General features: G+C 45.8%; 1 protein-coding gene and 1 pseudogene across 1 annotated transcript; one reads left to right on the top strand and one right to left on the bottom strand.

The window, feature by feature from the left end:
* Positions 1 to 12,393: 12,393 nt before the first annotated feature.
* ITIH5 (inter-alpha-trypsin inhibitor heavy chain 5) lies at positions 12,394 to 99,859 on the top strand. Its single transcript, XM_043883489.1, has 14 exons — positions 12,394 to 12,611; positions 24,793 to 24,837; positions 38,751 to 38,914; positions 40,098 to 40,199; positions 42,429 to 42,679; positions 58,532 to 58,701; positions 59,408 to 59,524; positions 77,846 to 78,014; positions 83,257 to 83,566; positions 84,406 to 84,971; positions 88,611 to 88,664; positions 90,609 to 90,725; positions 92,514 to 92,891; positions 94,994 to 99,859. The coding sequence occupies exons 1-14, from the start codon at positions 12,522 to 12,524 to the stop codon at positions 95,281 to 95,283; spliced, it is 2,823 nt and encodes a 940-aa protein (XP_043739424.1). The 5' UTR covers positions 12,394 to 12,521; the 3' UTR covers positions 95,284 to 99,859.
* On the bottom strand, positions 55,134 to 56,001 carry LOC122681736 (annotated as a pseudogene).
* Positions 99,860 to 122,705: the final 22,846 nt, after the last annotated feature.

Below are 122,705 nucleotides of genomic sequence, written 5' to 3'. Positions count from 1 at the left end.
GTGGTGCAGAGAATGGAAAAGTAAGGAAGATTACATTATTTAGATGTTTATATGACATCTAAATAAATGACATATGTCATTTCCGTCCACAGTTCACTGGCCAGAGGAAGGCACACAGCCAGGCTTCATTTCAGCGGGGCTGGGAGAAAGGCAGTCTTTCTCAAGGCTCAGATGGTAGAGAATCTGCCTGCAATGCAGGAGATCTGGGTTCAGACCCTGGGTTGGGAAGATCCCCTGGAGAAGGGAATGGCTACCCACTCCAGTATTCTTGCCTGGAGAATTCCACGGACAGAGGAGCTTAGCGGGCCCCAGTCCGTGGGGTCACAGAGGTTTGGGCACCACTGAGTGACTAATACTTTCACTTTCAGTTTCTATGCCAGGAAGTAGGAGGAAGCTGTGTTTTGGTACCAAAAAAACCAGCAGAGGAAAGGTAGAACCAAGACTGGGGGTTCAGCAAGATGAAAAATAGATGCTACCATAAGAATAAGACATAGAATTTGCAGAAATGTGGGGAGGCCCTTGTACCATGCATGGAACCGCACATTGAAACAGCATTTACATCAACAGCAAAGGTGCGCAGCTGAAGAGAGGTGAGCAGGCATCAGGAATCCGCATTTTGCATCATGCCCTGCAGCTGCCCGTAGGCACCCAGCAGCACTGCCGACTTTGCCAGAAGCCCCTGCATCACATAGTGAAGGAAGGAAGTCTCTGAGATCCTATGATAAGCAGGGTGGTCTCTTCTAGAACACGTGGCGGGGGCGCGGTGTTTTCAATACAAAGCTACTGTGCAGAATCAGGAAAGGGGGGCACCAGGCTGGGAGAGTCTGAAAGAATGATTTTAGAGCTGTTACTTACTGGGAGAAAGATTCTGGTTTTATTCAAAGCTATCCAAAGTGGCTTCTAGATGGTGTGGGTCTGCAAATCCAGGTCAGTAAACCACTGGAAAAGCCTCTGCTCCTCGGAAAGATTGAAGGCAAAAGGAGAAGGGAGCGGCAGGGGATGAGATGGTTAGAGAGCATCACCAACTCAATGGACATGGACTTGAGCAAACTCCAGGGGATAGTGGAGGACAGGGGAGGCTGGCATGCTGCAGTCCATGGGGTCCTAAGGAGTCAGAGGCGCCTAAGCAATTGAACAAATCACTGGAAATGTTTTTTGTGTAACGCCACTAGATGGCGCAAGGTGCTCACCTATTTTGAGCTGATAACACCCATCCTTGTTGGAGAAGACTTTTGAGATTCCCTTGGACTGCAAGGGGAGAAGGCAATGGCACCCCACTCCAGTACTCTTGCCTGGAAAATCCCATGGGTGGAGGAGCCTGGTAGGCTGCAGTCCATGGAGTCGCTAGGAGTCCGACACGACTGAGCGACTTCACTTTCCCTTTTCACTTTCATGCAATGGAGAAGGAAATGGCAACCCACTCCAGTGTTCTTGCCTGGAGAATCCCAGGGACGGGGGAGCCTGGTGGGTTGCCGTCTATGGGGTCACATAGAGTTGGACACAACTGAAGTGACTTGGCGGTGGACTGCAAGGAGATCAAACCAGTCAATCCTGAAGGAAATTGATCCTGACTGAATATTCATTGGAAGGACTGATGCTGAAGTTGAAGCTCCAATACATGGGCCACCTGATGTGAAGTGCTGACTCATAAGAAAAGACCCTGATGCTGGGAGTTTCAGCTTCAGTATCAGTCCTTCCGATGAATATTCAGGATTGATTTCCTTTAGGATTGACAGGTTGGACCTCCTTGCAGTTCAAGGGACTCTCAAGAGTCTTCTCCAACACCACAGTTCAAAAGCATCAATTCTTCAGCATCCAGCTTTCTTTATAGTCCAACTCTCACATCCATACATGACCACTGGAAAAACCATAGCTTTGACTAGGCAGACCTTTGTTGGCAAAGTAATATCTCTGCTTTTTAATATGCTGTCTAGGTTGGCCATAGCTTTACTTCCAAGGAGCAAGTGTCTTTTAATTTCATGGCTGCAGTCACCATCTGCAGTGATTTGGGAGCCTCCCAAAATAAAGTCTCTCACTGTTTCCATTGTTTACCCATCTATTTGCCATGAAGTGACGGGACTGGATGCCAAGATCTTAGTTTTCTGAATGTTGAGTTTTAAGCCAACTTTTTCACTTTCATCAAGAGGCTCTTTAGTTCTTCACTTTCTGCCATAAGGGTGGTATCATCTGCATATCTGAGGTTATTGATATTTCTCCTGGCAATCTGGATTCCAGCTTGTGCTTCATCCAGCCCGGCATTTCACATGATATATTCTGCATATAAGTTAAATAAGCAGGGTGACAATATACAACCTTGACATATTCCTTTCCTCATTTGGAATCAGTCTGTTGTTCCATGTCCAGTTCTAAATGTTGCTTCTTGACCTGCATACAGATTTCTCAGGAGGCAGGTAAGGTGGTCTGGTATTCCCATCTCTTTAAGAATTTTTCACAGTTTGTTGTGATCCACACAGTCAAAGGCTTTGGTGTAGTCAATAAAGCAGGTGTATATGTTTTTCTGGAACTCTCTGCTTTTTTCTATGATCCAAAGGATGTTGGCAATTTGATCTCTGGCTCCTCTGCCTTTTCTAAATCCAGCTTGAACATCTGGAAGTTCATGGTTCATGTACTGTTGAAGCCTTGCTTGGAGAATTTTGAGCATTACTTTGCTAGTATGTGAGATGAGTGCAATTGTGTGGTAGTTTGAACATTCTTTGGCATTGGCTGAAACTACAATACTTTGACTGAAACTCCAATAATTTGACCACCTGATGTGAAGAACTGACTCATTGGGAAAGACCCTGATGCTGTGAAAGATTGAAGGCAGGAGGAAAAGGGGACAACAGAAGATGAGATGGTTGGATGGCATCACCAACTCGATGGACATGAATTTGAACAAGCTTCAGGAGTTGGTGAAGGACAGGGAAGCCTGGCATGCTGCAGTCCACGGGGTCACAAAGAGTTGGAAATGACTGAGCCTGAACTGATGCTGGGGAAGACTGAAGGTAGGAAGAGAAGAGGACAACAGGGGACGAGATGGTTGGATGGCATCACCGACTCTGCACACGAGTTTGAGCAGGCTCTGGGAGATGGTGAAGAGTCGTGTGAGATGAGTCAAACACAACTGAGTGACTGAACAACAATGGTCCTTGTGGGTTTCCTCGCTGGCCCAGGGGTAAGGAATCTGCCTGCAATGCAAGAGACATAAGTTCGATCTCTGGGCCAGGAAGATCCCCTGGAGAAGGAAATGGCAACCCTTCCAGTATTCTTGCCTGGGAAATCCCACGGACAGAAAAGCCTGGTGGGCCCCTGTCTACGAGGTCAAAAAAGAGTCAGACATGACCTAGCGACTAAACGACAACAACAAAATGGTCCTTGTGCAAAATAGGGGACCGAGAACTTTTAAGTAAAACATTGACCAGGCAGTAGGTAGACAGGAGCTTCTGCTTCATTCTAGAATAATCACAGGAGCTCTACTTTAGTGGCATTGCATAGGCACACACCTAATATCACCAGAGTCAACTATGCAGTGTTCCCCTCCAAAACACTGGCTTCACCACACACTGAAGCTACTGATTCGACATACAACACATGAAACTCATGAATACAGAAGACAGATTCACTTCTAAGTCTTATTCAGAAGCTGCACTTATGGAACGGAAGCAGTGGATAATTTCATACTATAAATAGCCAGTCGAGCAAGCGACATTCACGGAATACCTTCTATACACCAGTATCCTGACTGAGGCGGGGGTTGGGGGGGAACACTGGGAGGGGGCTGGTTTGGTTTCCCTTCTGCACAGGCTGCTGGCAAGCTTTCCCCGGGCTTCCCAGGTGGCACTAGTGGTAAAGAACTCGCCTGCCAATGCAGGAGACGTAAGAGACTGCAGTTCGATCCCTGGGTCGGGAAGAGTCAGACTACTGAAGGGACTTGGCGTGCACTCCGCTGGGGTTGCCTCCGGGGGCAGGTGCCTCGGCAGAGGCCTGTCTGTTTGAAGATGCTCAGAGGCTGGCTCAACTGCTGGCCTCCTGCCTTATGGTCCTTCCACTGGGCCCTGTTGAGTGTTTCTGTGCGTGGAAAGCAAGTGATCCCAGGCCAGCCGCCTCCAAGGGACGCCCATCTACTCCTGAGAATGCGCACACGTGCACAGACCACATATCGTTGACCTCAGTCTGCCCTCTCCCCTCACAGAGGGCTTCAGCCAGCCTCTTGGGGTGGGGAGGTGCCAGAGCCCCCAGCAACCTTCCCCAAAGAGGTCCCTGACCTAAGTCTTTCCAGCATCGGCCCTGGAGGAGGTGATGGGTGAAGGGGCACAGAACTGGGATGGGGACAAGTCTCTCTAAGACCCGCCTGTGGGCAGCACACATTTTGCAGCGTGGTACAATGTACCATTTTGTTCTTGATCTTGGGGTGTCTGCAGAAAGAGCCCTTGTAGAAGACACGTCTCTTTCCTCTCTCCTTGGAAGTGCAAAGCACAGGCTTTGGATTGTTGCTGCTCACTCAGTTGTGTCCGACTCTTTGTGATCCCACGGACTGGAGCCCGCCAGGCTCCTCTGTCCATGAGATTCTCCAGGCAAGCATGCTGGAGTGGGTTGCCTCCTTCTCCAGGGGATCTTCCTGACCTGGGGATCGAATCTGTGTCTCCTGCATTGGCAGATGGATTCTTTACTGCTGAGCCATAAGGGAGGGTGCCAAGGAAGCATGCTGACAATGTGGTAGGATAAATAAGAGCCCCAGAGATCTTCAGATCTGAATCCCCAGGACCCGTGAATGTGTAACTTACCTGGCAAAAGGCACTCTGCAGATGAGATTAAGTGATCTTGAGATGAAGACATTATCCCAGGTTATCTGGGTGGACCCGAGGTGATCCCTGGGATCCCTGTAAGACAAAGTGGAGAACGATGGGTCAGGGTCAGAGAGGAGGCATGAGGCTGGGAGCAAAGGCTGGGGGGATGTGGGCCCGTGAGTCAAGGCAGCCCCGTGCACCCCCGGAATCTGGAGAAGACAAGGAAACGATTCTCCCCTGCAGCCCCAGGAGAAACATAGCCCTGTCCACCCATTCTTAGACTTCAGACTCCCAGAGCTTTACGAGACTGCGTTTGCGCCATTAAAGCCACTAAGTTTGTGGTCATCTGTCACAGCAGCCACAGGAAACCAGTCCGTGTTCACGGAGCATCCGTCAGGGATAAACATCATTGATGCGCAATACAAATGTGTGCGTTAGTCACTCAGTCGTGTCCGACTCTTCGTGACCCCACGGGCTCCTCTGCCCATAGGATTCTCAAGGCAAGAATACTGGAGTAGATTGCCATTTCCTTCTCCAGGAATACAAATATGTCATAGCAAATGATACCTCCCTATTGTGATGACAACATTATCTCAACAAGAATCTTGGTACAAGGGGGATATAATGGTATTCTTATTGAAAAAATGGTAAAATCATGGCAGTGTAAAAATAAAAAGGAGGCTCCAAGATCATAATACATAATCGGTGGCATTTTCAATGATGTATTTCATGACTTTAAAAATTTAGAGTGTAGCAAAGATGGCTCCCCTGATGGCTCAGCTGGCTAAGAATCTGTCTGCAATTTGGGAGACTTCATTCCCTGGGTTGGGACGATCCCCTGGAGAAGGGAATGGCTGCCCACACCAGTATTCTGGCCTGGAGAATTCCATGGACTGTGTAGTCCATGGGGTCGCAAAGAGTCGGACACGACTGACCAGCTTTCACTTGCACTTCAAAGATGGAATAGTCAACAAGAGCACAGAAGCCTTGTGAGGAAATACCAGCTACGGAGCTGTTCTGCGGGTCACATAGTCATGGATTTAGGACTTCTTAGCCCCGCCATTTCCAACTCTGTCACCTGGCAAAGGACCTTGCCATCCTGAAGTCACCTTTTTATCTGTGTGTTAGAGACTGCCCTGAGGAAGAAAGAAGCCGTGGCGTGTACAACACTCAGCGTGAACTGGCAAGTGGTTGCATTAAGTGAGGCAAGTTGGGGCCGTACCTCTTTTATTCAGTTACAAAGTTATCGTAGCAAGACTCATGAGTCTTAGCATGACACTGGTATTTCATTTAAATGATGGTAAAAGCATGACTATATATATATATATACATATATATGTATATATATATCTTTTAAAGATCCTCCACTAGAAAGATAAATAACATAATCAGTGATAGAGCTGAGAAATGACCCCGTATAGTAGGATTTCATTGGCAAATGGTGTTCTCTATTAGATAAGACGTCATGCCTCATTGATAGAGTAAGCCAAGAAAGAATGATTTTGTTCATTTTTGATAAGGAAGATCAAAAATAAAGGTGGTGACTATCGTAAGAGGGGGGCATCCCTGGTGGCTCAGAGGTAAAGAATCTGCCTGCAATGCACCAGACCTGTGTTCTTTCCCTTGGTTGGGAAGATCCCCTGGAGAAGGAAATGGGTACCCACCCCAGTATTCTTACTTGGAGAATCCCATGGACAGAGGAGCCTGGCGGGCTACAGTTCATGGGGGTCACAAAAGAGTCGGATATGACTTAATGTCTAAAGAGCAACAATGCATGGTTTATCATGAATGGGCAAGAGTGAAGTCCATCCTACACAGGAGGACAGGAACTCAGTATGGAGGTAACCCTGAGATACGGGGGACAGGATTACATATTTGGTTCAGCAAACGCACACCTGTGAAAGTCATACCTGTAGCGTGTGTTACACAGACAAGAAAATTTCTCCCTCACCAGCCAAGCAGCAAGCCTGTGAGCCTCGGACAAAGAACTCGATGACAGGTCTGTTGTTAAGTCTTGATTTCAGGGAGTGTGATCTATCTCTTGGCACCAACCACAAAACCAACACTGTTTTGCTTGAGTCAAAACCCTTCCAGAGGGACACCTGCAGCTCTCAGGGAAGGTCTCTGGACACCTCCCAAGCCCTCTCTGGAAAGGATCTGGCAGGTCGTCAGGGAGAAAACGCATGCTGTGGATGAACTCCAGGCTTTGTGGGCTTCTCCATCCTCCAAGCCTCAAGACAAAGAAAAAGCCAGGCGGGGCACTCACAGTCAGGCACCAGGGCAGGCTGATCCCTCATCTGTGTCGCAGCATCAGCGAAGCCTCTGTGCTGTTGCAAGTCTTCTGTGGTCCCAGGCTAAACCCCAGAAAAGTAGGACATCTCCTGTGGTTCTAGGCGTTCTTCCAAAAGGCAAGTTGTTCAGTCGCTCAGTCGTGTCTGACTCTTTGCGGCTCCAAGGACTGCAGGACGCCAGGCTTCCCTGTCCTTCACCATCTTCCGGAGCTTGCTCAAACTCATGCCCATTTGAGTCGATGATGCCATCCAACCATCTCATCCTCTGTCACCCCCTTCTCTTACTGCCCTCAATCTTTCCCAGCATCCGGGTCTTTTTCCAAAAGATAAGAATAATTCCTAACTTTTCACTGAGCTTGTTCGATGTTTAGTGAGCACTTCTATAGGAACAGACTATTGCTCAACCAACAAATATTTCTTCAGCACCATTTGCATGGCTTTGATATACTCGTTAATGCAAACACAGGAAAGGAAAGACAGCATCTACAGCTAATGCTGAAGAGTGAGGAGCTGGCTTTGATTTTTTGTGTGAGTGTGTGCATTTCAGAAAATAAGGCAAAACTCATGATCACTGTGCCTCTGGATGACCTCAGGAATATTAAAAAAATGTATGACTCCCTATAATCCTTAACATTTTCCAAAGGTTAAAAAATTATATAAATGAACTCGTTTACAAAACAGAAAAAGATTCACAGATTTTGAAAACAAACTTATGGTTATCAAAAGGGATAAACTAAAAGTTTGGAATTAAGATACCCATGCACTACTACACAGCAAATAGATAACCAACAGGGACAGGGAATTCTACTCAATACTCTGTAATGACCTATATGAGAAAATAATCTGAAAAAGAATATATGTATAACTGAATCACGTAGCAGAAACTAACACAACATTGTAAATCAACTATATGCCAATAAAACAATTTTTTTAAAGAGAACAAAACTCAGAAAGATGAAGGTGAGTAGATGAGATGGAACTCAGCCACTGCTGACCCCAAATCGGAATTTTAGAAGACACTGCTCTGATAGTTTTCCTTCCCCATCATACATACCTTGAGAGCACTAAGTTAAAAATGAACTGGTCTTACTCTACAGCACAAGGAACTATACTCAATATCCTGTGATAAACCAAAACGGGAAAGAATTTGAAAAAGAATGTAACTGACTGACTCACTTTGTTGTATAGTAGAAACTAACGCATTGTAAATCAACTAGACTTCAATAAAATAAAATTTTAAAAAGTATACGTGTTCTTCTCAAATGCGTGCATGCATCACATGAAATGTTTGTTGAGCCTAATTTACACTGAGAATTTCCTGGCTGTGTAAACATTTCCATCAGAATCCCAAACATGGTAACCAATCAAGACAGCATCTGGCAACAAGCCACCTCATTTAACTCTAACGGTTTATTAAGAACACCTTACTTGATTTGTCACTGGTTGCTCACTTTTACACGGCTGCACTGACATTTCAAGTTCATTTGATTTGCACTTGTACTTTTTGCTTACATTAGGTTAGATCACTTACATTTATCAAGCAAAAATTACTTTTTAAAGTTTTATTAATGTGAAAGAATTGTTCAAAAAAGCATATTTAACTACTCACTCTATAGTATTAATAACAGCAGTAAGTATGGGTCACTGAAATAGTAGTAATTTTTATACCACCTAGGCATATGGTACCATGTTTGTGGGGGATGTAGGCAGAATTTTGGAATCAACTGGGCATGTTTTCCTCTCAACGCCTTCCTGAGGCTCTGGTTCACCGCCTCCTCCACCCACCTATTCTTCCATGTATGTATATATATATATATATATATATATATATATATATATATATATGGCCCCCTGGGAACATACTCTTCTCACCCTCCCACCCCAAGGACCCAGAGAGACACCATCAATGATGGGAGTGACAGAAATCTTGAAGAAAAGGACAGTTCTTTTAAAAAGTTAGCTTGATGGGAAAAGTTGGCAGATCTGCACTTGCAGACGACTAGCTCAAGAACATTCTATGGGTAACTCCCCAAACTTGGACCTTTTCCCAGCATTTTGTGAATTTTCCACGATGTCTAAAGCCTTTTCCACGCTTGCACCCTCTCCTTCTTCTGTCTCCTGAACACCCTGTCTTCTCCATCTGGCTTTCAAGTCTGATTCATGCAAAGAATAATTTTTTTCTTCTTCCCCAAAGCCTCCTCTAATTATCCCAGACCACAGTCACAATCTCACCCTCCTCTCCACTTAGCATCTCACCCTTGAGCTCAAACTACACTGTGAGTTCCACCCTCATATCTAAATGGTTAAATTCTTCCAGGGTCACGTCTAGAACTCCTGACATATCATGGCACACAGCTAGCACAGGGGTCATGACACAGATACACATTCTTCCAATCCATCAAACACACTGCACATCGACTCTATTCCAGGAAGACTGGGGATATAAGAGCCTGAGACAATCCTTGCCCATGAGCAAATCAAGTCTATCTAGGGTCTCAAATGTGTAAGCAGAAAATTCAAATAGAATATGCTGTGCTACACTCCATGAGTGCTGACATATTTAACAAATCATCAATCAAAGGAAATTGGAAAACTGTATTCTCTGCTTCCCCTCTCACAAATCTCGCTGGGTAAGAGTCACCATCTATAAACAGGTGAAAATTGGCTTTAACAAATTCTGGGAGATAGGGAAGGACAGAGAAGCCTGGCGGGCTGCAGTCCGTGGGGTTGCAAAGAATCAGACGCGGCTTAGTGACTGAGCAGCAGCCACACGACTCCCAAGATACCAGGGCCCTGAGCAATCGTGGAGGCAAAGCCAAAAGGAATCCATTCTCTCCCCCTATCTTTCGATTAAAAAAAAAAAAAAAAGGAACTAAAACAGAGAAACTGTCCTGAGTATGCAAAGCTGTCAAGGGTTCAGGAGAATCACAAGGCCATACAAGCAGATAAAAAGGTGAGACAGAGGAGGTGGGAAAGAGCTGGCCCAGAAGAGAACAATGGCCTTGCAGATGTTCAGAAACAAGCCTGGGTAAGGTGGGCTCTGGGGGGGAGGCGCGGAGGAGGAGCCTGAATATCAGAGCAGCTAGATAGAGGGACCAGAAGGCCACCAAAGGTAAATTCGAGGGAGAAGAAAAGAAATCAACTGCAGAGCCTGCCTTCCGTCTTCAGTCTCTCTGCCCTGGCTACACTAGCCAGGCCCATCCACTGGTGGTCTCACGTGGGGGACCAGGGGAAAGCCCCTAACTCCAGTGAGCCTGATTCTAAAATCCTGGAACCCTTGCGCCATCCTTCAGTCACACACGGGAGCCAATTCCAGGCGGGAGCCAGCCCGGGGGCCTCCCTGACCAGCAGATACTTCACGCTTGTACTGAGACCCCCTTGCCGCTGAGCCCTGCACCCAGATCCTATCTGTGAACACGTGGGTCCCTACTGGAGATCTGTGTTCAACTGGAGAATGGGTCCTGGCAAACCCCTTACATGTCTCATTGGAAACATTGGGACTGGGTTTTAGGTTTTTTCCAATTTGAGGTTCTTTGAGCTTGATGGTCTCACACAGCAAAACCAGTAACTCCTGGCATCAAAGGACGTATGTGGGGATACCTTGGCTCCTTTGAAGGGGGATCATTAATTTATTCATCCTGACTGAAAAGGCTAATAAAAATAATCACCTATGCTTACGGAGAGTTTTGGAAACCTCTCACTGGTTTTATTTGTATGACACCTGCCTAGGTTTAAAGACCATCTCCATCTGGTCACGCAGATGCTCTGATGTCACTCAGAAGCTTAGGAAGTTCTGTAAATACTGGGAAGTTCAGAAACTCTCTCAAGTCTCCTAGCTAGAAAGTGACCAAGTTCAGAATACAGCCCAGCAGTCTTCCTGCCAGCACAGCTAGCTCCACGCCCCACCAGGCCTCTTGTCCCCTAATTCCATTTATCAAATGCTCCTTGAAGGCTAGGCATGCATTGAGCACAATGTTACAATTTGTGGAAGAAAACTTGGGGCCCTCAAGGAAGTTCTGATCCCTTAGGTCAAAGTTGCCATAAAACAAATGTAACAATGAACCAGCGCCACAGCCTAGAGTAGATGGAGAGTCCTAGCAGATGGACAGGACGGATCTACTTCACTTTCACTTTTCACTTCCATGCACTGGAGAAGGAAATGGCAACCCACTCCAGTGTTCTTGCCTGGAGAATCCCAGGGATGGCGGAGCCTGGTGGGCTGCCGTCTATGGGGTCGCACAGAGTCGGACATGACTGAAGTGACTTAGCAGCAAATATCACGACAAAAAAAATTCTTTTTAAGTGTCTTTGAGGTGATTGCCTTTTGGAAACAAGCAGCTCCAGATCACTGGGCATCTGCCAGGTACAAAGATGGAGCCCAGACTCCAAAAGGCGGGTGGGTGAATGGTTGGCAGATTATTAATAATTCTTCCTATGACAGGAGAGAAACATGGCCAATAGTCTGTAACTATGATAACAGTGATATTCATTTTTATGATTAATAACCAAAAAAATCAGAAGTACTATGACGTGGTGACAACTCTAGCTTCCTTCCTTTCTGTTCCTCTACGCCAGAGCCATATAAAAGGGGACTGACCACATTGCAGGTACTTTCTGCGTTAGACCACTTAGCATTCCCTCAACCGGGCTTGAAAGCATCAGTGCTGGATGTCAAGGGGAACGCACCATTTTCCCAGAAGAAGGTTTCTTGATGCCTTCAGGTGGCAGGTGTGGGAATGGTGGAGGTGGGGCACACAGCAGGTGGGAGATGCTGTTTACTGGAAGTGGGCGGGCGGTATACATGCGGCGGGGGAGCCGGGTCTGTATAGCAGGTGAAGGGGCCGAGGGTCAGGTTGGTCCTTACCGTGTCCTCCTGCGACAGGAATGGCGCGAATTCACGAAGGAGCGGGAGAGGGGCTTGCAGGTGGTGGCAGGTGCCCCCAGCGCTGGTTGGAGAAGGCGAGGGAGGGGCGGGGCAGGAGCGGGGTTGCTGAAGGTACTGGCGGGAAGGCGACGAGCGATGGGGGGCGAACCGTGCGCTCTGGGCTGGGAGCACCCGGCGTGGGTGCAGCGGACCGGGGGCGGGCCTCGCGGGAGCGAGGAGTCTGAACCTGCGAGGGGTGAGGAGCCGCGGCCGGGCGCGGGGGGGCAGGGCCGGAGGGGCGCAGGGGCAGGCGGGACGCAGGGGCCGGAGGGGCGCGGGGGCGGGGCCGAATAGGCGTGGGGGCGAGACAGGAGGGGCTCAGGGGCGGCCGGAGAGTTCAGGGGGCGTGGCGGGACGCGGAGGCGGGGCCTGAGGGCTCAGGGGCGGGGCCTGAGGGCTCAGGGGGCGGGGCGGAGCGCGAGGCGCGGCCGCGCGCGTCTGCACCACGGAGCGCAGCCCTGAGTCCCGCGCTGTATCCGCGCATCCCGCAGCGTCCCGGTGCAGCCGCCCGGCCTCACCATGCTCCCGCTGCTCGGGCTCTGCTTTGCGCTGCCGCTCTGCGCCGGGTTGCTGGAAGAGGCGACGAGCTGGGGGGACACATCGGATCAAGTAAGTGGAGTTCTAGGGGGCTCCAGGCGGGCCCCGGGCGCCGGCTGCAGTCTCTTCCCACCGCCGCCTTCGGGCGCGTGGCTGCCGGACAGGCTACTGGACGCGAGGGGACGCGAGGGAGGGTGGGATCACCCCTATGTCCTGGCACAGCGTCCCCCCTTCTCTCCGTCCCCAGCCTTCTGCTTGGGAGCTTCCCCATCTACTGTTCCCTTATGAGAAAGTCTGGCTGACGAAGTTTCTTGCAGAACTGTGTCTGCACTTCAAAGTCCTGCGGAACCAAACCTCTTGGCTTCTGTTACCTGCGCGGGTTTCTGCTGGTTTTGTTCATTTCTGAGCCAGAATCCTAAGTTAACTGCAAGGTTCTTTCAGATGCGCCTGTGCGGTAGAGTGTTGGCAGGTTACTGTTGGTTTCCATTTGTTCCAGAGAGAGAGCACGTCTAGGAAATGTTCTAAACTCGTGGAAGCCTCCGCTTTGCTCACCTGAAAACCGGGAGAACATCATTTTCATCTGTTAATGCTTTAGCAGCTTAAAGGTGGCCAAATGATGGGCGGCGGACGAAGAACCAAAGGGTCTCAGTTCCCCTGGTTAATACTCTGTGTATCTGCCAGGATTTTTTAAATGGTTTAACCTCACAAGTGAATGAAACCTGCAAATATGAACTCTAAATACAATGTCTGATGGATAGGAAGGCTCTTGAAAGAATATAGAACAGGTTCCCACAGTTATCTATGCATAGACCTTATAGGGAGAAAGGGCTCTGTCCTGATTAACGTAGACAGTGCATTTCTGCATCTCCTGGTGCTGTTTGCACACATGTATTTAAATTGTTTAGCTGAAAGCATGCTTTTGCAGGAAGAGAAGAAGAGATAAGCAGGTATACTTTCTGACCCCTTTCTCAGCGCCTTGGTTTGAAGGCAGATCTGGAAAACAGAATCTGCCTAACCATCCCATGGTTACTTTCACGTCAACTCTCCCTTAAGGATGTGCTTATCTACAAAATGGAACGATTCTTCTCTTGTAGGACTGCCATGAGGAATAACCCATAAGAATTCCAGGAGGCTGTGTGGTGGAGGAGGAATGTGCAAGCTTGGCATCCAGAGAGCAAGGCTGGTCTCTCCTTTGCCCTTTATAGCTGTGTGGCCCGGACAGGCTCCTCTCTGCCTCTCTGTGCCTTCCTTCCCTGTCCCTTACAGCAGGACACACGCCTCCTCTTGAGCATACTTGTAAGAATCCAGCTGCTAGTTGTTTAAAGGGCCTCGTATACTGTGGTATATGAAATGGTAAATGTTTTGGTTAAGGACGGGGGCTTGATGCCCGCTATTGGGGCTCAATTCCTGACTCAGGCACTTTTCAGCTCTGTGATGCCGAGCACAGTCCTGAGTGCTTGAATCTCCAATTTTGTACAAAGTGGGAAAAAACAGAGTGATGAGGGTTGGGTAGGTAATACATCTAAAAGTGCTGGGAATGGTCAGCAGTTGATGTTGGAGCCTGCTCTTAGGCTTGGGCAGCTGAAGTGCTGAGGGAAGGAATTTAGGGTAACGATCCGAAAACTTTTTAGGGGGTGGAGGGAGAAGATGTGGGAAGCACTGAAACAAAGATTCTGTTTATGAGCTAAGAGGAGGGATTAAAGCTCTGACATCTGCAAGTCCAAGTAGGCTTAACACTGAACTTCCCTGCTTATAAGAACGCGGGTTTGGCCCATGTTAGTGATTTCATGCTGTCGTCAGCCCAAGGCACCGTTTATTCTTCTGGAAAATGACTAAATCAGAAAAAAAAAACTCTGAATATAAAGTTTTGTGAAAATTTGTAAGTTTACCTTTTTATCCCCACCCTCTTAAAAAAAAAAAAAAATTGTGTGTATAAGATGTAGGACTTGAGAGCACAGCCTCCAGAACCAGACTTCTGGGTTTAAATCCTGCCTCTGCACTTACTGGAGAGTTAGTTCACATCTGTGTGCGTGCTCAGTCACTTCAGTCACGTCCAACTCTGCGTCCCTGTGGACCGTAGACCACCAGGCTTCTCAGTCGATGGGATTCTCCAGGTTTGAATAGTGGAGTGAGTTGCCATGCCCTCTGACCCAGGGAGCCACCCTGTGTCTCCTGCATTGTCAGGCAGTTTCTTTGTCACTAGCGCCACCTGGGAAGCCCTAATTGACATCTACGAGCCTCTATTTACCCATCCTGAGGATGGGGGTGACTAGATTACTTAATTAAAGGATTCTGAAGACTAATTAATATACTTTGAACAGTGCCTGGCAATGCAGTTAATGCTGTGGTCTCAATAATTATGGCCTTCAAAATTATATGTGAACCATTTTTTAAAAATTTGTTTTATCATATTGTAGTTGAATTACGGTTGTATTAGTTTCTGCGGTATGGCAAAGTGATTCAGTTATATATATGTACCTTCTTTTTTATTATATAATTTGATTTGGGTCACTGTACTGTGACTTATTTTTGTTTTGTTTTACTTTTTTTTTTTTTTTAATCTTTTGGCCACACCTCGAACCCAGACCCCCTGCATTGGCAACACAGTCTTAATCTCTGAACTGCCAAAGAAGTCCCGTATTCTTCTTCCGTATTCTTTTCCATTATGATTTGTCACAGGATATTGAATATAGTTCCCTGTGCTGTACAGTAAGACCTCATTGTGTATCCAGTCTATAGCTAATAGTTGGCATCTGCTAACCCCAAACTCCCAATCCAACCCTCTCCCACCCCCCTCCCCCTTGGCAACCATCAGTCTATTCTCTACGTCCCTGACTCTGTTGGTGTTTCATAACAGGTTCATTTGTCATATTTTAATTCCACATGTGGTATTTGGTGAACAGCTTTCAGAGCTTCCCAAGTGGCTAGATGGTAAAGAATCTGCCTGCCAAAGTAGGAGATGCAGGAGACTTGGGTTCGATCCCTGGAGTAGGAAATAGTAGGAATGGCAACCCACTCCAGTATTCTTGCCTGGAGAATCCCATGGACAGAGGAGCCTGTTGAGCTCCATGGGATGGCAAAGAGTCAGACATGACCGAGAAACTGAGCACAAACAATTTTTAGACGTCAGTGAATTTGTGAAATTTAATGTACCCAAATTTGCCTGTTAGCTTGCTTTATAATTCCTATTACTTATCTTTGATTGATAATATTTTTTAATATTACTAATATATGCTAGATTAAAGACCTTTCTTACCCCACAGCTCATCTATAAAGAGTATTATCCATAGTGTAATAAACCTACTATCTGCAGTGGTTTTCAAACTTCATCTTGCACAAAGATACTCAGGGGCTCTTTAAGAATTCAGATTCCTGAGCCTTATTCCCATCAATTTCCATCCACTAGGTTTGGATGGGACCCCGATGGTCCTGATGCAGGCAATGCATGGACCACATTGAGACTGATAGAGCTTTGAAAGCATCTTTCAGGAAATTAATATTAAAAAGCAAGTCTTGGTCTTCCCTGGTGACTCAGTGGTAAAGCACCCACCTGCCAATGCAGGAGATGAGGGTTCCACCCCTGGTCTGGGAAGATCCCACATGCTTTGGGCCACAACTATTGAGTTTGTGCTCTAGAGCCCGAAAGTTACAACTACTGAGCCCATGTGCTGAAACTAGTGAAGCCTGCACTCCCCAGAGCCCATGCTCTACCACAAGAGAAGCCAATACAATGAGAAGCCTGCGTACCGCAACTAGAGTAGCCCCTGCTTGCTGAAACTAGAGAAAAAAGCTTGTGCAGCAATGAAGACTGAGCGCAACCATAAATAAATAATTTTTTAAAATAAAATAAACTGCAATTTTTTTTAAAAGCAAATGTCTTGTATAAAATCAGTCTGCTTTCAAATTGATACGCTTTCTTTAAATAAGGATGGAGCTGCATTCCCATTATTGCAAAAACAGTTTTTAATTTACAGTATAATAGTAGCTATCAAGTATTGAGTGTCACGGAGAGTTTTCTAGGAGCTCCATGTAAAAATTATAAGAAGTGATAAAGTATTTAGTTAACAGCATTCCAAGTGGAATCAGGCTGCCTGGGTTCAAATCTGGATCCCACTGCTTACTGGCTGTGTGTACTTGGGCAAGTAACTTATCATCTCTGGATCTCTTTCATCATCTACAAGATAGCATTGTTAATGGTTGCTACCTCGTAGGCAGGAGTGGATCTAAATTTTTGAGAGGGGAGTCAAGTTTATAAAATTGGCAAAGCCTTGACAAAATTCTGTGCTAAAATGAACAGTTTTTTTTTAAATTAATGTATTTATTGTAATTGGAGGCTAATTACTTTACCTTATTGTGGTGGGTTTTGCCATACACTGACATGAATCAGCCATGGGTATATGTGTGTCCCGCATCCTGAACCCCCTCCCACCTCCCTCCCCATCCCATCCCTCAGGGTCATCCCAGTGCACTGGCTTTGAGTGCCCTTGAACAGTTATTTAGAATGATAAATCACAACAAATGACACATTTTGACAGACTGACAAGCAACATAATTTTAGAATAATTTTTTTTTAATCAGACTTTTTTGTGTGTGTGTGTAATTTAATTTATTTTTGGCTCCTCTGGGTCTTCATTGCTGCTCAGGCTTTTCTCTAGTTTGGTGCGAGGGCTTCTCACTGCGGTGGCTTCTCTTGCTGCAGAGCATGGACTCCAGAGAGCAGGCTCAGTAGTAGTGGCAAATCGGCGTAGTTGCCCTGTGGCCTGTGGGATTTTCTGGGACCAGGGATCAAACCCATGTCTCCTGCACTGGCAGGCGGATTCTTTACTACTGAGCCACTAAGGTAGCCCAATATCATCATTATTAAGGGACTGTGCAAGTTAGGGATCCTAAGGCTTACCTTTCATCAGCTTCTGAGTAATAATCAGTTCAGCTGCTCAGTCGTGTCCGACTCTTTGCGACCCCGTGAACCGCAGCACGCCAGGCCTCCCTGTCCGTCACCAACTCCCGGAGTTTACCCAAACTCATGTCCATTGAGTCATTGATGTCATCCAACCATCTCATCCTCTGTCATCCCCTTCTCCTCCTGCCCCCAATCCCTACCAGCATCAGGGTCTTTTCCAATGAGTCAGCTCTTCTCATCAGGTGGCCAAAATATTGGAGTTTCAGCTTCTACATCAGTCCTTCCAATGAACACCCAGGACTGATTTCCTTTAGGATGGACTGGTTGGATCTCCTTGCAGTCCAAGGGACTCTCGAGAGTCTTCTCCAACACCACAGTTCAAAAGCATCAATTCGTCTGTGCTCAGCTTTCTTTATAGTCCAACTCTCACATCCATTCATGACTACTGGAAAAACCATAGCCTTGACTAGACGGACCTTTGTTGACAAAACAATGTCTCTGCTTTTTAATATGCTTTCTAGGTTGGTCATAACTTTTCTTCCAAGGAGCAAGCGTCTTTTAATTTCATGGCTGCAATTGCCATCTGCAGTGATTTTGGAGCCCCCAAAAATAAAGTCAGCCACTGTCTCCCAATCTATTGGCCATGAAGTGATAGAACCAGATGCCATGATCTTAATTTTCTAAATGTTGAGCTTTAAGCCAACTTTTTCACTCTCCTCTTTTACTTTCATCAAGAGGCTCTTTAGTTCTTCTTCACTTTCTGCCATAAGGGTGGTGTCATCTGCATATCTGAGGTTATTGATATTTCTCTCAGCAATCTTGATTCCAGCTTGTATATTGCTTCTCGGCCTTTTGGCTAAGATCAAGTGTTGATTCCAGCTTGTGCTTCTTCCAGCCCAGCGTTTCTCATGATGTTCTCTGCATATAAGTTAAATAGGCAGGGTGACAATATACAGCCTTGACGTACTCCTTTTCCTATTTGGAACCAGTCTGTTGTTCCATGTCCAGTTCTAACTGTTGCTTCATGACCTTCATACAGATTTCTCAAGAGGCAGGTCAGGTGGTCTGGTACTCCCATCTGTTTCAGAATTTTCCACAGTTTATTGTGATACACAGAGTCAAAGGCTTTGGCATAGTCAATAAAGTGGAAATAGATGTTTTTCTGGAACTCTCTTGTAATAATCAACTATTAAATAAAAAATAATCAACCCACTCTGCTCTTTTGGTTGTTGTGAGGATGAAATGAGTTAATTCAGGCAAAGCACTTACATATAGTAACACTCAGGTCTCATTAGCTATTTTTATTATTTATGAACAGCCTGGTTGAATCCCTACCACTGCAAGGAAAGCCTCAGCAAGCTTCCCCTTCAGGAGAAGAACCTTGCAAATCCCCCCAGGGGGAGTGATGTGCCCCAGGGGATATTTCAGAGCCTGAATTAGAACCCAGGTGCCCTGAATGCCAAGCTGGGCTCTCAGTGACTCCTCCAAAGACTGCACCACTTTCATATTTACAACTCAATGTGGTCTGTTTAAGGACAACTTTAACTTGTATCTCCTGGTACACAGATAGTGTGTGAAGTAGCCTCTGCTGCAGGTACCACATTCATTATGGTAATCTGTTTCTAAGTCCCCGAACTGAGCATTTCTGCACTTTTAACTTTTATAATCTCCCACTTTGCATTTGGGAAAACACAGAAAATCAAGACATTTTTTTTTTAATTCTTTGAAAAATAAAGTCAAGGCAAGATCTTGTGAGCTCCAGAGCTCTCAATCATATCTCCTCTGTGTGCACGGCTGTGATTGTTTGAGTGGAGTCGTAAGGCTGGATGGGGAAGAAGGATATTGTGGGAGAGATTCCAGAGATTGGCTTACTTCTGAACTAGCTATGTCTGGTTTCTCTAGGGGCGGGGCTTGGGAGAAGAGGGGGGAGTCCTAAGAGCTGAGCAATGAGTCCTGTGTGACCTTCTGTTCCTAACACACTCTCCCCCGAAGTCCTGGATGCTCTAACGTAAAGGAGCCCTGCCCACATGCTGTCAGAGGTCCAGCTGGAAGTCCTGCAGGCTTTCTCTTTTTAAGTTTTTATTGACTTTATTACCATATTGCTTCTGTTTTATGTTTTGGTTTTTTGGCAACGAGGCACATGGGATATCAGCTCCCCAACCAGGGGCTGAACCCACACCCCCTGCATTGGAAGGCGAGGTCTTAACCCCTGGACCACCAGGGAAGCCCCCTGCAAGCTTTCACTATCTAAGGAACAGAGGGTTGGTTAGCCATAGGATGGAGACCTGAGCTTTTTTTTTCTGGTGGGAGGGTCCCCGACCTCCTCATTATCTTCCCACAAGCCAGGTCCATGTCCCTTGTTTCTCACAGATTGAAAGCAACAGGCTGTCTCACCTAAAGCTGGTTGGTTTAGGTTTTGTTATTATTTTCCCAGCTGCCTGGAAATTGTTTGAAATTTCAGTCCCCCCCCCACCACTGCCACACCCCAATGAAGTTTCTTCTCCCATTGCTGAGGTTATGAGCATCCCACATGGCGCGTGGCTCGTAGCTGAACAACATGCAGCCCCATTTCTCTGAAAGAGAACTTTTGTGCGGGTGATAGAGAATTCCCGGAATGGGGCTGTTGGAAGACTAACTGTCCTCAGCCCAGGTGACGGGCGGCATCTCCTGTGCCGTCCAGCCTGTCGCCCTGGGGTCAGCGTCAGGTCCCGGCCAGGTCTCTGGGGCAGCTGACTCCTGAGTTCCTGGTCTTGGCTTCAGAGTGTCCTCGGGAGGTGCAGGCCAATGGGTAGATACGTTCCTGGCATAGAGCCCACTAGGCGCTCATGTCTCCGGCCATTCGAGGGTGTGTGGCTGAGCCTGGCCTCAGAGCAGCCACTCCTGGCTCTGTGATGGAGCCCAGAGCGACGGGGCTGGTGGCAGAGCTCGGGAGGAATGAGGGAACCCCATCCCTTGAACCACGCCTTTCTCTCTCTTGTTCAGTGGACCCAGGTCGTGAAAGCACCCATCCCTAAAGGGAATGTGTGTGTTGTGCGTATTTCCAATACCCCTCACCCTGGGTGGAAGTAGGTTTCACTCCTCTCCTCCCTTCCCACGCCCTTCCCCATCTGTGGACTTTCTGGAATGCTTTCTTTTCCCTCCTGATCCTGATCCAACCCTGTGATTGATCCTGGGGGGAAAATACCATCTCTTTTATCCAGATGATGAACATTAAGCTGTTTTTCACCTGTAGTTGGACCATCTGATGGTGGGCTAGATGGAGATTTCAGTCCCCCAGCTCTGGTGGGCTTATTGCTGCATTCCTGGTGCAAAGGCAGTCTTCAGCCACCCATGCACGTTCTGGTAGTGAATGCTGCTTGGTCCATGTGAGTTGAAGAGGCAGATAATGAGCGATTTCTCAGCATGGTTCTCATATTGAACTTGATTCTCTTTAAATTTGTCTTCCCCTCTTATTCCACTTCCAACCAACATCCTACACACTTACTTCAAGCCATCCCTCCGTCGTAAAGCCTTTCGTGGTCACTTGAGAGTGTAATGCTTCCCCTTTTCCCATTTTCTTTGTAACTTATAAAAATTACCTCATCTGGTGAGTTTTCCTGAGTGTATTTTCTTTGAAGTTAGGTAGTATGGTCCTTCATGGCAAAGATCGTGGCTGATACCTCTTATTAAATACTGTGGTCTGGACATCTGTTCTGGCGCTGGAGAAGTAAGCTCAGCTTGGAAGGAGTAGAAATTCCTATCTGAGCCATCTCATAAGTCTGTGATTTGGGGCCCATGCTCTGAGGTTACTATTCAGAACCCTCCTTGACTTTAAGCTGGATTAGGTTACCTGTCCTTATCCCCCGCTTCCAGGTTCTTCTTAGGGAACAGGAAAGCTCTCAAACAATAAAAGGGGTCAGGAATTCCTAATTAAAAACAATGAAGATGACATTAATGTAATTTCCACTTCTAATCCTAGCTGGCACCAGGAATCTCTGTGCACCAGGAAGTTTTGATTCTGGTTTGGTCTGTGTCTAAATGTGGACTCAAGTGTTGCCATGGTGATCCCCTGAGATATCAGATAGCCACCTCAAAAATGAAAAACCAACTTCTCTTGTTCTCCTGAATGCTTGTTTATTTTCTTGGAAAACCTATTCTTCAAAGGAGGAGACTTCAAAGAGAATACTTTAGATCAACCAGAGAACGCAATACCTGAGCAGGGCCAGGCTTCCCTTCTGACCATGGTTAGTTATTTAAGTGGTCCCCAGCGGATTCCACAATTTTAGGAAGGGAGAGGCCTGAGACGGACCTGCAGAACTGGGGGAGACCTTGCCCAAGACACTGATTCTGGTTTCCTTTGGACCGTTCAAATCATTCCACCTCATTTTAGAAATAGGAACCAGTAGCCTCCTAGTGACTGGTTCTTATTTGGCATGAGAGCATATGTCAACTGAAATCCTATACTAATTCTTCCTATTCCATGTTCTGTAGGATAGGAGACTCTATGATGGCTTATAATTGTAATTTACAGTAGCACATATCTATTTTCAGAAGGGATCAGAAAAGGATCATGATTAAACCAGATTTTTAGTTTACAGAATGGAAATATCTTTATTGTTTTTTCTATTTGCAAGTGATACAAAACTAAGGTACTACAGAAGAGTTTAAAGAAAAAAAAATTCAGACATTCAGAGGTAATTGCCATTAAAATTTTGGGTGTGTTCTGCACATACAGACACATACTTAAAAAATGAGATTGGTAAAGATAGCATTTTGTTATCTGATTTAATCATTCAAAGTGTGTCTGACTGTATCAGTGAGGACAGGCCAGGCTGAACTGGGGTAAGAACCCCCAAACTGCAATGCTTTAAATGACATTTATTTCTTTCTTAAAAAACTTTTTATTTTGTATTGGAGTATAGCCGATTAACAATGTTGTAATAGTTTCAGGTGGATCGCAAAGGGACTCAGCCATACATACACACGTATCCCTTCTCCCCCAAGATCCCCCTCCCACCTAGGCTGCCACATGACATTGAGCAGAGTCCCCTGTGCCATACGGCAGGTCCTTATTGGTTATCCATTTTAAATACAGCGGTGTGTACATGTCCATCCCCAGTGCTCTAACCGTCCCTTCTCTCCATCCTTCTCCCCACTACCTGGCAACCATAAATTAGATGAACGTTTGTTTCTTGCTTGTATGATGTCCATCTTGGGGTGTCAGTGGAGCAAGTGTGACCTTGGGCTTGACGGAGCAGCAACCTCTCAAATGTTACTACTTACTGTGCAGGTGAGAAAAGGCAGTTCTGGAGAATCTCATATCTTCTATCGAGTCCTTGGTGGAGAAGTGACAGAGGCCACTTACCTTCATAAGTTATTGGCCAGAACCAGTCACGTGGCTCTGTCTTCCCACCAGGGGCCAGGAAATGCAATCTTTCCAGCAGACAGCTAGAGAAATATTTAGTGAACAGCTCAGAAGTCCAGTAAAACTAACATTTGAAGTCAATAACTGTAGGTCCATACCATTATTTTTAATAGCTGTATTCTGATTAATCACTATATCATAATATATTTAACCAAACCATTTTTAAAGTATATGTTAGGCTATTTACAAGGATCAACAATTATTTTAAAAGTTGCCAAGAAGTCTTTTCATGCTTTCATTTTTTTTTTTGTATTGATGTTCGCCCCCCCCCACCCCAATTGATATTTTCTGAAAGTAGGCTTTCTAAATTAAAAGACATGCATACTGGTGGGAATGTAAAATGTTGCAGCTACTTTGCAAACTGGTGTATCTATTTCTCAAAAGTCAAATTTACCATATGACCCAGGAATTCCACTTATAAAGGAAATAAAAGCACAGAGACATCCATGTGAATATCCATGCAAGTTCCACAGTATAAATAATAGCCAAAAGGTGGAAATAACCTTAGAGTCCGACAACTGGGAAGTGGATAAACACAATGTGATGTATCCACATGATAGACTATTATTCAGACATAAAAAAGAATGAAGTGCTAATAAATCTACAAGATTATGCTAAGTGGAAAGGGCCAGTAAAAAATGACCACATATTGTACGATTCCATTTATACGAAATGCCCAGGATGAGTAAATCCATAGAGACAAAGTAGATTAATGGGTGCCTAGGGCCAGGGAAAGGCTGGAGTTGGAAGTGACAGGTAAAGCAGGGTTTCTTTGGGGATAAAAGTGTTCTAAATTGATTGTGATGGTTTGCCCAGCCCTGTGAATATATTTTAAAAACTTGAATTGTGCACGTTGAAGGAGCGAATTTTATTGTTTGTAAGTTATACCTTATGAAGCTGTTAAAAAAGTTTTGTGTAAAGTCTAAGCATATTTTCCAAGGTTTTTGTGCACATTAAAAGAACAAATTTTATCATTTGTAAGTTATACCTTACAAAGCTGTTAAAAAAGGTTTGTGTAAAGTCTAAGCATATTTTCCAAGGTTTTGATCAACAATGTCTTACTGCCCTCCAGGAAGGCCGACTTATTACTCACAGCAGTGGAGTCCACACTTCTGTTCTTTAAACAGTGATTTATCTTGAGAAGTGGTTGGCAACCAGCTAGGACTTCTACATGAGTCCAGAGGGGCTGGTTAATTATTAGATGATTTTTAAAACTAAGGATGCTATCACCTTCCTGTACCCCTCCTCTGCCTGTGGGAAAGTATAGCAAATCATCCAGAAGAAACACAGTAAGAAAGTTCAAGGTAAGTTCAGTTTTGCCTCCAGAACTTCCTGGGGTTTTGAGCGGAATGAACGAACCCATCAGAGGCAAGCGGACATGTTTATTCATTGTAACAGACACAACTGCAAAGAGTTGATTTTCAAGCCAAAAATAAATGGAAACCGAATACAAATACTCTTTTTTTTTTTTATTTTTTTCTCTTTATGTGGACCATCTTTCAGGCCTTTGTTGAATTTGTTACAGTATTGTCTCTGACTAATGTTTTGCTTTTTTGGCTGCGAGGCATGTGGAACCCAGCTCCCCGACCCGGGAGTGAACCCCAGCTCCCTGCATTGGAAGGTGAAGTCTTGCCCACTGGACTGCCAGGGAAGGCCCTGAATACAGATATTCTAATGAACTCTGTTCTGGTCATTTCATCTGCTCCCCTAACAGATATAAGAACCCCCAGATGAGGAGGTGGTGTGATATTGTGGGTTAAGCAGCCAGCCAGATCTGAGAAGCATGAATTCTAACCTTGTTCTGGGTGCTTCCTGGTTCAAAGTCAAAACTGCTTTTCAAGTGGTGGATAACTCTTCATGTGCCTTCGTGGGTCTTAACCCTCTTCGTGTAACTAACTCACGTGAGAATGACCTCACAATCGTAGTTCATGTCTCTTTTTTCCTTCTAGGTTGGACTCAGGATCCCAAGGCAAATCAGGCTGTTGCAAAGGCTGGTAAGTATATTCACATAAATTCTCTTAATTAAAAGTCTGTACCCCTCACGAGTCTGTGTATTTGGAACCAGGTAACAGCTGTGCTCACAGCTACTTCAAACCTTAAAGTTGCATGTAGAAGAAATTGAACGTGAAACAGCATAGCTTTTAAAAAAATGTTTATTATGATGGTATTGTCATGTTCTTTTTTTTTTTTTTTGGCTTCACAACATGGGGGATCTTAGTTCTCCGACCAGGGATTGAACTCTCACCCCTTGCATTGGAAGCATGGAATCTTATCCAGTCAACCACCACAAAGTCCTCAGCATAGCTTTTATAAACCTTTCTTTAATAAACTTTTTCTTTAAATGGATGTTTTTCTGAAAAGAGAACTGATTATTACAGTAAAAGGATAAGGATGAAGTGTGAAGTTTTCAAAGACCTTCTCAGAAAAAAGCTAACATCTAAGTGAACCTTTCCTTTTCTTAGTAATGTTCTTACACAAGAAATAAAGATGGCGTTAGGAAGTAAACAGTGAAAGCAAGCAGAGAATTCCCATTTGTAGATTGAAGCTTCATGTGATAGAAGTTGGGCCAGGCTCTCGGTGTATGCTGCAGGCTCCCAGATGGAACTTGGGGAAACATTCAGGATTCCAAGTGTTTATTTGAAATGACCTCAGTCCTTCCTTCCCACGATGTGTACAGTGATGTATCCAAGTGTGGGGACACGCCTTCAGGCTCTGAGGATACGGAATCCTCTGCACACCCTCACGGATAAGCCATAAACCCAAGATGTTTACTCCCTGCTCCTGGCTGGTGTCTGAATTCTTGCTGAATTGCTCACGACCAACGTCACAATCATTCCCGCCTTTATTTGGACCGGGACTTTGTATTCTCATCATTTTCTGCATGGCTTACTCCTCCCTGCCCACCCCAATCTTCACGATCCTGCCTCCCCAGATTTGTTACCCTCAGTCTTTTTCTGTTTTGCTGCATGTTCACATAACATAGACAGACATATGTGTAAGGTATAGTTCGGGCTGAGGCAGAAAAGAAGGAGAGATGACCTCAACGGAAGTAGGTTACCTTTATTCAGGCAAGAAGGGGCAATAGTTGGCCTAACAACCAGGCTGATCCCACGCCCAGAGGGATCAGGGAGGCTCCATATTTATAGGGAGGTTTGTGGAAGCGATAAGGGAAACGTTAATCAGGCGGGATGTTTTGGGTATTCTTTAGTTGACATGGCATTTGTAGTTGGGCAGGGGGCAATAAGTCTTCTGGGCAGGCGTAGGGGGTGGAAGGTTTCTGGACAGGAGGTGATAAGTCCCAGATAGATACAACCGGCCTGGAGCATCAGGGCAGGACCTAAAGTTTGGTTTTGTTTTCTCCAAAGTTAGATGATTCAGCAAGGGCCTTTGAGACTGTTGTTTTCTTTTATAGGCCCAAAGACTCCTTCAATATGTGAACATAAATGGGTAAAGAATTGTGAAGAGTCTAGATTTTTACCCTATGTACAAGCCAGGAAGCTTGTCTGTTGCTATTTCATGGATCCTGGCACAAAACAGGAGACTCCTGGGCCAGAGACAATAGATGATTTATGACTCACAGTAAGAGTGGAAGTCAGAGCAGCGCCATTGGAGCCTGTCCTCCAGATCAGTTCCCAGGTAGTGATACAGAGAGGGCCAGGCGACACCTACATACCTGGTACTTGGTTGGTTTGACCACGAGAGGGGTGCTGAACTCTGAGGGGGTCGCCAACCTCTAGGATCTAATGTCTGATGATCTGACATGGAGCCAATGTAATAATAATAGAAATAAAGTGCACAATAAATATAATGCACTTGAATCATCCTGAAACCATCCCTTAGCCTTCTGATCCATGGAAGAACTGTCTGCATGAAATGGGTTCCTGGTGCCAAAAAGATAGGAGACTGCTGCAGTATAGCACAGGGAACTCTACTCAATACTCTGTAATGACCTATATGGGAGTAGAATCTAAACAGGAGTGGATATATGTGTGTATAACAGCAAAAACTAGCACATCATTGTAAATCAACCATACTTCAGTTCAGTTCAGTTGCTCAGTCACATCTGACTCTGCAACCCCATGGACTGCAGCACACCAGGCTTCCCTGTCCATCACCAACTCCTGGAGTTTGCTCAAACTCATGTCCATCAAGACGGTGATGCCATCCAACCATCTCATCCTCTGTCGTCCCCTTCTCCTCCTGCCTTCAATCTTTCCCAGCATCAGGGTCTTTTCCAATGAGTCAGTTCTTCACATCAGGTGGCCAAAGTATTGGAGCTTCAGCATCAGTTCTTCCAATGAATATTCAGGACTGATTTCCTTTAGGATTGACTGGTTGGATCTCTTTACAGTCCAAGGGACTCTCAAGAATCTTCTCCAACACCACAGTTCAAAAGCATCAATTCTTCAGTAAAAATTCATAAAAAAGGGAGGAGCCCTTGCTCCCAGCAAGACATAGATGCACATATTCATTCATTTAAGGATTTTGTTGAGTCCTCACTGTCTGCCCAGCACTGTTCAAGGCATTGGCAATCCAGCAATGGACAAACAGGCAAGACACTGTCTTTCATAGAGCTTGAATTCTAAAGAGGGGCAGAGATAGGCAAAGTCTATAAGTAAATGGTTAAATGTGTTAGGAATGGAGAAGAAAAGTACCACTGAGGAAAAAAAAAACAAAAAACAGCAGAGGAAGGTGGGGACCCTTGTATACATTTGCAAGTTTAAGATTTTTCATGTATGCTATCAGACAGTGGGACCATGTAAATACAACTGCTGTTTTTGCATGCTGACCACAGGCCAGGTGTTGTCCTGAGTATCTCTTGTGTTCTAGCTCAGCCAAATACAGACACATTTTACAAACAAGAAAACAGTCATTTATCCAAGGTTACACTTTCCATAAGAGGTGATCGAACAAGGGTTTTGAGTCCCAACAGTCTGGCTTCTGAGTTTGTGCTTGTCACTATTACACCCAACTGCCTTCTCACCTGAATGTATTTGTTTCTTATTATTTTCACTCAACAGTGCCTCACGTGGCCTAAATCTGTCCCTTCTAGATGATGAAAAATATACCATGTCGTTGGCACACTATCGTTTATCAAGCATTCTACTATTGAGCTTTCAGTATGGTTTCAATTTTTTGGCGTCTATAAACGCTGCTGCAAAAACTTTTTTGCTTTTTCTAGTAAGTGGATGCTTTTAATGCTGTGGCCAAGATTTTCAGTAGTAGGGTTGCTGGATCAAAGTGCACATGCATTTTAAAAAATTTTGATAGATGTAGTCAGACTAGTTTTTGAATACTCCTAGTACTTTCTGTCCTAATTCCATTTCTATCAGCAATGACGAATATGCACATTTCCGCCAGCAACAATAGAATTACTCTCTTTGTCAGTCTCTAAAATATAAAGTGATATCAGTCCTTCAGTGTGTATTCCCCTGACTTATGAGTTTGGATTTTTCTCCATACAGAGTCGTTCTTCCATGAGTTGTTTTTCAGGTCCTGCAGCCATTTTTCTATTGCGATTTCTTTTCAAATTTTTCCTGTTGCTTAGTCCCTAAGTCATGTCCAATTCTTTGCAGCTGCATGCACCGTAGCCCACCAGGCTCCTCTGTCCATGGGCTTTCCCAGGTAAGAATACTGGAATGGGTTGCCATTTCCTTCTCCAGGGGATCTTCCTGCCCAGGAATAGAACCCACGTCTCCTGCATTGGTAGGCGGATTTTTTATGGCTACCCCACCAGAGAAGCCCTCTTTTGTGATTTTTATCTCCTGATTGTCAGTATGGGCTTCCCAAATGGCATTAGTGGTAAAGAACCCATCTGCCAATGCAGGAGACAAAGAGACATGGGTTTGATCCCGGGTTGGGAAGATTCCCTGGACGAGGGCATGGCAACCCACTCCAGTATTCTTGCCTGAGAAATCCTGTGGACAGAGGAAGGAGCCTAGCAGGCTACAGCCCATAGAGTCGCAGAGAGTCAGACATGACTGAAACGACTTAGCGTGCACGCCCGCACTTCTCAGTATGTGGGAGATCTCTGTGTGTTTTGGATACTCTGTATTCTGAATTGGAAGAGTTCTTCCCTAAGTCTGTCATTTGTCTATTAGCTTTGTTTATGAAATATTTGTCATTATAAAGGCTTTAAGTTCCTGAGTAATAAATAAGTTTACTTTTCTTATTTTCATTTGTAGTTACAAAGATTTTCTTGACCCTTTAACTGTTTCATATAATCACTCAGATTTTTCTTTAGAAATCTAAGAATGTAGAAAGCCTCTCTTTAACAAGTATCATACAAATTTATTAATGTTGACTTCATTTACCCATCCAGACAGTACCAGAATGATCTTTCCAGCATGGGTCTGGTGTATCACTCTCTTTTGCAAATGTCTTCAGTGGCTTTGTGGCTTCCCTGGTGGCTCAGCGGTAAAGAAGCCGACTGCCAATGCAGGAGACTTGGGTTTGATCCCCTGAGTCAGGAACATCCCCTGGAAGAGGAAATGGCCACCCACTCCAGTATTCCTGCCTGGAAAATTCCATGGATAGAGGAGCCTGGCAGGCTACAGGCTATGGGGTTGGAAAACAGTTGGACACGACTTAGTGACTAAAATGAAAGCAAAAAGTCAGTGACTTTGTGTCACCTGTATGATTAACTCTGAGGACGTTTAAGCCCACCCTCCCACTTCACCCCCGCTCCGTGATCTGGCTCCTGTCTGCCTCTGTAGCCTTGGTTTACCCAAAGTTTCCTTGTATTTCACGTTCTAGCTGTGCCACACTAATGTGAACGTTCTCTACTCTGATTAGTGAAGAGGATGTGGTGGCGACAGCTGGGATCTTCCTATCACTCCCAGCTCATGGACCCCTGGGGACATGCCTTTGATTTTATTCTGAATTAATTAGATACCCTTTTAAGAAAGCTCTCTGCTGTCACAGATGCTAACAGTGTTTACCTTTTGAAAAGCAGGAGTATCTTTTTGTCGGAGTCTCCTTGGTGTTCAACAACTACTGGCCTGGTTTTCCTAGAACAATTCACTGTCATACCTTAACCTCCCAATGGCAGAGCCACATCTTGGCCTCCCCTTTGTAGCAGAGATTCTAAAATTTGCAGCTAAGATTTGTTTTGAGCGGATGTGGTGAGACACGCAGACACAGAAATGACCGTCACGAAGGAGGAAGTTTACACTCACAGGTCCCCAGGGACGAGTGGCATGCAGGGCCATGTGGAGAAGCACCAGGTCACTCGGGGCAGCAGGGTCAGAGGGGAGAGCATGGCCTAGAGTCTTTATTGTGGTTTATGCAGGAAGGAATTGATGAGTCAGGTTAGGGGTGCCGAGTAACCTTAGGACTGGATGGTGGTTTATTCATTCAGTTGTGTCCAGCTCTTCGTGACCCCATGGACTGTAGGACTGGGTAGCTGAAATAATTTTGGCAAGCTCTGGGCTCCAGAGTCTGACCATGGGGTGATTTGGGGCAGGGGGAATATTGGCTGGTGTGCAAGGGCTTGGTAAGGTAGGTGACTGGGATGGGGAGATGCTATTACTGATTGGTTGTATCTTGAAGGTGTGCTCGCAGGGCAACTTTTGCTATCTCCAGGAATCAGCTGACCCTGGGAGGGGAGGAACAACCTCTCCAAGGTCAAATCCCCAAATGCCAGAGCATCAAGAATATAGAAAATAATATAACAATGTAAAATTGATGTCCTGTGAATTAAGCACACAATCCCTACCCCTACCTCAGAAGACAAATGGAAAGGACATACAAAGGACCCACCCCACCCCTACTGCCACCAGCATAACTCAATAACATACTCAGCAGAAACCTACCTCTTCCATTGTATTAAGTTTTTTAAAAATATATTTATTTATTTGGCTGTGTTGGCACCTGGGATCTTTCATTGCAGTACACAGGCTCAGTTGCTCCTTGGCGTATGGGATCTTAGTTCCCCGACCAGGGATTGAACCAACATCCCCTGTGTTGGAAGGTGGATTCTTAACCACTGGACCACCAGGGAAGTCCCTGTCTTATTAATCTTTAAAATTACACTCAGCCTAAAATAAAATAAAATAAAATAAAATTACACTCAGCCTAAACATTCACTTTTTTTCTTTAGAAGGTAATGTCAGTATAGGGCTTCCCTGATGGCTAAGTGGTAAGAATCTGCCTGCGATGCAGGCGATGTGGATTCGACCCCTGGGTCAGCAAGATCCCTTGGAGAAGGAGATGGCAACCCATTCCAGTATTCTTGCCTGGAGAATCCCATGAACAGAGGAGCCCAGTGGACTATAGTCCATGGGGTTGCAAAGAGTCAGACACAGCTTAGTAACTAAACAACAATAGCAACTATGTCAGTATACACTGCTAATAAAATGTAGTAACAAGCACTTTATAATCTATAAAAATGACCTATATATTAGTGTTTGTATACTGACTACAATCCCAGTTTTCAGTAATTTAATTTTTCTGTAGTATTCTAATATTAAAACATTACTATTTTTCTTGATGTTAAAAAAAAAGGGATTTATAAAAGAAGAAAATACAGTCAGTTCAGCAGTTAGCATGGTACCAGCACTGTTACTTCACTGAGAGCTACTAATGTATGTATCTCTCTCCCTGCTCCCAAAACTAGCCATCATGGGTCATCTTTAAAAAAATTTTTTTTAAATTTTTTTGACCACAAAAAAGTGAGTAAGTTGGTTATGTTTTTAAACGACTCACGTGGGCACACAGGATCTTAGTCCCCTGATCAGGGACTGAAACCATACCCCCTGTACTGGAAGCTCAGAGTCTTAACCACCAGACCACCAGGGGAGTTCCTTCATGGTTTATCTTAAGAGATTGTAAGATTTTTTGTTTTTCTGAGCAAAGGTGATAATTGCCTATTGTGTTTCCTCTCTGCTGCTGCTGCTGCTAAATCGCTTCAGTCGTGTCCGACTCTGTGCGACCCCATAGACGGCAGTCCACCAGGCTCCCCCGTCCCTGGGATTCTCCAGGCAAGAACACTGGAGTGGGTTGCCATTTCCTTCTCCAATGCATGAAAGTGAAAAGTGAAAGTGAAGTCGCTCAGTCGTGTCCAACTCTTCGCCACCCCATGGACTGCAGCCTACGAGGCTCCTCTGTCCATGGGATTTTCCAGGCAAGAGTACTGGAGTGGGTTACGATTGCCTTCCTCTCTAAACATAATGAAATATCACGCCATAGAATGTGTTACTGCAAATAGGCGATTCAGAACTGATGACTCCCTCTGTCTGCAGAGGGAAATCATTTCCCCAAGGTGGTAAATATAGTCCTCAGGGAGGTCCTCCCTGTCTGGGGGTGTCTGGCCGTGTCTGGGGGTCTTCTGCTTCGTGAAATAGCAGCATGAACTTTTTCTTGATAAGAAGAAGCATTAAAAAAAGAAGAAGCATTGAGGTTTATTAATAGTTAAGATCTCTGGTCTTGGGGATTCCCTGGTGGCTCAGATGGCAAAGAGTCTGCCTGCAGTGCTAGAGACCCAGATTAGATCCCTGGGCTGGGAAGATCCCCTGGAGAAGGAAATGGTAACCCACTTCAGTACTCTTGCCTGGAGAATTCCATGGACAGAAGAGCCTGGCGGGCTACGGTCCATGGGGTCGAGAAGAGTCGAAAACGGCTGAGCGACTTCAGTTTCCTCTCTGGACTTGGAGCCAGCCAACTGCCAAGCTCCATCAAGTGAGGGGAGTGGATGCGGTGGTTTCTGAGTTTCTCTTCCACCTCTGAGATGGTTTATTCTAGTGGTTGAGGAAGAATTGTTAGCCCAGAATCAAACAGCAGGAGGGTCGTCCTCTGGGAAGCGGCCTGGCTTCTGGCACTGCCCGTGGCAGACTCTCCCGGTCACCTTTCCAGCTGCATTGTGGGTGACTCGGGATGTCTTCTGTGTGGCTTGATCTTAAACGGCTCACATGAGTCACACGGAAACCTCTGATCCCTGACTAATTAAGACCCTCCCTGCCTCAAAACGCTTTTCCATCTGTTTAGCTTTTGTAGGAAAAAATAATGAAGAAATTATTATGTCACAGGAAGGCTTGGTTTCTGCCCACATCCCTAAACAAAATACTGAGCCGAATACAAATATGGAAAGCATGTTGGATTTCTAAGCACTGTGCTTTGGCAGAGGTTGAGGCCATCGTTTTATATCCTTTCTTCTACGACACATTTTCGTAAACCTCTGCCATCCCAGGTTCTGTGCTTGTCCTTGGTGTGGTTCATCTCCTCACGATTTTACGAACCTGGCCAATATTCTTCACCCGACATGCCCTTCTCTCTCACTAAACTGCTCTATTCCCATGCCAGGAAGGGGCTCTGGTTTATTCTTGTTTCTATGTCTTTTATGTTTCTAGAATTTCTTTTTGTTCTCTTTCACTCCATACAAATTCTATATCTCTTTAAAAGCTTTTTCTTACTCCTACAGTCTTCACTGTTTTTCTCTTCCTTCTGGACTGTGGAAAGTCTTCTAGCCAATAAATAAATATACATACCTCCTTGTATCTTGCTGTGTTTCTGCCTATGTTTTTGCACTTTCTTCCCACTGCACCTTAAGAGAACAGATTGTATGTTAATATTTCTTCCCAATCCATCCTAGAATGTAGAGTTGAACTTAACTAAATACTACTTATTACCATTTCCTGTTGGGGGATATAGATTTTTCTTTAATTGTTCGCGATTCAGAAAATTCAGTTTTGTAATTGGTTTTGATTTTGACTCCATGCTGAGAGCTGTGCATGGGAAAAAAAAAAGCATAAATCACGAGCCCTCTTTTCCATGTGTTTGCAGTCCAAGAGGGGCAGGGAACGAGGGGAGGGAAAGCTTTCAAGGATGGGGATACAGGAGTGCATAATTGGTGTTAATAGATTTTTAGCAGACAGTGCCATCACGGCCAGACAAGGGGTGTTCGTGTCAATAACACAGAGCCTCTTGTGGGAAACCAGTAACAAGGCAGGAGCAGTAACACTAAAATAGTTTCTTGAAACTTTTCTCAACCTGTCTCCTGGGGCCATGAGCCATGAACCATGCTTTGTCACATTTTAGTTGCAGTGAAATTCTAACTGATCATTATCTCATAAATGAGAACAAATCAGCGTGACATCAAAGATAGTCTCAAGGGTACCAAGTGTAGCCAATCTTTCATTATGTCAGAAACAGTACAGGGCAGAGAGCCTCTACAAATGAAGCTCAGCTTTGTTCGGAATGCTAGAACTGTCCTCTCTGCTTATCAAAGACATAAACTTAAGATTTTTTTCTATGTTACTACTCAACTTTTGTGTAAAGAAGTGATAAATTGATAAGAAAAAAATTGGGGGAAAATGTCAGAAGATGACACCAGTGCAGAAAGCATTCAGCTCCCTGCTCTGTCTGGAGTATTCATGATTCAATGGGGTGATAACTCTGAGGTTCACAGGTAACTTTTAAATCAGCATTGTATTTACAATGTTTTGGCAGTTTTGTATTTTACTGGCTGTCTAACAGTGACCGCTGTGAAAGCCTTCACTGGCCAGCTTCTGCAATCCTTTAACAGAAGAGGCAGGATTGGAAGTTAGGGACTCCCGATTCTTAAGCTGGGTTTTGTTTCAAGTATCATTAAGACTTTGACTTTGTTTTTTAGAGCAGTTTCAGGTTTAAACCAAAGTTGAGAGAAAGGTGCAGATTTCCTTTATGCTCCTACCCTGACACAGGCTTCACCTCTGCTATCGTCAACATCATTCTCTAGAATGGGACATTTTTAACCAAAGATGAACCGGTATTGGCCCATCATAATCACTCAATGTTTATAGTTTACCTTAGGGTTCACTCTTGGTGATGTACATTCTATGGGATTGAACAAGTGTTTAATGACATATATCCATCATTATTGGAGCTTTCCAAGTAGCACTAGTGGTAAAGAACCCACCTGCCAATACAGGAGATGAGGGAGATGTAGGTTCCATCCCTGAGTTGGGAAGATCCCCTGGAGGAGGGCATGGCAACCCACTCCAGTATTCTTGCCTGGAGTATCCCATGGACAGAGGAGCATGGCGGGCTTTAGTCCATAGGGTCGCAAAGAGTTGGACAATGACTGAAACGACTCAGCATGCATCCATCATTATCATATCAAAGGAGAAGGGGGCGGCAGAGGATGAGATGGTTAGATAGCATCGCTGACTCAATGGACATGAATCTGAGATTCCCTGGTGGCTCAGATGGTAAAGAATCCACCTGCAGTGAAGGAGACCAGGGTTCAATCCCTGGCTTGGGAAGATTCCCTGGAGAAGGGAGTGGCTCCCCATTCCAATATTCTTGCGTAGAAAGTTCCATGGACAGAGGAGACTGGTGGGCTATAATCCATGGGGTCACAAAGAGTTGGGACATGACTTAGCAACTCAACAACAACAACACTGAGTATTTTCACTGCCCTAGAAATCCTGGACTTGACTGTTCACAGACTTCCCCTGCCTGCAATAGTTGTTGTACTTTTGCCCTTTCCAGAACGTTGGAGTCATACAGTATGTAGCCTTTTCATATGGACTTCTTTCATTTAGGAATATGCATTTATGGTTCTACCATGTCTTTTTATGGTTTGATAGCTCATTTCTTTTTACTCTAGATTTCTTAGCTCCCACCTGTGTGACTAGGGGCAAGTACCTTATCCTGATCTTACATTAGTTAAGTCACGGGATTGGACTTGAGTTTCTTTTTCTTCATATTTGTTTTTGCAGCTTACACTATACTGTCTTCATTTCAGGGGTGTTTCTAATATACAGAAGTCTAATTCCCAAAACAAAACCAGTAAAATGTGTCATGATCAGACAGAGTGTAGAGTTTGGAATAATTAACCCAATGTCTAAATGCAGTTCAAGGGCAACTCCCAATTAAAGCAGGGTTGTAAACTCAAACATCTAAAGAGATGAAGAGGGTGTGCAGTTTTTACTGTTGTGTCAAATTCTCTCCAGACACCATGGCGTCATGCAACAGATTTTGTCCTAAAGAGACCAGATGTACATAAAGAATATTTTGTCATCAGTTATTCCTGATTTCAGGAATGATTTCCTAAAATCCAAAGCTTTATTCCTTACTTTTGGCTTTGCTTTAGATTCTTGGATCTCAAAAGAAGACATAATTTTGGTGATTTATTCAAGCCCTCTCAATTTATATTGTTGTTTAGTTGCTAGGTTGTGTCCAACTCTTTGCAACCCCATGGACTGTAGCCCACCAGGCTCCTCCATCCATGGGATTTCCCCGGCAAGAATACTGGAGTGAGTTGCCATTTCCTTTTCCAGGGGATCTTCCCGACCCTGGGGTCGAACCCGTGTCTCACTCTTGACAGGCAACTTCTTTACTATGGAGCCACCTGGGAAGCCCTCTCAATTTAGAGATATTATAAAACTATAGCAGAAATACATGAAGTGTCATCTAGCTATATTAATTTTAAAAAGTATTTCTCAAACACCAGAGTCCCTTAGAGGGCATGTTGAAGCATAGATTGCTGGACTGGCCCCCTGAGATTCTTGCTCTGTGAGTTTGGGGTGGAGTCCGAGAAACTACATTTCTTCTTCTAAAATTTTTTAATATTTTAATCAGAGGATCACTGCTTTACAGTGTTAGTTTCTGCTGTACAAGAACGTGAATCAGCTGTAGGTATACATATATCCCCGCCTCTTGAGACTTCCTCCCACGCTCCCTTCCCACCCCTCTTGCCATCACAGAGCACCAAGCTGAGCATCCTGTACTGTCCAGCAGCTTCCCGATAGCTGTCTGCTTCACGCGTGGTAGTGTATATGTGCATGCTGAGTCGCTTCAGTCCTGTCTGACTCTTTGGGACCCTGTGGACTCTAGCCTACCAGGCTCTTCTGTCCATGGGGATTCTCCAGGCAAGAATACTGGAGTCGACTGCCATTTCCTCCTCCAAGGGATCTTCCCAACCCAGGGATCAAACTTGCTTCTCCTGGGTCTCCTGCATTGGCAGGCAGATTCTTTGCAACTGAGCCACTGGGGAAGCCCAGTACAGTATGTAGGTCAATGCTAATCTCTCAATTCGTCCCACCTTCCTCTTTGCCCACTGTGTCCACAAGTCCGTTCTCTGTGTCTGCGTCTCCATTCCTGCCCTGCAGATAGGTTCATCAGTACCCTTTTTATAGATTGCACATATATGTGTTAACGTTTCTGCATTTTTAACAAAAGTTTCTGGGTGATACTGTTGTTGCTGATCTGTGGACCACATCTTGGGAACCATTGTTTTGAAATAATTCCTTCTCAGACCAAATGAGAGAACTTCTTTTCTTTTTAGGTGAAAATCTTTCAAATGCAGTTAGATCTTTTTTTTTTTTTCTACTTAAAGTTCAGCCACCAGATGAATAGTCTCCAAAACTCTGTCTTCAACCCCGCCCCTACTCTGGCCTGGCTCAATGCTTGTGATGAAGACACTTAGCTGAAATTATAGTACAATGAGATAGAAGCATTTACACATATTATGGATGCACAGAGAATAGTGAATAGTTTTAACCAGCTTTTAAATTTGCACTTTCTAGCCACTGCCCTTTATCAGAAGCTTTAGGGATAAATGTACTTAGCATACACTTTCCTTTATTGCGGTTCTAATTCCCCAAATACTTTCTTGAGCTCAGTATTGATTCTCATTTTATAATAGTGGGATTGTCATCTGAATGGAAAAACCCCACAGTATAGTTTCTCTAAGTGGATATTGAAATTAACTTGGAAGTATGAGAATGTCTTTAGGTATGCTCTGATCTTATAATCAATTCAGTGATCCTAGAAATGTGATCTAAAAATTTATAAAAGTGTTATGTGCTTCACATACTCATAAAATTCCAATAATTTATTAAATTCTTTAAGCAAAATTAACTCTGTTAAATTGGAAAACTTGCATGTGTCTTTTTTTTTTTTTTAGTTTTTAAAAAAATTTTTTTTTGAAGTTGATTTACAATGTTGTGTTAGTTACGGGTGTAGAGCACAGTGATTCAGTTATATGATTCAGCATGTGTCCATTCTTTCTCAGATTCTTTTCCCATACAGATTATCACAGAGTACTGAGTAGAGTTCCCTGTAGTCTTCAGTAGGTCCTTGTTGTTTATCTGTTTTATACATGTGTGTGTGTGCTGAGTCACTCAGTTGTGTCCGACTCTTTGTGACCCCGTGGGCTGTAGCCCCCCAGGCTCCTCTGTCCTTGGGATTCTCCAGGCAAAAATACTGGAGTGGGTTGCATGCCCTCCTCCAAGAGAATCTTCCCGACCCCAGGATAGAACCCAGATCTCCTGCATTGGCAGGCAGGTTCTTTACCACTAGTGTCACGTGGGAATCCCTATTTTATACATAGTAGTGTTTGTATGTTGGGCTTCCCCGGTGGCTCAGCTGGTAAAGAATCTGCCTGCAATGCGGGAGACCTGGATTCGATCCCTGGGCTGGGAAGGTCCCCCTGGAGAAGGGGAAGGCTACCCACTTCAGTATTCTGGCCTGAAGAATTCCATGGACTGAATAGTTCATGGGTTCGCAAAGAATCAGACACGACTGAGCAACTTTCACTTTCATTTTCATGTGTATGTTAATCTCAGTCTGTAACTGATCCGTCCCTACTGGGTTCATTTCTTAAAGCTGGGCTAAGCAGTTTGTTTCTCTGTCATGCACTTGTTGTTCAGCTGTGGTTTGCTTACAAGTGAAGGGGAAAATCACAGAAACTCAGGACAAGACAAAGAAAGAAGAAAACAATCACAAGTTCAAGGACTCCCAAATTGAAGATGATTTTCTCTTACAGAAAAAAAAGACCACACCTACCCCCAAATGGTTGAATCACGCTTTTGTGGGCTATGTGTGTGGGCTATGTGTGTGCTTTTTAAAAATTGAAGTATAGTTGATTGTACAGTGTTGTGATAGTTTCAAGCGCACAGCATACCGTGTGTTTTGATTCCAACAGAAAACCAAACCCCTGATGACGGAGTTCTCGGTGAAGTCTACCATCATTTCCCGTTATGCCTTCACCACAGTTGCCTGTAAGATGCTCAACAGAGGGTCTGAGGACCAGGAAGTCACGTTTCAGATGCAGATCCCAGCTGCAGCTTTCATCACTAACTTCACTGTGTAGGTGAACTCTGGAATGAAGATTTCTCTGTCAAGTGGTCAGGGGAGCCTGAGATGCCGGGACCACAGCCTTTGACCCTGAGAATATATAAATTCTCAACCCAAAGGACTGTCCATGGGAAAGAAGGTTGCTTCCCTCCCCTCTGCCTTCTTCCTTCCATCCCCATTTCCCCCTTCCTCCTTCTTCTTATCTCTTCTTTCGTCCCATTCCTCTCTTCTTTCCTCCTTCCCTTCATTTCCTCTTTCTTTCCCTCCAACAAATGGCTACCCACCCCAGGCCAGGCATACTTCAAGGTGATTGGTCTACTTCTTTGAAAAAGATGGGTGTTGCTCTGCTCTAGAAATTCCTCTGGGGAGAAACAAATAAGCAAACAGATGAATAATAAGATTGCCTTCAGACGGTAGTGAGTGCTATAGAGATGACAAGTAGGATTGAGGGGGCTCTTTTAGGTCAGGGAGTTGAGAAGGTGGCTCAGAGGAGTCAGTGTTGAAGCTGACATCTGAAGGACCAGCCAGCATGATAACCTTTGTTAACTAGATACCATATATTGACTTCTTTTCACCTGAACTAAGAGGTAAAGAGATGCAAAATAGGTATGTGGGTTTAATTTTAGGTCTGGGCAGGATTCAAGTTGGTGCATCTTCTTGGAAGTTTGTTTGAGCAGGTCTCCTGTGTTCCTCCTGGAGAATCAGAGACACCATTGGTTGGCTCTTAACATGTGGACCTGTTGAAATTTGCCCTAGAACGAAATGAGTGATGCAAGGGTAGTGCCCTAGTCTGGAATGCATTCTCAGTGCATATCCAAGAGGCAAACAAAAATATTTTCTAGGGTTGTCATGGTTATGAGATCCATGCTTGACTTTGTCTTGGCAAGCTGGCAGTAGAGCTGTCTCTCTTTTATTCTTTTCAATTAAACATTTTATTTTGTATTGCGGTATAGCCGATTAACAATGTTGTGTGAACAGTGAAGGGACTCAGCTGCCCATATACATGCACCCATTCTACCCCAAACTCTCCTCCCATCCAGGCTGCCACGCAGCATTGAGCAGAGTCCCCTGTGCTATACACTAGGTCCTTGTTGGTTATCCATTTCAAATGCAGCAGCGTGTACATGTCCCCTCCAAACTCCCTAATTATTCCTCCTCCCATCCCTCCCCCCGACAGCTGTCTCTTGTGTTTCAGGCTTCTTGGAGACAAGGTGTATCAGGGAGAAATTACAGAGAAAGAAAAGAGAAGTGGTGATAAGGTAAAAGAGAAGAGGAATAAAACCATAGAAGATAATGGGTAAGTACCACTGAATTCAGGAATTAGACGTCCACTACAGCCAAGTGTCAAGTTTTCTACCTCTTTGACTTCCCATCTTGTTTTCACCCTTTGTTTCAAGGATTTATCTTTTTATTTTTACCATATTCATAATATATAATATAATTGGTTAACAATATAGTAGCTAAGGGTTTATGATCGAAAACCCACTCACCCCCACTCCCCAGTTCTCACTTCCTAGAAAGATCCACTTCTGATATTTCTGTAGTTTTATGGTAGTTACCTCCCTATTCTAAATATTATGATTGTTCTTGTTCAGTCACTTGTCATGTTCAACTCCTTGTGACTCCGTGAACTTAAGCACGCCAGGCTTCCCTGTCCTTCTCTATCTCCCAGAGTTTGCTCAGATTCATGTTCATTGAGTCAGTGGTACCGCTCAACTGCCTCATCCTCTGTGTCCCCTTCTCCTCCTGCCCTCAATCTTTGCCAGCTTCAGGGTCTTTTCCAGTGAGTCAGCTCTTCTCATCAGGTGGCCAAAGTATTGGAGCTTTATCTTCAGCATCAGTCTTTCCAATGAATATTTCCTTTAGTATTGTCCGTTTTGATCTCCCTGCTCTCTGAGGGACTCTCAAGAGTCTTCCCCAGCACCACAATTTGAAAGCATCAATTCTTCGGCACTCAGCCTTCTTTATGGTCCAACTCGCGCATCTGTACATGACTACTGGAAAAACCATAGCTTTGACAATAGTCTTGCTTTTAAAAAAATTTCTTGATAAAAATCAGATGTTGATTGATTGTTGATTCTCTGCTGTGAAGAAAGAGGATTCAGCAGATTTATAATATTCCCACTTTCTCTCTGTATTCCAAATTTTTGTATTATTTCTTTTTCTTCTTCAATATAAGCAGAGTTATACCATCCTAGATGAGCCCTGTTATCTTCAATGGTAGTATTCTCGCTCCTGCATGTCACCTGACCTTTTCTTTTCCTACTTAATCATTTACTTTTGCATTGTCAGAATTATCAACATTTAAATTCTGATCTGTCATGGTATTTGAACTCTGTCTATGAACTTAATCCAAACATTGAAGACCAATAAGTCAATTCATTTTTAATGACTGTAAATAACATTAACTGCAGAGCCACCTAGTATACTGAGATTTGTTTCCTTCTCTGCTAGCCCAGTTGAAAAAAGTATCTGTTCCTTTTGAAGAAAAACAATTACAGGATCTAGAGAAAATGGTGTGGGCTTTATGAGGATTATTATTACTTTTTTTTTACACTTCACAAATTGTTCAGAATCATGCCACAGTTCTGTTTAGTTGGATCACAGCATGTATCTGCTTTCCTTTTTTAAAAAATGTTACTTTATTCATTAATTTATTTTGGCCACAAATTTATTTCGGCCACCACTGAAGCGACTTAGCAGCAGCAGCAGCAGTGTGGTATGTGGGATCTCAGTTCCCAGACCAGGGATCACACCGGCACCCCAAGTTGGCAGTGTGGGGTGTTAACCAGAACCACGGGGGGTCCCTGTGTGTTTTTCCTTGAGGTCACCTGTATCAGTCCTTTTCCCCTCTGCCCCCTCGGGTCTGTGTCAGGGAGAAGGAAGTAGAAGGGTTCCGTGGTCTTTGAACTCTCTTCTCTTCAGGATTCCTTGAACCCGTATAACCTTCCTCTAGTGCAAGCATTTGCTTCTCCTCCCAAAGCTAAATTCTAGTTTTTCTTTCTGATGTCGACTGAAAAAGTTACGCGCAACCTGAAAGTTGAGGATTATGTTTTCTTGGAGGCATTTTTGAGGACCATAGCCCTGGAGACCGTCTCTCAGGTGGCTCTGAGGGACTGTTCCAGAGAGGTTAGGGAGGATTGGGATATGGAGGAGGTTCTACTGAAAAAATAAATGTAGTAGAGCATCAGAACATGACCGCTAGTCAGAAAAAATTCCAGACGTCTCCGGTGAATGGTGTTAGTGCTTTTCCATGTATGGGAAGGTGAGAGAGTCTGGGCTTACTGAAACAAGTCCTTAGATATGCACCTTAACTATCTCGGGTCAGTCTCCTATTTTTCTGCATCCTCAATCCCCTCAGGGTGCATCATGGGGACGGCTGCAGTGGCTGGTGGCTTATTCTTGGTGCAGTATTCTTGGTGGGGAATGCTGAGGGTTCTCACTGAGAGCGCTTGGCTGGGACTGTCTTGGACTTGAGGGTGCCTGGCTTTCTCCGACCCCCCGCCGCCTTTTCTCTTCCTTCCAGGGAGAAGGGGACGGAGACATTCAGAGCTTCTGTGGTGCTTCCCAGCAAGGACAAGGCCGCCTTCCTCCTGAGTTACGAGGAGCTCCTGCAGAGACGGCTGGGGAAGTATGAGCACGTGGTCAGCGTGCGCCCCCAGCAGCTGGTGGGGCGGCTGACGGTGGAGGTGACGGTGATGGAGAGGCCAGGCATCGCGGAGCTGGAGGTGCTGGGGCTGCAGAACAGCCGGCAGAGGGGCAGCGGCCGGGGGCCAGGTGAGAGGTGCTGGCGGGCGCGCTCAGGTGTCCCGGCGGTAAAGCAGATGGCGCCCCTGCCGTCCAGACCCAGGGTGAAGCGGGGATCCGAAGGACAGCAGCCAAGAAAAGACAGTGCCCTGTGCATTTTTTTTTTAATTTATTTATTTGGCTGCATCAGGTCTTGATTATAGTTCAGGGGATCTTTTGCGGTGGCACACAAAAGTTGTCCCGAGGCATGTGGGATCTTGGTTCCCTGACCAGGGATCAAACCTGTGTCCACTGCATTGCAAGGCAGATACTTTACCATTGGATCACCAGGAAAGTCCCAATAATGCCCTTTTTTTAAGCCATGCTCTTTCGGGAGATTTTACAATGTTCTAATCATTTCTCACTGTTCTGTCACTTCTGGGAATCTGCCCTTGGTGAGACATCTAAAATGTTGGGATGGTTATATATACGAATGTGTTTGATGATGTTTGTAGTAGCAAAAGCATTCCTTCATCCTAAATATTCAAGTACACGGATGTGATTAGTAAATTGGGATTGTAAAAGCAATTCATCATGTGATAGGAAAAAAGAGACACACTTGTACGTACACTTTAATGTTAAATATGGTAACTGTGAAGCTGACCAAAGACTAGGAAGTCATGTAAAGTAATCATTTATGGGTGAGGGATGATGGGGTCATTGTCTAATACTGTTTTTTATTTTCCCTTATTTTTTAATATTCTGTTTTCAAAACAAACATTTAACATTAACAGAAACATCTAAATAATGTGCAATATTCTTTCTAAAATTAGTGAAAAATATGTACTGGAAATTTGATTTAGACACAGACATTTGTGTTCATCAGCAGGATCACTTAATTTGAGTTTCTCTCAGGTTTTAATTTTTTTAAAGTTAACTAATTAATTAATTTTGGACTGTGATAGGTCTTCACTGCTTCATGTGGGCTTTATCTAGTTGTGGTGCTTGGGTTTCTCTTGTAGATGGTAAACTATAGGGCGAGTGGACTTTAGTAGCTGCTCCTTGAGGGTTGCTCCTTGAGAAGTTGCCCCAGGGCGTGTGGCATCTTCATTCCAGGTCCAGGTATTGAACCCATGTCCTTTGGGTTGGCAGGCGGGTTCTTAACCACTGGATCACCAAGGAAGTCCCCTCATATTCTAATTTTTTAAGTAGCACTCTTTGTTGAGATGATCATGAAAAATTCAACCTAATTGAATTGCTATATTAATGTCAACTAATAGTTAATATTTAATATTCACTTGCATTCGGCCTTATCCTAAATATATCTGTAAGATCTAATGTCAAGTTGGATAACAAGACAGATGTACCCCCAAAATTGCACCAGGGTTAAAATGACAAGACTTTGGGTACCTGTGATGCCGAGGTAAAGGATTCAGGGAAAGGCTGAATGATAAGAGATCGCAGAAAATACAGAACCTGAATTCAAGCCCTGTGACTTCAAGGAGGCACAGAGTTGCCCAAGAAGCCTTCTTGTATGAGAATATTTCGGGATGAGGTTGCAAGGAGAGGAGAGAAATGACTTGACACAAGGAATAAGAGAATGTTGTTATCTTACTTGAGGAGAAAATAGTGAAGACCTGGAGCTGTTAGTGTGAAGAGTAAATAAACAGTGTGGAAGCTACTAGTTGTGTCCCCAGCACACAGTTCAGTGAACAACTCTGGATGAGAGAGATAGTTCGCTTTCAAATACTGGAGCGTGGATGCAGGTCTTTGTTAAAAGTTAACTCCAAACAATGAGTTTGCAGTCTGTCCAGATCTCATCAAAAAGTTAAAGATATTGTCAAGAGACCTGACGTTCAGAAATGATGTGAGATAGAAGACGTCATTCTCAGATCATTAAGGTCACCGTGGGTAGGGTTAATGGATTTGTGATCAGTTAAGAGTTAATATCCTTGGAAAAAATGACCTGGGCCCTGTGAGGCTCAGCTTACACATCTGTAAATAGGGATTATAACCACCTCTCAGGGTCATTGAGAACCTTTCACGCCGAGTAAAATCTTAATCATCATCATTATTACAATTACCTTCTATTTAGTTTTTCCTCTGTAAATCTCATCTCTCCTATTAGATCATAAATGATTTTTTTTTCATAAATGATTTTGAAACAGGACTTTGTCAGATTAACCTTTGTCGCCTTGCAATAGTTTTTAAAAAAATATTTATCATTTATTTATTTAGCTTCATCTAGTCTTAGTTGTGGCACGTGGGATCTCAGTTCCCTGACCAGGCATGGCACCTGAGGCCCCCTGTGTTGGGAGCATGGAGTCTTAGCTACTGGACCGCCAGCAAAGTCCCTCCCTATGGTATTAAACACGATGCCTTTTAAAGAGTAGATAGCTGATTAGGTGTCTGCAAAGTAGAGAAGAAAAGGGAAAAAAGAAACGAAAAAAATACACACCTAAACTAATAACAAAGAATGTTTTAAAATTTCATTTTTTCCTAACCGTAATTTATCAGGAAATTATCCCACATGGGAAGGATGGTTATCCTGCTGCAGAAATGAAGTGCCTGTGTGTCCTGCTGGGTTCAGAACCACCATGACTCTTCCAAGATGTGTCTGCGTGGTGGTGTGTGGGCCATCTTGTGAGGGGTGGGTCTGAATCCTGATGGTTGTTTGTAAAGTTGCTCACTGCTTATCAGCAGGGCCTGTGGGAATCTCCAAGGAATGTTTCCAGACCATTGATCTCCTGGGAATTTGTTTATTTTTAAGAAAATTGTTTTCCTGGCTCTTTGCACCAGACCAGATATCTGGCCTTACAGAGTGAGAGATCTCACGGGCTGTTCCCTGGGCCAGGTGCGGTGGACTGGGGCCCTTTTTGCTCCTCAGTCCGGTCCAGAGCTCAGCTGCTTCTGTTCCTGCAAAACAGCCGCTGCAGGAAGGAGCCAGAGGCACAGGATGCTGTGATTGTGCCTGGATGTTGTTGCGTGTGTTCCGAAAGCCCCCGGGTAGAGATGCAGCTAGAATAGAACTGAGACCAGGACATGGGCTGCGAGCGTGTGAATGTGGACTGGAGCCAGCGCGGGCCTCTGAGGTCAGACTTCTGGATGTTCTCTGAGCAAATCTCTATCCGCTGGACCCACTGATATTGTTAGGGAAGCAGTTCTAGATAAGAATGACCGCGTGCTAGCTACTAGACTCAGCCTTTACACACCAGACTTCTAGGACAGCCCTCCCTGGGAGCCTTTGTAAAATACTTAGGGTGTGAGTTCAGATTCCATGTCTCCCCCAGGTACATAAAAAGAAGAGAAAGCCTAACAGCCGTGGAAACTACTTCTGCCTCAGTTTCCTTGTCTCGTGTGTTGGGCCCATGGCTATTGAACCTTAAATGAATGAACTTTGTCTCAGTGTGAAAGCCAATGCTGTGAGAAGTAATTTGCAAGTCAAAGCTTTCTACTTTCTGGATTATTAAAACAGTTAACTTGTGTGTGTGGTTCAAACTCTAACAGGTTACAAATTGGTGTTCAGTGCAAGACCACACTCCCTCTCTCTTCTGTCACCCTGCTTCCTTCTCCCTCAGTAACTTGATGATTTGGGGGCTCGATGGAACAAGAGTATTTGAAATTAATTCTTTTCTGGAACATGCCTGGATGTCTGACAATCTTCTTAAGTTATAACCTGGATAGCTATTCCATGTATATGATTGGTTTAAAGCTGGTTACCTCACTTTCTAGGTTAAAATCTCAAACTTCTTGTGGTCCTATGGCACCTGAATTACTGCCCTTTCCATGATTCAAAAAAAAAAAGCAAAGCAAAACAAAAAACTGGTTGGGGCCATAAAATTTTCTTTTATGATCAGATCCCTGATGGCTCAGAGTAAAATAAAATGAGATAAACATTATTAGAAATAAGGTACCTTGCCTTTTTCATCTCCTTTAGCTTTCTATCAGTGATGCTCAAACCTGGCTAATACCCTAGAGTCACCTGGAGAGGTTAAAAAAAAATAACAGATGACTGAGTCCTCACTCAAACACTTGAATTGGAATTTACCCAGGTTGAGGCCTCGGTAACTGTATTTTGAAGTGTGATATTTGAGTCTATTCTACGAGAAACTGAAAATTTTATGAGTGCTTTTTATTTATTTATTTGTAATGCTAGAGAATAATGCTCAAAAATTTTCCTACCACTAAACAGATATGGCTCTGTGACTTGCATAGTTTATCCTTTATATTCTTTGCTTATTTCTTTTTAAAATTGTTCTTTATTTATTTACTTTTGGCTTTGCTAGATCTTCATTGCTGTGCCTGGCTTTCTCTAGTTGCGGTGGATGGGGGCTACTCCCAAGTGGTGGTGTACAGGTTTCTCATTGCTGTGGCTTCTCTTGTTGTGGAGCATGGGCTTTAGGCATGCGGTCTTCAGTAGCTGCGGCTCACCAGCTTAGTTGTTCTGGGGTCTGTGGGATCTTCCCAAACCAGGGATTGAACCCTTGTTCCCTGCATTGGCAGGCAAATTCTTAACCACTGGACCATCAGGGAAGTCCCATTCTTAGCTTTTTTAAAAAACAGTTTTATTGAGGCTGAGTTTGCATAGCATAAAATTTACTTATTTTAAGTCTTCTAACTCCATGATTTTTGTACACTTGCAAAGTTGCGCAACCATCAGCCCAATCCAAGTTTAGAACATTCCTATCACCCTGAAAAGATGTTTGTGCCTCTTTGCAGTCACTCCCTGTTCCAACCTCAGCCCCAGGCAACCACTAATCCACTTTCTGCCTCTCTTTTCAGACAGCTGCATTTTTCAAAGCACCCCAGGAGGTTTTGACAGTTGGTAAATGTTAGGAGCCTTACTTTGGACCTCCCAGCAGAATGCATGGACATGAAGTCTATTAGGACCCTGACCTATAGCAGCAGCTTTTTTGAGATGAATTACTTTTACTCATTTATTTTTAACCATTTTAAAAAGTTGAAGTGTAGTTAATTTACAGGGTTGTGTCACTTTCAGGTGTACAACAAAGTGACTCAGTTATTCGTACGTATGCATCTATTTTTTCATATCCTTCTCCCTTACATACTGTGCTGTGCTTAGTCGTGTCTGACTCTTTGCGGCCCCATGGACTTTAGCCAGCCAGGCTCCCCTGTCCATTGAATTCTCCAGGAAATAATACTGGAGTGGGTTGCCATTCCCTTCTCCAGGAGATCTTCCTGGCCCAGAGATCAAACTAGGATCTCCTGTATTGCTGGTAGATTTTTTAATGTCTGAGCCACCTGGGAAGCCCGTATATAGTAGTATATGTATCCCAAACTCCTAATTTATTTCTTCCCCTACCCCACCTTTCCCCTTTGGTAACCCTAAATTTGTTTTCCGTGTCTGTGGGTGTATTTCTGGTTTGTATGTAAGTTCACTTGTATCTTTTTTGGAAAAAAAAAATTATGTTTTAGGGTTTTAGAACCCATACCCGCGCCCCCCCCACCCCCATCCCCCACCAAATGCTCTGAGAGCGATGTGTACTCTGTATCCTTCACCTGCCCAGGAACTCCGCCTACAGCTTGCTTTTTATTTATATCACTCCTAGGTCAGCTTCCCATAAAATAATCCTAAGAACCAAGAAAGCTTCATTAGAAAGAAGAGAACCACTCAAAATACAGTTTCATTACCTTTGATGTTGGAAGATGAGATTGTTGACTCTGCCCAGGTCTTTGAAGATAAATTAATGACCAGTCTTGAGTCCTGCAGGCTCAAGTCACCTTTGACTGCAGGCTAGACTTTTGTGTGTGTCGACAGTGTCTTGTGTATCTGTAGACACCAGTGAGGAGCTGTTTGAATCTGTTTAAAATCATACTTTTCTTTTCCTGTGCTTGGCCTGTTAACCTCCTGACCCTGCCGTTTGCTGTGATGGCCCTCAGGATTGTCATGGAGGTAACTAGCATGGTGCCTGCCATAGAGTGGGTGCTCAGTAAGGATTTGTTAAAAGAATTTAGGAATAAATAACTGTCAGCAATGAAGATGCCACTGGGTTTCAACACCTTCCTGGTTTGTTGTTGTTTGGTTGCTAAGCTGTGTCCGACTCTTTGCGACCCCATGGACTGCTGCATGCCAGGCTTCTCTGTCCTTCACTACCTCTTGGAGTTTGCTCAAATTCATGTTCCTTGAGTCAGTGATGCCATCCAACCACCTCATCCTCTGTCGCCCCCTTCCTGGTTGTTTAAGTTGGTTAAGTTCTCCAGATCTTGGGTATGGCTCGTATTCTGTTGTGAAGGAGGAATTCAGAGGCAGAGTTTGGTTCCAGAAGACTCGTTACAAGAATATAGATCCCTCTCTTTTCCAGAATTGTCAGATAAAAGAGAGGATGCTGGGTTGAAATTTGAAACTCCAGGTAAACAATGTGTCCCATGCAGTATCTGAGACATGCTTATCCTAAAAAGTCACTGGTGGTGTATCTGAAATTCAGATGTGATGGGGCATCTTTTTTCTTTGCTAACTCTGGCCACCCTGCACTATTAAAGGCCGCATTGTGACTAACGGTTCACCCCCAGGTCCGGTTCCCCGCTGCCGTATGTCCCCCCCGGGATCCAGTCTCCAGGCTGCAGCTGGAAGGGTATGGCCCCGCTTGGCCTCTGTACCTTTGCCAGGAAGCAATCTGGCTGTTATGTGAGGGTTTCCAGCATTGTTCGGTGCAGAAATCACTGACGTATGAATCATTTGGCTCCACGGTCGGGTCTGTTTTGTTTTGTTTTTAATGCTGATAGGAGGACCCACGATATCTCGTCTGTTTGGTCGTCGGCTGTAGCTGGGTGGGGGTCAGCTGGTAGCAGGATGGCTCAGAGACACCCGGGAGGGTAACCTTCTCTCTTTCACTTAATACTGGTGAGCATCCTCCTCTTCTTCGGGATACCTCACTCTGCTTCTTCCTTTTTCCTGCTGTGTTAGCTGGTTATACAAGGTGGGACACTGTCCAGGCGAATGACACTGTCTGCCACAGGTGTGACTGAAACCAGAGGTGGAAGCATGTGCCATGTTTCAACTAGAGCACCCGCTACACCCACCAAAACACTTTCAAGATGATCCTCTTGAAGGGCCCCTCCGTCCACCCGCCCGAGTATGTGCCGATGTGTTGAGCCGTGTCCATGTGAAACGTTCCGGAAGCTCACAGCGAGTCCTCACCACGTTCCTCCCCGTGCAACAGATGTCCTCCGCCATTGTCACTGCCCTTGAAGAACTTAGAGTGGGCAGTTTTTAAAAATTTAACAAAAGTGTTTTTCTTTAATTGACACGTATTTGATTTGCAACGCTGTGTTAGTTTCAGGTATACGACAAAGTGATGCAGTTTACATATACACATATCTGTTCTTTTTCAGACACTTCAGTGGGTCAGTGGTAAAGAATCCACCTGTAATTCAGGGACCATAGGAGATATGGGTTTGATCCCCGAGTCGCGAAGACCCCCTGGAGGAGGACACGGCAACCCTCTCCAGTATTCTTGCCATGGACAGAGAAGCCTGGTGGGCTATGTATGGTCCATGGGGTCACAAAGAGTCGGACATAACTGAAGTGACTTAGCCCGCACGCATATTCTTTTCCAGATTCTTTTCCCATACAGTTTATTACAGAATATTAAGTAGAGATTCTTTTTGATTATTTATTTTATATATATTGTTGCTATTTAGTCATTAAGTCGCGTCCAACTCTTTTGCAACCCTGTGGACTGTAACCTGCCAGGCTCTTCTGTCTGTGGGATTTCCCAGACAAGAATACTGGAGTGGGTTGCTGTTTCCTCCTCCGGGGGAGCTTCCTGAACCAGGGGTCAAACTCACATCTCCTGCATTGCGGGCAAATTCTTTACTGTTGAGCCGTGGGAGACACCCCATTTTATAGTATATATGTTAATCTCAAACGCCTGATTTATCCCTGTCCCCTTCCCCCTCTGGTAACCATAAGTTTGTTTTCTATGTCTGATTTGATATTTGTATATGATGCAAAATGATGGTTGCAGTAAACCTAGGCAACATCCCTCACCATACACAGTTACAGAATTTTTGTGTGTGTGCGAGCTGAGAATTTTTAAGATCAGCTCCCTTAGTGACTCGTAAATATGCACGACTGTATTATTAACCATAGTCACCATGCCGTAATTACATCCCCATCACTTTTTCCGTTGACACTCTGCCGATTGGCCTGAATTTGCCTTTTTCTCGACGATAGGAGGGTAGTTGCCCAATTATTCATTCCCTCTGTTGAAGAACTCTCCCCACTGCAGCCCAGGTGAGCAGGTGACATAAACAAACACAGGCAGCTTAACCTCTTTTCCAAGGGGAAATGAGGGGACAGTGTTTGGAAATGCTTTTGTAAAATCACCAGGTGTTGGCTGCTTTTCCCTGACAGTGGGCAAACCCAAGACCCACAGGAAACAGAGGCCAGGAAATCCCCCACCAGTTGAGTGAAAGGGGCGTAGCGTGCAGCTGATGACCTTGACTGTGGTTCTTTGCTCTTAAATTTTTTCACCTTTAGACACTGTACATAGCAACTGGCTTTCCTTTCCCCCCAGGTGGTTGTCTAGGAGGGGAGTGTTTGTCTGTAAATAACATCCTGTTCTCTTCACCCTTTATGCAAAATAAACAACGTCTTATCATTACAAGATAGAATCGATGGGGAAAATAGGAATTTTTAAATTATTTGTTTGTTTATGTGGCTGTGCTAGGTCTTAGTTGTGGCACATGGAATCTTTAGCTGCCGCTCTCAGACTCTTAGCTGTGGCATGTGGGATCCAGTTCCCCGACCAGGACTCGAACCCCAGGCCCCATGCACTGGGAGTCTTCGTCACTGGACCGCCAAGAATGGGAATACTTCATAGCACTTGTCTTAACCTTAAGGGGGTTCCTTGGAGAATCTGGTGAAAGCTACAGACATCTGTCCAGAAAAAAGTATATATGTACAGTTTCATGCCAAATTCTGTATATAATTTCAGGACACTCTTGAGAAGCCACTACCTCCACAACCTTTATAAAGGTTGTTCCCTGTATGGGAAGTGAAAGTGAAAGCCTCTCAGCCGTGTCTGTGTCATGGAATTCTCCAGGCCAGAATACTGGAGTGGGCGGCCTTTCCCTTCTCCAGGGGATCTTTCCAACCCAGGGATCGAACCCAGGTCTCCCGCATTGCAGGCAGATTCTTTACCAGCTGAGCCACAAGGGAAGCCCAAGAGTACTGGAGTGGGTAGCCTGTCCCTTTTCCAGGGGATCTTCCCGAGCCAGGAATTGAACCCTGGGCTTTGCAGGCGGATTTTTTACCAACTGAGCCAGACATTGTTGAATTCCCTGTTATGAATGTTCTTCATGATGTGCCTTTTCTTCCTCCAAATAATGAATATTTGTCTTTACTAAGTTTTCAGTGGTATAGAGAAACCTGCTATCGAAAAATGTAAACTATATGTTACCAAAATGTCTTCTTTTTTTCATGAGTTCCCTTTCATCCTAGACAGAATAACAAGGTGCTTCTTGAGGGAAAGAGGTTGGGGGCTAGTATGTATTGAGCATTTATTGTATGTCTGGTGGGGCTTCCTTGGTGGCTCAGACAGTGAAGAATTCACCTGCAGTGCAGGAGCCATGGGTTTGATCTGTGGGTCGGGAAGACCCCCTGGAGAAGGGAATGGCAACCCACTCCAGTATTCTTGCCTGGGAAACCCCATGGACAGAGGAGCCCGGCAGGCTACAGTCCAGGGGGTCGCAAAGAGTCTGATACGACTTAGCAACAGCACCATCCTTAGTTCCTTTTTAGGTGTGATGTCATTTAATTCTGACCATGATTCTATGATGTGGATTTGAAAGACATGGAACTGAGAAGCTCAGAGATGTTAAGTCAGTTGTTTGAGTCTATCAGCTCTGGAGCCCACTTCCCTTGATATTGTATGGGTTCTGAAATAACACATTTTCCAGTTAAAAGATATGGGACTTCAGACAGGAAGAAGGCCTCATGGGGATGCTGATGACCTGAGAAGCAGAGAAGAGTGGGTGGAGACAGCCCAGTCGGTGCCTCTTCAGGGGTTGCCCTAGAGACAGTCCTGTGCCCGTGAAGGTCATCTTGCAGGAGACCACTCTTGCTTGGGTGAAAACAAGGAGATGGCATGAGAAGACACAGCTTCCTCCAGCTCCAAGCAATCACGAAGTTCACTGCTAGCCCTGACCAAGTGGGTGTGAAGAAGGGCAAGCCAGGATATGTGGGTTCTCATTAGAAAAGTAGGTCAGATTCTCCTTCTCTTGGTCTGCTCCCAACCTGTTCCATTGCACTCTTCATTATGTTTAGGACACATCCTGTGATTTCTGAGGGCCCTGCTAATAAATTAGCTCATTGTGCTTCCGATTTTGTGGCAGGCAGCATGACCCTTGTTCACATGCAAGAAAAGCTAAATAGTACTATTCTGCTTTTCGATCTTGGTCAGCCATTAGGGGCAGCCTCATTGATTTTTTTCTTTCTCTAATAAAAAAGAGGATTTTATGTTCTAGAGATACTTCTCTGGAATTTTTCCCAGTGGGCCTTTATATATTTTTTTGATAGGTAGTGGAAAATTCTTTGGGTCACATCGACTGTCTGATACTTTGTGGGTGGAGGTCAACCTCAGGAACTGGGCTTCTTGGTGAATAATCCTGTTGGGAATCAACCCACTCTTTGGGTACATAAAAGAAGCCCATTTAGAGGAATCTCATGAATTTTCATCACGCACTAGCAAACGTCAGAGGTCAGTAGGAAACTAAAATAATAATACACTATCCTTTCTCATGGCTTATATCAAAGAGGCTAGTCAAATGAATTATGAAGAGAGAAATTATACTTTTTAATCCCTGGTGCTTTCATTCAACTATGAATGGTATTAATTCAGGGTAACTGTAAAGACCATTTCAACAAGAAAGACTTGAAACACAAAATGGTAGGTACGACCTTACAATGTTGTTGCTCAGTCACTAAGTCGTGTCCGACTCTTTGTGACCCCATGGACTGCGCATGCGAGGCTTCCCTGTCGTTCACTGTCTCCTGGAGCTTGCTCAAACTCATGTGCATCGAGTCAGTGATACCATCTAACCATCTCATCCTCTATCGCCCCCTTCTTCTGCCTCCAGTGTTTCCCAGCATCAGGGTCTTTTCTAATGAGTTGGCTCTTTGCATCAGGTGGCCAAAGGATTGGAGTTTCAGCTTCAGCTTCAGTCCTTCCAGTGAATATTCAGAGTTGATTTCCTTTAGGATTGACAGGTTTGTTCCCCTTGACAGTGTAAGAGTAAAATCTCATTTGTGTCAACTTTGAAGGTTGGAGAGAATCTAGTGCCGTCCACTCACGTACATCAAAGGCACACCACCATTGTCTGTGCGGGAACCAGAATCACCTGGGAAGCCTTGTGAAAATATGGATTCCTGATTCCATCTGCAGGGTTCTGACTCCAGGTTTCTGGGAGGAGCCCAAGAACTTGTGTTTCTAGCAAGTTCCCAGGTGATGGCTGCTGGTTCAAAACCACACAGTAGAGCTGGTCTGTATCCCCTGGCAGAAGATGAACTCATCTAGGGTTTGCCGGAGCACTGCTAGCGAGACAGCTTGTGAAACTGCCTCGGCCAACAGGACATCTTTCTTAGAGCTGAGGGATGTGGAGGGCTTCCCTGCTGGCTCAGTTGGTAAAGAATCTGCGTGCCAGGCAGCACACTGCCTGCAGTTCAGACTACCCAGGGTTAAAATCCCTGGGTCAGAGAAGGAAATGGCAACTCACTCCAGTATTCTTGCCCGGAAAATTCCATGGAATGAAGAGCCTGGCGGCTACAGTCCATGGGGTCGCAAAGTCGGACACGACTGAGCAGCACATACATAGGGATAACTGCACAAGAAAATGTTTCCCTGACCTCTGTGCCTGGTCCTTGTTCTGCCAGCTACTACGCTGTGTAATAGCACCAGGATTACCCTGTATATATAAGTGCCCACACAAAAAGATTTACCCCAAGACAGAGGTCCACTCGACAAACAATACTATGTTCCATCCTGGGAGTCACTCATTCAACCTCTTGTGCTGTGCAACTTTCAACAAGTTTAAATTTTTTTACAAAATTGGGGTATGCATAGAATAAAGTACATAAACCTTATGTGCGTAGCTTAAGGAAGTTTTACATATATATATACACCCAGCAGTTACCTTCAAGTCAAGATGTAGAGTATTTTAAGCACCCAAATGTCCCCTTATCCTCTTTCCCAGTCTGTGTTTACCCTCCCCAAAGGAACCAGAATGCTCTTTTCTTTCTTTTTTTTTTCCTCCAACAGATTTATTTCTTTAAAGGAATGGATTTTGAAAAGAAAAAACATGGGGCAGAGAGATGTGGAATAGAAAATAAATACAAATGTAAGCTGTTTTGCCCCTTGTTTTATAATCACAGCAAACTAGCACAGAGAATGCCTTGTACAAAACACAATAAAGGTTCAAAGGTGGAGGGGTTCCCTTAGGCAAGGCGGAAGACTTCAGTCTCTGGTATTTGGAATTTAGGCTGCAGTCCTGGTTTTTGGATGGGTCACTGGGTGTGTGGCACGGTCCATGCTTTTAACCAGATTTGAACAGGAGAATGGCCAGTTGGCCTGGGTAGAAGTGGATGAAGTGTTTGGTATCATATGTCACATCACTACTGAAATTCCTCCCCCCATGCAGCGCCAGGTGGGGCTGTCCTTCTTGATATGGGCCACAGTGCCCTTCTCTATATTATACTTCTCCAGTGCCTGAGGAGCACACTCCACCGAGTCCTGTTGCATCTCCTCCGGCATATCAGCATTCTCGATCACAGCCTTTGGGTCACACGTGGTCACCAAGAAGCAGGGGCTGGCTGACTCTGACGGTCTCCTGTGGGAGGGATTGGCGAGGTTCACACCCGAGGAGAGAGGCCCCAGTATGCTCTTTCGATCGGCGTGAGTCTTGCCTGCTCCTGAGCTTCGTGTAAATGGAAATAGTGAATACTTTCTTCTGTATCTTATGTTTTCCCTCAAGATGACTCTGACTCAACCATGTTGCCGGAAGCAGTTGTTCTTTCCTCTTCCTTGCATAGAGTATCCCAACTTTGACACGATGTATTGTCTTATGTCTAATTCACCAGCGCTTCTGTTTTGTACCTGTTTCTGGTTGATGATGATATTAGCAAGCATGACTGCTCCCCATTAATCAGAATGGTGCTAACTACATCACATCACAACCATATCAAGAGTGTGTTTGGTAGACCGCTAATCCATTTTAGAGATGAGATAACCAGGGCTCAGTAACCTGCCCAAAATCTCATGGATAACAGGTGGACCCAGGATCAAGTGCAGGTCCTTGGGTCTCAGTTGTCATCTCGAGTTCTTAGCTAGGGTATTTTCTTACCTCTCACTCATGGTGCTTGACCAGTAATCATCAGTGAGAGACGACTCCAGAGAACACAGGCTGGCACTCTTCACGGTCCCCTGGAGATTTTCCCAGCACCTTTTTCCCGTTAGCAGGTCTGTTGAAAATATTCTCTCACCTACAACTGACTTTCTGCAAGAACAGACTTCCCTGTTTGCTACCTCTCTGGTCAGTCCTGAAATTCCTGCCCTTGGTAAGTATAAATAATAGAAGGATCAGTTCTGCCTTGTGGTTCCTGTTAAGGTTACACCTAAATGGTGTCTTAAAATTAATTGTCTCTGTTGGTGAAGGAAATGTTTAAACTTCCTTTGAGTTCTTATTCTTAGACACAAATTACCATGGGCAAATGATGCCTCGTTTCCTTTTTTGTTTTGCTATTTAAGGATGGAAAATTGTTGGTCAGCTTACTCCATGGTATCAACTTGAATAGATTTAAAATGAGAATCGGATGTTTTGCGGCAATTTCAAGCCAGCCTTTGATTCAGTATCTGGGTTAAAAGTCTCCACATACTGATGTTTAGAAATTCCTCAGTTTCCTATTCTTCATAATGCATACAAATCTCAAAAAGCTAGTTGCTCAACATATAGACGCAGTATTGATTGGATTTACAAAGGTGGGTAGTCTGTGAAATAGTTCTCCGTAGTGTGTCTTACTGAAGGAAATGTAAGTTAGGAGTAAAACGAGATTGTTCTTTGCTTAATGTATCATCTCACTCATTTTTCTTAAATCACAGAAAAAAATCATTTATCTCTTCCTCTTTCTGGAATTTTAATTTACATCCTAAGTTTCGTGCTGGGGAAGGCTTTGGGAAATGTTTTTTTAATGAGTCATAAACCTTCTGGACAAGTAGCACGTTATGAGAACCAAATGATTGATGGTGAAGCACTCCTTATGGAAGAATTGCGTGTGGGAGGAACGAGAGAATCAGAAACTGCCCTTTTGCAACTCTGATTAACAGTGAAGAAACATCATCAGTGATTGATAAATCTGTTAAGGGAAAGACTGATGAGGAATTTCATCATGGGTGATCAGAACCATCCAGCACTCTTCTACTGAAACTAAAAGCAGACAACTAGATATTGTGTACTTCCTGGTGTGGTAGAGAAGGACTCAGCATCACCAGGAAGTGTTCTTGTCCACAGTATTGAACTGGAATCTAACCAGGAATCTAACCAGCCTCTAGCTCTACCCACCGAACACAAGGAGATGCAGGGGACTGAGCTGTGAGCCTCAAGCTTGCCTGAGCATTAGACTCACAGGGGGAATTGAAGAGACCCGACACCCGACTATGTCCCAGGACAGTTAAATGAGCTCTTGGCCTGGGCATTGGTATGTTTTCTGCTCCCTGTGATGCTACGTTCAAGCCAGAGTCGGGGACCAGGAGAGCAGGGGACCAAAAGACAGGACAGAAAAAGCATCATGACATACAGAATGTGAGAAACTCCATAGAAGAGAAGACCGGTGTTTCACAACATGTATATGTAGCATTAGTAAAAGGATAGACAGAGGGGACATTTGTGGGTTAAAAGAGATTTCAGAAATGTCAGTCAAATGTGATGTGGGGACTTTGTTATGATCCTGAGTCAAGCAAAGCTACCATTCTAGGACATTTTCCAGAGAACGAAGAAACTTTAAATGCAAGCTGAGTATTTGATGATATTAAAGCACAAAGCATTAATTTTGTTACTTTTGATACCAGTTTTGTGGTTATGCTGTAAAAAGTTCTTGTAGAGATACATAAAATATTTTGGGCTTCCCAGATGTCCCTCGTGGTAAAGAACCCATCTGCTAGTTCAGGAGACTTAAGAGATGTGGGTTCAATCCCTGGGTCAGGGAAATCCCCTGGAGGAGGAAATGGCAACCCACTCCAGTATTCTTCCCATGGACAGAGGAGCCTGGTGGGCTACAGTCCATTGGGTCACAAAGAGTCAGACATGGCTGAAGTATTTATGCAGTTCAAAAATGCCCTCACGCACAAAGAAGCATTTATGGTGAAATATGATGCCTCAGAGTTGTTTTAAAATTCTAGCAAAAAAATGGTGAAAGGGAGATTTCTCTGGTAGTCCACTGACTTAAGACTTTGTGTTGCCAATACAGGGGGCACAAGGTCGATCCCTGGTCAGGGAACTAAGATCCCACATGCCATGTGGCACATCCAAAGAATTAAAAACAAATGGTGAAAGAATCCATAAAAACAGATAAAATAAGACTGGTAAAATATTGATAAAATTGTTGGGTCGGATGATGGTTCCATGAGAGTTCACTTTACTATCTTCTCTCCTTTTGTGTGTTTTTAAAATTCTTGTAAGAAAGGATTTAGAAGAAGACATAGAGATGAAATGCAAGCTAATATATCTCATGCATTGAGATATGTTACCAGTACAAACTTTTGGGAATTCATCTGCAGTGCAAACTTGAAATAAAATAAAGGCTAACTTTCTGTCTCCATGCAAAATAGATCTGGTTTCTTTTCAGAAAAAGTTATTCAGTTATTCATTATGTTTCTATCTTGCCTACAGATGATTCTGGGCCACCTCCTTCTACTGTTATCAACCAAAATGAAACTTTTGCCAAAGTTGTTTTTAAGCCTACTGTGGTCCAGCAAGCCAAGATTGCCCAGAATGGCATTTTGGGAGATTTCATCATTAGATATGATGTCAATAGGGAACAGAGCATTGGGGACATCCAGGTAATGGGTTTGTTCTGCTGTTTCTCATTAGCTTGATTGATACTTTTAATTAGACCCAGAATGAGGGATTTCAGTACTCACCTGAGAGAGAGAACTACTGATTCTTAGGAAATCTGTTTTAACCCCAAATGTGTCTCTGAGTGATGTTCCCTTCCTGGAGGCTGGGGATATCTATTTCCTGCTTCAGTAATCTAGAGGCCAATGAAACCTATAATGTAATTTCCCCTGAGGTGCTTTAGATCAAGTGAGAACTTAGTTCATCTTTAATTTAGAGAAACTGGCCCATGACTCAATTTCCTGTAGGTCATATTTCTCCAGAAACAGGGCAGGATTATCAAAATGTGTTAATGTGCATCTAGCATGTAGGCAATCTTTATGTCTTAACATGAAAGATGCTTAGGAGAAAAACAGATGATGCAGGAAGCAGGATTCTCAAGTGGCAAGGGTCAAGAAGAGATGAATGATTTAAACTGAGTTAGTGTAATTAATATATTTTTAAGGGATGATTTTATCCTTATCCAAATTAAATTAGCAATTAGTTGGAGGAATCAGGATCATGGATGCTTTTGCTCTGGATGTGGCATCTGGTCCTAGACTCTATTTCATGCTGTCTTTGACTTTTAGACATTCCATAGAATCTCCATCTTGGTTTGTTTTGCTACCTAATCTGAGCACTATCAGTTTTACCTTCTCTTCCCTCTACTAGGTTCTAGACGGCTATTTTGTGCACTATTTTGCCCCCAAAGACCTTCCGCCTTTACCCAAGAATGTGGTGTTCGTGCTTGACAGCAGTGCCTCCATGGTGGGAACCAAACTCCGCCAGGTGAGTCCGCGCTAGTTTTTCCTCTTCCACGTTTGTCCAGGACAGTGATGTTCTCAGTGAATAGGATTTAACTGATGCAGAATGTCTGCTTCACCATTCATCTGTTCCTGCCTGTGGGGAGCATTCCTGAACAGATTCAGTGAAGCCGCTGACATGAACTGTCATTTCAGCATGGGGGTTTTAGGAGAGCAGAGGGCTGCAGAAACACCTTGAAATAAAGGGAACTGGGGGATAATGTGAGTGAGATGAGAATACAGTGAGGAGACCACTGAATAGCACCATTGTGGGTGGAATAATTCTGTTCAGTGATGGTGTCCCTTGACCTATGATTAGAACCAAAGACCTGTATCTCAATAATTCAGGGCTTCCTGGTAGCTTAGCTGGTAAAGAATCCTCCTGCAATGCAGGAGACCCCGGTTCGATTCCTGGGTCAGGAAGATCCCTTGGAGAAGGGATAGGCTACCCACTGCAGTATTCTTGGGCTTTCCTGGTAGCTCAGACAGTAAAAGAATCCACCTGCAATGTGGAAGACCTGGGTTCAACCCCTGGGTTGGGAAGATCCCCTGGAGGAGGGCATGACAACCCACTCCAGTGTTCTTACTTGGAGAATCCCCACGGACAGAGGAGCCTGGCGGGCTACAGTCCATGGGGTCACAAAGAGTTGGACGTAACTGAGTGACTAAGTACAGCATAGCACAATTCACGATTCATACTCTCACAATAACTAGGAAGAATCTTGGCATTCTAGGAATGGGGGACATTAAGGGGACATGTAATCTATGCTGAAAAATTAAATTATCACCCAAATGTAACCATTTACATTTTTTTCACAAACCACAGGAAAAGGATATTCCTTGTCTTACTCTGGTATCGGAAATGTCATAAATTTGCATTTCTATTTCTAACTTACAGAGTGGAAAACAGAAAGAACTGCAGGTTGCCATACCAACAAGTATCTCAATGGTCAACAAAAAATTAGCCCCCTTAGATTTTCTTTCTTAATTCATTATCCGTTTTTATCAATTAACAATAAATATGTGGTCTAATGAGTAAAATAGCATCTCATTCCTTCTGCAGACCCTCTGTCCCCCCCTGTTTTCCCCTTTAAGTGCCACTCCACATAGAATTGAACTTGATCTTAGCTCATAAACCGTTGCAAATATTGTCTCTCAGTTATCACTTTGTAGTTACTTTGGCCATATGTAAATATTTCATTTGCATATTTTTTAACATGTCACATATGTATATATATGTACTTTGTTTCAATGTGCTGCAGGGTTGTTCAGATCTTAGTTCTCCAGCCACAGACTGAACCTGGGCCCAGAAATTGGAAGCCCAGAGTCTTAACCACTGGACCACCAGGGAATTCCCAGTATAACATACTGATCTTTTTTCCATGATGTCTGATTTTTCCCTACCCCAAAATAGTGAAAACTACATTCCAAAATCTGATGCAAGGATTTGCTTTAGCCCTTTTTTTTTTTTCTTTTTTTGAGGATAGATAAGTATAATTTCTAACTGGTATTAGTGGAGGATACCCAGTAAGCCAGATGCTCGTGGTTCTTCAGCATTGCATTCTTGCAGTCAGCCTGCCAACTCCTCCTCTCCTATGTTTTTTTGCCTGTGCTGGGTCTTCGTTGCTACACTCAGGTTTTCTCTAGTTGCGGTGATGGAGGCTGCTCTTTGTTGTGGTGTGTGGGCTTCTCTTGTTGCAGAGCACAGGCTCAGCGGTTGGTGGGCTTCGTTGCTCCGCAGCATGTGCTGTCTTGCCGGAGCAGGGACCACAGCTGTGTCCCCTGCACTGGCAGGCAGATGCTTCTCCACTGAACCACCAGGGAAGTCCCTAGAGCATCTTCAGTATGCTGAGGCATTTCACTAAGGGTATTACATGGATTGTTGAATTAAGGGATATTTAATCTTCATAATGGTTTGGTTGTCATCCCCATTTTACTAATGGAGAGACTGGGGCTTTGCAGGGGCAGATAACACAGCTAGTACATGGCAGGGCCAGGCTTTTAAGCCAGATCTGACCCTGAAGACCATGAATCAAAAACCAAGATATTGTGGGTTCTCAGGGCGAGTAACACAGTGATGAGGCAGCATCCTCGTGTGCAGTGATAGGTGTGCAAGTGCCTACAAGGTCAATGCCTTGACGTTTCAAGACTCCATGGCAAAGGCTGCATCTCAGAAGGAGGCATTTCCTTGCCAAGAGCAGTGTAAGGATAGATATCACCCTGATGGTTATCCTCTCCTCTCCCTTCGTTCTTGGATTTGTTGTTGTTTAGTCACTAAGTTGTGTCTGACTCTTTGCAACCTCATGGACTGTAGCCTACCAGGCTCCTCTGTCCATGGCATTTTCCAGGCAAGGACACTGGAGAGGGGTTTCATTCCTGGATAGGAAACTCCATTCCTTGCGAGGCAGTGAGCATCTGGCACGCACTCTTGCTGGCTTTTAAACCACAGCATGGCCTCTTTCCAAGGAGAACCACCCTAGATCAGCCAAACACATGTCAGAAGCCTCCAGGACATTTCTAAAGCCTGTGGCTACCTTAAGTGGTTTTGAAAACCGTTGAGTCTTTGAGCAGCTCTCAGCTTCTCTAAGGCCATAGCCCTGAGTGAGCAGCTTAGCTGGCTCTCAGTGGAGTCTGTACAAAGTATCATGTTCCCTGGTGAAGAGGAAAATTTTCCCCAAGCAAAGGGCTTTGGTGATGTGTCTATGGGCTTGGCAACACCAGATGTTTGGAATGGGTCCTTTGAATGCTGTGAAGACCATGAAGCATCTTTCTTGCATTCTTATCCCAGAGGTTCTTGGCTCCCTTCATCTTTGATGGGCCCAAGATGTTTCATTGTAGTTATCACAATCTCAGGCACATAGTTGCTACTGAATAAGTTCTTGAACAACTGATCTTAAGGAATTGTAAGGGTCATTTGAGCTGAAAATGTGTTCTTTTTTTTTCTTCAATTTTTTAAAAAACTTATTTGGGTGCATCAGGCCTTAGTTGTGATACAGGGGCTTAGTTGCCCCATGGCATGTGGGATCTTAGTTCCCTGAGCAGGGATTGAACCAGCATCCCGTGCATTGGGAGGCAGATTCTTTACCACTGGACTATCTGGGAAGTCCCCTGAAAATGTGTTCTTACTCAAGGGTCTGTCAGTAGCCGGGAGCAACCAAAGCTGTGTGCATTTGGCATCTTCCGGTTCTGCCCTGGTCCTGGGAGGAATGTGAGCCCGGAAGCCAGGACTTCACCAGCCTGGGGGCAGATTCAGCATACGCTGCAGCTGTTGATGCCGGGCTCTGCTCCGGGTTCTCTCCACGTGCTCTTCTGCTGAGTCAGGCAGGGTTTCTGCCTCCCAGCTTGAGTTTGTAAAACTTAGTGAGACAGGGGATCTGAAGAGAAACAAAAAAATCGGTGAGCAGGATAAATCATTTTTTATTCTTTCTAGTTGCCTGCTAAAGACATTGACACAAGCAAACATACGTGTGCTTGGGAGTGTGATGGCTTGTTGTTCAGTCTCTGAGTCACGTCTGACTCTTTGTGACTCTATGGACTGCAGCATGCTAGCCTTCCCTGTCCATCACTAACTCCCGGAGCTTGCTCAAACTCATGTCCATTGACTCGGTGATGCCATCCAATCATCTCATCCTCTGTCGTCCCCTTCTCCTCCCCCCGTCAATCTTTCCCAGCATCAGGGTCTTTTCCAGTGACTCAGTTCGTTGCATCAGGTGGCCGAAGTATTGAAACTTCAGCTTCAGCATCAGTCCTTCCAATGAATATTCACGGTTGATTTCCTTTAGGATTGACTGGTTTGATCTCCTTGCAGTCCAAGGGTCTCAGGAGTCTTTTCCAACACTACAATTTGAAAGCATCAATCGTTTGGCACTCAGCCTTCTTTATGGTCCCACTCTCACATCCATACATGACTACTGGAAAACCATAGCTTTGACTAGATGGACCTTTGTCAGCAAAGTAATGCCTCTGCTTTTTAATATGCTGTCCAGGTTTGTCATAGGTTTTCTTCCAAGGAGCAAGTGTCTTTTAATTTCACGTCTCCAGTCACCATCAACCCAAGAAAATAAAATCTGTCACTGTTTCCTTTTTTTTCCCCATCTATTTGCCATGAAGTGATGGAACTGGATGCCATGACCTTAGTTTTTTGAATGTTGAGTTTTAAGACAACTTTTTCATTCTCCTCTTTCACCTTCATCAAGAGGCACTTTATTTCCTCTTTGTTTTCTGCCATTAGGGGGGTGTCATCTGCATATCTGCGGTTATAGAAATTTCTCCCAGCTAATAGATGTCTATTAAATATAGTTTCCATCGACAGGGTCTATACATTCTTCTCTTTCTTTCCCCTAATCTATATAATTTCCCCAATGGCTCAACAGGTAAAGAATCCATCTGCAATACAGGAGACACAAGAGATGCAGGTTCAATCACTGGATTGGGAAGATCCCCTGGGGTAGGAAATGACAACCCATTGCAGTATTCTTGCCTGAGAAATCCCATGGACAGAGGAGCCTGGTGGGCTACAGTCCACAGGGTTGTGATGAGTTGGATATGACTGAGCGTTTGGGATCACTTTTGCCCTCACATTTGCCATTGACTGAGGGACCCGCCTTGGTGACCAAGCAGTGGCTAATATATCAGTTACCAGATGTCTTTCATGATGCAACTTTCTGCGGACCTGTTCGTGGGTTTGTTCCCATAATCGGTGCCGTTCTATGCCAATCCTCAACTCCAGTGTGGCTTTGGCAGCTTGTCTTGCTTTTGCTGCTTAATTTAGTCAACAGTTTTAGAGGGTGAAGAACAAGCACAAGGTTTCTTTTTTTATTGAAGCCTAGTTGATTTACAGTGTTGTGCCAATCTCTGCTCTACAGCAAAGCAACTCAGTTATACACATGTAGACATTTCTTATATTGTTTTCCATCATGGTTTATCACAGGATATTGACTATAGTTCCCTGTGGTATGCAGTAGGGCCTTGTTGTTTATCCATTCTCAATGTAATAGTTTGCATCTACCAACCCCAAACTCCCAGTACAAGCATAGTGTTTCTTTTTTTTCCCTTCCATTTATTTTTATTAGTTGGAGGCTAATTACTTTACAATATTGTAGTGGTTTTTGTCATACATTGACATGAATCAGCCATGGATTTACATGTATTCCCCATCCCGATCCCCGCTCCCACCTCCCTCTCTACCCGATCCCTCTGGGTCTTCCCAGTGCACCAGGCCCGAGCACTTGTCTCATGCATCCAACCTGAGCTGGTGATCTGTTTCACCCTAGATAATATACATGTTTCGATGCTGTTCTCTCGAAACATCCTACCCTTGTCTTTTCCCACAGAGTCCAAAAGTCTATTCTGTACATCTGTGTCTCTTTTTCTGTTTTGCATATGGGATTATCGTTACCATCTTTCTAAATTCCATATATATGTTTTAGTATACTGTATTGGTCTTTATCTTTCTGGCTTACTTTATAGTGTTTCTTATCTGTAATTCTCAAACTAAAATGAGGGCAAATGTGAGCTAGTGGATTCGAGAACCAGCATCTGAATTTCATTCACCCTTACTTCATGGGATGACTTCACCCTCCAAAACCTCACTTTCTTCTTCACTGTACAAAATTGGGCTTCCAAGTGCTATTTGAACATTTTATGTGTAACCTTTACAGGCAAGTAGTCCATGAGCTCCATGAATTTGGGAACCATCTTGGTTTTGATCATTAAAGTACACATTCTCAGCTCCTAGCACTGTTCTTGGTAGTGATTTTTGCCGAAAAACCCACCAGCCCATAAATTATGAAATGTAACTTTTTAAAGGCACAGTAGCTCTAGCCCCTGAGTGACCAGCACATACCCAGCACTCTAAGGGTTTTGCATACATCTGTTCATTTCAGCTCCCAGACAGCGAAATAGTCATGGTTATCCCTGCTTCATAGATGAGATGGTGAGGGGCAGGAAGGTGATAATAGTGCACTGAAATACATCAAGTTTCAAGTAGAAAAGTTTGGAGTCGAGCCCAGTCCGCCCCACTCTGAAGCTCTTCAGCAAACATTCTTCACTGCATCACCAGATATAACCTCAGACCAGCTCTCAAGCTTTTAAGCTTTACTTATTCTCTTCCTTTCTTCTTTCTATAAATTGTAGTTCATTTGCAATGTTGTGCTAGTTTCAGATGTACAGCAAAGTAATCCAATTATACACACACAACCACACATACACTGGAGAAGGGAATGGCAACCCACTCCAGTATTCTTGCCTGGAGAATCCCATGGACAGAGGAGCCTGGTAGAGTCCCCATGGACAGAGGAGCCTGGTGAACTACAACCTATGGGGTTGCAAAGAGTTGGACACGACTGAGCTACTGAGCACACACACACATATACACATATATATTTATTTTTCCTCAGATTCTTCTGCCTTTAAGGTTATCACAAAATATTGAGTATAGTTCCTTGTCCTTATTGTTTATTTTATTTATAGTACCTGTTCCTTTTATTTATTGATTTGGCTGTGCTGAATCTTAGTTGCAGCACATGGGATCTTTAGTTGCAGCATGTGAACTCTTAGTTGTGGCATGTGGGGTCTAGTTCCCTGGCCAGGGATCAAACCCGGGCCCCCTGCATTGGGAGCACAGAGATGTAGCCACTGAACCACTAGGGAAGTCCCTGTAGTATCTGTTCTTATGCGAAGTGAGGAGATCTCTTGAATGCTGCCCATCACTGGTGACATGGTTGGAAGAGAGAACTCCCTGCACAAATATAGGCGGGGCTGCAGAAAAGGAGGGAGGCAAGCACATGTGCCAAAGGAGATCTCGTCTAAGAAACTTGTAGAGCTCAGGAGCAGGCACTGTGTGGCTGTCTTGCGAACGAAAAATAGACGATAGAAGGTTTGGATCCTCCTGCCTCTGAAAGCATAGCTTCAGTTCATAACACATTGTCCAGCTTCCCTCTTTCAAGTTTTCCAGGACAGGGGTCAGCAAACATTTTCTTAAAAATGACAGGCCAGTGAATATGTTAAGCTTTGCAGCCTGGAAGGTCTCTGTTGTGATGACTCAACCCTGCTATTGTAGCACAAAGGCGGCTGCTGCAACGTGCAAAGACATGGGTGTGTCCTGTTCCCATAAGACAACACTTATTAAAAACAGGGAGCAGCCTGGATTTGGCCCCCAGGCTATGGCTGGTGGATTCCTGGCCTATAGTGATGGCTAATTGGTGCTGGCTAGAAATACTGTTTCAGTTGATAAATACTATTTATTCTCATCCCCTGAGCTGCCCTTGTCCAAACAGTACCTCCAGCAGGCGTGTGTCTTAGAAATAAATTGCAAAACAGAAGTCTGGGCCTTGGGGCCATGGACAGAAGGCAGCAGGGGAATCTGGTGTCTTTTGGCTCAAACTCAGAAAAATGAGAAAATAAATGATGGACAAAGGGCAAAAGATTTTTACCCTGGGCCACTCATGAAAACTTGGACTTTTTGTTTCAAAAAAAAAATTCAGGGCTTCCTGGTAGCTTAGCTGGTAAAGAATCCACCTGCAATGTAGGAGACCCTGGTTCGATTCCTGGGTCAGGAAGATCCCCTGGAGAAGGGATAGGCTACCCACTCCAGTACTCTTGGGCTTCCCTTGTGGCTCAGCTGGTAACGAATCCACCTGCAATGCGGGAGACCTGGGTTCGATCCCTATTTTGGGAAGATCCCCTGGAGAAGGGAACAGCTATCCACTCCAGTATTCTGGCTTGGAGAATCCCCATGGACAGAGGAGCCTGGAGGGTTACAGTCCATGGGTCACAAAAAGTTGGACACAACTAAGCAACTAAGCACATTTTTTTAAAAAATGTTGCAACAGTGAAGATTGAGCCAAATGAGGTCATATTTAAAAACTTTTGAGGGGGATATTCCTGGTGGCTCAGTGGTAAAGAATCTGCCTGCCAATGCAGGGGACACAGGTTCGATTCCTGGTCGGGGAGGAACCCACTTGCTATGGAGCAAACTAAGGCCGTGAGCCACAGCTATTGAGCCAAACTCTAGAGCCTGTGCTCCGCAACAAGAGACCAGCAGTGAGGAGTGCACCTCAACGAGAGAGTAGCCCCCTCTGGCTGCAACTGGAGAAAGCCCACGCACAGCAGCGAGGGCCCAGTGCAGCTAAAAATAAAAATAAGTTTTGAGGATTTCTAAATGAAGGTACTGTGTGGTTATCGTGGGAAGGAAAAATGGACAATACAGAGCTCTGAGTTCGCTTGCAGTATCTGTTCAGAGTGCAGGCCTGGCGGACGGCATCTGGAAGCATGGTCGTCCCATAACCAAGAGCCTTATTTGCCCTTCCTGGTGTCCTGACCTTGCCCTTCAGTTTCTCCAGTGGGCATTGCCATCAGCCAACTTTCTCTGTAAAGGGCAAGAAGCTTATGGTACAAGTCAGAATGAGATGACCTCTGTCGGTCAAAGAGGACTGAATGAGGTGAGAAATGTGGAAGCGGCTATCAGAGTGCCTGTGCGTGTTGTTCTTGTCAGATTGCATCTGCTTGGTGGCTGCTGGAAGCTGCAAAGGGGGTGAGGTTCCAAAGAGCTGCCCGGGCCTGACGTCACAGCCACCTCGCTCTCTTGCTTAGGACCCCATGCTCCCCCAGGCTGGCATCTTGGCTTTGACTCCAGACTTCAATTCTTCAAAACTGAACGTCACGTTGATTATGTACTGTGGGAGAGGTACAAGACATGGGGGATACAAAGATAAACAAGACAGACCTTTTTTCCCAAGAGGTCCAGAGAAAAGGAAAAAGTCACAGAGAAAACTGTATGCAAGGTGCTCCCTGTGATAGAAGTGAATGTAGGATCCAGTCACGGGGTAACAGGGGTGCTGATCAGATTTTTCAGGGTGCAGCAGGGGCAACCAGGGCTTCCTAGGGGAGGGGAGAGTTGAGTGAGTCTTTCAGAAATTATTTCAGTGGATGGGACAAGAAGGGAGACCAAGAACATTCTTGTTTTGGCCACCCCTCAGCATGTGGGATCTTAGTTCCCTGACCAGGGAGCGAACCTGTGTCTCCTGCAGTGAAAGCAGGAGAATATATTTATAATATTTTTATAATAAGCAGGTTAGAGGTGGACCCCTAACCTCCAGACCGCCAAGGAAGCCCCTCTAACTATTTTCTTGTATGTGTGATCCTCCCATGCTGAAGTGCTGTGTGTGCTTCTTCCGTGACTGTTCCACTGTTTCACTCTGACCGTGGCTCTTTCACAGCCTCCCCACACCTTTCTGTCATCTTTATGTTCGTCAGGGCACATCCCTGGGGGTTTGCAATGAGTGGCCTAGGTGGACCTCTGCCAGGGACATAGGAGTCACGAGAACTCACATGTAAGGGAAAGTTGAATGGGGCAAGGGGCGGTCAGAGAGTCAGACACCCCGAAACGGGCAGGGCTCCAGAATCCAGACATGCAGTTAGGCAATGTAGATTTCAGACCCTGGACAAGCGCTGGGGTCCAGAACTCAATCCTGTCAGTCAGTAGCATGTGAGCACACGGGTGAAGCACGCTAACTGCGAGGATCTGTAGACTTAGGGGACCTTGTCTTGATCAGTGTCCTCTTGCCTACTTACTGTTGGAGCTGGAAGCCATACCTGGGGATGACTACCTGTAGCCTGTGACCACCTGGATAGAGGTGATGAGACTAAGTTCTTTCCGAGAAAAAGAGATTTGGGATCAGCCTTGTGAGCAGATCCTGATAACTACAAACCTTCCATATGAAGAGAAGTGAAAAATATCATCTCTTCCAAGTCTTGAGTTATTTCTACATCAAGCAAGAGAAATAGATGTCCTTAATACATGATAAAGAATCAAAGAAATATTATTGGCAAAGAACTTTTTACAAACATGTGCCATGACATTATTAGGTAAATACTTGGTACGTTTGTCAGAGCCAAGTCAAAACATTCGGTGATAGATTGTAACAATAACCAGAGCCTTCATATGAGAGAGTTGGCTTCTCTAGTTAGAATAACATTAATCCAAACACAAAGACTAATAAAATATAGTTATGTTTATATTGCAAAAGATGCTCTAATGTCTAAATATATTCAGACTTTTTTTATTTAGCCAGAATTTAGTTAGAAATTACTCTCTTTTGGAACCAGTCCTAAAGTAATATGGGCATTTTTGTGTGTGTGCCACTGAAATCAACAGTATTTTATTTATTTATTTTGGACTCTCCACGCAGCATGTGGGATCCTAGTTCCCCAACCAGGGATAGAACCTGAGTCCCTGGCAGTGGAAGTATAGAGTCTTAACCACTGGACTGCCAGGGAAGTCCCAATACTAGCATCTAGATCTGAATTTGTACTTGAACAGTGCTTTTCTTTTGCTATGAAGAAGCACCCATTTAATAATATTTTTGCACAGATTGGATAATCAGAACTAGAGTTATAATCTAGCATAGTACTGCATTGCAGGAGCATTTGAAATCAGAATTCAAACAATAAATAAAATTATAATAGCTTATAATAATGTATTTTAAAATACAGGAGCCCTATGATTTTGTTTAATTTCAAAAATAATGCTCTTCATGATAGTGTAAACAGTATAGAGACCTAAGAAATACTATTACTTTCCATTTCCTTCTAGGTAAAATTGCAAGTTAATGGTTAGTATTTACTAAACTGTTTTAGGGCTTACCAGGTGGCACTAGTAGTAAGGAACCCTCCTGCAAATGCAGAACATGTAAGAGACACAGGTTCGATCCCTGGGTCAGGAATATCCCCGGGAGAAGGGCATGGCAACCCACTCCAGTATTCTTGCCTGAAGAATCCCGTGGACAGAAGAGCCTGGCGGGTTACAGTCCATGGGATTGCAAAGAGTTGGACACGACCGAAGCAAGTTAGCACACGCACATGCACAGTTCAGTTCAGTCGCTCAATCATATCCGACTCTTTGTAACCCTGTGGACTGCAGCACGCCAGCTTCCCTGCCCATCACCAACTCCCGGAGCTTGCTCAGACTCAAGTACATTGAGTCAGTGGACATCCAACCATCCAACCATCTCATCCTCCCATCCCCTTCTCCTCCTGCCTTCAATCTTTCCCAGCATCAGGGTCTTTTCTAAGGAGTCAGTTCTTTGCATCAGGTGGCCAAAGTATTGGAGTTTCAGCTTCAGCATCAGTCCTTCCAATGAACATTCAGGACTGATCTCCTTTAGGATTGACAGGTTGGATCTCCTTGCAGTCCTAGGGACTCTCAAGAGTCTTCTCCAATACCACAGTTCAAAAGCTTCAATTCTTGGGCGCTCAGCTTTCTTTATAGTCCAACTCTCACATCCATACATGACTACTGGAAAAACCATCACTTTGACTAGAGGGACCTTTGTTGGCAAAGTAATGTCTCTGCTTTTTAATATGCTGTCTAGGTTGGTCATAACTTTTCTTCCAAGGAGCAATTGTCTTTTAATTTCATGGCTGCAGTCACCATCTGCAGTGATTTGGGAGCCCCCCAAAACAAAGTTTGTCACTGTTTTCACTGTTTCCCCATCTATTTGCCATGAAATGATGGGACCGGATTCCATGATCTTAGTTTTTTGAATGTTGAGTTTTAAGTCAGCTTTTTCACTCTCCTTTTCACTTTTATCAAGAGGCTCTTTAGTTCTTCGCTTTCTGCCATAAGGGTATACACAAACTTTTAAAATATTGGAAGACCTGATGACTTCTAGCCCCAATTTTCCAATGATGTAAAGAAAGCTTCTGAATTTCTGCTCTTTCTCTAAAAAAGAACACTTTGGCCAGTAGAAAAATAGCTTTTGTTTCTTTCAACCAGTTCCTTGTATTGGACATAGACAACTTTTGATGTTTTATGTTTCTTGTATTACAGTTTTCATTTTTTATTTTTAAATGTGTTTCATTTTAGGAGTCATTTATGACACAGGCATCAGTAGGGCACCAGACTTTGTGTAATCAATATTTTCCTTTATGAGTCTGCATAACCTCTTGAACTGTGCTTACACTGTCGTCAGTAGGGTGATATTTTTTAATGTTTGAGGTTCTTCTCTGAAACCAATCTGTTGCTAGATTTTTCTGGAAAGCAGAACAATGATATAGACATGAATACATTATGAAGAAATGGTCTTTCTCACTCAATTTATTTATTGCCTTGCTGGTAAAGATGGGATTTTAAAAAAATTACTTGGTGGGTCAGTCTGGATATGATTTCAAAAAACTTCAAACCATTGAAAGGCCTGTAGCATGTCCCAATATGGTTGTGCTGCCTTTTATGGAATCCATGTTTGTGACCTTGAAATGCCACGGTCTTGGAATACTCCCACTGAAGCATCATCGGTTCCCAGGGCCCTCGCAGCAACTGGCTCAGCACGGCTGCTCTGGTTTTAACCGTGATGGTGACTGCAGGTGACGTGGGTGGATGTCTGTGGAAGGTGCAGAGAGAGGCCGAAATGCTGGACATCTCCATCCTTCTCAGTGCCGGCTCAGACGGGTAGCTTGAGGTTGCAAGGAGGGCCTGACGTTGCAAACGTTGATGGGATCACAGACTCTGTTTTTGTCTGTCCTTCCTGTAGCGGGACTCCATCTCCAGGCCTGGGAGTGGAGCGCTCCCCCTGCTGGCCGCAAGGGGGACTGCACCAAACGGGGCGGGGGGGGGGGGGGGGGGGGGAGGGGGACAGTCACACACCTCCTTCCGGTTCCGCCTGGGCCCCGTGTCCCCGCCCGCCTGCGAAGGGAGAAGGCCCACTTGTGTCCAGTTGCCCATGGCTGTGTTCCACTTCCGGGTATGACCTCTCAGAAACTTAGGGCGTTCTAGGGTACTTCTCTGTTGAGCACAATTCTCTGTCGTGGCTCGAGCCGGGCTTGTAGAAGTTCTTAGCTTTCTTTTGTTTTTGAGGAGAAGACTCAGGGAGGATTTTCTCTTGGGTTCACCCAGAAGGAATGTGTGGAAAGGGAGAATGTCCACTTCTCAGCAAACATTTTAGAATGGGGCGAGCGAGAGGACTGCTTCGGAGCGCAGCAGGGCCATTCTGCCGAAAGCTGGGCTTGGCTAGTGTCTCAGACCCCTGATCGTGGACTTCCTCTATGATGCCATGGGCTCGTAACCACCCAGGGGCTGGGGCACAAAAACCTTTTGTGTCAGACTTGGTTTTTGGTGCGGGTGGTTCGGCGGGGACACAGGAAGGTTTGAAGAGAGTCAGCGGGTACCCCGATGGAGTGGGCGGGCAGCTGGGTTTGCCATGGGCTCCACTGACAGGTCCCCCAAGGGCCTTCTCTCCTTGGGGAATGTCTCAGAGTGAGTGGTTCAAAACGTGTGTAGTTGGAACACTCACCCCCTCGAGGGCTGAGTTAAGAGCCTGGCGCTGCTCGGGCTCAGTTTTGTAGGGAAGGGAAAGGGAGGTCCATCTTGTCTCTAGGCTGGCTTAACACAGGAGCTCTGAACGCCCCAGATAGAGCTGTTCCCAGAAACTCCCTGCCCTGGGAGCAGCCCTAACAAGGAGACAGTAAGCGTGTAAAAGGGGCTGCATCTCCCGGGGCCCAGCCCTGCCCCTTCTCTGACAGACACCGCCAGGGAAGGTTGCACAGTTCCTTTTCCTGAAGACCCACTAGACCAAGAGGGACCATCGCCAGCCACGTTGGATGAACAGAGAGTCTGAAGCCGAGAGCTCCTCTTTATTTATTTACATTCTCCTTGCTCCTGAAGGAGCTTAAGTGGACAGAGATGAAAAGGCTTACTTAATAATAAACCAGAGGCAGAGCTGGAATTAACTTCTAAGACATTGTTTTCAGAGGAAATACTTCTACCCCCTCCTTTCAACCCAAGGGAAGTATCTACAAGCAGAAGGATTCCTCTCTACGGAACTGTTTCAAGGAGCCAGTCATCCCTATTCTCTCTGTTTCTACGAGGCTCAGATTAAAGGGATTCTTGTCTGCATGCTTCCTGCAGGCCAGGGTGCTTCTTGACTATCTGAATAATGAGAAGTATTTCCTTTTCCTCTCTCCATTGTATTTGTGTACCTTTCGTATCTTCCTTCAGTCCAGACGCAATTTGGAACATCATAAGGAGCCCTTCTGGTGATGTGTAGGGTCTGGTGTTTACTGATTGCCCTTTGGGATCACCAAGGAGTGGATATGACCAGTCAGTGCCTCCAGGGTAGCTCAGGCCTTTGAACCAGCTTGCACCATCCGTTCTCTGTCTTTCTGGGCTTCCTCTGATCTTTCTAGAATGTGCTTACCTTGGTCTCTAGGGTGTACTCTTGGGAAAAGCCTGCCCAGGTTTCTGTCTGTCTTCAGCATATAAACGCAGGGTGCAGAAACACCAGCTGAAGCCACCTCACATTCCCTCTTCTATCTGGGCATTCACCTTCCTCCTGCCTGTTCAGCCTTCTGCAGAATGCAGAGCTCCCCAGACCGCGCGCTGGTCAGAGCTCGGGAAGAGTTAATGGGTGGTGGTGGCTCCAGGCCGTATCCACACCCCCCCCTTGGAATAAGGACCTGGAGATCAGCGCAAAGGTCCCGAGGCAATTGGAAGTGGAGCTCCTGGGAGCCCGAGGTCTGCCTGCCCCAGGGCTCCCGAGGACAAGTCAGAGCTGTGGCCTTACAAGGTCATCAGAAGCCCTTCATTGCTGAGCTCAGGGGAGGAGGGTGCAGAGACTTGAAGGACTGCTCCCAAAGCAGAGAATCCTTTATGACGGGGAAAGGCATCAGCCAAGAAGCCAGGCCAGCTCCTCTCGAGGGCCTGATCTCGCTATTTAAGGATCCCTAGGGATGCCAGCCGCTAAACAAACAGCAGCCTTCTGAGGAGATTCCCCAGGCCCCAGCCCGCACCAAAGGGGCCCTGCCAGCTCTGAGCCCCAGCAGCGGGAGCGTGTCCAAGTGGCTGCCTTAGCAGCGGGCCCCTGACTCTACTGTCCCAGGGACTGCCTCGGCTTGCCGGTCCTGTCTGTCACCGCCCAGCTGTGGACCTTCAGGCTTCCCAGAGGTCCAGCCTCTTGGATGGAGAGCGATGCTCAGCCTGTCTTTGCTCACGCTGGGGTCGTGTTGGCTCTGAGCAGGAGGAAGGGTGAGGGGTCAAGGTGGGGTCAGCTTCCCAGAATTCTGTCAGCGGCGCACTCAGGGCCCTCCACCCACATCTGTTTATTGTCGCAATCTGATCTATTCATTCTTGCTTTAATGCTATCCGTCCTTCAGCTGTGTTTCCAGCACATCACCCTTCTCCATGTTCTGTGTCTTAGCTTCTCAAGGATGGGGGCTGTATCTCCCTCCCTTCCTTTGTAGTCACTCAGTAGAATTCTCCCTCTCTCTCTCTTTCCCCCTTTTCCTCTCAATTACTCATTCAGCAGCTATTTACTGACAGCCCACAGTGTGCCAACCGTTGTGTTGGGAGGGCAGGGAGGAAACAAGGGGACAGCTGTTTTGAGGAGTCTGGTGTCACAGATGGACAGTTTTCCCAGCACTCACTTTTTTCTGCAAGCCTGTATCAAGAATCTGCCATGCGGGCAGGCTCCGCCGGGTATGACCCAAGAGTGATGGAACAGAAAAAGCTGCTGCACTTGGAGACGTGGGGCTGAGTTGGACCGTCCAGTAAATGCACAAATATGTCATCACATTCCTTCTATCGACGCTGGGAAGGCAGGGGTCAGGGTGCCGGCTTGAAAGGACAGAGGAGCGAGTGAACCCAGAACCGAAGGACAAGGAGGGGGCAGTGGGCACGCCGACTATGGGACAGAGCGTCTGTCACAGGGAACGGTGGTGCAGAGGTCCTGAAGTGGGGAGGGGCTGGGAGAAATAACGACACTGCCGTGTCGCGAGTGCCAGAAAAGATGTGTGTGTCAGGTGAAAGAGGATCTCAGAAAATGGGACTGGTTTTTTTTTTTTATCACTTGATTTCCCCTGAGTTGTATTGAGGTGCAGTTGCTATAAGTGTATATAAGTATATAAGTGTAAGTTTAAGGTGTGCAGTGTAATGTTTTTAAATATTTATTTAAATTTTATTTTGTTTTTAATCGGAGGGTGATTGCAACATTGTGATGGTTTCTGCCTTACATCCACATGGATCAGCCGGAGGCATGTCGCCTCCCTCTTGAGCCCACCTCCCACCCCATCCCACCCCTCCAGATTGTCCCAGGGGACCGGCTTTGGGTTCCCTGTGTTGGATACAGCAAATCCCCACTGGCGATCTGTGTTACATGTGGTAACGTATATGTTTCAGTGCTGTTCTCTCAACTCATCCCACCTTTTTGGCTGTGCCGGGTCTGAGTTGTGGTCCATGGGACCTTTGATCTTCGTTTCAGCACATGAGATCTTCAGTTGCAACATGTGGGATCTAATTCCCTGACCGGGAGTTGAACCCCGGGCCCCTTCATGGGGAGCTCAGAGTCTTAGCTGCTGGACCACCAGGGAAGTCCCCATAATGGTTTAACTTACCATTATGATGGGTCATCACATTGTGAAATTATTACCACAATAAGCTTAGTGAACATTTGTCATCTTGAGTAAACTGAAAGGAAAAAATTTTTCCCTTGTGATGAGAACTGTTAGGATTTATATTCTCTTGACAACTTTCATGTATAACGTACAACAGTGTTTACTATAGTCATCACGTTGTACATTACCTCCCCAGGACTTCTTTCTCTCACAGCTGGAACTTTGTACCTTTTGACCACCTTCATTCAGTTCGCTGAGCCCCACCTGGTGCCTCTGTAGTCGCAAGTCTGATCTCTTTTTCTGTGAGTTTGATTTTGTTCTGTTTTTAGACTTCACCCATAAGTGATATCATACAGTATTCCTTTGTCTGTCGGAACCACACATGTAGTAAGTGACAGTGACAAATCCAGGGTGAACCCCAGCTTTTCCGCTCTTCCAGTGAAGTGCACTTCACCCCTGTCAAAGCTGGCAGAGGTCGTTGCTATGGCTATTATGTAATTGACCATCCGCTGCCTCATACCTCGTGTCCAACAACAATGCTGTTTAGAGAAGGCAGTGCCTGCTCACAATATCAGGTCTGTTGTTTTAGAGACTCCCAGAGCTTTTCTGTTTTCAATTTCACATGGTTTCTTTCCTCTTTCCACACGTCCCATCTGACTTACCACACACCTGTCACCCACTCAGCATCTCTGGAACTCACTGTGGTTCCCCTTTGCTCCCCCAACCATCTCTCTGACCTCCTTGGCTTCTTTCCAGGATGTCCTCCCTAGTATTTCAAGGTACCCAGGTCCTTCAGGCCTCATCCTCGGATCCCCTCTGTTCTCTGTAACACCTCACGTCACTCCAGCCCACAGTGCTTCACTCTCTCTTAAAACCCAGTGGTGGTTTTGATTCGCACCCTTCCTCTGTAATTCACGAATCGTCCTTGTGTTCGTTCATCCTCTGAACTTCTCTCTAGTGTGTGTCAGGAGTTCTCCTCTGCTCTGGGTGATAAGAAAATAGATGGAGGGATGTCCCTGGTGGTCCAGTGGATAAGAATCCGCCTGCCAATGCAGGGGGCGCATGTTCAATCCCTGTTCAGGGAACTAGGATCCCACGTGCTTCAGGGAAACCAGGTCCTTGCTCCTCAAGTAGAGAAAGCCCAAAGCCCAAGTGCCACAATGAAGACCAAAAAAAAAAAAAAAAGATAGACAGAACCTGCCTTCCCTGGAGGAAGGGAGAGAGACATAGAGCAGACTGTAGTCATGACGGGTGCTGCACGTTACTCTGTAAGTACATTGAGGACAGTGCTAGCCTAGAGGAGAGAAGGTCCGCTGTCTTTAGAGGAGCTAGAAATGTATCAAATACAGAATATAGCACATTAGCTGGGTTTTGAAGGATGACTAAGGACTTTCCAGATGAAACAGGGGCATAAGGCAGTAGGGAAGAACACTCCAGGTCTCAAGAACAGCAGTTGTGAAGTTCTGGAGACTTGAGGCTTGATGTATGTGGATCGGAGCAGACAGGACATTTCATATATGAAAAACGTTCATGTCTTATATAAAGTTGTAACATGTTGTTGTTTAGTTGCTCAGTCTTGTCCGACTCATTTGTGACCCCACGAATCATAGCCCGCCAGGCTCCTCTGTCCATGGGATTCTGCAGGCAAGAATACTGGAGTGGGTTGCCATGTACTCCTCCAGGGGATCTTCCTGACCCAGGGATCAAACTCGAGTCCCCTGCATTGCAGGCAGATTCTTTCCCACTGAGTCTTTTTTTTTTCCCCGGCTAGGTGATAAAGTTCCTTGACATTTATCCAAGTCGCTTTACAGAGCAGGCACTTCATTATAACCCTGGGATTGTCCCCAGCGTGCAGTTTCCAAGCCAGGGGATGTGTAGACTCATGCAATGGGACATGACTGGCCTTGCTTTTGTGTTTGCCTAGACCAAGGATGCCCTTTTCACAATTTTACACGACCTGCGACCCCAGGACCATTTCAATATTGTTGGGTTTTCCAACCGGATCAAAGTGTGGAAGGACCATTTGGTGTCAGTTACTCCCAACAGCATCAGAGATGGCAAAGTCTACATCCACCACATGTCGCCAAGTGGAGGTAAGTATGTCCCGCTTTGCCTGTTTGCTGAGATGTGATACAGGGGTTTGAAAGTTGACGCTGATCACTGGAAAGGAGATAACAGGTGAGCACTTTCCTCAGGAGCTTGTGTCTCCTTTTCTGGGCACCGAACTAAGATGGTGAAATAGGTTACGGGGGAAATACCTGATAGACGGTTTTGGAGCCTTTCCTGGTTTATCTCACGGATCCCAAACAATGCAGCTCTTTTTGTAAATCAATTTTCGGGGCCAGGAGTGAAAGCCAAGTGGATGATTCAGTGTTTTGTGTGTTTGAATGTGAGAACCTTAAGGCAGCAGACAGAGCCGCCCCCCTGAGCTGTTAGTCCTCCTAGACCACAGGGGGCCTGGGAGATGCTCTAGGTGGAGAGGTGATGGAGCCTTTGCACCCTCGCCTACGGGGTGGTGCCTAGGTAAGGATGCAGGTGAGGGGAAAGGCCAGAAAGAGCTCTGAGATGGTCTGAGACTCAGGACAGTGTGTTACCAACTGTGCTGGCTGTCAGTGCCGTCAACCCTGGACCCAGATCTTACTCCCGCTGTCAACTCGTCCTGAGGACAGTGGGCGCCTGGCAGAAGCTCAGTATTGGCATGTTGACTGGACCTTCACCATCTTTCCTAAAGGCCCCGTACAGACACTGTCTCCTGGGGGATTCAGGTCATTCTGCTTTGGAGATCTGGAGACAGAAAACACCCAGATCTGTCCATCCTCTTCCGTCTGAGTTTCTCATCACTCATATGTTGGTTATTTTCCATCCAAGGCAAAGCTCTGGTTTCCCAAATGAACTTTGTTTGGAACTTGATCTTGTGTGAATGGAATTTTGATTTATGGATACGATGGGATTTCCTACCAGTTTCCACAACAGTGTGATCTAGGAATTGTTTTACTGGTTGAAGCGAGAAATGAAACTTTAGAGTTAATATTTTAGTGATGATTCTTGGAAGGAAATTGGGAAGTCTCTGAGGAAAGAGACTTCCCTTCATCTTTGTTTAGCCCATAGTTCCTGGAGCCGACTCATTGGAAAAGACCCTGATGCTGGGAAAGATTGAAGGTGGAAGGAGAAGGGGATGACAGGATCATATGGTGGATGATATCACAGACTCAAAGGACATGAGTTTGAGCAAACTCCAGGAGATGGTGAAGGACAGGGGAGCCTGGCGTGCTGCAGTCCATGGGGTTGCAGAGCTGGACGTGACTTAGTGACTGAGCAACAACCTGGCATAGCTCCTGACATACAGTCTCTACTTAAAGAATATGCACTAAAATGAGTTTATTTTAAAGATGCTGCTTACTATTAGAATGCTATTCATGTGTGGCGGGGGATAAAGCTTTAGAAAACAGTTAGTGCATGTTATGTTCTTTTGGAATCTAAACCTTAGAAATCGTACTGGTTCCCTTTGTTTTTTGTCTCAGCACTTCATTGACCCAACCTCTGCAGATGAACAGAAAATTAATCTCTCCTCATCAGATGAGCATAGATTCGGAAGCCAGACTGTCTGGATTTGAATTCAGCTCCACTAGCTGAGGCATTTAAACTCTCTCTACCTCCTTTTCTTCATTTTTAAAATGAGGATATAACGGACTTGTTTTTAGGACGAGTTAAAATATTTAAAGTACTTAGAACTGTGGCCGCACACAGGAAGTCTTCTCTAGCTGTCAGATATGGTCATTTTGGGGCTTCCCTGGTAGCTCAGCTGGTAGAGGATCCGCCTACAATGTGGGAGACCTGGGTTCAGTCCCTGGGTTGGGAAGATCCCCCCGAGGAGGGTATGGCAACCCACTCCAGCATTCTTGCCTGGAGAATCCCCATGGACAGTCTGGCAGGTTTTGCCAAGAGTCAGACACGACTGAGCGACTCAGCGCACACACATGGCCATTTTTGCCCAAATAGTCCCTCTGATTGGTGCACTGTGGTCCTTTAATATCCCTGGGGGTGCTCTCGGTGGAATGGTTGGGGCGGCTCCATGGGAACTCTCCCGTTGTTTTTTCATTTTTTGTTTTTATTTGGCTGTACCGGGACTTACTTGCATCACGAGGCATCGTTTAGTTGTGCTATGCCAACTCTTAGCGTTGGCATGTGGGATCGAGTTCCCTGACCAGAGATTAAAGCGGGCCTCCTGCCTTCGGAGCCTGGAGTCTTAGCCTCGGGACCACCAGGGAAGTCCCAGCCCCCGCTCCCCACCCCCCTTGTTAAGTGTGCAGGAGATGCGTAAACATAACAGAGGTTCGATGCCAAGCCCTGCTGTGCCTGGCGTGAGAAAACCTAAGCACATCCTTTGCCCGGGGCTGTCCTTGGCTTTAAAGTGCAGTGAGAGATTCGGCATCATCACTTAAGTTCTAGATCAAAGAGGAAGTAAACACCTGCCTTCTGGTCCACGTCCACACCTTCAGAGGCAACATGAAAGTAGGTGAGGCAGGCGCTCAGAGAGGCAAGCAGGGAACCCGGAGTGCTGCATGCTGTCTCAGCTGTAAGTTTCCCTTACGTGTGGACCATGTGTGCATCTTAGAATGAACTAGCTATGTGTTTGCACAGTCACAGACATCTATATTTTCAGGCAGAAATTCTGGAGGATGTGAAGCAATGGGGGAAATTTTCTGGTTCAATCAAATATGGTAGATTTTGCAGGGAGATTAAAAAGCACACCAGTCAGGTGCCAGGGTGGTGGTGATGGGTACACAGCTTTATACATTTACTAAAAATCGTTAACTGTGTACTTAAAATGAGCGAAATATTTGGTCTGTCAATAAGGCCACTTAAAAAAATAACCACTGGGGTCAGAAAAAGGAAATAAGTGTTCATGTCTGCTGTCAGAACTCTTGGCTTTTCTTGGCAATGGTAGAGCAGCTGCAGCAGGGTTGAACAAAACTCTTAGAATCTAGAAGCCTCATGTCGGCTGGTAGATTTACCTTCCACCCGCCATCCATCTTGCCTTACCCCAAGCACCCGTGGCAGACACTGTCCCCTGGCTTTAATCAGAGCTGCTAGTGACAAGCGTGTCTGAATTAAAAATGGCAGGGGCGGCGGGAGGTGTAAACTGGACAGCCTTCGGTTGGTGGGGTCCTTATGAGCAGGGGAGATCCTGAAGGGGCAGGAAGCCAGAAAGGCGATGCCAGCAAAAATTGAAAAAATGAGTGAGTTCTCTAATCCTCGTCCTCTAGCCCCAAGCCACACGTGACATCCCCGGGAAGGTCTCCACATTCCCACCTCCACACCTGGTGCCCCCTGCTTCCCTCTGGGGTGCGTTCTTTCTGCAAGTCCCTGCACCCAACACCCTCCTGCCCTTTCCAAGGCGATTCTCCGAAAGAGGTGCAGATTGGTGATGCTAAGGGAATGGAGACACCTAGGCTGAGGCACCATCAGAGACCCTCATGTGTGCTCAGTCACTCAGCCTTTTGTCCTACTCTTTGTGATCCTGTGGCCTGTAGCCCACTAGGCTTCTCTGTCCATGGGATTCTCCAGGCAAGAATACTGGAGTGGGTTGCCATTTCCTCCTTTAAGGGATCTTCCTGACCCAGGGATCAAACCCATGTCTCCTGCATTGCAGGTAGATTCTTTTTTTTAAATTTTAATTGGAGGAAGCACAAGCTGGAATTAAGATTGCCGGAGAAATACCAATAACCTCAGATATGCAGATGATACCACCCGGAGAAATATCAGTAACCTCAGATATGCAGATGATACCACCCTTATAGCAGAAAGTGAAGAGGAACTAAAAAACCTCTTGATGAAAGTGAAAGAGGAGAGTGAAAAAGTTGGCTTAAAGCTCAACATTCAGAAAACTAAGATCTTGGCATCTGGTCCCATCACCTCATGGGAAATAGATGGGGAGACAGTGGAAACAGTGTCAGACTTTATTTTTCTAGGCTCCAAAATCACAGCAGATGGTGATTGCAGCCATGAAATTAAAAGACGCTTAACCCTTGGAAGGAAAGTTGTGACCAACCTAGATAGCATGTTTAAAAGCAGAGACATTACTTTGCCAACAAAGGTCCGTCTGGTCAAGGCTATGGTTTTTCCAGTGGTCATGTATGGATGTGAGAGTTGGACTGTGAAGAAAGCTGAGCACCAAAAAATTGATGCTTTTGAACTGTGGTGTTGGAGAAGACTCTTGAGAGTCCCTTGGACTGCAAGGAGATCCAACCAGTCCATCCTAAAGGAGATCAGTCCTGGGTGTTCATTGGAAGGACTGATGCTGAGGCTGAAACTCCAATACTTTGGCCACCTGATGGGAAGAGCTGACTCATTGGAAAAGATCCTGATGCTGGGAGGGATTGGGGGGTGGGAGGAGAAGGGGACGACAGAGGATGAGATGGTTGGACGGCATCACCAACTCGATGGGCATGAGTTTGAGTAAACTCTGGGAGTTGGTGATGGACAGGGAGGCCTGGCATGCTGTGATTCATGGGGTCGCAAAGAGTCGGAGACGACTGAGCAACTGAACTGAACTGAATTACTCTACAATATTGTGGTGGTTTTTGCCATACATGAATCAGCCATAGGTGCACATGTGTCCCCATCCTGAACCCCCCTCCCACCTCCCTCCCCATCCCATCCCTCAGAGTCATCCCAGGGCACCAGCCCTGAGCACCCTGTCTCATGCATCAAACCTGGACTGGCGATCTGTTTCACATATGGTAACGTGCATGCTTCAATGCCACTCTCTCGAATCATCCCACCCTCGCCTTCTCCCACAGAGTCCAAAAGTCTGTTTTTTACATCTGTGTCTCTTGCTGTCTCACATATAGGGTCATCATTACCATCTTTCTAAATTCCATATATATGCATTAATATACTATATTGGTGTTTTCCTTTCTGACTTACTTCACTTTATATAAAAGGCTCCAGTTTCATCCACCTCATTAGAACTGATTCAAATGCGTTCTGTTTAATGGCTGAATAACATTCCATTGTGCATATGTACCACAACTTTCTTATCCATTTGTCTGCCGATGGACATCTAGGTTGCTCCCATGTCCCAGCTGTTGTAAACAGTGTGCAGGCAGATTCTTTACCCACTGAGCCACGTGGGACACCCATCAGACACCTTCAGGATGAGGTTATATAACTCTGCATCTGCGGAGTTTCCAGGCTGCCTGTGTGACCTGGAGTGAGTGCAGGGGGCTGCTCTCCCCACCTGTCACTCCTGCAGGTGCCTGGGAGGGGTGTGAAGATGTGTCCAGGTGAGGGAGGCAGCAAGCCTCCAGCATCGTTTTCTGTGTCCCGCAGGCACGGACATCAACGGGGCCCTGCAGAGGGGCATCCAGCTGCTCAACGACTACGTGGCCCACAACGACATTGAGGACCGCAGTGTGTCCCTCGTGGTCTTCCTGACGGACGGGAAGCCCACCGTCGGGGAGACCCACACCCTCAAGATCCTCAACAACACCCGGGAGGCCGCCCGGGGCCGGGTCTGCATCTTCACCGTGGGCATCGGGGCCGACGTGGACTTCAAGTTGCTGGAGAAGCTGTCCCTGGAGAACTGCGGACTCACGCGGCGAGTCCATGAAGACCACGACGCCCGCGCCCAGCTCATCGGGTCCGTGGTCTGCCTGTGTCCTTAGGGCGAGGGCGGGCAGGGGTGGGCTCAGCCGGAGGCCTGGACGTGAGACTGGACCCTGAGTCTGCCTATGCCCTTGGGGTGGGGAGGGCAGGCTCAGTGGGAGGCCTGGATGTGAGACTGGACCCCGAATCTGATCGTCAGTCTGTTAACAGGCACTGTTTCTATGCATCTTAAAATCCGGCTGATCTGGGTTCATATTCTGGCCCTGCCTTATGACTTCAGGCCTTAAGACCCTCTGTGCCTATCTTCTCACCTGTGAAATGAGGATTCTGGCCAAACGATAGAATTTAATGAGAAAAACCACGTGAAGTATTGGCAGGACTGTTAGGGATTCTTGAAATTATATTCTGTGAGGATTTGCTAAGATGGATTAGGCTAGGTAAGAAGGAATATGCGTATTCATGGAATATGCAGCAGTGCCTATACCCATCTGAAGGTCAGTGTCTTGCAGCATCTAAATACTAAAGGTGGATTACCCTCATTCACACTGTGTTACTCGAGAAGCAAAACTGAGACCAGTGGGTGGAACTTGCAGGAAGGAAAATCGCGATTTACTGCCAGGAGCTCCCTGGTCCTCCTCAGATCAGTGGACAAGAGACGGGGGGGAGCTTGTGGGGTAGTGAGTTCCCCGTCAACCAGTAGTATTCAAGCCTCTGCTGCACAGCCTCCTGTCTGAGATGTTCTGGGTGGAATGTTGGACTTGGCTGCTTCTAAGATCAGCACTGCCTCCCCAATAGCCCATGGTTTCCTCTAAGCCCTGTCCTGCTTGCCGCCCAGGCAGGCCCTGATTCTCCCTCTCCATTCCTCTTCTCCAGGTTCTATGATGAGATCAGGACCCCGCTTCTCTCCGACATCCGCGTGGATTATCCTCGAGGCTTGGTGGAGCGTGCCACCAGGACCCTGTTCCCCAACTACTTCAACGGCTCGGAGATCGTCATCGCGGGGAAGCTGGTGGACAGGGCAATGGACCGGCTGCACGTGGAGGTCACGGCCAGCAACAGTAAGAAGTTTGTGGTGCTCAAGAAGGACGTGCCCGTGGAGCCCCGGAAGGTGGGGACCGACGTCCTGCAGAGCCCCAGGCCCAGGGGGCGCGGCCAGGAGGAGCCCAACCACCTGGAGCGCCTCTGGAGCTACCTGACCCTGAAAGAGCTGCTGAGTGGCTGGCTGCAGAGCATCGAGGAGCCAGAGAGGGAGCGGCTGAGGCAGGAGGCCCAGGCTCTGGCCGTGAACCACCACTTCCTCGCCCCTTTCACATCCATGACGCTGAAGTCAGCACCGCGGACAGAGACCCCAGAGGCTGCCTACGGCATGTCCGGCACGCCCACGGCCACTGGACCCGAAACGATGATGCAGAGCCTGCGGGGCACACACCTGCAGCCAGGTGAGCGCATACAGGGTCCAGGGTGGGCACCCGCATGGCCCTTTCCGGCTGCTTTTGCAGGCCGAGGTCATCTCTTTTATTTTCTTACATCATAATTTTTATAAGCAATGTTCTATTCCTGCAGCTCCTAGCCAACAGTGGGTTAGCTTGTGTTTGTATTGTTATTATAAACCGTGGATTGCTATAGAGAAGTTCAAGAAGGTAAAGTCAGTCTATCGATAAATCATCAATATTGAGTGCCTATCACGAGCCACAGACAAGTAAACAAATATTCATTTTTCAGTGCCTTTCTATATGTTTTTAAAGATTTACTCGTTTTACTTTGGGGGCTGTGGTGGGTCTTCGTTGCCGCACGTGGGTCTTCTCTAGTTGGGGAGAGTGGGGGCTACTCTCTAGTCGCGGTGTGCAGGCCTGTTTGCGGTGGTTTCCCTTGTTGTGGAGCACAGGCTCTGGAGCACACAGGCGTCAGTACTTGCAGCTCGTGGCCTCAGTAGTTGCGGCTCCTGGGCTCTGGAGCACGGGCTCAGTAGTTGTGGCGCATGAGCCTAGCTGCTCCGCGGCCTGTGGGATCCTTCCCGACCAGGACTCAAACCGGTTTCCCCTGCATTTCAAGTATAATTTTTATCCACCCAACCACCAGGGAAGCCCACCTTTCTATATTTGTAAATCCTTTCAGTTATGTCATGTGATGCATATGCTTGATTTTACATCGATAAAAATAAAATTTATATGATAAAATAGGTAAAATAAAACAAAATTTTACTATATATTGTATTTCGTTATTCAGTCACTCAGTTGTGCTCAACTATTTGTGAGCCCATAGACTGCAGCACGCCAGGCTTCCCTGTCCTTCACTGTCTCCCCAAGCTTGCCCAAACTCATGTCCATTGAGCCGATGATGCCATCCAACCATCTCATCCTCTGCCACCCCCTTCTCCTCCTACCTTCAGTCTTTCCCAGCATCAGGGTCTTTTCCAATGAGTCAGCTCTTCTTATCAGGTGGCCAAAGTATTGGAGCTTCAGCATCAGTCCTTCCAATGGACGTTCGGGGTTGATTTCCCTTAGGATTGACTGGTTTGATCTCTTTGCTATCCAGGGGACTCCCAAGAGTCTTCTCCAACACCACAGTTTGAAAGCATCAATTCTTTGGCACTCAGTCTTCTGTATTGTCTAACTCTCACATCCATACATGACTACTGGAAGAACCATAGCTGTGACTATACAGACCTTTTTCAACAGAGTGATGTCTGCTTTTTAATACACTGTCTAGGTTTGTCATAGCCCATGTCTTGTAAATTTTATGAATTTTACTTTTTATTATTTTTTATTATTTAATTTTTAATGATTTTGTTTACAATGAAATAAAATTCGTGAAATTTTGTTATAGATATTATTTAAATTATATAGGAGAAACTAAGTTCTTCTATATAACAGAATCCAGAGTTGAAGCAGAAATTTTTTATTATTTGTCCCAGTGCTATTTTTCAGGGGAAATTAATAGAAACAAGAATAAGAGGGACTTCCCTGGTTCTCCAGTGATTAAGAATCAGCTTTTCAATGCAAAGGGCACAGATTCAATCCCTGGTCAGGAAACTAAGATCCCACATGTCTCAAGGTGCAGCCAAAAAAAAAAAATGGGAAAAGGGTAGGAAAAGTAATTCAACCAAAGCGAAGGGTTATATTCTCACTACTATCTGCTTGTGGAAAACAGTACTTTTTTCAGATGTGACGTTTTTATTAACTTCCTGCTGGGTTCACATGTCCTAAGGTGAGGGAATTGACATGAACCCTGGGCTTCACGTGATCCTCATATTCTAAACTCTGAGAATCACCTGGAGAGAACCACGGTGGAGAGAGCACAACCTTAGGATCCAGAGGGTTTCAGCTCATGGCTCCTCCTAGCCAGCTGTGGCCTGGGGCAGGTTTCTGAACCTCTCTGAGCTCCTATTCTCTCACCTGTAAAATGTAGATAGTGATGTCTTTCCTGAAGGGCTGTTGCAAGGATTAATGGGCAGCATAAGTACATAATGAGTGTTCTACATATGTTAGATACTCTCTCCCATGAGGAGTGCAGAACTAGAAATTTATCGAAAAGTGCAGACCCTGATGGAGAGGTGAAAAATGCTACATCACATTTTTAGAAAGAGTGGAGCTTGTCTTGGCAAAACTAGGACAATATTCATTCTGGTGAAAAGGATGAAGAATAAGTAAGTTGCGTGGTGCTGTGAGTTCACGCTCCAAGATCTGTGCCACATCCAGGGAAAATGGCTTTTTTTGAGTAACATCTTGATTTGATGTTAGTAACTCAAATTTCTACAGCTTCAGGAGATGGCAAACTCATAAATGACACAGGACTCAGAGGGCCAAGAACACAGATGAGGGAATAGCCAACTGATTGAGCAAAAGACTCATTAGACATAAAATTTTCCTGAAGCATCAGTTAGTATTCAGGACAGTTTCCTCCTTTTGTTTAAAGCTCTGATGATTTTTTAATTTTAAGATTTTCTGAGTGTCTGTGACAGCTTAAGGCTCCCAAAGCAGGCATCCAGACTGAGAAGTCACTTCTCCCGTGTGTTAGATCTGATTCTGTCCACATCCTGCTGATGAGGGGTCAGTTAGAGAAGGGGGCACTTAAAACACTCAGGTACTGTGACATTCATTTTCTGGGTGCAAAAATCAGTGAAGCAGAAACATCAGAGGAGCATAATCCTGTTAATACAGACAGCCCGAAACAAGGTATTAACTTTATTTTATTGACAGAAAGTAATTTACTTTTGGGTTATTCTTTAATACTTATTTTTGCTGCTGCTTTGTGAATTGTGTTTACACTCACAGCTCTAGACCTGGAGTGTCATGAGTATCTTTTTCTTTTACATTTTTGTATCTTTTTGGTTGTTGTAAAGTGCTATTTTACAAAAAAAACATGTTAAGAAACATTTACCATCATAGCCGTTTTTCCATTCTTTTTTTTTAAATTGACATGTAGTTGATTTGCAAAGCAGTGTTGATTTCTGCCAAACAGCAAAGTGATTCAGTTATGCTTATGTACATTCTTTATTTTTAGTCTTTTCCGTTATGGCTTATCATAGGATATTGAATATGGTTCTCTGTGCTATGCAGTAGGGCCTTGCTGTTTATCCATTTTACATGTAAAAGCTTACGTCTGCTGACCCCAGCCTCCCACCCCGACCCCTCCCTCTTGGCCAGGCCAGTCTGTCCCCTACATTGTAACCATCTTTAAGTCTACAGCTCAGGAGTGTCAAGTATACTCACATCCTTGTGAAACAGATCTCCAGAAGCTTTTCATCTTGCAAATCTAAAACTCTGTCCCCATTAAACCATTCTGCTTTCCCCCTCCCCCATAACTATAGACTATTTTCTGCATTTTCCCCTATCATATACACAGAAATCACAAGCACGAAGAATATTATTTAATTTATAAAGGAATAAAATAGTTACCTCTCCTTATGTTACACCTTCACTTTGTGTTGGGAGGCCAAGCTCCTCCTGTAAAACAAATATTTTTAAATGGTCACAAATGTATTGAAAGCTGTATTTGACTCATCTCAACTCTCTATATTTCTCACTTCCTCCTCTTTAATAAATAACAATGTTGGGTCTCTTCTTTCTCCTCTCTAGGACCTGCTGTCAAGAAACCATACAACCCAAGGATTAAAATCTCCAAAACATCAGGTAAAGGAAAGGATATGCTTGTGTGTGACTGAGAGTTGAGATATTTAGGACTAAGATGACCGGGAATTCCCTGAAGCCAGTTAGATCAGCTCACAGAACAAGATGTGAGGACCTATATTTATCTACCTCAAGTGTGCAGCGTGGGGGCAGTTCTCAAAACTCCAGTTGTCATTACACCATCACATAGGTCCTGAGGACCCTATCAGGAGCCCTGGTAGACGGATGGGTTGGACGGAGACACACGTGCATCGTAATTGAGTTGAAAAGACGTTTGTTTTTAGAGATCTGAAGTATGCTCGCTTCCAGCTTCTGGTGTTACAGTTATCTGCCACAGTGCACACTTTTTAAACATTATTATTTTATTATTTTCATAATCCTTGGCTTTGGAAGGGAAGCACAGATAACAATACAACAAAATTTCCCTTGGCCAGCTTCCTGGGATTATAATAAAAATCTGGATGAAATAATGACCCACGTGCTGGGCTTTATTCTTCAAATGTACACATCTGCCTTTGTAAGCCCTCCTTATTGCCTTGCTGCTGATGTACCGGGCATGCAGGTTGGCATGGCCAGGGACAGTCTGGAGATTAGCTCTGGATAGAGGAAACACACTGTCCCCGTGGGTAGGGTGTCATTCCTTTGAGCACACACGCGTTATGGAATGCAAGAAAATTTTCCTCTTGGATACTGAGCAGAGTAATGACTTCCAGACCTCTCCTCTGTTTTTTTGGAGCAAGCAACATCTTCCCTTGTAAAGGAATTTGGAAGATTTGAGTACAAATGATGTGGTGTGAGCACAAGACGCTCTCAGAGAACTGCCACATAGTTATATGCATACCCACAGAGTGCCAAAAATATGCGCTTTTATCTTCAGTGGTTGTCATTTTTTCATCTACAAAAGACCAGTACCTTGTATGTCTTTATTACATTGTCCTTCACTGGATGCTTGAGGCACTTTACAGTGAGATCAGCCAGATTCTTCCAGAGGCCCCTCTGAGTCAGGCTGGGGGCAGAACGGGTTTCTCAGCAGTTCCTCCAAGACCCTTAATTGGCTCATAGCTTGAAAACACCGAACTCCTGGCCCACCACCCCTCACCGTGTACAAATGGTGGAATGTATACATATACAGGAAAATCAGTCCTGTACATGCATATGCATGTACACATGAAGTAGAGGGGAATTCAGGAACATGTTGTGTTTGGTATAGAGAGAGAAACGAACTCTCCAGTCTTGTGGAAAAAGTGAACAGATGTAGACTCTTGGGAAATATTTTGTCTGTACAGTGAGAGGCAAGACCATCCATCTTTAGCAGAGGTGAATACGAGGGGAACAGGCGAGGTGCAGGACCAGCCAAGCGTTGTGGTCTCATCTGCGGACATAATTTTGAGAGCGGTAAAGTCAGTGGGACCCAGAGAAGGAGTTGCCATGGTCATTGCTGACTGACGTCCTTCACTTGTCACCAGCTCTAAATTGGGCTCAGTCATTGCCACTCACGCAAGGGCTCTGTCCAACTGGCTCTGGGAATGTCTCTAGGGCCTTGGCTCTCCAGTCACAGGACAGGAAGTTCTCATCCACATCTCCACTAGGCTGGTCCAAGCCGACAGAAGGGGTTAGGAGCAGCCACATAGGGAATTGAAGAACGTGGGTTCAGTAGTCATGGGGGTGTAGAGTGAGAGGCCCCGCTGACTGCAGTGTCGTGACAGGAGCATTGGATTTGAATTTAGGGGACCTGCATTCAAATATTTACTTTCCACAAGCTACCTGTGCGACCACTGCATCTCTTCATCTCCCAGTCGTCTTCCTCGTGTTGACACAGAGGACCTGCCATTGACAGGGTTAAGTCAACAACACAAGAGACATAGGAAAAGAGTGCTTACACAGGGAAGGTGCCCAATCAATGTCTCTTCTTTCTTTTTCTCTCCCGTTCTTGCCCTGGCCTGGCAGCGGATGGAGACCCCCACTTTGTTGTGGATTTCCCCTTGAGCAACCTCACTGTCTGTTTCAACATCGATGGAGAACCCGGGCACATCCTGAGGCTGGTCTCCGATCACGCGGACTCTGGTGAGTTCTGCCGGGAAAGTAGAAGATCCTGCGTTTGTGGACTAGAAATAAATAAATCCTAATCTTTGCATTTTACCCCACTCCTCATGGTGTCATGGCATCTGGTCCCATCACTTCATAGCAAATAGATGGGGAAACAGTGGAAACAGTGACAAACTTTGTTTTGGGGGGCTCCCAAATCACTGCAGATGGTGACTGCAGCCATGAAATTAAAAGACGCTTGCTCTTTGGAAGAAAAACTATGACCAACCTAGACAGCATCTTAAAAAGCAGAGATCTTACTTTGCCAACAAAGGTCCCTCTAGTCAAAGTGATGGTTTTTCCAGTAGTCATGTATGGATATGAGAGTTGGACTATAAAGAAAGCTGAGCACTAAAGAATTGATGCTTTTGAACTGTGGTGTTGGAGAAGACTCTTGAGAGTCCCTTGGACTGCTAAAGATCCAACCAGTCCATCCTAAAGGAAATCAGTCCTGAATATTCATTGGAAGGACTGATGCTGAAGCTGTAACTCCAATACTTTCGCCACCTGATTCGAAGAACTGACTCATTTGAGAAGACCTTGATGCTGGGAAAGATTGAGGGCAGACGGAGAAGGGAATGACAGAGGATGAGATGGTTGGATGGCATCACCAACTCAATGCATATGAGTTGAGTAAACTCTGGGAGTTGGTGATGGACAGGGAGGCCTGGTGTGCTGTAGTCCATGGGGTCGCAAAGAGTCGGACATGACTGAGTGACTGAACTGAACTGGATCTTTGCATTTTACCCAACTGCTCATGGTGTCCCAGAGTCTTCAAATCAGGAGTAGTGGAAACTAGTGGATCAGAAATACTGTGTCAGGGCCACACGAGAGTTTTTGGAACAAAAGCAGACAAACATGTCAACCCCCTTTTATTTTCTATTTTTTAACTTTTTTTTTCACTTTTAAATTTTTGTTGGAGTATAGTTGATTTACAATGCTGTTTTAGTTTCAAGTGTGCAGCAAAGTGAATCAGTCCTACACATACATATATCCACTCTTCTTTTTTTTTTTTTTTAAGATGCTTTTCCCATATGTTGTTCAGTTGCTAAGTTGTGTCTGACTCCTTGCAACCCCATGGCCTGCAGCACGCCAGGCTTCCCTGTCCTTCATTATCTCCTGGAGCTTGCTCAAACTCATGTTCATTGAGTGAGTGATGCCATCCAATCATCTCATATGCTCTGTCATCCCCTTCTCCTCCTGCCCTCAATCTTTCCCAGCAGCAGGGCGTTTTCCAATGAGTCAGCTTTTCCCATCAGGTGGCCAAAGTATCGGAGCTCCAGCTTTAGCATCAGTCCTTCCAATGACTATTCAGGACTGATCTCCTTTAGGATGGACTGGTTGGATCTCCTTGCAGTCCAAGGGACTCTCAAGAGTCTTCTCCAACACCACAGTTCAAAAGCATCAATGCTTCGGTGTCCAGCCTACTTTGGGCTTCTTTTTCCCATACAGGCCATTACAGATTATTGAGCAGAGGTCTCTGTGCTCTATAATAGGTCCTTGTTGTTTTATCTGTTTTATATATAGGAGTGTGTATATTTTCATGGAAACCTGCATCAGCTTCTTCTACCTAGGGCATTGGCCAAAAATCACTTATACGTTCCTGCATTCATTCATTCATTCACTAGGCACTCAGTGGTCCCTACATGAGAGCTGAAATTCTTGGCTCTAGAAACACAGGAGAAGAAGGAAATTCTAATGAGATGTCTTCATGTGAAATTGGGGTCACTTTGTCTAACCGCTGCTCTCTCCCCCTCCGCCTTTGAGGTGTGACGGTGAACGGAGAGTTGATTGGGGCCCCTGCTCCTCCAAACGGCCACAAGAAGCAGCGCACCTACTTCCGAACCATCACCATCCTCGTCAACAAGCCGGAGAGATCTTACCTGGAGATCACACCCAGCAGAGTCATCGTGGATGGTGGGGACAGGCTGGTCCTCCCCTGCAACCAGAGCACGATCGTGGGGCGCCGGGGGCTGGAGGTGTCCATGTCTGCCAATGCCAACGTCACCGTCAGCATCCAGGGCACCGTGGCCTTTGTCATCCTCCTCCACCTCTACAAAAAGCCAGCCCCTTACCAGCGTAACCACCTGGGCTTCTACATCGCCAACAGCCAAGGCCTCTCCGGCAACTGCCACGGCCTGTTAGGTAGGTGGCTGCTGCTCCCCATGACGGTCACAGCACAGAGTTCAATTTCCCAAGGTGAGCCTGACGCTGCCCATGCCTTGACTTGGCTGAGAAATGCCAGAGAATTGTGGTCTCTTTTTTAAATTTCTATTTTGGCTGCGCTGGGTGTTTGTTGCTGGGCGTGAGCTTTTCTCTAGTTGTGGCAAGCGGAGGCTGTTCTCCAGTTGTGGCGTTGCTCAGGTTTCTCATTGTGGTGACTTCTCTTGTTGCAGAGCATGGGCCCTAGGCACATGGGCTTCAGTAGTCGTGGTGCATGGACTTGGTTGCACCAAGGCATGTGGGATCTTCCCAGACCAGGGATCAAACCCGTGTCGCCGCCGTTGGTAGGAGGATTTTTAACCACTGGACCACTAGGGAAATCCAGGAATGTGGTCTTTATGTAGCTTATGAAAAGTCTATTTCTTCCTCTATCTCTTTTTTTTTCTTTCTAACAATGTTTTTGTGGCTTGCCTGGTGGCTCAGATGGTAAAGAACCTGCCTGCAATGCAGGTGACCCGGGTTCAGTCCCTGGATCGGGAAGATCCCCTGGAGAAGGCAATGGCTACCCACTCCAGTAGTCTTGCCTGGAGAATTCCATGGACAGAGTTGCTGCAAATGGGAAAATTTCATGCTTTTTCATGGCTGAGTAGTATTCCATTGTACATACACCACATCTTTATCCATTCATCAGGTGATGGACACTCAGGTTTCGTCTTTATCGTGGCAGTTGTAAATAGTACTGCTGTGAACTTTGGGGTGCACGTATCTTTTCACATTAGTGTGAAAAGTGTATTTCTTGCTTCATCATTACTTTCTAGAGTAGGTATGAACTTTATTAATTTTCAGTCACCTTCGGGGAAAGGGAGCAAAGAGGTGGGCCATCCTTCTCTCCAGGTCTGGTTCTTTAGTCTCAGGGAGAACGTGCAAACCCAGGGCTGCCCACGGCCCAGCATCTGGTGGGCCCGCTCTGCCTGGCTTCCCTCCACGTGCCATTTCATGTGGGCCCTTTGCCCACAAGTAAGGAGGGGGCCGCTGCCAGGGCCGGGTTTAGAACGCAGGATTTCCTGGCACTCTAGCTGGATGTCTCAGTGCAGCCTGCCTGCCAAGCGCGAGCTCCTCTCGTGGACACAGAGCTTGGTTTCCTCGGCCTCTGCGATGTCCTGGCTTGACCTGGAGAATTCCGACACTGCTTCCCACACCCAATTAGTGTATACACGTCCGAGGTCCCCGGGGCAGGGGGAGCGGGGCGGGAAAGACTGGACCCTCCTCCTCTATTTATTCACCCCCATCTCATCCTCCTACCTCAGTAGGAGACTGGGTATCTGTGTTTCTATTTTATAATTTTTAAATGTTTATTTTTGGCTGCGCTGGGTCTTGGTTGCTGCATGGGCTTTTCTCCGGTTGCAGCGCTCAGGCTTCTGGTTGCAATGGTTTCCCTCGTGGCCAAGCACAGGCTGTAGGGTGAGTGGGCTGCGGGAGCTGTGGCTGCCGGCTCTAGAGCACATGCCCAATAGCTGTGGAGCACCGGCTTACTTGGTCCAAGGTATGTGGGATCTTCCTGGATCCGGGATTAAACCAATGTCCCCTGCATCGGCAGGCGGATTCTTTACCACTGAGCCACCAGCCACCCTGGTTTTGTTTGTTTATTTAAATATTTATTTAGCTGCACCAGGTCTTAATTGCAGCATTCGGGATCTAGTTCCCTGATCAGGGATCGAACCCAGGCTCCCTGCATTGGGAGTGCGGAGTCTTAGCTGCTGGACCACCAGGGATGCCCCCCGGGGCATCTCTGTTTGCAGGTGGGGCATCTTTTCCTGTGTTGGCTTCCAGAAGTGGAGGCTGCGACGAACATAGCCTCAGATCTCTCCTCCCTACACCTCCTCCAGACACTGGTGCAGGTGCCTCTGGGGGGGGGGGTCCAGCCCAGGATCGCAGTCACCACCTTGATAATGATGTCATACATCCCCTTCCTCTGGGTCACAGCTGGGCATATGTCAGTCACCAGCGCCCGAATCGAAGTCAGGTGTTGTTCAACCGCGTTGCTCGCACTTGACCTAGACCTGATGTCTTTTGTGCCCTCTCAGGTCAATTCCTGAAGCGGGAGGCCAGACTCACAGGGCTCAGCAAGAGCCCTGGCCATCCTCCGGTTCCCGAGGCAGGGGAGATGTCGGAGGCCGTCCTTGAGGTTAAAGGTCACCAGGTCCCGGTGGTCTGGAAGCAGAGGAGGATCTACAACGGGGAGGAGCAGGTGGACTGCTGGTTTGCCCGGAACAACGCTGCCAGCCTGATCGACGGGGAGTACAAGGACTACCTGGCAGCCCATCCTTTCGACTCCGAGACCACCTTTGGCCCCGGCCCCTCCCGGGGGCTCTGACGGCACAGCCGGAGCGCAGGAGTGCACGGCAGGGGACCCCGTGGTCTGGTTCTTGGCTGGTAGCCACCACCCTGACCTCAGCCCTAGTGGTGGGGAGGTCTGCTGTCTGCTTGAAAAGAGAGTCGGGTCAGGACCCTGAAGGGAGGGTGGGATTTTCCCCTTTCCCCACCTCCCTCATCTCCAGTAGAGAAAGATGGTGGCACCAAGGGACCAGTCACAGCTAAAAGCAAGTCTCTATCTTGTCCCATCTGGCTTGTCCATCTCACCGCCGACCCCAAGGTGACTGATGAAGGAAGGTCTGGTCTGTGTTCTCTGTGGAAATGGCCAAGTTTGGGCACTCTGCTCTGCGCCTCATACTAATGCTTAGGGATCTCTCCTCCTAGTCTGGCTGCGTCCTCCAGACATGCGGCCAACCTCTGCCTCAGGGGAGCCTTTCCCTGGGCTCAGCGCCCCCAGTATTGCAAACAGCACACAGACTGGATCACTGTAAACCCCTCGGCCTGGCTTTAGCAGAGGATTTTCTTCTGCTGTGATGTCTTACCCTTGAAAATTTGTTTTCATTTAAAAAAAAAAGTCAATTCAAAATAGAAACACTGCATTCCAGATATCAACATTCTTCTAACAGGCTCTGTAAACCCCTTGTCTTTTGCTGGTGAAATTCTCCTATTTATTCCGGAAAGCTGATAATAAAAAGGGCGGCCCACATGGGAATATTTCACTGGCCCGTCTCGGAGCTGGAGTGCCGGCCAGCTGCACGATGAATCTTCTACTTGGCTCTTTCAGCCTGGTCCTGCTTCCAGCCTGGTTCGATCGAGGTCCCCAGGAGGCGATGAGTTAGGCTCTTGCAGAATGGGGATGGGGAGGGATTGGATCAGCCCAGAGCCGACCTACAGGGATCAAACTCTCAGCAGGAAGCATGGACAATGGGCTTACAGATCTAAGGGACCCACATCCCAGACCCTCGAGGCCGGAAGTCAGTGTGAGCGAGGGGCTGGGGACACATGTGATTCCGTCAGGACAGGTTACAGTCAGGGGTCGGGGGTGATCTCAGAAGTCAGTGACGTCACCCTTCTTGCGGGAGCTGTGAAGCCTGCTGTGTCATCAGGGGGACGGGAGGCCGGTAGTGGCCTCGGGACGTCTTTTCTTGCCCCCAGCTTGTGCTCCGCTTGGTCTTCTCTGGACCACAGAGGTCGTCCTGTAAGTCTGGCCCTCACAGCTGTCAGGGCGCACATGGACATGGAGAGCCCGGCAGCCAGCAGCGGGGGCGGAAAGATTTGGGTCAGAGAAATGGAATATTTTAATGGCAGACTGAATAGAATAAAGGCTTTTGTGCTGGTTTCATGGCGGTCCCGTCCAGGAGGGAGTGACTCTAGAACTTCCATGCCATATGGAAGCCGGCAGCGCTTGGAGAGAAATCAGAGTTAAGAAAATTGTTTATCATCTTGGCCCTCCCGTGGGAAACATGTGAGCAGCAACATGAGCTGCCCGTGTTTCTGCGGACCAGGTGCCTGCAGGAGGTGAAGTGGTGCTGAGGCTGAGCCGGGGGCTGCGGGCTGGGGGGGTGGTCGGTTCTGTCTCGGGGTCTCTGAGCCTCTCCACGCCGGGAGCCCACCAGACCAGAGCCGGCAGCTGTCTTATTTTGGACTCAACTCGGCTGCCTCCTTCCGTGCCCGCGGTGTGAACGCACCAGTCCAGGCCGCCAACAGCTGATTCCATATTTCAGAGGGAGAGGAAGAGCGGGAGGTGGGCTGGCAGGGGCCTGGGCAGGCTCTGCAGGGTCCTTTCTGTTCCGTAGACCTCAGCCCCAGCTGGGCAGATGACCCTGCGGCCACTGGGCCAGGAGCCAGGCTCTGTGTTCCAGGCGTGGCCTCAGCTGCAGACAAGACAAGAAGCTATTCCTACAGGACTAGATACTACAATGAGGCGCCCCTCCCTTACTCACCTATTCAGGGGGAAAAAAAATCCATTTTGTAAAAGTATTAGGTTGAAATTTCATGTTAACGTTTTTACTTTAGACACATCCCACTTTTCTTTCTTCTCCTCTTCCATTGTATATCTTCTCTTTTTTCTTTTTTGCAATAAGTATGTACCAGGACATTTTCTGTTTCAGCCAGAGACTGTGAGATTTGTGGGCCCCCAACTCCACACCAAAGTTATCCTTCAGGTTTGTTTTTTTTGTTTTTAACTTGATAGAAAAAAATGTCATATTTTCTGTTGGTCACTTGTGTCGTGAAGCGCAAGATCTTTTCAAATAAGCTTAAGTCCCCTACATACAAACGAGTTCCGTTCTGAGAGCGCGTTTGTAAGTCCAGTTTGTTCATCAGTCCAGGTGGGTCCAGGTACCCAAGTAACACAATCGGCTATATAGGACTGTACTGTAATAGATTTATAACGCTTTTCACTCAAATAGTACATACAAAACAAACACAAAAAATAAAGCAACTATGCTCCAATAAAATTAATTTAAAAAATAATTGTAAAGAAATGAGACCTTTTTAATCTTAGAGTATCTTGAAAAGTGCAGCAGTACAGCTGGTATACAGAAGCACGTGTGAATCTTTGAAAGCTCGTAAGCGCACAACTTGAAGGTCTGTATGTAGAGGGCTTACTGTAAATGCAGTGGCAAGGAGGGATTCTGTTCTGCAGGGCGGGCCATGAGGCAGGGGGCAGGTGGGTGATTTCCCCCACATCATACAAGACCTAGAGCAGGACCAGGCTGAGTCTCCAGGATGCATTCATTAGCTTTGATGCAATGTCGTCGTCTGGACAATCATTCATTTTCCTTGAGCATTTAAAAATAATGTGGGGTCAAGGATACTCAATGAGCAGTTCAACGAGCTAGAGAAGTCTGTTGCAATAATGAGGGTTTAAACCTCAAGTTAGTTCATCACTAATGTCAGTGAGTCCTAACTATTGCTAGGCTGGGCTCTCTAGCAAGCCTCCAACCCCGGGTTCCTAATCCTCTCCCTCACCTGAAAAAGAGAGGCATCTCCATGTGTTGTCTTTAAGGGTCTCCAGACGTAGTTTCACATTCCCTGAATAAAACGGACTGAAGTTCTCTACTCATTAGATGCTTTATCTTCCATTTGCCTTTTCGCTGGTTTGCTAGTTTAGTATGCAGGGCGTATGCGTTGGGAGGACAACCCTTCCTGAACCTCGATCACTCTGGGCCGCGTGGTGCTGGTCTCTGGGAGCGATCACCTCTGTTTCTATCAGATGAAACATTAGATCTTTAGTTGAATCATGTGTCCCCACAGGTGGACTACAGACAGGTTTCATTTTCTTTACGTTTATATCTTGGCTGTCCTGAATGCTACGGGCAGAAAGCTTGTGTCCCTCCGAATTCATATGCTGAAACCTAAATCAAACCCCCAAGGTGATGGCACTAGGAGGTGCGATGCTGGGGAAGGGATGAGGGCGTGAGGCTGGGGCCCTTGTGATGGGATTGGTGGTTGGTGGTTTAGTCGCTTAGTCATGCCCGACTCTTGTGATCCCGTGGACTGTAGCCCACTGGGCTCCTCTGTCCATGGGATTCTCCAGGCAAGGATACTGGAGTGGGTTGCCATTTCCTTCTCCAGGGGATCTTCCCGACCCAAGGATCGAACCTGAGTCTCTTGCATTGCAGACAGATTTTTTACCACTGAGCCGCCAGGGAAGCCCTTTGTGACGGGATTAGTGCCCTTCTAAGAAGAGACATGAGAGAGATGATGTTTCTATTCTCCACCCTTTGAGCACTAGAAGGAACACCTTCTAAAATCAAGAAATCAGACACCAAGTCAGCTGGCACCTTGATCTTGGATTTCCCAGCCTCCAAAATTGGGAGAAATAAACATCAGTTGTATAAGCCGCATTCTCTATGGCATTCTTTTTTTTTAAGATTTATTTGTTTATTTCTGGCTATGCGTGTTCTTCATTGCTGCGAGCAGGCTTTCTCTAGTTGTGGCAAGCGGGGCCTCCCTTCACTGTGATGCACAGGCTTCTCACCATGGTGCTTTCTCTTTTTGCGGAGCACAGGGCATATGTGGGCTTCAGTGGTTGCAGCTTGAGAGCTCTGGAGCACAGGCTCAATAGCTGTGGTGCATGGGCTTAGTTGCTCCAAGGCATGTGGATCTTCCCAGATCAGGGATCAGACCCATGCCACCTGCATGGGCCAGTGGATCTACAACCACTAGGGAAGCCCCTGTGATATTCTGGATAGAACAACCTGAGCTGACCTAGACGCTGACTCATTTAAGATGTGAATTCCTTTTCTTTTCTTCAAGCTACCCCAAATGTATACAAACAATGTTACTACTAAATCCACAGGACTCTTGGAACCATTCATGCATGATCCAACTAAAGTCAACAGCAAATAAAATAACACAGCTAAGCAAACACTTAGAATTGTGACTTTAAATATTTATTCTCTTCAGTTTAAAATAATAAGTAAGGCACGAGCTAGTTCACCTTCAAGAAGCATTTTCCTTCCACAAAAAAAATTTGTAAAAGAATAACATCTAAAAACAAACAACACCCTGGTGTATTTGTTTTGAGGGGAAATGACTAGAGAGAATAAAACTTGTTGATTCCAACTACACCGTTTGTAGGAATTTCTGAATTCCATAGAAATATATGTAAATAGAGCAAGTGACTTGACCCTGGAAGAATCATGTGGAAACGGCAAATTGCTGTATGGAACAGCCAATGTACATCAGCCATCTCTGACCTTTTATAAAACTGTGAAATTCATAGAGAAGTGCCTTAAGCTTCAGTCCCTTACCTTCCAGGGGTGTGGGCATCCCAACCCTTTTATCGCCTTCTTCTTGGGTCACTCGCCTGCCCATCACCTTGCTCAGTACTTCTGCCACTGGCTCAGGGCATTTCTCAATTGTGGTTCTGGCATTTCTACCTCTAGTTCCTGAGGTCCTGCCAGATCTTGCTTAGATGTTAGATTCTGAATCAGAACCGGAGCAGACCTACAGAAGGAGTGAGACATCACTGGGAGGCTGTGTTAAACAGAAAACCAGCCAACTCTTTATCTCGAGGGCATGAAATCAACCTCTCCCGGTTTTGGCTTCGGCTTCGTCTCTAATGAAGGGACTGAACAAGGTAACATGCTCAGATCCCATGATCTTTATCTTCTGACAGCATGGAAATCCTGCCAGAGAACTCTGCAGAGGCCCAGCTGTGAAGGGAGGAAGGAGGTGGAGAAAATGTTCCAAAGATGGAGTGTATTCAGCTGCAAGGAAGAAGCACATATTCAGAGGCTCCCACAGGAAATGTCTTTCTGCAATGTTAAGCAGCTGGGGACAGCTTATGGATCGAAGTCATCTTCATACTCCATTCAGTTTTTGACTGGTGCCCTATAGATTTGGGGGCTACTGAGACCCCACGGTGGATGATGCTGGGTGGACCTGCAGATTCCTCTCTCCCTGCACCCTGGCTGGGTCTGTCTCCAGCCCCACATCCTTCACCTGTTCCCCCAGGTATGGATGCCCTGGGAAATCACAGAGCTCTGCCGTAGGTCTCTTCAACCAGCCGGGCTCCTGCTGGCCTTTAGCAAAACTTAGTGTTTTTCTTGAAGTGCATCGGCCTCCATGGCACCTGTGTTCTGCTTCAGCTTTCTAGACTACCTCACTCGACAGCTCTCCACAGAAATTCACCTCCTTCTATGCCGAGGAAACTGTAGAGGGACCGCCCTCCATTATTACTGTGTCTCATAGCATCTCCATCTCCTGCCTTCCAGTGTAACGGTCCATCTTCTTCCGGGCTCCATTCTTCTCGCTCCCTCTGTGCACTTGTCTCAGTGATTTCTTGTCTTTCTAGAATCTCTAGACTCTTACTCCCCAGAGGTTCTTCCCTCTTGGATTCAGATACCCTCCCAGAAGTCTCCTCCAGTGCGTGTCGCTGGCCAGGCTCCGTGGGGCTTCCCCTGTTGTCTTTTATTTAACTGTCAAGCTTGTGCTAGTGGTCGGTGTCTGAACCCTCTTTTATTAAGATTTTTTTTTTTAAACAGGGATCATTTTTAAAGTCTTTATTTAATTTGCTACAATACTACTTCTGTTCTGTGTTTCGGTTTTTTGGCCACGAGGCGTGTGGGATCTTAGCTCTCCGACCAGGGATCCAACCCGCACCCCCTGTGTTGGAAGACGAGGTCTTAACCACTGGACCACCAGGAAGTCCTGAACCCTCACTTTTCCACCCCCTAGTCTGTTGCTTAAGTCATCAAATTTAGCTTCTGTCTTCACCACATTCATTACACTTTGTCTTAGATGTCACGTTACCATTTCTGATGTCCGGTTCCTGTGATGGGTATCTCCAGACTCTTCCATGCGACCATGTCGACCTCTTCCTCTTTTTTGAAATGTTAGATCCCATTGCTTCTCTTAGCTGATTAGAATTTCATCCTCGTTTCTTTTGCTACATATCCTTCCTCCTACCAACCTGTGGATGTCCCCCAAGGTCATACTGGTCCTTTTTAATTTTTTTTCTTTTTCTTTTTGGCCAAGCCATGTGGCTTTCCCTGACCCGTGGCCCTGCAGTGGACGTGCGGAGTCCTAACCCCAGGACCACCAACCAGGTCCCCATACTGGTCCTTTATAGTCTCCACTTCCCGCTTCACAGTCTCACTTCTGGTCTCAGCATCTGACTTGATGTGGACTTGAGAGCACTTCCCTTCTGTTATTCTGGCATCAGCTCCAATTCAGGAGTAAAAGCAAACTTTCCATGTTCGAAGTGGTTGGTGGTTTAGTCGTCCATATCTGACTCTTTTCAACCTGATGGACTGTAGCCCACCAGGCTCCTTTGTCCACGGGATTTCCCAGGCAAGAATACTGGAGTCAACTGCCATTTCCTTCTCCAGGAGAGCTTCCCAACCCAGGGATCGAACCCACATCTCCTGCATTGCAGGCGGATTCTTTACTGACTGGGCCATCAGGGAAGCCATCTTCAAAGTGTCTGTATATAGATTAGAGAGATTTGAGATCTGGGAGGAAAGGAAGCAGTTCTGGCACAATCTTTTAAAATTTTGATTGTTGCAAATAAAGGTGGAAATGTCTATGTGTGTGCGTGTGTGTGTGTATGTGTATGTCTTCGTTACGTTTCCTAGACCAATTCAACGTTTATTTTTATTGACACAGAGTTCTTCCTGAAAGCTCTCTGTTAATCATATTATTTTCTCAAAACAACAGCTGTGTTTGTGTAAGTGAAGACTCCATGTCCTGACTGCTCACTGGAAATTTCTGCTTATAAAAAGATGAAAATCAATGTGCCAATTAAGTCACTTCATTGTAGTACAAGTACAAAATGCATCCTAAATGTGTGTGATTTTTGAAAGGAATACACTTTATTTGAAATGTATGGGGTGATGTAGAAAATACAGCACTGCAGATAACTTGAGTGTGAATAAATGTCTGTATGGTAGTCACACACTGCTCCATCTGGGACATTTCTTGCCCAAAGTCTTCTCGGGGGCTAGGATCCTTCCTCCTGAAGATAACATAACCTGTCTACGTGTTATACAATGCTATGAAAGAAACAAAGCTTTACAGGCGAAAGCAGAAACAGTATGTCTGTAGGCTCAGCTCCAACCTGAAGTGTATTTGCTTTTGAAAAAGGCTGGATTCTAAGGATATTCTAGAAACTAAACATTCTTCTAAGTTGGAAGTAACTATTTATCCTTTCGATCTCTTCATTGGCCTGACCTGGGAAACTTAATAAGACTTTAAGACCTTGTGATGAAAATATAGGATAAAATTGTGTATATTATTGAAAGACAATAATACTTGAAATTGTTCCTGCAAATTTCTCAGAAGAGAAATTTGAGCGGAAGAGAAAATGCTTCAAAGCAAGTACATTCATTTATTCATTCACTGGACTCATGGAAATGGGTGCTAACCATATGGAGGGGACAGAGGGCCCTCCCTAGCCTGCCCTAGAGATAATTTTGTATGTAATTAGTTACAAACACAGGCAATAGTCTGCCCTTAAAAGACTCAGGAAAAAAATGTGGGTGGGAAGGGGTTTTAAAAAGAGGAGACTGTTTTCAGCCTGGGTAGAAGAGGCACTGGCATTGGATCCGGGTTTTACAGAACAGGTGAGGAAAGAAGGGGGAAATGTCTAGGAACATTGTATATAATAACATTTATTCATAACAAAAACATTATAAAGGCAAGGGAATAAATTGTGTAAAGGAACTAAAATTTCAGGGAGATGGCCTGACCAGCCCTCACAGAGCTAATATCTGGGCTTAGCCTGGATGCAGGAACTCTGCTCTTCTCATGACCCTGAGATGCTCTGGACCAATCAGGAGCAGCTTCCACAGTGACGGCCATGACGCTGGACCACGGGGGCAGGATCCCACCAGTGTGTATTGGCTGAGCATTACAAGGCAAAAAGTAAGGCTGGGGAAGGGGGGCTCTTTTACATGTCTCTGAATGCACTGGTTTCAAGACTGCTTTTTCTCTCTAAAAGCTGGTGTCCCTTCCATGGAATGTTGGACTGCTTTTTGCCACTCGTCTGGGCTTGAAGTGGGCCAGGAATTCTATGGGCTGGAGATACAGGGTTGCTCCAAGTTTGTCTTTCTCTCTCTTCTTTAGAAACGACATCATAGAAAATATCTCACAGTCAAGTAGCTCCCTGAAACAAATTGTCCTCCGTGTGAAGGACATAGACACACATCCGGGGAGTTGGGGCAAGGAGAGCCCTCTGAAGAAGGGGGTCCCACCCCACCCTCCAGCTACTTAAATTCACAGAAATGGAGAGAGGACTCGTGTGTACATCCAGTGGCTGCTAAATGTCACTCATCTTTCTTGGGAGAGGCGCAGACAATGCAGCCCTTGACGTGATTAATGAGCCTCTGGCCGCACCTGGCAGAGAGAGACTCAGGCTGAGGCGGTGGAAGTACCAGGAACCTCCCTTTTATCTGTCAGACACTCAATGGCATGCCCACGGAGGCGATAAGCGAGGCTGACGGCCAGAGAGGAAGAAACCAGAGCCTACACCGACTCCGATCAGGGTCTGTGGGCTGGAGAAGTGGACTGTGGGAGGTGCTCTGCTGGGAGGACTCCCCTGGCCTGGAGGTCAGATACCTGGGGAGGGAGTCTCCCGGGTCCCTGCCCAACCTCACGTGCGCATCCTTCATCGTGGGATCACGTGGGCCATGCACAATTGAATGAGGCTCTCCGCAGGTCCTGCCAGCAAGCGCTGGCTTCTCTTTCCACCCCACCCCCTCTTGCTTCCCTGCCCTTTGCCTGGGGTACTCCCGCCGCCCACGCCCCCCATGGCCTGAGACCCATGAGGGCATTTAGGTCCTATCACCACAGCCTGATCCGCTTGCCTGTGTCCATCATCACCCACAGCCATTTCTGTTCCAGGCACCTCCGTCCGAGAGTCGGGAGGAAGAGTGAGTGGGGAAGGCTGGAGAAGTATGGCTGCAACTTGCCACTCATTAGGGAACCAAAAGCGTCTCGACAGGTCACAACAGCTGGATTTTTCTTTCATTTTACTTTTATGAATTTATTTCATGTATTCACAGAAATTCGAAGTTGCATGTACAGGATGTTACCGCTTTCTAATAACAATAAACACATAGATACTAAGAAATGGCCATCTTTTCTTTAGATACTACTAAACGACCATCAGAAGACTTCCAGTGGCTTGAGACTTCGCTTTTCAGTGCAGGGGGTATGGGTTCAATCCCTGGTCAGGAAGCTAAGATCCCACATGACTCGAGGCCAAAAAACCAAAACATAAAACAAGCAATATTGTACAAAATTCAATAAAGACTTTTAAAATGGTCCACATCGGGGGGGAAAAAAAAGACCTAAAAAAAGAAAACAGCCACCAAGGGCATATTAATTAATACCTCAGTTTATAGCTGTTATGAATAAAATGAGCAATGTATTATCGCATGTATATTCACATAGAAAGCTGTCTAACGTACATGCAATTAAAAACTAAGTAGATCAACAGCCTGTACAGAATAAGCCTACAGATCACAACACCTTCATGTTTAACATCTTTGGAGTCAAGGGCACTTCTGAGCACATGATCAAATAGGAAAGCTAAAATATGAAATCTGTTTCCCTCCCCCTCTCCAAAAAAAAAAAAAAGCTCACTTCTAGATTAACGTCTTACTAAAGCTCTTCAAAGCAGAAGACCGCTTGCAGTCCTGTTCAAGTGTCAAACTCCAGTCAAGCCTGAGGGCCTGGTGCTTTTATTTCACCCTGATTCATCCAGGACGGGTCCTTAAATGACCCTCCCTACCCCGGTCTGCTCCCAACTGCCGGTCCCTTTGAGGGAGCGGTGCCTAATTCTAGAGGGAAAAAAAAAGTATCAAATATAACTACTGATGCTCAAAGGAAACGATGTAAGTTTTGAATCACAAAATCCAATTTTTATATTATGAAAAGTCTTTCATTGTTCTGGTTAACAGCAGTTACTGTTTATTAGTCGGAGTTAATATTGAGCCAAGATGCGCCAGTATGACAAACCCCTACTATTGGGGGACACTGAAAGACTGATAAGTAATGGATATTAAGGATTTTGAATGTCAAATTGTACTCACAGACCCTTTTGTTGTATTCTTTCATCTACAATGTTAAGTTGTTGTTCAGTTGCTAAGTCATCTCCGACTCTTTGCCAATACATGAACTGCAGCATGCCAAGTGTCCCTGTCCTTCACCGTCTCCCAGAGTTTGCTCAAACTCATGTCCATTGAGTCACTGATGCCATCCAACCATCCTATCCTCTGTTGCCCGCTTCTCCTTCTGCCTTCAATCTTTCCCAGAATCAGGGCCTTTTCCAATGAGTCATATCTGAATCTCGTGGCCCAACTATTAGAGCTTCAGGTTCAGCATCAGTCCTTCCAGTGAATATTCAGGGTTGATTTCCTTTAGGACGGACTGGTTTGATCTCCTTGCTGTCCAAGGGACCATTACAGTGTCATAACTGGCTAAAAATAAATTGAATAAATAAAAATATCAAAGAAAAAAACACAAAAACAAACAAAGAAGAATACTTGGAATGGTCCTTGTGTTTTCCCACCAGCTCTGCAACTCCTTTTCTCCGTGGGACTTTCACATTTAGACTAAAGGTTCCCAAGCCCTCTCTGCAAGGTCAAGAGAGGGCAGCCTGTTCTTTCCTGCTTCTGGGGTCACGGTGGAAGCTGAGACCCGCCGACCGGCCACTGGCCGCACAGTCTGGGAGGCCCGGCGGCGTTCTCACCCCCCGCAGGAGCCAGGCTGGGCTCCCCTCGGCCCGACGGCTCGGGTTTCCCATGAACGGACTGGATAAAGGCGAGAAGAGCCGCGAGCAGGTCCCGCAGAGCCGGGGTCCCCGCGCGGGAGGTCCCGGGGGGCCGCTGCTGTGGAAAGAATGAGGCTTATTATTCGCGAAGGCGAGGGGGCGGCGAGGTGTCCAGCGGAGCAAACGGTTGAAACCCAAGTCGCGCGGATGCTGGCAGCGCGGCGCCTGCTGTGAGACAGTCAGATGAACCCTGATAAACCCCGGGCACTTTCCCCATCCCCGCCTGCTCCCCGCCCGGCCCGGAAGCTTCAGCTTCACACGCAGAGCAGAGGCCGGGAGGGGACGGGAAGGTGGGCTGCTGGGGGTCCAGGGAGGGGCTTTCTGCGCTTCCAGAGGGGCAGTGAGAGGCTGACGGTGCTCAGGTCAGGCCGCTCAGTGCTGGTCTGGTGACAGATGGGGTCTGCGGGGAGAGTGCATGGCCAGGAGCGACCCGCTGGACTCCCGGCAGGGCCCGGGGAAGACGGAGGGGCAGCAGAGAGGCCGAGTTCAGAAGGGCTGCGCTGGAACCACAGTGGGTGACCAGAGGCTGGAATGGAGGCCAGTGAGAAGCCCGCCTAAGAAACAGTCCAGGGTTCTCTTTCTAGGCCTCCCTGGGGCGGCCTCCCTGCTGGGTGAAACCAGTACTTGTGCGCTTGATCCCCGGATCTTCAGTATTCATGCACAACAGGTGAATGTACCTAATATCACTGAATTGTACATTTAACAATGATCAAACATAGAACAACTACCAGGTTATCCAGCAGTCCCACTTCTGGGTTTGTAGGGGTGAGTGGATAAAGAAAATGTGGTACACACACACACACACACACACACACACACACACACACACGATTATTATTCTGCCCTGAGCAAGAAGGAAATCTTGTATTTGCAACAGCATGGTCAAACCTGGAGACCTTAGTGAAAATGAGGCAGGCAAAGAAAGACAAATACTGCATGGTATCATTTACATGTGGAATCTAGAAAAAAAGGTTTCATAGAAACAGAAAGTAGAAAAGTGGTTACCAGGGGCTGGGATAGCTCAGGGCTGGAGGCAGGAAATTGGGAAAGTTTGGTAAAGGTACACATTTTCAGCTACAAGATGAATAAAGTCTGAGGATCTAATGTGTAAAATGGTGACTATAGTTGATAACATTGTATCATATAATTGAAATTTGCTGAAAAGTAAAACTTGTGCTAAAAAGTGATCAAAACAGAGACTTGAAGAGATATTAGTACTCTAAAGCATTATTTACAATAAGCCAGAGATGGAAGCCACCTGAGTGTTCATTGATGGATGAATGGATGGGCAAAATGTGGCCCACCCATTTACTAGAATGAGATTCAGAATGTCCTTTGAAAAGGACATCCTGACACTGGCTGCAAAGCAGATGAACCTCGAGGACCTTATGCCCCGTGAAATAAAACAGCCACGAGAAGACAAACACTGCACGAGGCCACTTACATGAGGCACGGAAAATAAAATCATAGGAAGAGAACGTAGCTTGGTGGTTACCAGGGTCTGGGAAAGGGGAAGAGGGGAAGGGGACTGCTGTTTAATGCTTCCAGAAAGTCCTGGAGATAGGCGTCACAACCATGTACATGTACTCAATGCCATGGAACTGCACACTTAAAGGTGATTAAGGTGGCCAATTTCATATCATGTGTTTTTTTTAATAGACTAGATTTAGAGCAATGTTAGGTTCACAGCCAAGTGGAGAGAAGGTTCAGGGATTTCCCACATGATTGCTGCCCCCTACACCATCGCCTCCCCCATGATCAGCACCCCCACTGTTATAGCCACGCTTTCTGGGAAACAGACTCACTCAGAAGGACAATGCAGATAGTGGAGTGCAGTTTATTACACCCGCGGGCCCAAGGCAGAGTCTCCTCTTAGCCAAGGACCCCGTCCAGCATTTGTGAAAATCTTTTATACCCCATGCCTACGTGTCTAAACCCACCTCCTATCCCATGTGTACGTGTCTAAACCCACCACTTGCCCCATGTGTACGTGTCTTAAACAGTCAGTAGTCAATAAGCCCGCAGTTACATTCCAACCAGTTAATAATCGATAAGCCTGTGATTACATCTTGACAGATACGAAAAAAAAGTTTATGACCTGTCCGGAGACAGGTGTGATTACGGTGTGCTTCCTCTTAGGCAATGAGTAGCCTGGATGTGATCTTCAGGATTCTTCTGTCTGGAGGGGGTCTTATCCTTTCATTGTCGTCCTCACAGGCGCTAAGCAGAGAGTTCAGAGTCCACTGGAGAGGCAGCCGAGCACGACCAGCACGGACAGGCCTGAGATGGAGTCCAGGCCCTATGAATTCCTTCTTCACCACCAGTGCAGGACACTTGTTACAGCTGATGACCCCTCACCGGTATATTGTCACCCAACGTGCTGCGTTGTTTTTGCTGCAATTAAAAAAAAAAAAGTGAGCACAACATTGACAGAAAAACCTGACAAATTGCCCAGTGAGAGAACTGTAGACAGAACATTTGTGGACACGGACGTAAAACTTTTCAATAATGTTGGCTGCTGCTGCTGCTGCTGCTAAGTCGCTTCAGTCGTGTCCGACTCTGTGCGACCCCACAGATGGCAGCCCACCAGGTTCCTCTGTCCCTGGGATTCTCCAGGCAAGAACACTGGAGTGGGTTGCCTTTGCCTTCTCCATAACGTTGGCTAAGAGACTCTATGTTAAAAAAATAACATACAAAATAAATGGTAAATGCTATGTTCTCTGTGAAGTGAAGTCGCTCAGTCGTGTCCGACTCTGTGCGACCCCATGGACTGTAGCCCACCAGGCTCCTCCATCGGTGGAATTTTCTAGGCAAGAATACTGGAGTGGGTTGCCATTTCCACAATTAAAAAACAAAAAAAAGCTTGAGTTGTTTGCTTTCCAACCTGAAGAACAAAACACTGTGGGGCTCCAAAGGGAAGAGGGGAGGCCAGCTGGGCATCAAGGCCAGGCCACGACTGTGGGAAGTCCCAGACGGGCACCAGGGTTCCCGTGGTCAGCGGGATCCTGGTCAGCGGCACAGCCGGCTAGGGGCAGGGTGGGGCCCAGAGGCTCACAGGCTCCTAGGATGTCTGTGACTCGGGGTTTAGCTCGGCCAATCACCGGCAAATATCTGTGGGTGAAACGGTAGCTCAGGTCCCTCAGGACAGGGGCCTTGACCCTTAACAAGAGGGTTAGGTACCAACAAAAAGATTCTTGAGAAGAAGGAAGCAAAGAGAAAAGGCACTAATGAAATACAGAGCCCAAAATATGTTATTTTTAATTATCACCAAAAGAAATACCTAGCTTCTCTGTAGGGTGGAATAGGGTTAACTGATTCCTCTCTCTTCCCTCTTTTTTTTCTTCCCTCTTCCTCTTCTTCTTCTCCTCCTGCTGTTTACCACATGAATCCTTTATATCTGCTCCCATGTTTATTCATGTCACAAAAGTGTTTATACATAAGGCATACAGCATATATATAAATTAAATATATACACACGTATATTTAATTTCCTACCTGAAGACATGCTCAGGTTGACACACCCCAGGGATCATGTGACTGATCACAGGATGGACTGTGTTGACACAAGGCAGGCGATGTGTCCATCACCTCCTTTTCCCACCTATGCAGCCAGAACACCAACTAGCCTCGCTCACGGCAAGAAGATAAACTCAAAGTAATCAAAATGGACCACTGTTCATACCATTGCTTCAACAATTCTACATCTTTTTTTTTTTTTTTTCCAAAGAAAGAGGAAGTTACTAGGTTGAGGTGGGTTTGTGAGTTGAGTAGTAGAACACTCCAAAATTACTTCTAAAATTATTGCAAGGTACATCCTTGGTGGTCCAGTGGTTAAGACTCTGAGCTTCCAATGCAGAGGGCACAAGTTCGATTCCTAGTCAAGGAACCAAGGTCCCATATACTGCATGATATGGCCCATAAACAAATAAAATAAATACAATATATTCAGCTTTCTAGTCTTTCATTAAAGCTGCCAACTGTTGAGAAGGACTTTGCTTCACTTGTGGGTAGCTGGCAATAGATAATGCTTATAAAAGTGCTTTGTTCTTTGTCTGGGAGACATTGCATTAACCTCCTCACTGGAAGAGCTTCGAAAGGAACATTCCATGAAACAAGTTCTCCAAGAGGAGGAGTGGGATGGGAGAGCAATTTGAGTGCTCCCATTGGCCTTTGGGCTGGAAGTCCTCCATTTTCAATTACAAACAAAGTACAGTTGTTATCTGATTGCAAAAGAATACACATTCACTGTTTAAAAAAAAGGAGAGAGCACCTTGGAAAATAAGACCACAAAGGAGCCATTTCTTTTTGATTTTTAAAATCTTTTTGGGGTCCTTTAAGGGGAAAGTGTTTTCAAAAGAGATTTTTTCCCAGGAGTTTATCTAGAAGGAATGAAACACCTCTTCTGACAGTTTGGGTAAGCCATGCCAGTAAACAACAGGAAAATATATTCTCTGAAGTAAGATTCGGGCTCTTTAGCCAAAATTGAGAAAAAGGATTGGGTCCCCATAGTCCTGTATTATTGGATTTTTTTTGCTTGTGACACAGTGTGAAAGGGATCCTGTCCCTCTCCTATGAATGTCTCTCTGACCCTCAAAAAAAATGAGGTGACAAATTAAGAAGAAAATCAGCAAGCACCAAAAGACCTGATCCTTCTGGGCTCTAACTGACCACGTGGCCTCAGGAAGACCCACAAAGATCCTCTAAAGTTTCCTCCTGTGTAAAATGGAGATCTTAGTGACTGCCTCCCAGTGATTGAGAAGAGTCAAGGAGCTGATGCACAGAGAGAATCTGGGGCCGTAGGTGGCATATACTAAATATTCAAAAAAGATAGTTACATATCCAAGAAATAGTCAAACAACTGAATTTTTCTACAAAGCAACCACCCTTGAAATTATGATGCTCAAGCTCCAATACTTTGGCCACCTGATGCAAAGCACCAACTCACTGGAAAAGACCCTGATGCTGGGCAAGATTGAGGGCGGGGGGAGAAGAGGACGGCAGAGAATGAAATGGTTAGATAGCATCACTGACTCACTAGACACAAATTTGAGCGAACTCTGGGAGATAGTAAAGGACAGGGGAGCCTGGCATGCTGCAGTTCACGGGGTCACAAAGAGTTGGACACGACTTAGCGACTGAACAATGACAACAAAGTTAAAATAGGGAGTACGTCAAGGCTGTATATTGTCACCCTGCTTATTTCACTTATATGCAGAGTACATCATGAGAAACACTGGGCTGGATGAAGCACAAGCTGGAATCAAGATTGCTGGGAGAAATATCAATAACCTCAGATATGCAGATGACACCACCCTTGAGGCAGAAAGTGAAGAAAAACTGAAGAGCCTCTTGATGAAAGTGAAAGAGGAGAGTGAAAAAGTTGGCTTAAAGCTCAACATTCAGAAAACTAAGATCATGGCATCCGGTCCCATCACTTCATGGCAAATAGGTGGGGAAACAGTTGAAACAGTGGCAGAGTTTATTTTTGGGGGCTCCAAAATCACTGAAGATGGTGACTGTAGCCATGAAATTAAAAGATGTTTACTCCTTGGAAGGAAAGTTATGACCAACCCAGACAACATATTAAAAAGCAGAGATGTTACTTTGTCAATAAAGGTCCATCTGGTCAAGGCTATATTTTTTCCAGTGGTCATGTATGGATGTGAGAGTTGGACTATAAAGAAAGCTGTGTGCCGAAGAATTGATGCTTTTGAACTGTAGTGTTGGAGAAGACTCTTCAGAGTCCCTTGGACTGCAAGGAGATCCAACCAGTCCATCCTAAAGGAGATCAGTCTTGGGTGTTCATTGGAAGGACTGATGCTGAAGCTGAAACTCCAATACTTTGGCCACCTGATGTGAAGAGCTGACTCATTTGAAAAGACCCTGATGCTGGGAAGGATTGGGGGCAGGAGGAGAAGGGGACGACAGAGGATGAGATGGTTGGATGGCATCACCGATTCAATGGACACGGGTTCCAGTGGACTCCGGGATTTGGTGATGGACAAGGAGGCCTGGTGTGCTGTGGTTGATGGGGTCACAAAGAGTCGGACATGACTGAGCAACTAACACACGCAAGGAGCAGCCAGATCTCTCCTAAGTGATTCTTTTTTTTATCTGTTTACTTGGCTTCTGATGCCACGAGCCTGCCTGGTTGCCATGAGACTCTCGGGTTTTTCAGGGTGTGCGGGAAATCTCATCATGTTTCTATCTTTCTGCTCTGCTGGGAGTGAAAAGTGTGTGATCCCTGGACTATATGCCAGAGAGTTAGAAGGTGCCTCTCTAAGGATGAGAGTCAATACTGCACTCCTGCCCTGAATTCTAGGGCAGACACTTTATCCCCACACATTGTTCAAAAGGCGACTCCTGCCAGCGGGAGAAAACAAGGCGGTAATAGGACTGAGCCAACCCTTTGTCTCCTAATCAGCAGCTGAAACCAATCCCGTCTGACGCTGTAATTGACAAGAGTGGAATGGATAGGACCCCTGCCACCTGCAATGAACTTGCCACTGACCTCATCCTTTCTATCATATGAGCAACGGCACTGAACCCCTGTCTCGGTTTTGTTCTCATGGTGGTGGTGATTTAGTTGCTGAGTCGTGTCTGATTCTTTTGAGACCCCCATGGACTGTAGCCTGCCAGGCTCCTCTGTCCATGAGATTTCCCAGGTAAGAATACTGGAGTGGGATTCTTTACCCCTGAGCCACCAGGAAAGCCCCTGTTCTTAGAGTTTTAATGCCTCCATGAAACCTCTGCTTATTTCTCACATGCAGCCCTGAGACTTCCTGATTTTGTTGCAAGGTATCTTTGTCAGCTCTGGCCATCATTACAAACTACAGTAGACTAGGGGGCTTAACCAGCAGACACTTATTTCTCACAGTTCTGGAGGCTGGGACTCCCAGATCAAGGTGCTGGCTGATTTGAACCCTAGTGAGCACCTACTTCCTGGCTTGCAGACTGCAGCCTCCTTGCTGTGTCTTCATATGTAGGAGAGAGAGCTCTCTGGTGTCACCCCTTGTTAGGGCATTAATCCTATTAAATCAGGGCTCCAGCCTCATGACATTAACTCCTTCTTTACTTCAAAGGCTGGAGGTGAGGGCTTCAGCATTGGAAATCTGTGTGGACACAATTCAGTCCATTGTATATCGTTATAACTTAGCCTCTACATTCCTAGATCCATGCCATTCATGGAAAAGGTGAGCAGACAACAGTCTAGGCAACTGACCATGGGAAGAAAGTCTTCAGGGAAGAATGAGGAAGCTTGGGTGCCTGTCTTGTCCACCAAAACTAGAACATCTTTAGGCAGGTCTTGGACAGAAGGTCCACAAGATTTCCTTAATCGTGGATGGAGACCACTAGTGTGGCAATTAATGTTTCAAGAGTTCTACAAGCTGGCATCACTATTAAGGTTTGACCCTGTTTGTTAAGAGAGATTTGTACGTACTCAGTCGTATCTGACTCTTAGCAACCCCATGGGCTGTAGCCGAACAGTCTCCTTTTTCCCTGGAATTTCCCAGGCAAGAATATTGGAGCGGGTTGCCATTTCCTACTCCAGGGATCTTCCCAACCCAGGGATCAAACCCACGTCTTCTGCATCTCTTGCATTGGCAGGTGGACCCTAGCACTGGGTCACCTGGGGGAGGAATGTACCTTTTGAAGTGGTCAGAACTCTAAGCAAGCCTTGGTCAAGAGCCAGGAAATGAGCATCAAGGTGACCTGGCTTTTCCCGCAGAGCTGTGAACTTAGCTTGGGCAGCTCCTGAACACTGGAAACCCACCTGGGCTTCTCCTCACTATTAGGAAACATGAAGGAAAATCATTATTAGCATATGGTTGACAATTATATGGGCTTCCCTGGTAGCTCAGATGGTAAAGAGTCAGCCTGGAATGCAGGCGACCCCAGTTTGATTCCTGGGATGGGAAGATCCCCTGGAGAAGGGATAGGCTACCCACTCCAGCATTCATGGGGCTTCCCTGGTGACTCAGTCAGTAAAGAATCCACCCACAATGCAGGAGACCTGGGTTCAGTCCCTGGGTTGGGAAGATCTCCTGGAGGAGGGCATGGCAACCCACCCACTCCAATATTCTTGCCTGGAGAATCCCTATGGACAAAGGAACCTGGTGGGTTACAGTCCATGGGATCGCAAAGAGCTGGACACGACTGGAGCAACCTAGCACGCACGCAAGCACAGTTCAATTCAGTTCAGTTCCGTCACTCAGTTGTGTCCGACTCTTTGTAACCCCGTGTACCGCAGCACGCCAGGCTTGGATCTGTAAAATCCTCATGAATCTGTAAAATCCTCCCAACCTCAAGGGGACTCTGCTGAGGTTTATTTTCTGCCCAATAAGTGTTTGGCCAAAGCTGCTTTAAGATGCAAGCAGTGGGTCGGGTTCTGTCCCCCTGGAGGACCAGGGAAATGGCTCAGCTGTGAGAGGCAGGTTGGATAACCATCATCAGAGCTTGAACAGCCTAGAGTCGGCCAGACCAAAACCTGACCCTGGCTCCCGACCTCGCCACTCCTGTCAACAGCACCCCACAGAACTGCCAGAAATGTCACCCGAAGTCCTCCCTTGCTCCAGCCTGGGAAGAGTAGAACCAGCCTGGTGGCCACCTGCTCAAACACCACGGTCAGCAAGCCTGGCTCGGAGAGAGTCACCTGAAGGACAGGATGAGCCAACGGGAGCCACTAATACCCACCCAGGGGACACCCATGGGAACCACACGGCAGCCTGCTCAGTGAAGCTTTTGGTGAATCCAAAGTTTGACTTTTTTCTTTTTTTAATTGGAGTACAGTTGCTTTACAATACTGTGTTAGTTTCTGCTGTTCAATAAAGTGAATTAGCTATTAAAATATATATACACATATTCCCTATATAGTCCCTCTTTTTGGGGTTTCCTTCCCAGGCAGATCATCACAAAGCGTTGAGTAGAGTTCCCTGTTCTATACAGTATGTTCTCATTATCTATTTCACACATAATGTCTGTAGCGTTATATCTTTTTGCCTTTTCCTACTGTTCATGGGGTTCGCAAGGCAAGAATACTGAAGTGGTTTGCCATTCCCTTCTCCAGTGGACCACATTTTGTCAAAAGACTGAACGCTGAAGAATTGATGCTTTTGAACTGTGGTGTTGGAGAAGACTCTTGAGAGTCCCTTGGACTGCAAGGAGATCCAACCAGTCCATCCTAAAGGAGATCAGTCCTGGGTGTTCATTGGAAGGACTGATGCTGAAGCTGAAATTCCAATACTTTGGCCACCTGATGCAAAGAGCTGAGTCACTGAATAAGACTCTGATGCTGGGAAAGATTGAGGACAGGAAGGGAAGGGAAAGACAGAGGATAAGATGTTAGAATGGTATCACCCACTCAATGGAGGTGAGCTCGAGCAAACTCTGGGGGATAGTGAAGGACAAGGAAGCCTGGCTGGCTGCAGTTCATGAGGTCGCAAAGAGTCGGACATGATTTAGTGACTGAACAACAGCAATCAATAAGTGTCAATCCCAGTCTCCCAGTTCATCCCACCCCTCCCCGGTTGTTGTCCATACATTTGTTCTCTGTGTCTCTATTTCTGCTTTGCAAATAGGTTCATCTGTACCATTTTTTTAGTTTCCAATTATATGCGTTAATATACGATATTTGTTTTTGTCTTCTTGACTTACTTCGTTCTGTATGATAGTTTCTAAGTCCATCCATGTCTCTGCAAATGACTGAGCCATCACTGCTTCTGAGCTTTGGAAATTTAATGACCAGTGCCACCTGGTGTCCAACACCGATATTCCCCCTTCTATGGTCAGCAAACCATAGTGTAGCAGGAGCAATATACTTTCCAGAAATACTCACTGACCCAGAAAGTCAGGAGGCCTAAGCGGCCGTGACATTGCGTTCTGTTTTCCCAAATATGCTGGTTTGGCTGGTATTACTTTCTATTCCCCTTGATGTTAGAATACTCCATCAGGGTGACACTCCAGGGACCACCTTCTCCCCATTGCTGCTGCTGGTCCCCCAGAGTCTGAGGCAGGTGACTTCCTAGTAGCTGCCACAGCTCTGCACGCACCTGTCTGTTTTCTGCGGAACTAAATCCCCCATGACGTCAGGTTTTGTCCTCATGGCTCCAGTGTACACGGCATGGTGACTGGTACGTGGGAGGCGATTAATGCACATGGATTGGATGAAAGAACACAGAGGGACTGTGGGTAAGACTGATTTTAAATCTGATCATTTTTCTTTTCATCACAATGTTTCTCTGTTAGTGGAAAGAAGCCAGAGTCTGCTTGCTTTTGCTTTTATTTTTTGGCTCCTTTCTTTCCATCTTCCTCCAGTTTCCCTCTGCATCATCTTCCAATCTGACCTGCACACAATCATAAATGCATTCTACCATCATTTCTCAAACAGATGGACACATGCCACCATGCTTTTAGGTCTAAAACATATAAAGCAATAATGCAGTGTTGAAGGGTGAGAAAGTTATTCCCTATCCAACTCTCTTCCAATCTTTTTGATTCTGACAATGAAAAAGAGAAGGAACTAGATCACATTACTCTGCCATTAACACCTCTCAAATATCCATGGTAACAAAGAAATCACAGGCAACCATCACAAGGAAAACCAACAGCAGGCAATAATATCCTTCTGTAACTGAAAAAGTTCTATTGCCAAACCAGGAAGACTAATCTGTTTTCAATATTGATGTTCTCCGCAAAGTAAGTCCATAAAGTTTTCTGAGTCAACTTAAGGGAAAATATTAAGTAAATCATTGTAAAGACCATACCAGTTTATGGCAAGAAAAACAGGATGGTGGTATATGGTATGGGCATGACTTAAGTTTGGGAAACAGATAAAGGTATCTTGTCTTTCCTCTCGATGTCTTTCTGCACATCTGCTCCTGGTGTGCCTTTCAGGGCTTGCTCAGCCATTTCAGAAAAGGTTAGGATACCAGTGGGAAGGTCTACACAGAGGTGGGCCTCACTCAGACGAATGCGTTCCCCATCAATACATTATTTCTGCCCAGCATCTTACATCAACGAGGCCAGCCTGTGGACCACAGTGAAAAATTCAACCCCTCTTTAGTTTTCCCTGGGGCTCGCTCACTTTGCAGCAAAACTCGTGAGCCAGGCTCAGCTTTGTAGAATCTCATTCATCAGAACCACTTTAAGGCTAACAAGCTGGCCCCTCTGCCTGGGCCCCATGTGGGCAGATCGGATGTCTAGGGGCTGGTGATGCCGGCGAGATCGACGTAGAAATATGTGGTGACTAAAGGTCTCAGGAAAGAACCAGGGGTTTCCATTATCCTTGGCTTTCGGGGTAATGCAATCTGAAAATCAATTCTCATTAAAAACAAGTGATACTAAGACCTCTGACAGGTTACATCTTAAGTGATAATTAAAAGCATATTTCCTGACGCTTAGCTGCGATGAAATGCATCCCTGTTTATGCCACAGAGGGGGTCTCAGGCTAAGACCCTGTGGACAGTCATTCGCTCCCCCAGGAAGCCTCACAGTTCCTGGAGTGTCATTCATTATTTTAATCTGATTTTCTTTACTTAAGTGAAATAGAACCTGGCACTGGTACTTTCTCTCCAGTTTCACCAACAGTCCTTAAAAAGCAATTAAGATCATGCTAAACCAAGAAAGGAAGACTTATTTTGCACAAATAAAGTCTTTAGTGCAATGAGTGGATGGAGTTTATGAATTACCAACAGCACTCCGCTAAGCTTTATTCTTGTCGTTGTTCAGTTGCTAAGTCAAGACTGACTCTTTGCAACCCCATGGACTGCAGCACGCCAGGCTTTCCTGTCCTTCATCATCTCCCAGAGCTTGCTCAAACTCGTGTCCATTGAGTTGGTGATACCATCCAACCATCTCATTGTCTGTCGCCCCCTTCTCCTCTTGCCTTCAACTTTTCCCGGCATCAGGGTCTTTTCCAAAGGGCTGGCTCTTCTCATCAGATGGTCAAAGTATTGGAGCTTCAGCTTCAGCATCAGTCCTTCCAGTGTATATTCAGGGTTGATTTCCTTTAAGCTTTATAAACCTTCCTCAATTAATAAAAGGCAACAAGGTGACTGAAACGCGAAACTCTTTGTGGGATCTCAGTGTCAAAGGCCCTGAAGTGAGCAGTGGGGTGACAGGGGGCTTAGACTTTCAGAAAAGCAGGAGGATATTTACTGCTGATAATAGTTACTGATGTGACCCTTTTGGTATCAAGATGTTGAATTTTATCTCAAAAACTATTGTGAAAAATGGGAATGTTCACAATCTATTTCTTCTGAACTGGATTTGCAGGTTATCAAAGCATATCATGAAGGCACAGGAATAAGCCACCATGTCAAAAGAAGAAAAACATGTCCATTACACGTGGTTGCAAATCAAGGGACTTCCCTGGCAGTCCTGTGGTTAAGACTTTGCCTTCCAATGCAGGAGGTGTGGGTTTGTTCCCTGGTCAGGGAGCTATAAGATCCCATATGCCTCATGGCCAAAAAACCAAAACATAAAACAGAAGCAGTATCGCAACAAATTCATTAAAGACTTTAGAAAAGGATCCACATTAAAAAAGTATCTTAGACAGAAACACAGTGAGAGACTATCTCACACCTGTTGGGATGGCTATTATCAAAACAACAACCACTACAACAAACAGCAAGTGTTGGCAGGGGTGTGGAGGATTTGGAACCCTCACACACAGTGGGAATGCAATATGGTATAGCCGCTACGGAAAACAGTATGGAGGCTCCTCAAAAACAGCCTGAGAAGGGGATGCCTGTCCCTGGTGGCTCAGACGGTAAAGAATCTGCCTGCAGTGTGGGAGACCTGGGTTTGACCCCTGGGTCGGGAAGATCCCTTGGAGGAGGCCATGGCAACCCACTCTAGTATTCTGGCCTGGAGAATCCCAAGGACAGAGGAGCCTGGCGCCCTGCAGTCCGTGAGGTCGCAAAGAGTCGGACACGACTGAACGACTAAGCACAGCCCGTGGACGTGGCCGCGGGGTGACCTGTCTTCACAAACGTCCCTTGGTCTGCTGAGTCACCAGCGGGAGGACCCCTCTCAGCCCAAGTCAATGTTGTTTCTGGTTCTGAGTAAATGCAGTTAGTGAGTTTTGTTGCCTGGATACTTGCTACTCTGATAAAACTGGTGATTTAAGCAAGATCTGAGCCCACATGCAGATTCCAAGCTGCCTCACCATGCTCCAATTATGACAGGAGGAATCCTCTTTTCAGTGACACAGACAAGCCCCAGATGGCAGTGTTTTGCCATTGCCAAGAAACAAAAAGCTCTCCTTAAACTCGAGTTTGAATTACATTCCCTTACACTTCCATGTGTAAACTAGATAGCTAGTGGGACAGCTTGGTGCCCTGTGATGACCTAGAGGGGTGGGATGGGGTGGGTGGGAGGGAAGTCAAGCCGGAGGGGATATATGTATACATATAGCTGATTCCTTTTGCTAGCAGAAGCTAACACAACACTGTAAAGCAATTATCCTCCAATGAAACAAGCAGAAATAGTAATAAAATTAAAAAGCAAATTATGTTCCTGAAATCCTTTCTGTTCTTTTGCAGAAAAGCCTAAAACCTTGAGCTGCGGAAGTTAGCCATTGCCTGCCCTCTAGTCATCAGCTCCCCGCCTGCTTCTCATCTTTCACTTTCTCACCCTGCTCTCTGCAGCTGCCTGGGTCTCACAGACACGCAAACCCTGCAGCTGAGACACTCAGCCCTCCCCACAAAGAGAAGGAAAGAAGGGAGACAGTCAATGCATTCAATACCTTCCGTTCAACCCCGTGTCTTTCTCCGTGATCTTCCCCTTTCGATCTTGAGCCTGTGCTTCTGTACAAGCCTGGCTTGAGCCAGAGTTAAACTTTCACACACAAAACTCTGCATAGCAATCCCCAAGGGCCCTGGAGCCCTTTCCAGCCTGACTAGCATCATGCAGGGAAAACCATCCAAATCGGCTTGCCCAGAAAGCAAGAAGGCTGTGTTATGGAAACACGGCCTGGTGTCATGGCAACGGAACGGACAGCATCCTCCACGCCTGCCTCCGTGGCCGGCAGGATGTGTGTCTAAGACAGAAGGGCAGAGGACCAGCCATATTCAGAATCAATCTTATTTTAGGGAAGAATTAAGTCTCCATGTCCTTTGGATGATGAATGACTGCAACCCCAAGGGCCATATCTATAGAGATAATCACGGGCTACAAAGAAAAAAGACTTGATTCAGTTCAGTCTGCATCTGAATATAATATACAATTTTATCCTTACACAAGGAGGAGAATTTATGTTGGAACTTCATCCTGTTCTTTCTATATGATCTTACTGAGTGGTCATCACCAGCTACCCATGCATACTGCTATTTGCATGGGGTTGGAGGACACACCAAGTGGGTCTCTATCAAGAGAGCAACTATCTCAGCACTCAGGTGTTATCCTCAACAGTGAACTTCAATCTTTGCCTTAAAAATGTAGAGGGAGTGAAATGGTTGTCTAGCCTACTAGCATAAATATTTTCTCACAGTTTAGTTAATCACATACCTGTTAATTGTGAACTAAGGATGCAAAACCAATATGCAGGTCAGGAAGCAACAGTTAGAACTAGACATGGAACAACAGACTGGTTCCAAATAGGAAAAGGAGTACATCAAGGCTGTATATTGTCACCCTGCGTATTTAACTTATATGCAGAGTACATAATGAGAAACGCTAGGCTGGAAGAAGCACAAGCTGGAATCAAGATTGCCGGGAGAAATATCAATAACCTCAGCTATGCAGATAACACGACCCTTATGGCAGAAAGTGAAGAGGAACGAAAAAGACTCTTGATGAAAGTGAAAGAGGAGAGTGCAAAAGTTGGCTTAAAGCTCAACATTCAGAAAACTAAGATCGTGGCATCTGGTCCCATCACCTCATGGGAAATAGATGGGGGAACAGGGGAAACAGTGTTAGACTTTATTTTTCTGGGCTCCAAAATCACAGCAGGTGGTGATTGCAGCCATGAAATTAAAAGACGCTTACTCCTTGGAAGGAAAGTTATGACCAACCTAGACGGCGTATTAAAAAGCAGAGACATTACTTTGCCAACAAAGGTCCGTCTAGTCAAGGCTATGGTTTTTTCAGTGGTCATGTATGGATGTGAGAGTTGGATTATAAAGAAAGCTGAGTGCCAAAGAATTGATGCTTTTGAACTGTGGTGCTGGAGAAGACTCTTGAGAGTCCCTCGGACTGCAAGGAGATCCAACCAGTACCTCCTAAAGGAGATCAGTCCTGGGTGTTCATTGAAAGGACTGATGCTGAAGCTGAAACTTCAATACTTTGGCCACCTCATGCGAAGAGTTGACTCATTGGAAAAGATCCTGATGCTGGGAGGGATTGGGGGCAGGAGAAGGGGACGAGAGAGGATGAGATGGCTGAATGGCATCACTGACTCGATGGACATGAGTTTGGGTAAACTCCGGGAGTTGGTGATGGACAGGGAGGCCTGGCGTGCTGCGATTCATGGGGTCACAAAGAGTTGGACACGACTGAGCGACTGAACTGAACTGAACTGAAGGATGCAAAAAAAAAAAAAAAATGCTATCCATGAATAGATAGTTGGTATAAACTTGCATCACCTGTGAACCTAATGTGCTTCCAGGACAAATTTCCAGTCACCAACTGGCAAATGCTTCGGGCAATACAGAGACATTGTGGAATTAAATAGAACGTAATTGGGAAAGTGAAACAACACAAAAGCAGCACAGTATATTCTAAGCCAGAAAGAGCTGAATTGTGGACGATCCACTGTTAGGTAAGTAGCGAGGTCATCCCATTGCTATACAACTCATTCGAGACTCCCCTCCTCCTCACCTCCAGGGTGCCCATCATGGGAGGATGTGTCCCGATTAGACGTGAGAGACAGACACATCTCACTTCTAACCAGGACAAACCCTCTGGGTCCCAAGGAGGGCGGTCCTGCTTGCTGCTCTGCCAAGAATGTTACTGAAGACAGCTGGGAGCAGGGTTATTAAGCAAAGAGATGGGAGGAGAATAGACATAAATTCTCTCCCCTTGGGCTTTCAGATTAAGAATGATGCATACCTCCCATTGGTAGAAAAAACTAAGTCTCAATAATTCCTTGGAAATTACTTGTGAAAGTTCATAGGCTTGGCCTCAGGTGGAGCTGG

This window comes from Cervus elaphus, chromosome 23, assembly GCF_910594005.1.
Source record: "Cervus elaphus chromosome 23, mCerEla1.1, whole genome shotgun sequence".
NCBI classification, from domain to species: Eukaryota; Metazoa; Chordata; class Mammalia; order Artiodactyla; family Cervidae; genus Cervus; species Cervus elaphus.
The sequence above is the reverse complement of the archived record's forward strand: the minus strand, read 5'-3'. Positions and strand labels throughout refer to the sequence as shown.

Coding starts and splice junctions, on each gene's coding strand:
- ITIH5 (XM_043883489.1), top strand. CDS start 12,522: ATGCTCCCGCTGCTCGGGCTCTGCTTTGCGCTGCCGCTCTGCGCCGGG. Junction 42,680..58,531: donor GGGCAGCGGCCGGGGGCCAG/GTGAGAGGTGCT, acceptor TCTTGCCTACAG/ATGATTCTGGGCCACCTCCT. Junction 59,525..77,845: donor TGGGAACCAAACTCCGCCAG/GTGAGTCCGCGC, acceptor GTGTTTGCCTAG/ACCAAGGATGCCCTTTTCAC.